The 121,710-nt window shown below is 46.5% G+C and overlaps 1 protein-coding gene across 1 annotated transcript; it reads right to left on the bottom strand.

Moving 5' to 3' along the window:
• Positions 1 to 6,400: 6,400 nt before the first annotated feature.
• ARHGAP31 (Rho GTPase activating protein 31) lies at positions 6,401 to 84,240 on the bottom strand. Its single transcript, XM_075905776.2, has 12 exons — positions 83,695 to 84,240; positions 27,182 to 27,284; positions 26,575 to 26,719; positions 22,414 to 22,496; positions 21,605 to 21,712; positions 19,075 to 19,220; positions 16,396 to 16,594; positions 14,102 to 14,226; positions 12,143 to 12,202; positions 10,822 to 11,436; positions 10,095 to 10,387; positions 6,401 to 9,042 (listed from the first exon to the last, which is right to left on the bottom strand). The coding sequence occupies exons 1-12, from the start codon at positions 83,792 to 83,794 to the stop codon at positions 6,517 to 6,519; spliced, it is 4,503 nt and encodes a 1,500-aa protein (XP_075761891.2). The 5' UTR covers positions 83,795 to 84,240; the 3' UTR covers positions 6,401 to 6,516.
• Positions 84,241 to 121,710: the final 37,470 nt, after the last annotated feature.

Raw genomic sequence — 121,710 nt, 5'->3', positions numbered from 1 at the left:
TATATGCAAGTTGCCACAGAAATTTACAGGAAGCTTATTCTCTTAACTTTTCCTAAGAGAAAGCAAAGTCAAGTAAGAACGCCAGAATGGGGGCTTTGATTAGAGTGGAAATAAAGCCTCATGGAGAGCTAGAGAGGAAATCATTTCCCATTCCTGAAGAATTTTGAGATTTTGATGAATTTTCCCATCCAAAATTGGGTCAAAAAGGCAAATCTCAAATTTTTCTGAACAAAACAAAATTAGCTTTCAGTCAAGCGAAAATATGTTTGGATAATTCCAAACAAATAATTGAATATAATAATAATAATCCTAGTAATAATAATCATTTGGATAATTGATAGTCCAATTTTTCAGACACTATTTGCTGTACATTAAATTTTGAAACAAAAAGATGTTTCAGAACATGTGGAAATATTTTGTTCTGAAAATGCCACAATAGGGCACTCAACATTTTTCTCATTTTTTTTAATTACAAATCAGTTGAAACTATCCCTTCCCCATTAATAGTGTCAAGTCTCAAGAACTGGCATTTCCCAATGAAAATTTCACAACCCTTTCTAAGCCCCAGCTCATCTGGTGGTGTGGACAAAGTATGTTTTCTTTGGCTTGAAGTAATTATTTCCAGTAAGTGAACAGCAGGTCAGACTGCAGAGTTTACAAAGGGTTAGCAGTTCCATTTTTTTTTTCAAGGAAGAGGATGGATATGAACAAAAAGTAATGTCACAATGCACTCAGATGCATTGGTACTAAGGATTGTACACCCAAGAAAGCCAATTTATGATTTTAGTTGGGTTCATTGTATTTCTTTATCATTCATATGTATATGTAAAAAAACATCAAACTAAAATGAAATGCTGTTTCTCATAATTGTTTCTTGTGTGTGTTTTTTTCTAGCCTGGTTTAATTTTTTCTTTACTGTTAGAAATGTAGTGACTAGCTATCTTTTTACTTCTCTCCTGTTATTTTTCAAAAAAGCAGACTTCAGCATGCAATGTACTACTGAGGGAACATACACTAACATCATGGAAACATCATCAATATATTGTAAGAGGCTGCCAGGAATATGGCCTCAGATCTGGAAATTTTAAACACTTAAAATAAGGTTGATTTTGTGAGAGCCGAAAACCTGTGGCCTGACTTTCAAAGTTGCTGAGCAAGATCCACAGCTCCCATTGACCTCAGGAGGAATTGTGAGTGTTCAGCGCCTCTGAAAATCATGCCACTAACATATTTTTGTTTCCTTAATGGGGAAAAAAATTATGTAGTGCTTTTAGGGTACATCTAGACTACATGCCTCTGTCGGCAGAGGCATGTAGATTAGGCTACCAGACATAGTAAAATGAAGCGGCGATTTAAATAATCGCCGCTTCATTTAAATTTACATGGCTGCCACTCTGAGCAGACAAACAGCTGATCAGCTTTTTGTCGGCTCAGCGCGATAGTCTGGACGCGCGGGTGTCGACATCAAAGGTATTTGTCGACCACCCAGGTAAGCCTCCTGGGATGAGGTTTACCTGGGTGGTCGACAAATACCTTTGATGTGGCCACCTGCGCGTCCAGACTATCGCGCTGAGCCGACAAACAGCTGATCAGCTGTTTGTCGGCTCAGCGTGGCAGCCATGTAAATTTAAATGAAGCGGCGATTATTTAAATCGCCGCTTCATTTTACTATGTCTGGTAGCCTAATCTACACGCCTCTGGCGACAGAGGCATGTAGTCTAGACGTACCCTTGGATAGCAAAACAGGGAGACACAAGCATTCATTCATCACATTCACCAAGATCATACAGGGGATAAAGTCTCAAAACACCACAAGGGCACAGGTCTGTTTTATAAAAACTCCAGTTTAATCTCATGGCTGAGACCTGGCAAAACTTAGTTTCTTAAAGCAATAAAAGGCACAAAAGCAGGCAATCCACTGGGACAATAATGCTTAACAAAAATACAATCCATCAGGACTAAAAGCAATAATCAATAGTCCGTAAGCCAGTCCTCTTCACATAGCATCTAATTTCCAACCTTTCCCCTGACCCAGAGATGCAGGAGCGAGATGCAAGCTTTTTTGGTGTCTGCACTTACCACTGGTCCCGAAACAGGACTTGGCTACGGTTTCCTTCTTCCAGGCTCAATCCAGCTCCCACTGAAGTCAATAGCAAGCTTTACATGCACTACATCCGTAGCTGAAGTAGGCTCAGTTATTACTGAGCATTATGTTAATCAGAATCAGGTTAAGACTAAATAGGGTTTGGATCAACTACAGGATCTTACCAACCCACGTATGTTTATTTCTGAGAGGGAAGATGGCAGAGACATAAAAATCAGGGAGCCCCAGCGAAAACGTGATGTTAGAAAAACTCCATCAGCTACTTAAGAGTCATGTTGTTCTGAGGCTTGCTGATCTATCCTGTCCTCTTCTAGGACCCAGTTCTGTTCCCACTGGCTTCAGTGAGAGTTTTACCATTGACTTCAATGGCAGTAGGATCTACCGTTAATCCATGATTGACAATAAAACTTATCTAGCTTGACCTTCCTGTGCTGGTTATAACTTGTTCCTGTGCTGGTTATAACTTGTTCCAGCTCACATTTCTCAGCAGTAAAGAAATTTTAATGGAAAACATTATCTGTACATCAGCCCAAGTTTCACAGATGTGATGGATCTGTTTAGACATTTCCTTCATTTTTAATTACACTTAATATATTTATATATAATGTTCTTTTATATATATATATATATATATATAAATTTAACACAGTATTTATCAGTACAGGCATTTTACAATCTAAAGAAAGAAAAGGTTTCGATTGCACTTTGGACTCTGGCACGGCAGGCTGTGTTGTAGGTGTCTGTTGCAGACCTTACCTCCTCCAAGAGCCCTAACGTGCTGCAAGACTCCATCAAAGTGCTTCACCCTTTGCAAAAGGAGTGAATGGGATGGACAGTCTAAGTTAATATAGTTTACCATACAATGTATAGTCCTAGCTTCTGTTTGTCTCCAAGAACATGACCGCACCAGTTAGTCCTATGCTTATCAGCACCCCTACCATGGAACCAGATGACCCCCCCCACAAACACACACACACAGCCACCAATATCCCTCCTTTTCAGCCAAGTGGTCTCAACATTCAGCATCGCTCTCCTTCAGCCAGCTGACCTCCACAACACACAACCTATAGGTGACCTCCCAAACCCAGCTCCTCTTCATCCGACGCCACTCCCACTCAGCCAGGTGATTTCCATATCCACCAACACCCTGCAATTAATGGGAGCTGCATGTGTCCCCTCCTTGCACTCTATGGAATGGGAGGTGCCTCCTCTGGGTATTCCTTGTCCCCTCTTCTCGATCTCCTGAGCCAACAGAAATATCAGGATTGCGCATCAGAAGCCACCTGCGAATGCTAAAAGAGAGGCCCTCACACTCTTCCCAGGATGGTTGCAACTGCAGCCTTATGCTTTAGTTAGGAAAAGCATTTTCATGCTAATAAAACCAGGCAATAGGCACCTTCTTCACACTTAGGAAGACCCTAAATTGTGGGATGGATGTCTCTCCCACGAATGCTGTTCCAAGGGTGCAGGATATGCTGCACATGGACATGGAGCAGAAATGCACCCAAAAAAAGGACAATTAGTACAAATGTGCTGCACTGTTACAACCTACCATGATTCAGCTGCACCAGGGTAAGCTGCAACAGTGCAGTTCCCTAGTCTAGACACAGTACTACCAACTGCACAGTACTACCAACCCTACAGCATAGCTTGGACCTTTTCTCTAGTCTAGAAGCAACACATCTGAACTGATTCCAGTTCCAAGCTTCATGAACTCTGGGGGAAGGTTGTCTCCAGAGCTGAACTTGGCGACTTGGGCTCAGTTCTACAATCAGATGACATGGATCATTTAATCTAAATCCTCCCAACTCTGCAGAACTTCTTGATCCAAACTTTGTGACACAGGACTATCTCCGAGTGCTCTCTGAAGCACATAACTAAGCAATCAATTTGCAAACACCTACAAGATAATAAGGTGATAGGTAGGGGCCAGGTAAGGTGATAGGTAGATTCGTCAAGAAGAGATTGTGTCAAATCAACCTCACAGCTTTATTTGACAGCGTAAAAAGGCTTGTGGTTAAGGGTGATGTGGTAGACATGGTACACCTTGATTTTTAGTAAAGCTTTTGATATCGTCTCACATGACTTTCTCATAACAAACCAGGGGAATATTACCTAGAGGGAGCATACCTGGCATAAGGCAGGTGCAAACCTGGGTGCATCATTTCCACCATTTAACTCTGCAGCAATGGTTAAAGCCTCCACCCAAGAGGAGCTACCCAAGGATACTTGCATATATATAAAAGCAGCCCCATACTGCATGGCATTAAACAAAAGCTGGAGAACTAGCTATGCCCTTAGTTTAGTGGGGGACTGTGGAGGGTTTTGCACAGGCAGGGAGCAGGAAGTGATCGCTGCTGTGGGGCTGCATGTTTAGGCCCAGCTCCTGCAGAGCTTACTCAAGTAAAACCACCGATGAAGTCCATGGGAAAGCCTGAAACTGGGTGAGGATTCTAAGCTCTTTCCAGACTACTATCCCATTGGACTTTATGGATTTGATTCTCCACCCCCTTGCTCCCTGTGGGGGCTTTTATGTCCGGGCAAAGCCAGAGCCAAAAGGTAAGATGATGTCAAAGGGCAGAGCATTCTGATTTGGTCATTTGTCTTCGCTTTGCACAAGAGTAAATAACAACATTGGATGCCAGGGGATGGGGAATCATCCCTAAGTTCTTGATGCCTCCACATCTCTTGTCACAACCAGGCCAACGACACGGACGTTTACTCTCCACCCAGACCGAACAGCTCTATTGGCTGGATTTGTAGACCAGTGGCCACTGAAAATAAAGGTGCCTTCAAACAAAGATCTAAATACAGACAACTAACACATGTGAGTGAATTCACAGCTCCGGATGGGAGCATCTCCTGATAGTCAGGGCCATGGGAGCCACAGCTCTGCCCTTCCATCTGCTCAGTTACTCTTCCTAGCCCATGCTAGCTAGCAGAGGGAGTATGAGTTCTAGGACTGGTAAGAATAGCCCTCACAGACATCATTACTAGGACTGTATCAATATTGGTATCCCTTTCTAGAGCAAGGTCACTAGTGATATTCTAAGTGCTGAGACACCGAGAATAGTACATTGTCATGCACATGCCTCTGGTTGCACAGCAGCAGCTGACAGATGAGCCTGCAATTAACCTTAAGTCAAAGACTTTGTAGCAGAAGCCATAATCCAGTTCCTCTGGCAGCTGCCCCTGTGTGACTACCTATGGACAGTAGTGACAACAACCTCTCAAGACAGGTTAATTTCAACTGAATTCCCTCCTGGGATATCATGTATATTGCTCCTTCATTCTGTGCAACAACAAATCATCCTCTCTACCACATTCCCACTAATCAGTTTGAAAGGCTCCAACGGCTGGGGAGGTGAAAGTCAGACAGGCTTTTAGTGAAATTTCAGGAACACGAAGTGAAAAAGTAGCAAGGAGCCATTGGCTGGGAACACGAAAATCAGGAGGAGAGGGGGCATTGACCAAAGGTGGGCTGATCAGAGGGTTCTAGTGAACTTGTCTAGCTGCTGGGATCCTATTGTGCAATTGCGGGTGAGGAGAATGACTGAGGAATGCTGTGAACAGGTAAGTAAGCCCTCGGTGATGGTGAAGACTGATAATCTCATCCTTTGTTTGGCCAGAACCTCCCTTTCACTCAAATAAGCCTGGATGGCCTCTACCACACTGCAACCAGTGTGGCAGGTGCAAGCCAACCCCCAACCAAATGTTGCCCATCAAATAAAGGAGGGGGGTCTGATGCAGAACAGCCCGGCAAATGGGAATCACGAAGCTGAAAGGAAAACTGGACCTATCTTATTCGGGCACCTTCATTCCAGCCATTGCACATTCAGGGGCAGCAGGTCTGTGTTACAAGAGAACAGCTGTAGGCAGTGTAGGCAGTGTTTGCCATTGGAATCTCTTTAGGATAACAAACTGTGTGATCTTTACAGGTGAGCTTTACCTTCCCATGTTCAGCTATCACCACTCACCTCTGCAGTTTGCTGATGCTACCCAAAGCAGTAAAGCAGGATAGCTGGACAGTTAGTCCTGCATCATCACCTGAGGGTGGGTGAAAAATGTACCTATTTGATCTTACCTCCTTCCCGTTCACCATACCCAGGACCATCACTGTTTTTTCAGTTAAAGGGTGAGTCTTTCACGTTAGAAAACAAGGCGGCAGAAAACAAACTTATTTGGGATTTTTTCCAAACAAGAACATGGGGTTGCAAGAAAAGGAGAAAGGGAGACAAAGAGAGTAAGAACATCAGTAACAAAATGCTCTGGAGGAAGAAATAAAGGATGTGTGTCCTTCTTGCATAGAATATTTATAATCATAACAACAACAATAGCACAGTTGGTCTCAAGGAAGGCACGCACTGCTGTCTCATCCACCAGGGAAGAGGGGTGAGATGAGCTTGCAGGGGTTATTCTATCTGCCTCCCACTTCTCCCATCCAGAATCACTGACCTCCTCTGGGGCTGGTAAAAGCAGCTGGTGGAGGTCTCCAGTCTCTGGCCATTTTTGGGGATGGTCATTTTGTTCCGCAGAGTGACCCCCTCAGGCGTTATCTGCAGGTTCCCTGACAGCTCGCCACAAATGGTGTTTGGAGAGTTGATCTGAGAGGGGCTTCTTATGGGTGATAACAGCACCCTGGAGTCTGTTGAGGAAGATGGATGGTCCATGATGGGGAAGGGTGGGCTGAAGAGGATAAGGCTCTGAGGCCTTCCTGGTCTGGATCTGTAGGAAGGCTTGGAAATCCCTGATGGCCTCTCCATTTTTGAGGACTGGGGGCTGTCTCCCGCGGTCTCACCCTCTGAAGTGCGCTTTCGGCGCAGCACAGGTGCCTCCTGGGTGGAATTATAACTGGAGAGGGAGAGATCTGGCAGGGGGGTAAGGTTGCCCTGCCTAGAAGATGTTGCACCCATTTGCGCTGGGTCACTGTTTTCTTTCTCCTCCTTGGCTTTTTTCTCTACCTGAGGGCTCTTTGGGGGTTCCAGCTGTTCCCAAGCTGCTCGGTGGGGCTGCCTGCTGGCTGAGTGGGCTTCTGTTTCCTTCTTCCCCAGCAATGCAGGGATGTCACGATCCGTGTTCTGAGTCTGCAGCGGCTGTGGGACCTGTGTGTACTGAATCTTGGGAGGTATCACTGGCACAGCTCTGGCTTGGCACAACTTAACCATGAAAGAGGTCCTCACTGCCGACACACTCACAGGGGCAGAGTTACGACGCCCAGTGGCAGCATGGGCCACTGCCATGTAATCCAGGTCTAGCTCCCGGGGATCGAAGTGCGAACCCCAGGGGTTCCCTTTGTTCCTGTCAGGGTAGGCAGAAGGCAGTGACGGGACAGAATCGCTGCTCTTCACTTCTTTCTGCACACACAGGGGGTTTCCAGGCGAGGTGGGCACACCCAGGGTCTCAAACATGAAGAAATCAGGGGTGGGCAGGAGCGACTCCAAGTTGAGAGATGATGGCCTAGTTCTCACTTTCCAGGGCACGTCTTCGTTTTTGTTGTTACTCAGCTGCGACTCGTTGGCAGAACACAGCCCTTGGGTGAGGGCAGCTCCTGTGGGGGGAGCGCCCTGAGGCCTGGATGGATCTTCATCTAGTTTCTTTGCCTGCAAGAATCCGTCTGGGGTATTACAGTGTGGAAAAGGCAGCTCAGGCATCAAGTCCTGAGGGGTTTTTTTGCTGCCACCCACCTCCTTCTCCCCTGGCTCTGAAAGAGGGGCAGTGCACAGTTCCTCACAGCTGGCTAGCAGCCTCCCTGCTGCAGACTCTGTCTTGCTGCTGAGGGCATCACTTGAGGCCTCTGGCTCTAAAGACTCCTCTCGAGGACTCAGACCGGTCTCCACTTGCTCAAGGTGGCTTGGCCTGAGTGGTGAGATTGGCTGCGTTTCTAAAAGCTCCCTGGTCCCCGAGCTGGGGCCACTACATGGGCACTCTTCAGCTGCGCTCGTGAAAGGCGGTTGGATACTCCACACACTCAGCATCAAGTCTTTGCTATCCAGAGAAAAGCTGCGACTGAACCGTGGCCTAGCGGAAAAGCCCCTCTCCACGCTGTAGCTCGGTGACTGAAAGTCCTGCATTGCCTTTTCCTGGAGGCTCTTGAAGGTGGGGGAATGGAGCGGGCTGGTGATCCACTGGTGATCCTCCCAGGGCTCGACCAGCTCAAAGCCCTGGACGTTATCTGCCCCTGCCTCCTCCTCTTCATGGTCGAAAGAGTCCTGGGCTCTCTTAGCCCTGCTGCCCTCCTTGGGCTGCTGAGCTCCAGCTCCACTTGCCCTGTGGGATGAGATCTGGCCATCTCCTGCAGTCATTCCGTCAGGCTTCTCCTGCTGGATCAGGACTCCATCCTGGCCTCCAGCAACGCCATCCTTTTCCCTGGGAAATAGGGCAGTGTTGCCTTCTTCCTTGTGTTCTCTGGTATCTGAGACATTTTCTTTTAAAGGATTCTCAATGAGCTTCTGCTCATCAGAAAGCTTCTGGTCTTGGTGAGGAGGCAGAAGATCACTGCTGATATCCTGCGCCACGAGATGGTTCTTTGGAGAAGCTGTCCCAGGCAGGGCAGTATCCAGTTCGGGTGTGTGAGGAGCACAGCCACACTGTGCTGCCACTTCAGGTTTATGACCCTGGAGACCACCTGGCTCCTTTGCTATTTCTTTGGAAGTGGCATCAAATAAAGGCAACTGAGATGTGACCTGGGGGGTTCTGGCTGGAGTTTCCTGTTTGGCCACCGTCATGGCAAGCACATCACCAGAAGAGATGCCGTCTGTTTGGGATGAAGCAAAGGATTCAGGAGTGAGGGCTGAGTGCACTCTTTGCTGAGAAGGGCTTGTCTTGGGGACTTCTGCAGGCAAGAATGAAAGTTCCTCTTCAGATTCGATAATTCTGAGCTCCTGTTGAATCTCCGGCCACAGCGGTTCCAGCAGGGCATTGGCAGCATCATCTTCAGCCTGAAAAACACCAGAAATGTCATAACCTGACAGCAAGCATTCCAGTCTCCATGTGCCCATCTGCATTCTGCCCACAATGCTGCCTGCAAGTGCCCTCTGGGAATAGTATCAGGCTAGTTGGAACACTGGCACACATACCTGTGCCACCAGAAATCTGGTTAAATAAAACAACACCTTGCTCCTATACAGCATTTTCATCAGTGGATCTCAGAGTGGATCTGTAAATGGGGAGTAGGAAGAACGTGAGGCACCGGGCAATGAAGATCATTGACAGAGACTCTAAATTCCTGAGTTCCAGTCCAGTGCTCTCTGTCCACGAGGCCACATTGGCTCCCTTGCTTATGCTTCTATGCAAATAGGTTTACAGAGGAGCTCATGGGGAGGGCGGGGAGAGGGCTGGGACTCAGGTCTGGTGGCAAGGGCCCAAAAGTGAACTAGCTGAGAAACAACATCTACAATTCCTCAGACTGCCTCCCATCCTGCCCCGTGAGATAAAGAAATGCCAGATGCACACTGGAAGGAATAATTGGAACTACTCATGCACGTTGCCGAGCGCCGCTCATCTGTAACCACTCTGATGAAAGATCTGGGATCACTGAGTGACTCAGTGGAAAACTCCACTCGGTGTGCAGCAGTGACCCCACAAGTGTTCAGATAAGCAGGAATGGAATAAAAAAAATCAGACTGGGAAAATCACAGGTCTGATATAGGATATGGCAGAAGTAGGGGGAGGAGGGGCAAAAGGATTAGTCATATGGAGAGGCTTCCAGATGGAGTGAGAAAGTATCAACAGGAGGGTATAGTTAAGCAGCGGGTAAGAGAGGACATGACAGCTGCATACAGAATAGAGAAGGTCAATCAACACCTGGCCAACCCAAGCTCTTCTTAGCCAATATTACATATGAAGTTCACAGCATGAGATTGCTCAAATGTTGACTCACATGCAGCGCTTCCCAGGCCCCAATAGCAGTCCCTAGCAAGAGGAGGATACTTCCATCTCCCATGGAACCTTTGAGGCAATAGCTATTCCTTCCCTCAAACCTCCTCCTTACCAGCTCTCTCAGAAACAAGGCTTCCTCTCCTTTAACCCTTGGTGTCTCCTGCTGCTGGCTGTCTCCCTCTGTGGGGTTTTCCTGCATCATGAGCTGGCCTTGCTTGATCTCCCCTGCTGAATGCAGGCCTGCCGGGCATACCGGTGTCTGTTTTAAGTCAGGGTTCTGCGCCGGGGCATGCCTGCCACTGGTGCTGCTGCCAACGCCTAATACTTCCTGGTTTTCCATTGCTGCCTTTGGAGTTTCCAAGACTTCAGGCTTCTTAGCTGCCATCAGTTCTTCAGTAGTAGAACCTGGATTAGAAACTTCGATCAGCAACATAACCCTCTCGCAAGACAGGGGATGCAGCGCACGGAGATAAAAGACCCAGGTTAGGTTCAACCCATTCTAATGGATAAAAACCAGGTTTCTTCAGTACACTGCTTAGAGTCCCCGCCAGCATGGACTGGGCACTGCTGTCAGGAAGTTCCTACAACTTGAGTCCCCCATTCTCCTACCCCTGTGGAACAATCCACCCCGCACTTGTCCCCTGAATGCCCACGCACTGGAGGCCACTGAGCGTCTCCTTGTCCCACGTGGTCCACTGGGAGCCCATCATCTCCCCATGGCTTTGCTGACTGCACTGGATGAAATGGCCACCCTGGACCTGGGCCGCTACCAGGGGCCACCCCACAGCCCTGCAAGCTCATTGCTGGGATTAGGCACTGCCCACCTCTACTAGTTTTACCTGCTGCAGCCTCGGCCCTAGGCTGCTTCTCCTCCCAGTCTGTGGTCTGTTCAGGCCTGGGCTGGCCATCCCCTTCCAGTGCTATGGGAGTGGTGCTGTCCGGCCCCAGAGCGGATGATTCCTCCAGGCTGGAGAGGGCAGGCTTGTCCTTGGCAGGCATGCGGCACGGGGTGCTGTTGGTGCTGATGACTGCAGACACCCGAAGGGGCACGGAGACGGCGAAGGGCTCCGAGATGTTCAGGGCTTTGCGCTGGTGCCGCGGAGAGGCTTCTAAAGGGAAGAGGCTGCTGGGGAAGCCTGATTTGGCAGCAGTGTCGGAGGTGTAGAACATGCGGCATGTCTTTGGGGAGGTCTGCTCGCTCTCGGGGTCCTCCGTGGCCCGAAACACCTTCAATTGTTCAGGGGGCGGTCTCGCTTGGGCGGCCCTGGGGGCAGCTTTGTCCCCACTGAGCTCGGAGCCGCCCTCCGCCCCCGCTGGGAGCCCCTCACACTCCCACTCACTCTTCTTGCTGAGGTCGCCAGAGCTGCTTGCGCCTCCCGTCTGCGTTTTCATCACTGGGATGAAAAACCCGCCAGCGGCGACAGTGCGTTTGAACCGGCCTGTCTCATCCTCCCCTGCGGAGAGGGGACAAACAGAATTAACAAAGGGAGCAATGACATCAGAGAGCCTTCCTCCATGCGTGGAGACAGGGTGGGCCCCACTGAACACCCCCAGACCATCAGTATCTCCAATACAAGCCAGGGACAGGGCCTACGGAACACCCCTCAGACCTCTCCCACAGGGACTCCACTTTACCCATAGAGGGCAGCTCTCACAGGTAGCTAGAGCTAGACAGAATCCCCTCCATTGGGAACTGTCCAGGATTCTCACTGGTCCCAAGCATCCCAGTGTGCCTTTGTCAATCAGCCATATCTGGGCCTTGCTAAGTGATTGCAGGTGCCAGGCACCGCCTCATCCTCTTTCCAGGCACAAATAGGGACCTCATTCCCACTGGAATAATGCAGAACTGAATGAAGCCCATTGTACTGGTAACAGATTGTTCATACAAGTACGCCCAGAGGTATATGCCAACATAGAGGCACAGAGATGGGGCAGAGAGCATGCACACAGTTATGGTAATGCATGGCCATGTCGAAACATCCAATGGAAGCACACAAGAGCATGCAATACTCAGAGAAAAGTAAACACACACATAGGTGAGTGAGCATGCATAGAAACAAAAGAGCCTGGCAGCACATATGCACACACATGTGAGAGCTAAGACTTCACAGGCCTGTCCCATAGCTTGGCAGCCCTAGGTATAGGCTATCGGGGTCTCACCTTCTACAGGCACGGAGCACAGTGAGTCCATGCTTTTAGCAGGTCGAATAGTTGCTTTTTCTGTGGAAAAATTAAGTTTAGAAACCTACGTCAGCTCCTGGGACTTGTCAATTTACAACCTAACTGGAGAACACAGCATAATTAAAGCCAACAGAATGACCAGAGGGTGGGTTAAGGCAGTGAAAAGACATTTAGGCTACGTCTATTCCGCATCTTTTGAGCGCACCCGTTATTTCGAAATATAACGGGCTCACTATTCCGATATCCCTGTAAACCTCATTCCACGAGACGTAAGGGACGTGTCAGAATACGCTTTATTTCAAAATAAGTGCTGTGTAGACAGTGCCAAATTTTGAAATAAGCTATTTTGAAATGACATCGAAATAAGATATGCAATTTGTGTAGCTCAAACTGCATATCTTATTTCAAGCTATGGTGCAATGTTAATGCACCCCTAGTGTCTCCTTTTTAACAGGAAGCAGCCTGATCTCAGTGCACTGTTTAGCATAAAGCTGGGCCTAGAAAGAGCCCCAGGCTCCAACAACACCCTTATATTTTGGGAGAGGCCAGGCCTTGAAATGAACATTGCAGCTCTGGTCCTTGAATGGTTTGGGATGGTAGCATGTTGAAAGTATTCCTTATCAGAAAGGTTGGATGGTCTTGTGCTTGAAATAGTGAGCTATTCTAAGAGTTGTCATAGGCTTCCTATTTGACCTGGGACTGCATATGCAAATCACTCAGGATGGGTGTGACTGCAGGAGTGCAAGTATGTTGTCAGAGATGAGCCACAGCCTTGAAGTTTGGAACAGAATCCGAACTCTCCCAAACTTCAAGGGGGTTTGGTTTCAGAATTTTGATCTAAATTTCTAATTCTTATACAGTGCCAGCCATAGAAATGGTATGCAATGTTGGCAACTCGAGTAAGTTTATTGACACTTTTGTTACTAAGATTTTTTCGTAATGCCCCACCTCCTAGATTCATGATATTATGTGAGACTCAATCCCGTCTTAAAAAAGAAAGAAAGAAAAAACATGTTTCTCGCCATGATGATAGCACAGAAAGCTTGAACAAATGAACCCTTAAGGCTCCAACAATGGTCAGCTAATAACAAGAACCTCAAATGTTTTAATGTCCTTATTTTTAAACCAAGTTCCTTATTTTGGTGCAGGAGTGGGGGGGAGGGGAGCGGAGGGATGGGGCTTAACCCCTGGGCTTGGCAATACTGGCTATGTTCCTAGGAAGCACAATAATGATTACATTTCAGTGCAGGAGAATCTAGAGTTTCCTAATGCTGGTCATTAAGAAAAACATCTTTTTTCCTGTAAACTCTGCAAATGTGATCTTATCAAAATACCAAGAGACAACAAACATGGGAACTCATGATACCAGTTTCTACAAAGACACTTTGGTTCTTTAATGCCCTGTAGACACAGAACAGCCTTTATCTCAGTATCACATGGAGCGTGTTAGCTAATGGCACATGGCCAAGTTATGAGGGATAATACTTTCAGGAGTGCAGCTCCCCCCTAAATCCACTCCAGGGTGTTACATGGATCCAAGCCATCCAATACAACACTTAAGGCCCAAATCTTCCATGGTATTTAGGCTCCTGAGACTAAAAAGCTTTGTAGAACTGGGACTTTGTACCAAGTACCTCCTAGACCCAGATTAGGGTGCTAGGCAACGAGGTGTATTCACCCCAGCATCACAACGGAATGTTCTGGGTTGATGGTCCCTGGCTCTCATTGCCTGGCATTGCCATACTCAAATGAAAGGCCTATGATGTGACTAACTATAATCTGGCCACCTATTTGACTCTAGACGCCTTATCTGACTTGCACCCCAAATCTGAATTCTTGCAGCACGGACATCACCAGGTTATATATTGTATCGCTGCCACATCGGATAGGAGCGATTACTGGTGGAGAGAGGAAATTAACTGACAAGCTGGCTCTTACCAGAGAGTTTCTGCCCTCTCACAAACACACTCCCATTTCGACTCAGTTTTGACTTTGAATCTGATCCAGACCGGCCCAGGTTAAATATTGACTTCCATTTCTTGGATTTGCTGGACAATTTTCTCCTGGAAGAGAAAATGCAGATGAGATTAGTGCCAAGTACCCAGGGCTGAACACTAGTCCTGGTGTGTCACAGAAACCCTTGTCTTCCCCACTCCCCTCGGCTTCTGCTCTCTTTTTAATTTTGGGTTTTGCAAGGCAAACATTATAAAAACCTTATGGCAGAGGTTTTTAAAGGGTCCCTGGGGAGTTAGGCCCACAAATCTGTGACTTTCAATGGAAGCTGGGCACTCATTCCCTTGGCCCCTTTGAAAAGCTCAGTGTAAAATGTCAGAAGCACCATATCTCATGCATATTCTCCTTTGTATGTGTTATCGTGTGGATCTTTGTCTTCGTCTCCTTGCCTTACTCACTCTGTTTATAAAGCATCAGCCTGGTCTTCTCCTTCCAACACTCCCACCTCCTTGGGTGCAAGAAACTTCTTTGCACCTCCTGTTGCTGGACACAGGCTCCCTGCATCTCACCCTCAACAACCCTTCTTGACTATCAGTATGCTACCGGGAAGAGGATGTTAGAGGAACAGAGCCCCCTCTGTTGTGGTCCATTCCCTTGATAAGGCGAGGATAGGGGTCACACTAGGGGTATGTGTGAGGTATCCTATTTGGGGAGTGGGCTGCCTCTGTACCTCTTCTCTGTGGCGGGTAGTCCTCTGCTGTGACTATATGAACTGCTAAGGTTCCTTATGGGTCACTAGATTAGCAAATCTCCAATGTTCATATTCTACTTAGATTAGATTAATAATGCTCTCTATCTATATCTACCTGCCAATTATAGCAAGGTCAGCTGATTTCACACTTCCTCTCAAAACCTGTACCCACTTATACACATCTTTTAGGGTACTCCTACACTACTGGCAGGGTTGGAGCAAAGGGTACATGCAGATACACGATGCAGTGAAAGGCAGGCTGTGTCCACACTGTGGTGTGTAGCTACATGTCTATGAAAGGCTCTGTCAGGGAAGAGATCATGGAGAAAGGCTCCAGCACTCCCCTGCTATCTCTCCCCCCTTTGGAGTGATTCCTTTTCTCAGCATCTACACTGCTAGTTATGCCCATGCTCACGAGACATGCAGGATGTGTACTCTACACACCGCAATAAGTAGCATGCCGTGTCGATGTACTCTTATTAATACAACAGGAGTCTTATTTGCCCTAGCAGCTCGGCTCTTTGCACGAAAGAACATAGTCAATTATGCTGGACTAGTCAGATGGCCACGCTGCTGTTCAGGCAAGCCACCAGTAGGTGGAGCTCATACAACAGATGTTTTTCAACCAGGTTGGGCGGATAGAAGCCAAGACAGCTGCCTTCCAGCGTGGGCCCGTGTGACTCAGGGTAGAGGAAGGGTGGAAGCATAGAATCATAGAAGACTAGGGCTGGAAGGAACTTCAAGAGGTCATCGAGTCCAGTCCCCTGCCTTCACAGCAGGACTGAGCTCCATTTAGACCATCGCTAACAGCTGCTCTGAAATATCTCCAGTGATGGAGATCCAACGACCTCCCTAGGCCATTTATTTCAGTGTTTCACCACCCTGACAGACAGGAAGTTCTTCATGAGAACCTGGAGCGTGAGGGAATTTGTATGGTCACACTTTCGATGCTTGCAAGGAAAGACTGCTCCCTTCTCCTTGGAGAGGGCAGTACAGTAACCCTGATGGTGGTGGTACGTTCATCGATAGGTGGCGAAGAGGCTCCCGCTGTGAGGGGAGTGGGGGAGGCCAAGGGGGAACATTCTGTCTGTCGGTCACAGAACATTTCAAACGACTACAGTGGGACACAGCTGGTCACTGCCAACACCTGTGAAGCCACTCCAGCTGCAGGGGCAGGTCCCAGTGCTCCACCCACAGATTATGTTCCGCACTCATCCCCCGCCTTCCCACACCGCTCACCGGGAAGCATCATCACTCCCCATCCCCCCTGTGCTCTCCTGCAGCCACGATGCAGGCCCAAGGGGACTGAGCATGCCATGGAGCAGCCGAAGGCACTGCTCTCCCTAGCTTTGCCTCAGCCAATGCTGCACACAGCCATTGGGCATCACTAAAGGCACGACATGTTCTCCTTCCATCAGGACAGGAGGCTTGGGGAGGGGGGGTCAAAGTGGGACAGATCCACCCAACCCATGATTGTGGAGAAACAGGTTTTCCTCGGTTTGTATTTCAACTTTCCCTGGGCACATACTTGCTGTCGGGTAGGTCGACGACAGTGTGGAAGAAGGATCCAGTGACTGGGACAATTTCAGGCAGGCTGTTCTCTCGTCTCTCCTTACGGGCAGGATGGCAGGCTGACAGACTCCGTGCCTGAGCTTCTTCCAGGCTCACCAGTTTCATAGGCAGAGAGGTAGAGGGCAGGGTCAGACTCTTCACAATGGGCACTGTCTCTGAAAAGGAAAAAAAAAATTCCAGCCCTGAAGGGGGCACCTAAGAAAAGTTCTTGTGTATTTTCTCCACAGGGTCACTTCCTGCAGGGGGAAAAGCACTTGCACAGGGATGCACTTGTCCAGTAGGTCCTCTCCATCAGACTGCAGTGCCTCTCAGCAAGGCCCTGCTCGCTAGCCACACTCTGGGTTGCGCTGGCTGTTGCTGAAGCCTCTCAGTATGAAAGATGTGTTCCTTCAAAACACCTGATTCCCAATTCCTCTGAACTTTGGGGAAGTTCAAACCCAGATGCCAAATCTGCAGCTGGTCCTCCCCTCTACTCTGTAGTCTTTCTCCCTGATTGCTTGGAAGGAGGGGGAGATTGAACAGTGACATTATTTTTTCCTTCCAAATGAATTCTAGTGAGGGCAGAAGGACAGCCATGGAGTGTGAAGGACTCAGTTTACACAAGGGCTACGTCTACACTGGCCCCTTCTTCGGAAGGGGCATGCTAATTTTGAAAGTGGGAATAGGGAAATCCGCGGGGGATTTAAATATCCCCCGCGGGATTTAAATAAACATGGCCGCCGCTTTTTTTCCGGCTTGGGGAAAAGCCGTAAAAAAGCGTCTAGATTCCTACTTTCACGTAGCAATAAGAGATCCTCCGGAATAGGGCTTTATTCCGGAGGATCGGGCCAGTCTAGATGCTTTTTTCCGGCTTTTCCCCAAGCCGGAAAAAAAGTGGCGGCCATGTTTATTTAAATCCCGCGGGGGATATTTAAATCCCCCGCGGATTTCCCTATTCCCACTTTCAAAATTAGCACGCCCTTTCCGAAGAAGGGGCCAGTGTAGACGTAGCCAAGCAGTAGCAAGACCAGCTTCCCACACACTGCCTCGCCCATGGGCCAACCTCCTCTCGGAGTGGGAGGGGTGCTCAGCCTCTGCAGTCTAGTGAATTTGTGGCCTAAACAAGATTGATTGACCAGTGCCAGCGCTGGTAGTTGAGTGAAATGGGAACTTCCCCACTAAGAATTGGACTAAGACAATCGATATATCCCTCACAGGACTCCACACAGCTGTTAGAAGTCAACAATGTTCAGTCACTAACAAAACATGCCAGATCTGAATGGGTGACCTGGAGAGCAAAGGCTCTGCAACACAGCACCAAACTTTTTATGGTGGCAAGTCGCTGCTCCAACATTTGTGCCACCGTGAAATAATCCTAGGGCAGGATTCTTCACTCTGCCGGCTCCGAATCTCTTCCGTGGGAGAAGAGAAGGCCACAGGCATTGTGTTAGCACTGGAAGAGCAGGGTGTCTGCAGCCCTGACCTGCAACTCTGAGCAGGTGGTTTTCAGCAGCAGACTTACAGGGGACATTACAAGTCAGGGTTGGTAGGGGACAGCAGAGCTGGGCATGAGGAGGTTGTACAGCCACTGCCCACGCTGTGTCTTACGCAACATGGCAAGTTCCCTCCTCCCTTTCTTAAGGGCTAAAATTCCACTAAAGTGCAACTAAAAAGAAAAAGGAATTAGAAAAATATAAGGCTGCCTATTTTTGAGGTTACATTAGACTAATCAGAATCAAGATCCCGCATTAAAAGCATTTTTTCTACAAGCCCCCCTCTGGGTAACAAGGGCAGTACTTTCTCTCTCTGCTGAAGTCCAGGACAAATTCTCAGTTTATGAAATAATGCCATTGCCTATAAGCAACAATCCCTTGGAGATGTGTGATCTGAATGTCATGCCAAGCACAAACGGTAGTTTTGGCCATGACTTTGGATGACAGGAAAAGCTAGGATTAGACATAACAAGGAGAGGGAGGAGAAGGCTGGTGATAGAGATGGGGACAAGGGTGCAAAGAGCTATAATTGAAGAAGGCCTGACATTCAGTGGCATAGCGAGGGGGGCACCAATTTAGCTTCCAGGCCACTTGCTCCCTGCAGACAAGCTGATGAGGCAGGGCCAGGCGGCAGGAGCGGGCACTTCAAAGGCCTGCCCAGGAGCCCACTGCCTCTGGCTCAGGAGCCGCTGCTGCCCCCACTATGTAGTTCGGTGCAGTTTTCCCTTTGCCCCGCCCCCAGGCACGTAACACCCTCACTACGCCACTGCTGACATTGCAATGAGAAGGGGAAGGTTTAGGGTCCTAGGCACTGGAGAGAAGAGTTAAGTTGGAGGGATACTGAGGGTAGGTCTGGGAGAGAGCTATGGGAAAGGTCAGCATTGAGACTGGGAGAAATGTCATGCTGGTGAGAAGGGTGTTGATGAGAGGTGTCGGGATTAGTGTAGGGAGGGGCACTGGTGAGAAGAATGAAGGTGGGTTTATGTTTTGGAGGGAAAGATCGGGGATGTGGAGGAGAAGGATTTGAGGTGTTGGTAAGAAGTGTTAGGTGTGGTTGAAGTCCTTGTGAGAAGATGTGAGGGTGTCCATGAGAAAGGAAGGGTTGAAGTGTTGGTGGGAGGAGATGTGGCTAGGGTTAGCATGCGCGGAGGGGAGGCAATTACCATCATTCTCCATGGAACTGGTCGAGATGTTGTTGTTGAAGATCTGATCCACATGGTTCAAGATAAACTCAATTACCAACTGCTGGACTCGCACCTCTAGGAAAGCTGCATCTCCATTGCAGCCGACTGCCTCGATTTCCTTGGACCTGTACCACAGCGGGGGAGCAGCCATAAATACAATAAAAGCCTGTATCCCAAGATACAGCATGTGTGGGAGACAATTGCTTTGACATTCTCCAGTGAGCCATGGATGGAACCTTTCCCTAGTACAGCAAGAATGCCCTGGAACAGGAATTTTTTACCCACTGTTGTTCCGAATCTTGCTCTTTTCCCTCTTCCTATCTTTTATTTCTCTTTACCTTTCAATTCTTTGTTCTTTCCCCATGTCCTCTCCCACCTCTCCTTTTTCCTTCAGAATTGCTTTCTCCATTTCCTCACTCTCCTTTTTATTTTCACTAGTTTTATTTCTCAAAATCTTTTCTTCTATTTCCACCATTCTGCCTGCCTTCTATTGTCCGTTTCTTGCCCTCTGTCTGTCCTCTCTCTCTATTCCTTTTAGACACTATATCAGAACACTGGGACCAGCATCTTCTCAGACTCTGGATTGAGCTACAATCTTTGTGGTTTGAACTTATCCCTGTAAGATGGATCTAAGGCCCAACCATGAGAACTGAACCCCATCTAAACCAAGAGCAGATCCGAATTTCATGTCTCCGGTGTTTTCTTTTTCCTGCTATTTTTTATGTCTGCCTCTATGTCCAGGACCCTGCCTTCACTCCCCCCAGCACTCTTGCATTCTCAGTCTCTCAGCAGAGAAACTTTCCTTATCTTGACATGCCAAAGTGTTACTGAAGAAATTATCTCTGGGCAATGGATCCTTTGTAAAGTTAACAAGTAGTTTGTTAGATAACAGTTTGGGGCGTTGCCAAAGGGATAATAATGTATGGAGACTGCAGATTGCACCTCCTGCTTCTTTCTTGTCCTCCCCCTAGGGCTTGCATTACAAAGGAAAGAGACTTCAGGTAATTTGACAAGAAGGATGGAATCTGGAATGGAAAAGTCTGAGCTGTAAATGTCCACTTTGCAGTGTTCAATAGTTTCAATGTTTGATCCAATAACAGGACTGGCTCTCAGCAGAGATCTTCAGGCACAGTAAATTACAAATATCTTGTGAGACTAGCTAATGTCCACTAGCAAGACCTTCAGATCCAAAACAGATTTGGTTTGGACTCAAGTTTTCTAGCTCTAGACCAGTGTTTCTCAAACTGTGCTCCGCGGAGCCTCAGGGCTCCGCGAGACATCTCCAGGGGCTCCTGCAAGGCTGACAATCTGGAGACATTGATAGGTACAACACATACAATCAGTGGACCGCTGGGGCTCCGCATAAATTTGGAGACATTGATAGGTACAACACATACAATCAGTGGACCGCTGGGGCTCCGCATAAATTTTTATGCATATAAAGGGCTCCAGAGCCCAAAAAGTTTGAGAACCGGTGATCTAGAGCATGCACCACCATCTCTCCTAGTCACTCATTGCTCAGTCCCATCAAACTTAACTACTAGTATTTTGAAAACAGTTGCTTCAATCCCATAATGATGAGGAAACTCCGCATTTTTAAAGGGACAATGTTAAAAAGCCCCCCCCCCCCCTTTTAGAAATCCATACATTTCCTTCCCTGAATATTATTAGTAAAATCTCAGGTTATTCAAGTTGGAGAATTTTAAAATCATATTTACTTTGCACTATCATATATGCTATTTATTTCTTTACATTTTTCCCAGAGGGATTAGTCTATGCCTGGCCAGTCTCTGTTTATTGTTTGGCCAGTTTCACACTCACATTAATGTTGAGGGCATTCTGTGACAAAAAAAAATTAAATATTCTGCATACAACAGTTTAAAATTCTGCAAAAAAAATTTTTGTCAAAAGAGCACTACATAATCATGCCAGTTAAATTACCAAAATAATTCTATTTCAAAATACCTGTCAACAAATAGGTCTATAACAATACAAACACACATACATATCCCCCCAGGATTAGAAAGTTTAAAAAAACCCTATGGCAAACCAGTTCCTGTTTCTCTGCCTCTTCTCCCACCCCCAAACTCATCCAGGGAGACCAGACATCCACAACTCTTCCCCCAGAGCCCAGCTGTTTCCCCCATTCAATACACCTGAACCCCACCCTTTCAGAGCCCAGCTGTGGGGCTCCCCGAGCCCACCCTTCCCAGAGCCCAGGGATGCTTGGTCCTCGGCTTGCATGATATTTCCTGCATGCTGCCCTCCCCTTCCATCAGGGCATTCTGCAGCTGCCAGGAACCCTCTCCCTCCCTCATCCTCTGCCTGTAGCAGTGGACAGTAGCACTGCAGACCATTTCGGCGGGAGAAAGGAAATTCTGCACACGCATTAATTTCTGCAAAATTCTGCATTACATAGCGGCACAGCATTCCCTCAGGACTATCAGTGCTCCAGCAGCAGCTCAGCACTGCTGCCCTAAGAATAATGTGAAAAGATGTCCTTATGTACCTGAGGAGATTGGGTGCCCACACTAGGGCCAGGTTCCTTGTGTGCATGTTGGTCATGTTGCTGAAGGAGGCCAGGTGAGTCAGATGCCTGATCAGGTATTCCAGTGTCCTGCAAACATTTGGTTTGGATAAAGAAACAGCCTTCAGCTCCTGTACACATGATCAAGTCTCCCATTAGCTGCTAGCCCCAAGAGATTACATCAGTCTGCCACCATGTAAGACCTGCTAATGGAATTCTCCTTTAGCTCAAGAGGTTTTTGGTGCTGGTTTCAGTCTCTCTTTCAGTCTATATCATCTGTATATATGAGACTGGCAAGATGGACACCACGCTTGAAAGCCAGAGCAGCAATTTGGGATGTCAGGGTTTATGAGCAGCAGTGCAGAACACTATGGACGTTGTTACTGGGGGTGGCTTCGTGGGAATTTGAGGAGAATGGACAGTAGGAAGCAGGGGGCTGCTATGCATATGATGGCTGTGAATCACACTGTATGCTTAAGTGCATGTGCTTAATTGCCTTCTCCCCACCACTTGGACAGCACTGCACAACGGGCTAAGCATCATATGGTGGTGGTGAGGGACAGCCAGGTTGAACGAAGCTGGAAAGGGCTGGTTGATCTCTCCGACATGTAAAGCCAGGATGTGTTACGTTCTATTTAAAGGGCAGATGAATTGAGCCTCTTGAATTTGGTGGCAATGAATAACCCACCTCTCAGCCTCTCCCCAAAGCTGAAACTATTTCAGGGACTATTTCTTGCAGCTTAAAGCCACCCCCACATGCAACCCCACAGCCTCAAAGGTTGCATTCTTACCTGTAATGTGATGGCGGAAGCTCCTGGATGACATTTTGAATTTGGGACAATTGCTCCTCTTCCGGGCAGCGAGATACTGCCTCCTGTGGAAAGAGAAAAAATAATTCATTTTGGTGATGGATTTAGAGCAGTGGTCCCCAACGTGGTGCCTGCGGGCACCATGGCGCCCGCCGGGGAGTTTATGTGCGCCCGCCGCATGATCTGGGCCGGCCCCGCCCCAGCACGCGGCACAAGCGTGGTGCCGGCCTCGCCCCGGCGCGCGGTGCATGGGTGGCCCCTACCCCGAGCGTGCGGCACATGCGTAGAGCCGGCCCTGGGTGCACGGCGTGTGAGCGGCCCCGCCCCCAGACACGCGGAGGTTGAGCGACCCCGCCCCCAGACACGCGGAGGTTGAGCGGCCCCGCCCCCCCAGCAGCCCCAAAAGGTTGGGGACCACTGATTTAGAGGGAGGGAGAGAGAGAGACCGACATGCACAGAGGCCTGGCAGGTGTCAGAAGGAGCACAGTCTCATTATATTACAGAGCTAGGAGTAGGAAGTTCCGCCACTGACTTTCTGTGAGACCTTAGGCAAGTCACTTCACCTTGAGACAGCCATACTTACCCATCTCACCTAGTTTCCTTGCATTCAGGGCTAAAAGTCTGGGTCTTACTTCATTAAACACTTTAAGATCATCAATTGAGAGATTTATTTCCTTTTCTTCTTTTTCCTCCGCCTCCCCCACTCATTTTTGAAAACTGATTTCCCCCAACAATGATTTTGAGAAAAATAGAAAGAAAAAATATTGAATAAGGTGGAGAAAGAAGCGGGGAGGGGAATGAAAGAAATGAAAGGAAAAGAAGGGGAAATTATAAATAATAAATGAAAAATATTTAAACTTATTTTAAAAAGGCCAAGAAAAATAAATAAATGGGCTCTTTTTAAACTCTGTGAAATTAAAACAACTTGGGATTTATGGAGATGAAAGGGAAAGGAATTTATAAATAAAAACAAGCATCGTTATCTGCTGTATATAAATACAGCAGCTCCTATGGTGATGTGGGGTTTTAGATTAGCTACAAAGATGATAAATCCCTATAATACAATTACACCAGCTGAGTAACAAACATCTAACTTAGCTATTAGAGTGGAGTAGAGAAAAACGTAAGGCTTTGCACCTCCCTGCCACCACTAGCCTGGCGGTTCTCTGCAGCATAGTAGCTCAGAGGGATACAAGAGCCTTCTATCTGCATCCCTTGGAGTTCATCTCTTCTGTCAGCAATTCCCTTTCAGCATTGCAACAGGAAAGGACAGGCCACCAGGAACTTGCGAATAACATGAAGCCTTCAAGGATCCACCTGCCCACACTCCTACTGCTGGAGGATGACAGGAATTCAAAGACCCCACCCGGTCACCACTCCTGCCAATTGGAACTTTGCCTACACAAGGATGACAGCAAAGCTAGAACTGAGATGAATCCATTCCTAACCTATCCATGGCTTAAATATTACTAATCTGAAACCACCAATCACAGCCGCAGAAACACTTTCACTGTCACCACTGCATTCCCATTATTTATTCTGCTGCCACTATTCTTGTCGCTATTCTTTTCATTACAAGCCATCCTTTGTACAGAACCATATGTACATGACTGTTATCAATTTTCCTGCCAGAAATGGGCATGAACTACATGTCAGGACTCCAGCAGCCCCCAACTTTGGGAACTGAACTTTGAATTCTGTGTCTTGATCCTTGTTGTCAGCCCACGACCACAAGTGCATATACACCACCAACATCTCAATTACCAAACCAGACAACAGAATCATCAGCAAAACGTTTTGACGTCATCTGTCAATAACTTTGCCATTGTTACCAATGCTCTCACCACTGAGACGGTAACCAGGATCAACAATACCAGTCCTTCAACATCACTGACTTGATACATATGGGCTGTCCAACTGAAATACCATTAATCAGGAAATGATCGAGGAGAGGGCTTTGTAGCAATAATGAACATAGATAGAAGCCAGGTCTCCATTTACCACCAGCCTGCTTCCAACATCAAAACATCTGATGGAGAGAGTGACGGACGTCTTATTTGGATTAAATACGAGCTGACCTTAACCTTAATTCAAAACAGACACTGAGCCTTTCCTACGGTTCAAAGAAGTTAGCATTCCCCCCACTTATCTTTTATGTCCACAAGCCTCAGCTCAAGAGATAATCCCAGGTAAAAAAAACAGCTCTGATACTTCTCAGTACAGGTTGAAACTCTTTAGTCTAGCACCCGCAGGACCTGACCGGTGCCAAACCAGAGAATTTGCCAGATCACAAGAGGTCAATATTGTCTTGAAGCATTACCAACACTTCCACTGCTTACTGGACTCTTAGAAGACATTTAGGGGTAAAACCGAGCTAAATAACAGCACAGAACACTGAGAGCCAGGATTGGTGGCTAGAAACAAACTTAAAGTATGCTGGACCATGGATGTTGTCAGAGAGTGCTGGACTAGAGAGGTACTAAGGAAACCCACATCTGAGCTTCGTGCCTAACCCCTTCTCTGCTATGGACTGAGCTAAAAATGCTTGCAAGTTCCGCTCCTGATCTAAATCTTACAATTTAATCCTATCTCTGCTGATTATTTTTCGTTTCAGCCCACCAGTAGAAGTACTGCCTGTCTCCATCATTCCATAGACAAGAAGTACAATAAATCCTACACTTTTGGTGAGAGGTTTCTAGGATTTTTGTTCTAATCAAAGATGGATCAGGAGAAGTAGCTAAATATTTGGGTGTAAATCTGAAACATTAGGCTTCAACTGGATTGCATGTCTGTAAACCAGTGCAGATTTTGGCTCATACATTTCTAGATTTTAGGAAACGAAGCTGAAACACTAAGCAAGAAAAAGATGACTCATAAGAAGTTATGACTGACTCAGACCCAAAAGCCATACTTCTGAGCCAACTGAGCTAGAAAACCACTGCATAGCTTACAAAACCAGGGACTGTCTTCAAAGTGTGGAATTACAGACTCAGAATGTCAAGCAACAGAGGATACAGAATACCAGGAAACGCCAATTACTTTTACTTCATGTATTGTTTTCAAATGTAGCATTAATTGCTGATTGTTTCACTCATCACCTGGTGAATGGGAGGAGAAATTTTGGAAGGAAACAGGGAGTTTCATAAACAAGGACACTGACTACAGTGAGCATGCTCAGCTGGTACCCAATTCATCCTACTCTCTGTCTAGCAAGTGGAGTAAATCTGGGGGTGGAAGAAGGTGTATGGCCTTCTGTTGCTGAATTAGTTTGATGGAGCAATCATTCCATTTACATTAGTGTTAAAAAGAGTCAACCAAAGTCACCAACTCAGAACAATCATCCACCACTTGTTTATAAAATGCTGAAGGCTAGAAGAGAAGGGAGTGCCATACTACAAAGCTAAACATTTAGCAATGCTATGGCTGGGTCACTGAGCATATAAACTTGATACTACTGAGAGTAAGAAGCTAATCCTCTCTGGTCATGAAGAATTTGCCTATCTTGAGAAACTAATGTCTGAATCACTGTGGTCACTCAAAGCTCTGCCTATCCCTTCTTAGACACAATGCTGAGTGAAGCAAACGGGGAGAGGGGATTAGCAAGCATCCTTACCCCACACCTGCACCCTGCTGTCTAGGCACAACTGCACTCACCATACATTCAACCTAATAGCAGTCCGCATCTCCACTACAAGCAGTTATTTTGACATAATGTTGAAATAATGGCGAGCTGGAGGATGTCTTACTCTGACTTCTGTAACCCTCATTTTACAAGAAGTAAGGGAAGTCGGAAGAAGAGTGCTCTACCTCGGACTTCCTGCTGTAAAGGCAGCGCCAAAAGCCGAATTAAGCTATTTACACTTAGGCAGCGCAATAGACGTAGCTGAAGTTGCGTAGCTTATTTCAACTTTAGATGTGTCGAAAGAGACTGAGGGAAACAGGGAAGGGATAGAAAGAAACAAAGTGAAAAAAGCAAGACAGCAACAGACAAAATAAAACAGAGTGGACTGTATGCGAGCACTGAAGGATGATCTGTCTCCAAACCCACACACACAAACCCCAGACATTAAAGTGAGACTAAAACATAACGAACCATCTTTATCAAAAGACATCCACATGCCTGGCTGTGAACAAAAGACTCACCGTGAATTTCTTGTAGAGCTCATAAGTGAGGAGGGGGTTTGGCAGCTCCCTGAAGTACAGCTTGCAGAGTGACCCCACACAGTGAATGTCCTGGAGGTAAACTTCCCTTGTCAGGTCTGGGCATTGATCGGAGCCAAACTCCTGCCTGAAACAACACAGAAAGAGATGTGGCGGCCTAGAAGAACCAGAGCTGGAAACAGTCCGTGCCTAGATGTCTGTCACAGGTAGAGTGGAAAGAGAAATATGTGATGGGCTGTAAAGCAGAGATCTGCCTCCTTTGTCTGAGTCCTGGCCCAGATCGTCTCCTGAGGCTACACACAGAACCACTCACAGATCCTACAAATGACATACAGCAACTGAGGTTGGATACCCCTGGGCTGCCCCAAAGTACTCCATTAATGCTTTTTGGGGGGATACAAGTTAGTCTTTGGTCTTTACCAGCCTCAGGAACTACGGTTGTCCCTAAAACTGGTCTCCTTTGCACCGAAGCTGGGCCCTGCTGCCCTCACAACACCACTGAAAGACTAGATTCAACATGAGCTTCCCGAACTAGTCCCACACAATGGTTCTGAGCAATGCCCTAGATCTCACTTTGCCGTGCTCTTACCTCAACTTCTGTATGTTGGATGTCACTCCAGAAAGCCGGTAGATTCCATCCACAATGCCATGAGTCTCAATGAACTCAGCACAGCTCCTCAGCACGTAAGGGACTAATAAAGGAAAGGAAGATGAGGTCAGCAGTGTCAAGGCAGAGTAATGATCTTTCTCAATGGGAGATGGTCCCATTAAGTGGTAGCACTGCCTCTCCGCAGGTACCAGGAAAGGGGGAGATGAAGAACAGCAAAATAAGATCCTTGAAGTGACCACAAATTGATATACAGAGCTAGACAGCAGGTCATGCAATGGTTGTACAGCAGCCAGGATCTGCTATGACAAGAAGTGGCTTGTGCTCACGAAAGCTCATGATACCATCTACATGTTTCATTAGTCTATAAAGTGCTACCAGACCATTTCTTGTTTTTTAAGTTTATAACCACAAAAGCTGCTCTAACCATAGCTTGAAATGCAAAAAAAAAAAAAAGGCTTTTTGCAGAAGGGAAAGTGATTCCTTCCCAACTGAGAACATAAAATACCAGGAATCCCCCTAGCAGGCCGTTCTCATGAGATCTCCAGCCTAGCTGTGTTGTGCTGGCTGGTCTGATTAGTTTGGATAAAAATCAGAGAAGCATCTACTCTTGTGTGTGAGCCAGCCTAGTGCCCAGTGACTACATCTTATAAATACCCTGAGAGATGAGATTAGATGGAAATATGAGCTTCAAAAGAACCCCACCAGTTTATACCAGTTAAGGATGTGGCTCTTATAAAAGTTCCTACACAGGTCATATCCAGATCTAGAGTTCAAGTGTGTGTTGAATCTGAGGGGTTCTGCTTCCTCCCTTTACATAAGTCGTAGGAGCCAGTCATCCTTCCGTTCAGATCCATCCCTGCAGTCCCCAGTGCACTCAGCAGGCAGAGTCCTTTCCTATTTAAATGCAAATCACTACATTGTGCAGCCTTAATACTGCATCAGTTATAATCACAAGACAGGAAATGCAGACGTTAAGGTTCCTCAAAGCGGCATTCACTCAGCCATCTTGTGCAGCCTGTACACTTTGTTTGTAGGACAAACCACCATAGGTGAAGCTATACATTTAACCAGACACCCATGCCGTGAGGCGAGGCAGCTGGCTGAGCCTTTCCTGGGTTCAGTGGTTATAATATGCAGCAGTAAGGTCACACCAGCATAGATTTTAACATTTGGGTCCAGCAGCCCAAGGAGGATCTGACTATAACACAACTGGTGCAGTTCCCCTGCCCAGTGCAAAAGGCATGCAAGAGCCTTCCCAGGAGTCTGCACCTCTTTCGTGCCAAGGAGCACAGCACCACAAAGGCCGTTGCAGAGGGATGTGAAGGAGTTCGTGGATCCACTTCCTACCCCAACCTACCTGCACCTTTTTCTTATCCTAGACATTAAGGGAGAGGTTTGGGGGGGTTTATTTCCCCTGGACAATTTTGCTACTTAATGTAACATGACTCTTACATGTCCCCTCGTGCCCACTCTCCCAGCGGCAGCAGCAGTGGGATCCCCCTCAGGTCAGGCAAGGAGAATGTGTTGAGAGGCCACAAGAGGAGTGGACATCTTTGCACTTCACTAAGGGTGCATCTACATTGCACCGTTATTTCGAGATAACTAGCGTTATTTTGAAATAAAAATGCGAGCGTCTATACAGCCATTCTGTTATTTCGAAATAACAGACAATGGAAAGCAATTTTGATGACAGTGACTATGAAATGATAGATTCAATGATAGATTCCCCCAGCCCTACCTATACCAACCTCCCATGATTGTAAGGAATGGAAGGAGGGAGAATAAGGAGAATGGACTTCAGAAAAGGAGGCTTAACAGATTCAGGGAACTGGTAGTAATGTACCAGGTGGGAAAAATATGAGGGAAAACAGAGTTCAAGGACAGCTGATAGTTTCTCAAAGAGTCAGTATTAAAGTCAACAGTAAACTATCCCTATGCAAAGGAAAGATAGGAAAAATAGCAGGAATCCAGTGGGGCTCCCTCACAAGCTCTTTAATGATCTGAAAATCAAAACTGAATCCTACAGGAAATGGAAATATGGACAAATGCAAAAGACTAGCTCAAGCATGTAGTGAGAACCTAAGAAAAGCTAAGGCACAAAATGAAAGTTATGCATAACAAGGGATATAAAAGACAATGAGAAGTGATTCTTTAAGTACATTAGGAGCAAGAAAAAGATGAAGGAAAATGTAGGTCCTCTATTTAATGGGTAATAAGAGTTAATAAATTATGATCTCAGGAAGCTGAGGTATAGAAAGTTTCTTTTACTTCAGTTTTGACTAAAAAGGTTGAGCGGATAGTCAACACATTTAATATTAACATCAAGCAGGAAGGAATGCAACCAAAATAGGAAAAGAATAGGTTAAAGAATATTTAAATAATGTAGATGTAATTCAAGTCAGCAAGGCCTGATAAAATGCATCACAAGGTACTTAAGAAACCAGCTGAAAAATCTCACAATCATTAGCAATTATCTCTGAGAACTCATGAAGAACAGGTATGGTACCACAAGATTAGAGAAGGGCCTGTATTTAAAAAGTAGTAAATAAATAGTACCTGTATTTAAAAAGAGGAAAAAAGAAGACCCAGGGAATTATGGACCTGTGAGCAGAATCCATATATTACAAGAAATTATTAAACTCTAGAGGACAATTGTGTTATAAGTAATAGTCAACAAGGATTTGTCAAGAACAAATCAATGGCAAACCAACCTAACTTCCTTCTTTAACAGGATTATCCTACTAGATGGGTGGAAGCAGTGGTGTGAAATATCTTGATTTGAATAAGGCTTTTGATACAGTCCCAAATGACATTTCCATAAGTAAACTAGGAAAATGTGAACTGTAGTGGATGCAAAACTGTTTAAAAGACCATACTTAAAGAATAGCTATCAATGGTTCACTGTCAAATTGAGGAGACAATATCTACTGAAGTGCTGCAGATGTCTATCCTAGATCCAAAACTATTCAATAGTTTCATTATGACTTGCATAATGGATTGGAAAGTATGCTTATAACATTCACTGTGTTCACCACACTAAGCAGAATTACAAGCACTTTGGAGGGAAGGATTAGAATTCAAAACCATCATGACAAAATGGAGAACTGGTCTGAAATCAACAAGATGAAAGTCAATAAAGACAAATGCAAATTACTACACTGAGGAAGGGAAAAAAATCAAATGCACAGCTACAAAACAGGAAATAACTGCTCAGGCAGTAGTACTGCTGAAACGGACTGGGGAGGTTATAGAGGATCACAAATTGAATATGAGTCAACAATGTGAGGCAGTTGCTAAAATAGTGAATATAATTCTGGGGTGCACTAACAGGAGTTTATTACGTAAGACAAAGGAGGTAATTGTCCCCTTTCTACTTGGCATTGGCAAGGCATCAACCTGGGGTACTGGCTCAAATTCTGGGTGCTACACTTTAGGAAAGATGTGCCCAAATCGGAGTAAATCCAAAGGAAAGCAACAAAAATTATACAAGGTTTAGAAAACGTGATATATCTGAGGAAAAGGTGTTTGCTTGTTTTTTTAAACTTACTCTTGAGAAAAGGAAGATGAGGGAGGGCCCAGTAAGAGTCTAAAGGGCTGTTATACGGAGGGCAGTGAGCAATTCTTCTCCATGACCACTGATGGTAGGACGAGAAGCAATAGGCTTAATCAGCAGCAAGGGAGATTTAGGTTAAGCATTAGGAAAAGCTTCTAACTGTAAGGATATTTAACCACTGTTACAGGCTTCCAAAAGAAGCTGAAGAATCCCTGTCATCAGAGGTTTCTAAGAACAGATTGCACAAACATCTGTCAAGGATGGTCTAGGTTTATTTGGTCTTGCCTCAGCGCAAGGGGCTGGACTTGATGGCCTCTGGAGGTCCCTTCTAGCTCCTATGTGTCTATGATTCTGTACTCCTGGCTAAATGGCTCTTTGAGGTTTGACTCAGCAGAAAAGAATCTTTGAATGGTATCAAGCCATCTTTATTCCACCTCTGTTATTGACCCCACCTCTGTTATTGTAAAAGCTGGGGCCAACAGAAAGGAAGTGTGGCCAGACACTATGGCACTCCAGCAATCCCCAGCTGCAGGAATGGCCCCTTAAGGCTGTTCTAAGTTGTTCTTCGTGACCAGCGGTCTGAGGATCAGACAGTCCCTAAGGTGACTAGCAGCAACCCTGGTGGCTACCGACATCTCTGGACTGCACTAGGCACAAGAGAGCCTGTCCTTGGGATCTGGCCTAATGTGATTAGATTTCTTGTTTGACCATTTTGTAATGGGGAATGATTAATTTTATTCAATTTTTCCTAACTCAAAAATGGGGGAAGAAAAGAATTTCCCTGAAACTCTACGACTATGTCTAGACTTCAGGCTTCTTTCAGAAGAAGCTTTTCCGGAAGAGATCTTCCGAAAAAATTTCTTCCAAAAGAGAGCGTTCACACTGCCAAAGCACATCGAAAAAGCAGATCTGCTTTTTCAAAAGATAATATCCACACTGAATGGACGCTATCTCACATTTCAGCTGTGAATACTATGGACAGAGTTGCCTCCAGGGCAATTGTGCTTTTCCCTCTTTAAGCTTCTTTCGAAAGATCTTCCTCTTCCCCATCCTCACACGCCTTTTTCTGAAAGAGCTCTTTTGGAAAAAGGTTTCTTCCTCATAGAATGAGGATTACCAATGTTGGAAAAACCCCTCTGTTCTTTCGATTAAACTCTATAGTGTAGACATACCCTACTTCTCCTCCTCATAATCTAATTCACCTTTGAGGAAGGCACCAGGCATGAAATGTTTCAACCCAAATGTTGAGTGTTATGGAAGGTTGTGAGCATGCTGGAATAGAAGCATCCCAAGCTGTACATGTACTGAGGGCTCATGGGTATCTCCTCTCATAAGTGTTCATTTGGCAGTTTAAAAATAGCACCCATCATTTCAGTAGCAAATGAATAATTTGTGCAAATTAAACTAATAAGACAGTGTGACCGTTCATCTCTCCATCCTCTGTCACGTTTCACAAATCCCATCTCTCCTTGGCCTAGTTACTGTCTCTCTAAGCTACCCCCTTCTCAAAAGCCACAGTACAAAAAGGCTTTGCAGCATAGCCTGCGAATCAGGAGGTTTAGGCTGTGTCAGAATTGCCACGGTAGCACCTAGCTGGGAGGACCTCCCTATAGAATTACCCTGGGTAATTACATTGATGACGCCCTAATGGTGACTCGTCGTGGCATCCACTGTAGTCATTTTGGAAATTCCTGTCATTTAGGGTACATCTACATTGTGCAGCTACTTGGGGAATTTCGGCGGTATCCCAAAATATTTACCCATATCTAACAAATGTGCCTGTTATTTCAAAATATTTTTTGAAATAACGGACACGCTATGTCGTCATCCCTGTAAACCTTGTTGCATGAGTGTTAAGACATGGCTCGAAATAGCGCTTTATTTCAAAATTTGGTGCCATGTAGACGCGCCAAATTTCAAAATAAAATCTAAATAAGATACGCAATTTGCATAGTGCAAATTGCATATCTTATTTCGAGTTTAGGGTGCAGTGTAGATGCACCCTTAGTCTCCCATGCCTTTGCTTAGGAAGGCCCTCCTTGCACATCCCCATTACTCTCTGCTTGCTTCCACACTGATGCAAAGAACCCCAGTAATGCATAGATCTCATACATCTGCCAGCAATTATTCTGAAAATCCCATGATCCAAACCGAGTAATTCTCCTCTCTAGGGATTCAAAGGAATTGCACACCAGGGTAACAGAGAGAAGAATGTATCCTGTGTTGGCTCACTTTTCAATACTTGATCAAACTCAAGGACCTTGTGCTAATTTTTAAGAACCTCAAGAGCCTGTGTCTCCATGGCCTTCACCTGCCATAAATAGTTGTGTTCCTTAGAAACCTTGAAACTATCTACAAAATAGGCAAGATGCATGGCAGCAAGAAACAGAAGTCTCAGCACCAGCCCCTTGGCCGCAAAACTCCATCCTGAAGAACTAGTTTAAAGAGGCTTCAATCTTGGTTGAGGCCTTGAGGAGCAACTCTCATATAAAACAGAAATAATACTAAAAGATAGGCAGATCCATGTTAATTTCAAGTTTATTTTGGTGGGAGGATGGGTGAATCACTATTTCATCCTCCTCCTCCTTCCTATACCTAGTGCCCTGCAAATTTGCAGATATCTGCGGGTATCCGCATCTGCAGCTCATTTTTGCAAACACAGAAGTAGCTGTGGATACAAATTCTGTATCTAGAACCCTGCAAATCTGCAGATAGCCACTTTATATCCACAGTTATCCGCATCCGTGGACATGAATGTGGATATACTTGGCTTCTTTTTGTGGATGCAGATACAAAATTTTGTATCAATGCAGGGCTCTACCCATACCAGTAAGGTGCATAAGGGAGCACCTATCTTGGGCTTATTTTTTGAGATCTCTTATATTCGGGTGTAATAATGCCACTTCATCCATTATTGCATTATGGAAATTGTCTTTGTACTTGCCTCTTCATGTCTTGCTATGCGGTTGCCCAAAAATGTTTATTTCAATTATCAGACATTCTTAAAAGATGTCCTGAATATGTCCATCTATTTTTTTTTTTTTGTATTGTAGTAGGTAGTTGTGCCCATTCTAGGACCTCCTCTTTACCTATTTTATCCATCCATTTTACTTTGAGCATTCTGTGCAGGCACCTACACTGACAGAGGTTTCGTTTGCATTGGGCAGATGGACTATTTTTCTAGCACTCTCCTCCATACAGAAAGACACTTAGGACATTGCTTTAAAAGATCCTGAGTCTGGTGTTTTTGCTAATCGCATCAGAATTCCATAAAGCTACATTTTTGAAATGTGCCATTAGAGTTCCATGTAGTTAAGATTTTCAGATATAGCACCTGCTTTACCGATTCTGGACTTCATATCAAACATGCAATCATCGGTATGATGCTATCCAGATAAGTACATTCACTGAAGCTTTTCAAGTTTTTACCTTCCAAGTAGAGAATATCATCAGAAAGTAAATCAGTTTTCATAATTTCTCTCTTTGATTTACTGATAATAAGATCTATTTGCTTGGCAAAATTTGCAATACCATCTGTCTTTCACTGCACATCTTGAACTAAATTATTTATAGGACAGATGTAATCTGCAAAGTCAAAGTCTCAAAGCTCGCCATCTATCCATGCAATGCCAATTTCCACGCTGACAAGTCTGTCACGTAAAATCATCAGGGACTGACACCAATGTTAACATTAAATTAGTCTGTGGGGTCCTAGTTTATCTTTATTGCATAATGAGTATTCTGATACAAATAATATGAATTATTTTGGGGGGACTCAATACATTTATACTATCTGTCACAGTGACTCTCAGTCAACACTATCAAATGCTTTTTGGAAATCCAAAAACTAGTCCAGAACTAGTGTTTGCCAGAAGGAAAAGGAAAAACTAATGAGACACAAATTAATTGAGTAAACTGTAAAGAATATTAAAAACCCTCACAAGAATCCAGTTACAGGTTGAACTTCCGAAATCCAGGACTCTCTGGTCCAGCAGCATCAGTGGTCCAGGAGTGCCAGCTGACCGGGAGTCCAGTGGCGAGGAGCCCTGACAGGGCAAAGCAGCAGCAGGACCGACATGCCCCATCCCTCGGGAGCCCCGGTCAAGTGGCACTGCAGCAGGAAGCCGGCAAACCCCATCCCCAGAGAGCCCTGGCCAGGCAGGGTGGAAATGGGGCCAGCAGTAGCTGGCTCTCTCGTCAGCTGGTATAGCAAGGCCGGAGTCTTACCCCAAACCCTGCAGCAGTAGGGCTGGAGCCCAGTGGCAGTGGGGTCGGAGTGGAGCCAGCCACTGGGAGACCAGTGGTAGGGGACCTCCCCTGATTCAGCAAATTTCCTCATCTGGAACCGATCGGTCCCTAGGGTGCTGGACCAGGGAGGTCCAACCTATACTAGCATCTAGGCAGCTCAGTAATATGGTCTATGCCTTCAAGCACCTTAGACAGACAATGTGAAGGATAAACAGATATTAGAAAAAAATTACATACATTCAAGAGTCATTTTCAGATGACTAATTTGACCCCAAGGGAAAAAAATAACTTATTAAAAAAAGCTCTTTCCATCTGCTGGGCATGGGATTTGTATGGAATAAATTGGGGCAAGAGGCTTCAGGCAGAGGAGAGAAGCTCTTACACACCAACTGAGGGAGATGAGCCCGATCCACAGGCAAGCAACAAGAGGGACCTAGGGGAATAAAGGTCAGCAGCAAACCTTTTCTATACTTTTTTTTAGCTTAGACATTTGTGTGAATGTAACATTCAAGAAACTGAGGGGTTGATAAAAATAACCTAACATAGTGTAACATACAAACAGAGCCGCTGCTATTCCAGTACTGGGCTCCCCACACAGCTCTACCAGTGCCCCTCAAACATCATGCACCACGATTTTCTTCCAATCCTTAGATTCTTTTGAATAGAAACACCCAGTTGTGCCAAATTGTGTGGTGGTTTTGTGATGTCAAAAAATTCCACATGGGACTCATTTCACTTGCAGCCAGAAATTAGACTTGACCTCAGGTTCCAGGGGGTGAAAGGACTGCATCAATTTCCTGCAAAGCAAACCCCTAAATGCAGCACTTGTGTGAAAGTGGAGCACAATAAATGTTCTGTTTAAGGAGAACCTGCAGCATTGAAATCCCTCAGCAGGGCTGATCTATAGCAGTGTTTCTCAACCAGTGGTAGGAGTACCCTTAGGGGTACTCGAGAGAAGTCTGTGAGGTACGTCAACACAACTGAAATTTGGAGAAAACTGAATTTTTGTTTTAAGTTTTCCAGCGCTTTATTATTTTTGTACTTTTTATACCCAAAAATTTCATCGCCCGCCCGGCTACGATTAAGTTGTTTAAACAAATGTGTTGCAATGGTAGAAAAAAATGTGTGTGTCTGAAAACTGTAGGTATTGGGGGTACTTATAATTTTTTTTTTTGAAAAAGGGGTACTTTATAACCAAAAAAAGCTTGAGAAACACTGATCTATAGAGCTGATTTACTAGGGCATTAGAAGGAGGGGAAGGGAGAATGGTCTTGGGCAACTGGCCCCCATTCTGTACCACTCTGGGATCATTTAATTCTGGTTTGGCTGTTTGGGTTTTTTTTTCCAGAGATGAGTCAGAAGAACCCAAACTATGGGTCTAATCATCCCAGAACTTGGGGGTAAGTTCAAATGTGAACTTTACAACAGGTTTCTATAATGGGCCAACCAGAAATCTTGAAATCTGAACATTCTGGAGTTCTGATGAAGTTCCGATTTGGAGCGGAACTTTGTGGTAATACGTGTGTTTGTCATGTGTGCATGACAGAGAGACAGACAGAGAGGAGAGGGGTAGATGTCCCAATTCTCATGAGTTTCTATAATTAAAAAGATGCTGGAGGCTTGGAAGTTGGAAGAGGCAGCTGGTGTCACACAAACCCCCGCTTGTTCTGCCAGACAGTCAAACTGTCCTCAACTGAAACTACAATAGAAACCAGATGGAGAAGAAGAGTGTGGAACCAGGCATCAGTCAGAAGAGAAATTGAGTTATAAACATAACACACAGAGAAAATGATGCTTCTCTTCCCCATAGACAAAAATAAAACAAAATGCCAGTCGCAGTGATTAACACCATTCTTGCTGAATGCCAACGATGGGGCCCTATGGTATGGAACCATGTGACTTTTATCATAGCCTCATTCCATGAACATGTGTTATGTCCCATTCCCATCCAAGTTGCACTGATCAGACAGCAGTCACATCTCCTTTCATCCTGATCAATATTCCTCTGATGAAGGCCATGCATGGTTGCAGTTTCCCAACTCCCATTAGGCTCCTGACTAAAGTAGGGAGAGAAATGGTTTTCCCATCCCATGAATATTTCTAGATATAGAATATCCCCATCCAAAAACAAACACAAAAAATGAGATTTCAAATTTTGTCAACTAAAAATCTGGAAAAAAAAATCAGTTTAGGTTATTCAAAATGTTATATTTTGATTTTGACCAATTATTTTATTTTAAAAAGGCTCCATATCCCTTCTAAATTGTTTAATCCTAGATAACGTAACTATAGCTGCTCATATTATTCGTGTCTAATTCTTCTAAGCTCTTGGCTTCATTGATCTCTTATGACAGAGAGTTCCACATGCTATATACTCAACATGAAAATTAATTATTCCCTTTGTCAGTTTTTGCTTGTTTCTCAATTTAATTTTATACCTGTTTGTTCTTAGATCAGAAGAGAGGGTAAAGAGCACCTGATTCACCTCCATTCCACTCATTATTTTATACATTTCACAGCTCAGGGACACATTTTACCACTTAAACGGTAACATATTACTCAGCCCACATATCACAGAAAAGTACAGCCATTATTACATACAGCAATACAAGTGAGGTAATGTGACTGCTGGAATATTTATTTTTGCATTTCCTTACTTTTGTGCCTTTAACACTCCAATCTTAATACTGCATTAGCACACAGGTTGGTCCCCCTCGTCTGGTGCTCTCGGGACCTGGATGGTCCTAAAGGAGGGAGTTTGCTGGACCAAGGGAAGTTAGGCCTTGGGCTCTCCTGGGCTCCCCTCCTGGCCACTAGCCTGACCAGTGTGCTGCCCCCGGCCACTGGTGGGGCTCCGTTCCCAGCTGCCACCCTCTCCAGCCTGTGGGGCTACCTTATCCCTGGCCAGTAGGTCTCCCTGCCCCAGCCAGAAGCAGCTCTGCGCTCCCAGCCGGCACGGGCTCCATGTCCCCAGCCACAAGGGCTTCTCTGGCCCCAGCTGGCAGGGGCTCCGTGTCCCCAGCTGGCAGCTGAGCTGTAAGCTGCTGGCAACCTCTCTGAGGCTGGGGCTCTCTGAGCAAGCGACATTCATGGTCCTGCTGGCACATGGAAATATTCTATGTGCAATATCAATGCATAAATACAGTCGATGCTTTGAATTTATAGAAGTGCTTTCACCTCAGGATTTCAAAGCCTGTGGCAATGGTGGGATCATTCATTATCCCTGATTCATGGTTAGGGAATCTGAGATCCAGAGTACAAGTGACCCTCTAAGGCTCACCCAGCCAACAGGTGGCTCAGCAGAGAACAGAATCCAAGGCTTTTTCTACAGACAGCTTTTGTACTAGTAGAACTATTTCTGGAAGTAGTCTGATTCTTCACTCCCTTTGTACCATTCAAAGACCTTCTGTGGATGTGAGACACCAGCTAAGCATCTTCCCCTTGCCCTGCACCGACAGTGATACCAGCCTGAGCACGTTTATACTAGTATAACATCATTCACATGAGGGGGGTTGTACCACATGAACTAAGTGTACAGCTAAAGTGTTACAAGTTTTTTGTGTCAACATCCCCTCATCAACACAGCTATGCCAGCAAAACCTTCAGCACTGACACTGCTATGCTGACAGAAGAGAGTGTTTGTCAGCATTGCTAACGTTCAGAGAGCTGGTGTAGTTATGCCAACAGGATTCTTACTGTTGGCTTATTCGGCATCTACACTAGGGGGCTCTGCTGGCACAGTTATACTGACCACTGTTCTGTAGGGTAGACAAGACTGATCCTCTAGTGCCCTGCCTCGAGAGTGGTCATTTACACCTCTGCAGACTACCACGTCAGCCTGGTAGCATTGTGCATTCAGTTTGCACTAGGGTGTCAATGAGTCTGCAATGACAATGTCCCACTGACCCTCTCTGTTTTCCACCTGAAGTTCTGAAATATGGATTCCATGGAAGCTTTCCCCTCTGATTAAACTCAGCTGTTAATGTTCCAACTTGCAGCCAGCTTCTTAATTGCAATTTGTGGCTGTTCCAAACAACCTGAATTTCTCTTCCTTCCCCTCCCAAATCTCATTATACTGCCACTGAATGGCTCCCTTGCTGGACGCCTCAGACTGAATGGACCTGGAGCCTGAACTTTCCTCTAACCCTCAGAGAAATCCCTTCTGCTCAGGGGTAAGGCACACTGGTGGGGAGCAGCATGGGGGAAAGTGTGCCCTGCAGACAGCTATAGGAGTGAACAGAGCTTCAGTCTCCAAAGCTGTCATTGCAGCACCTTTCCCCCAGCAGTAGATTCACTGTACAGAAAAAGAAAAAAAAATAAACTGCCTTGCCATCAGAGTCCACTGTTGATTTTGGCTGTGACGGCTGTGCTGCCGGAACCCCCACGCACCTGTGTTTAAATAGTAAGAGACAACTAAACAGCATCAAATAGGTTTTAAAATGAATCATCTCATTGGAGCCCTCCTTCCCTCTTCCCCCTTGGCTGCCATCAAGTCAGTTAAAAAGATGAATCGCTGGCATTGCTCTGATCCTGTCTAGGCAGGAGCCAGAGTAACTAAATCATTGAACAACCAATGCATTTTATTTTTTTCCTTTGTGGGAACTGTTGCTGCAGTCTACCCTAGGGCCTATTGTGCAGCCCTGTGTTATCATTTTGCCTTGCAAATATATATGCAGAAAAAGACTCATCTTGTAAAGCACTGAGTACTCTCTGCTCCTGCAGAGGAGGGTGGTGCTAGCCCTTTGACTCCAAGCTAGCATTGAATACAATGCGCCAAACTCCCATTGAATACAATGGGCTGAACTTGTGTTCCATCGAAGGCAAAGGCAAAACTCATTGAACTTCCAAAAGACCAGGATTTTGCTCCTTGCTGCGGTACCCATCTCGTGTTCAGTACACTCCTAAGGGAGTTAACATGAGGCCTGAAAATAAGATGCTATTGAAAAACAGGATTTGCTAGACTAGATCTAACTAACAGTCAAATACATTTAGTAAGTATGCTGATTCTTGTAGTGGCCAATGATTGGTGCTTCAGTGAGCAGTGAAAAGCCTGCACAATGTCCCTAACCCAGGGGTTCTCAAACTTTGTGATACTGCGACCCCCCTCTAAGTTGCTGCAACCCCCCAAGGGGTTGGGACCCACAGAGAAACACAGCCCTAACTGATTGAGCAACACTGTGAAGGGGTGGAAAGATAGGGATGGACCTAACCTGAAACCTTAGATCTGAATAACGATGATATAACAAGCCCGGACTAAAATTGGCCCAGCATCTTGGAGGGAGCATGCTGGATCCCCTCCAGGTACGTAACAACAGGATTTAGATTTAGAACTAGATTTAGATCTGAACTTTTCAGCTTAGGCCCATCTCCAATGAAAAATCATTTGATCTCTCAAGAAGGCAGCTACTCCCTTGCGCCAGCAAGGAAATCTATTGCCTACAATTTTTTTCCTAGTACTGTAGTCCAACAAATGTGTAGCCTGGAAATCAGAAAGCTGAATCGTGGAAGTGGCAGGCCTGATTTCCCACCACCTGGCACCTTGCATCATTATTTGTATCTGCACTAAGTGGGCATGGGAACATTTGGAAGAATTTTACACCCACTTAATACAGATGTAAATCACAGCATGGTGCAAGATGGTGGAGAATCAGACCTGGCATCCCTGCTTCCATCTGGGCAAGGGACCTGTTTGCCTGCACCCATTGGGCTGAAGGTCAGGGTATCTGTTTAATGCATTTGTTGCCCTTGGTCACACTGATGGGCTGATGCAGAAGGGATGATGCAGACTGACACTTTCATGCAGGCTTTTCCTTGGGCCAGTGATAAAGAGTGGGCACAGCAATTTCCAGATGTTACGCCAAACAGACTAGTTTAAAGATAGTCCAGGATTTAGGGCAAACAGCTACAGAAATTGTTAAGAAGCATTATGCATCATGGAAAGACTGTACTGAAGAGCTCAAACTTAGCCTCCTGACAGGGCTGCAAATGAGAACTGAAAAGTGAATGCAAACAGCAAGCAGCCTGGGAAAAAGGGAAATAAAGGTTCAAGATGTCAAACTGGTAAAACAAAATATGTGCAATCAACTTAGAAATAATAAATAATGAAACTTAAAACATGTTCAAATCAGTTCCATCGTTGCTTACTCACCAAGGCATATATTTAGGTTTCAGAATGACCCTTGCAAGAATTGTTCATGTCAGGCTTGGCCCAGGAGACCCCACACGTGCACAATTACCGCTGACTTCAGCAGCCCTTTGTACACTAAGAAAACAACCCACTGGTGCCAACTCTCTGCTCCCTCACACTCTGTCATTCATAACTGTCCAAGGTGAGTGTACAACGCCATCAAATTTAACTGAGGAAAGAATTTACACTCATTTTCTCACTGACAACCCAAAGTGCGAGGGAGAGAGGGGAGTCAGAGTTACTGCTGACAATGGGGGTCGGCCACAAGTTCCTTCCAGCTCCAGCTCCAGCTCCACTTAAATGAGGCTGAAAACAATTTACCTACTGATGTACGAGAGCGAAGCCATTTGAACCAGAAAGCCCATGCTTCCCTGGTAGAATGAGGGGCTAGAGTAAGCCTTGATTATACCCACTAATGTTATATCAAAGTGTTATAGACTTCTATTGTTAGTGAAACAACGTTTGCTTGATCTCTGGGAGAAAACCTATGAAAGCAGATGCCAGTGGTGGAAGCCCTTGTAGAGCCAGGAACTCTACACTGTGGAAGTGCAAGTGGAACAAGTAATTTAGCAACCACAGTATTTTCAAGCTCAGTAGATAGGGAACAAGAGCACAGGGGTATGTGGCTGTCACATATGGTGAACAACACATCATTTTCCAAGGGTAGACACACCCAATGGGAGCTGCATAGCTGTAAGGGTTGAAAGATGGGACCAGTCACAAGCATTCAGATCACCTGCACAGAAGGACATCAGTCTAAACCATGCACAGTTGTTTCTATTTTCAGGGTGTTTAATCTTGAGCAGGAATCTGCACACGTGAGGACATGGTTTTTGTCTCTAGGAAGCATGGAGAAAACACTGCCAATGAAGGCAGAACAAATATCTTCAGATAATTTCATAACTGACCTCAAGCATCACTCAGTGAGCTAGTCTACAAACACAGTCTTTAGCTCATGGACACATGATGATGTCGGGGCTTGACTCAACTACCGCTTTTATGTCACTCAAGGGCGTGAAAAAGCCATCTCCCTGAGCAACGCAAGTTACATCAACGTAATGTGCTGTCCACACTTCGCTATGTTGACGCGAGATACTCTCCTGCTGACACCACTGCTGCATCTCGCGGAGGTGAAGCAATTATACCGATGATGAGAAAGTGCTACTGTGGCACCACTGTACCCATGCAGCACAGTAATGTAGACTAGCCCTCAGACTTATTTTTTTAAACAGGGCTGCAGTCTCCTCAAGTGCGCCATCTCTGATCTCAGGGGTCCCTTTCATTTTCTTCTCCATTTAATAAGGACAGAAGTGGGAGACTAGTGTGTTTCATAAGACTCCTAATTGTTGTAGCTCCAATACATGGATGCATGCTGTGCACCCAATGTCTCTTTCAAAGTCAGCAGCAAATACTATTGTGTTGCATCGCGTATCCTTGTCAGATCAATATTGGGCACATGCTCAAATAGACAGTTATTTTCCACAGCACTCTGCAAGGGTCAGAGGTGACAGACAGGAAGGCACGACTGCCTTTGCAGTTAGCACTGTGCAGAAATGCTGCCGGCAGTCTCTGCTGCAGCAGAACCTCCAAGCATGTTCATTGCCTCCTTTTGTAAGGGGAGAATACATGAGCCTCACTGTGCACCATGTTCCTAGCTGGCTCAAGCAAGCAACCAGAGGACTCTCAGGCTGGAACATTAAATTACATCAGTGTAAAAGAGAGATCAGACCAGGCAAAACATGGATCCGTTTTTAAAAGTATAGAAACATATTATTATGGCAGGTAACACTAACGGTGTGTCTAGACTACAGGGTTTTGTCGACAGAAGTGGACTTTTGTCAACAAAACTATACCTGCATCTACACTGCTGCTGAGTTCTGTTGACATAATGTCGACAAAACTTGGCAGTTTTGTCAATGGCGGTAAACCTCATTCTACAAGGACTAACGCCTTTTTTCGACAGAGTTCTGTCGACAGAAGGAGGTATTGCATCTACCCTGTGCTTTGTGTTTATACTGTCATATCAACAAGCAGCTTGCTTTGTCGATAGAACTGGCTGTAGTCTAGACGCGCTCTGTCGACAAAAGCCTGTAGTCTAGAAGTATCCTAAGTGTTGTTGTAACACACAGTATTTCAAGGTCTTTCAATTAATGTATGAGCAAATATTCTATCTTGGGGAAACATACTCTCTAGTGTCAGTGCTTTTGTTATGCAATGTTCTGAAAGTAGGGAAGGAACAGGAGAGTTTGCATCCTCTCTTGGACTGCTATTAGCATCAATTCTTAGAGCAGAGCTGCTACCTGGGAACCAGGCATTGGTGTTGAGCTGAACTTCCTGGAAGAACAGATTGCCTGTGTGCTGTTTGTGACCACCTCTGTTCCAAGACTGGTGTATATTAGAGATGTGAACGGGTGATTGGCTACCCAGTAAGCATCACCCCTTAATGGGTGATGCTTACCAGGTAACAGTTAACCATTACTCGGGAGCAGCCCTCTGTCTGCAGCAGCCATGGGAGGCTGCCGGCTCCCAGCCCGCACTGGCTCGTGGTCTGGGAGCTGGCAGACACCTCCCATTATTTCCGCTCTCCCTCCACTCCTCCTGCAAGTCTGCTGCTCCATCCTGCTTGCCCCCATTTAATCAGTTAACTGGTTAAACTTAACGTTTAGCCGGTTAACTAATTAAATGGGATTTTACATCCCTAGTGTACATGTATGGATAAAGCAATGTACACTTAAAATATACCCATACTCCATATCACTGATTTCTCCTCCACTGGAAAGCTGACCTAAGGTCCTGGACATCTGCTACTGTTGGGTGGAAGAGCAACATTGCTATCAGAGCAGGAAGCTGAAGTTGGGAGAAGGGGCAAAAATATAAAGAGGCTCAAGTGAGGTCACCCTTATAGTCAGCCGTAAAGGGGCAGCCCCTCTGAACTGGAATAGAGGTGAGTAAAACACTGCAGAATAAGCCTATTTCCTCATCTGCTAAAAGAAACCTGTACAGGAGGCATTCCAATCAGTATTTCTCTTACGAGACAGAGTTTCTTTTCCTCGTTTGCAGGGGTGGGGGGGACTATACAGCAGTGGTATCTAGATCTCTCAGTCCTCTTTCTATCCCATGGTTCCCTCTGCTCCATATGGGGAGGGGCTTTCTCTGTACCTCTCCCTTTTACCCCACCTCCCTACTGACCCTTTTTTTCACAACACTGGGAAAATGAAGTTCTTCTACTCCTTCAGTCTCTCAATGAATATGAATGTGAGGTCAAGTGGATGGGTATCTTTAATGCTAGCACTGGGAAGAAGCCAGCACCCAACTGTTATTGCAGTAATAAATATAGCCCCATCTCAATTGTAGTCCCTGACTTCCATATTCCCCAATGGATATCTAGCATATTCCATATTTTGTTCTTTATTTTGTTTTCCATTTGACAAATGACAAGCTCAAAACTAAAGTGAAAAAAAAATTTTTTCCCACTGGATTCTCTATCTCTGCTCCAAGTAAAAGCAGGTAGCGCTTATCATTTCCTCTCTACCACACACAGCAGAGTGCATTCATTTCCTGCTGGCTAGTCCTAAACTACAGGCCGACATTGTTTTTGAGGCCTCTCACACTTGGAAGCAGCAGTAGCTATGCTGTACAGGGCTTCCTGTTGATGTCAGGCCCCGCTTCCTCCTAAAGCAAATGGACTTCCTGTTAGCATATGTAACCTTTTCCATAAGAGCTGGTAGGAGCCATTTTCCTAGAGAGGAGCTAAAAAAAAAGGGGGGGGGGGGATACAAATAATGAGGAGGCTGCCGAAAGTGTTTTTTTCTTGCATTTATGCGTTTTGTTCAGATTTATCTAGCGCCCTTATCAGTAACAAGAGATGGGGGGAAGGGAGAGAAAGAATACAATTATATCTCAGTGATGCCAGTATTTATCAGAGAAATAATTTATGATGGAGAACATCAAAGACTGATTAGACTCCCAGATTTCCCACTGAAGCGATGGCAATAGCTACAATATACAGTAAGTAAGTGGATGGCAAGCCAGGGTGTGGCTACAGCACACCAGCCAGTTATCCAGTTACGCACCATGTGGGACACTACTACAATAAGTAAGAGCCCCACAGTGCACAGTAAGAGCCCCACAGTAAGAGCCCCTACAGTAAGAGCCCCACAGTGCACTTTTAGCAAACTGATCTAAGGAGTCCAAATTATTCCAGATTTACACAAATATAAATGAGAGTAGATTTGGCTCCCCCAAGTTTCATCCCTGTCTACCCCGCAGAGCCAAAACAGTCGCATGTGAACTAATTGGATTCTATTCCAACTCATGCATCATCATCAGAATTACCAGCCAATGTACAACTGCGAAATCTTTATCATTGTCGAGGGCATCAGGGGTAGAAAAAGCCTAGCTGCAGTCTTGCATCAGGAATAGGGTACAGGGCCCAAGTGAAGTTTGCAGCACTGACAATTAGAAACTCATTTGCCAAACAAATAGATCCGATATCACAGGGCCCAATCCTGCACAATCCAAGTCACCCTTTAAATAATGAACTCTCTGCATGAATGGATCACAGATTCTACAGAAATCACATTTTCCTTTTGCACCCTCTCTCTCTTTCAGGAACTGTCTGTGAATGAATTACTTTAGTCCCTCTTAAAGTTTGCACTGACCAGGAAAAGGGTGTGGGGATTATTAATGGAAAAATCCTTGAATCCTTCAGCTTCGTGTTTGACTGTAGCTGCAAGTAAAAAGCAAACAGGATACCACATAGAGGGAGAGAGAACACAAACTCAAATGATCTACAGCAACTGGCTTATGAAGGAAGTATAAAACACGGATCGTAAATGGGCATAGCTGGACCAAATTATGATAAATGGGAAACTGCCATATGATGAACATCTGGACAAGAACAACACCAAGAACAAAGAACAAGAACAAAGAGGGATTGTTTAGGCTCATCAAGGGGGTGTAACCAGCAGATATCAGATGAAATTATTAGTGGGAATTTTAGGCTGAACAATTGGGAAAACGTCCTAACAGTGAGACTGAGTGTTATGCTGTGGAACAGTCCACTTCAGGGAAGTGGCAGGAATGCCCTCACTTGACACATTTAAAATCTGGTTGAAGAATACTGTAGGAAACAGCCCAATACTAGCCTCTGGGAGATAGACAAAATAATCCTTTGGGTCTTTTCTGTCTCTAATATCTATTACCAGATGAGGTTTTCAGACAAAAGATCTGGCACGTCCATCTGGAGAAATTGTTATGAAATGATAATAAATGAACACATACAGAGCAAGTACTCCACTACAGCCAAACTCATCTTGATTTTGAACTGGATCCTGAACTACACGGGATGCAGAGTTAATTGAAAATTTTCTGAAAGCAATTTTATTAAGACTTATAAAATTCCCCTGCTAGCTATGTTCGCCAACCCACCTCTCTGGGGGTAGCTGTCTGGCCGGGAGGAAGGGGAAGAAGCAGGCTGGAGGTGCAGGGTCTTGGTGGAAGGGGTGAGTGAGGGGGCTGGGAATACAGGGTCTCAGCAGGGTGGTGAGTGAGGGGCTGGGGGTGCGGGGAGGGCTCACAGCTCTCACCCCCCAGTGCACTGGGGAGGGAGGGAGTCCATGCAGCTCTGCGTGGCTCCCAGCTCCACCCAGTGAGGGGGAAGACTGTGCAGCTCCCAGCCCCCCAGGATGGGGGGGGAGGGCACATGGCTCCTGCTGCCCACAGGGTGGGAGGAGGAGAGAGAGCACATGGCTCCCAGGCCCCCCCATGAGGGGGGACGTTGCATAGCTCCCAGCCCCCCAGGGTGGGATGCGCAGCTCTCGCCCCCCCCCCCTTGCAAGGAGGGAAGAGCACGTGGCTCCTGCCTCCCCCCGAGGGGGGTGGCCTTGTGACACCCTGTCCCCCAGGGAGGGGGGAAGGGAAGAGGGTGCCCAGCTCCCAGCCCCCCTGAGAGGTGGGAGAGCATGCAGTTCACAACCTGCAGCACTGGGGGGGGGGAGGATTGGAGAGGAGAGGAGGAAGGGAGGAGGCAGGGAGGGCAGAGGGCAGACAGGAGGCTGATGGCAAAGGAGGCAGCAGACAGAGTGATGTGATGACATCATTCTGTCCTCCCTCAGAAAAAATTAGAGAGAGAGAGAAATGCTGATTCAACTAAATTAGGATGCTTCATGGGAAGGTATGAGTTTTGTTGAAATATTGAATAAAAAAATATTGAAACATTTTGAAAATGCTAAAGAACTTCATTTATTATAAAAATCAAAACAATAAATGTCCTACAAAATGAAATTTCAGAAAAAATTAATATGCTATTTCCACTTTTTAGTTCAATTAGGGATGAAATTCTGAGTTTCAACCATCTCTAAGTAGGAAGTTAGTGTGGAGGTGACACAGTGTGGGGATAATGTACTTCTCTTTGCACATGAGAGAAGAGAGGCAGCAATGTTCTGCATGGGTGGGAGTCTAGACAACTAAAATTCACTCAGAGCAAATCTACACTACAAAATTAAACTGAACTTAAATGATATTAACATACAGCCACCGCAATAATGGAATTGGTTTTACTCGCTGTATCAGCAGAGCACATCCTCAGTGGGAACACTTGCACCAATTTAACTGCAAGTGTGTTGCACAGTGGGATGGCTTTTGAAAAGCAACAACAGCTGACATAAACAATGCAGTGTCTACACTGAAACTGTGTCAACCTAACTACATCAACTTAAGTCCTATGCCCTGTCATGCAGGTTATTAAGTCGGTCTAGTGGGCGAGTTATATCGGTGGGAGCTGCATTTTAGTGTACAGTTTGAAACCTCCCTTGTCTGACACCCTCAGGACCGGAGTGGTCCCGAACAAGAGAATTTGCCGGCCCAGGGAGGTGAGGTATCTGGGCTCTCATGGGGCTCCCCTCTTGGCAGCTGCCCCAGAAGAACCCAGAAACCTGACCTCCTCCAGCCCACCTGCCTAGGTCTGCTGACCCTGGCCTGCTCGCAGTGCTCTGCTCCCTGACCCCAACCCCGCATGGAGCAGCAGCTGCTCCCGGGGCTCTCTACCCACAGGTCACTGTCCCTGCAGGTTGCCGCCAACCAAACCAGCTCCACTCCTAGCTGCTTTCAGCCTCTGGGGGGGTATGTCTACACTACCCCGCTAGTTCGAACTAGCGGGGTAATGTATGCATACCGCACTTGCTAATGAAGCCCGGGATTTGAATTTCCCGGGCTTCATTAGCATAAGCGGGGAGCCGCCATTTTTAAATCCCCGCTGCTTCGAACCCCGTGTAGCGCGGCTACACGGGGCTCGAACTAGGTAGTTCGGACTAGGGTCCTATTCCGAACTACCGGTACTCCTCGTGAAACGAGGTGTACCGGTAGTTCGGAATAGGCACCCTAGTCCGAACTACCTAGTTCGAGCCCCGTGTAGCCGCGCTACACGGGGTTCGAAGCAGCGGGGATTTAAAAATGGAGGCTCCCCGCTTATGCTAATGAAGCCCGGGAAATTCAAATCCCGGGCTTCATTAGCAAGTGCGGTATGCATACATTACCCCGCTAGTTCGAACTAGCGGGGTAGTGTAGACATACCCTGGGCAGGGCTCTCTGGTCTAGCCACATCTGTGGTCCTGCCAGACCACGGATGTTGCTGAAGCAGGGAGTCCCAGACGAGAGAGGTTCAACCTGTAGACTCTTAGGGTATGTCTACACTACAAAGTTAATTCGAACTAACAGCCGTTAGTTTGAATTAACTTTGATAGGCGCTACACAGGCAAACTGCTAGTTCGAACTTAAATCGAACTAGCGGTGCGCTTAATTCGAACTAGGTAAACCTCATTCTACGAGGACTAACGCCTAGTTCGAATTAAGTATTTCGAATTAAGGGCTGTGTAGCCACTTAATTCGAACTAGTGGGAGGCTAGCCCTTCCCAGCTTGCCCTGGTGGCCACTCTGGGCACCACCAGGGAAACTCTTCTGCCTCCCTCCCGGCCCCGGACCTCTTAAAGGGGCACGGGATGGCTACGGTGCCCATGCCAGGTGCAAGCCTGCCAGCACCCAGCCAGCACACCCTGCACCTGGCACGGCTCGAGCCAGCCACCCGCTGCCACCCAGCCTTCCGCCTCTTCCCGGGACCAGGCTGGCGGCTCCCGGGAGCCTGCCCATGTCCGCAAGAGGCGGGCGCCCACCTGGTCTAGTGCGGACATCGTGGACCTCATCCACGACCTTCGCACTAGGCACAGGAAAGTGGCCATCTAGGGCAGGATAGCTGCCAGCCTGGCCACCCAGGAGCAGGTTTGTATGAAAATCAGGGTGGTCCAGTGAGACCCCCGACCCTGAGCCCTGAGCTTAGAATGGCCATACTGGGTCAGACCAAAGGTCCATCTAGCCCAGTAGCCTGTCTGCCGACAGCGGCCAAGACTAGGGACCCTGGAGGGGATGGACCGAAACAATGACCAAGCCATCAGTCTCGTGCCATCCATCTCCAGCCTTCCACAAACAGAGGCCAGGGACACCATTTCTACCCCCTGGCTATTACCACTCCATGGACCCAGTCTCCATGAATGTATCTAAATTCTCTTTAAACTCTGTTCTAGTTCTAGCCTTCACAGCCTCCTGCAGCAAGGAGTTCCATAGGTTGACTATTTGCTTTGTGAAGAAGAACTTTCTTTTATTAGTTGAAGCCTGCTACCCATTCCTTTCCTTTGGTGTCCTCTAGTCCTTCTATTATGAGAACTAATGAAGAACTTTTCTTTATGCACCCTCTCTACACCACTCATGCTTTTATAGATCTCTATCATATCCCCCCTCAGTCTCCTCTTTTCTAAGCTGAAAAGTCCCAGTCTCTTTAGCCTCTCTTCATATGGGACCTGTTCCAACCCCCTGATCATTTTAGTTGCCCTCCCCTCTCCCACCCTCTCTCTTCCCCTCTCCCCCCTCCTTTTCCCAGTCTCCCCAGAGGTTAGCCTCCCCTTTCCCCCCGTTTTGTTAAACAAGGAGAGTTTCTATTTTTGAACACACGTGTCCTTTATTTTGTACATCAGGAAGGGGGGCTAGGGAGGGGTAAGTGGAAGGAGGTGAGAGAGGAATGGGGTACGAGCCCCCAGTGGGGAGGACTGGCGTGGCTCTGTGGGCTCCTCGGGGTGGAAACTCTCCTGCAGCCCCCCGATTGGCCTCCCCCCCGGATGGCAGCCTGCGGCAAGTGCAGCCGGGCTGATGGCCGAGTGCTGTGATGTGCCAAGTGTGGGCACTCAGGGCACTCCAAGCCAGGAATGCTTTGCTGTCCTCCATCGAGTTAGACAAGCGAGCGGGGAACCCCTGAGAACTGTCTGTCCGGGGTGGGAGTCAGGTCCCTTTAAGCACAGCCCTCGGCTAGCCTGAGACAGCAGCTCCACGCTCTAAGTCCTAATCTGATGCTCTGCCGGCACTACTTCCGGCCAGCCTTAACCTCAGTTCAGGGTCCACTCAATGTGGACATGCTAGTTCGAATTAGCAAAATGCTAATTCGAACTAGTTTTTGGGTCTAGATGCACTAGTTCGAATTAGCTTAGTTCGAATTAACTAATTTGAATTAAGTTAGTTCGAATTAGTGCTGTAGTGTAGACATACCCTTATGGAGTGAGATTGATGCAGGGATATTTCACTTCCACCTGAAGACTCAAACCTCTTGACAACAGCAATGAATTAAGTCTCACAAAGCCTCTGTAGGAAGGGAAACTATCATCTTCATCTCTTTGGCTATGTCTACACAGCTTCCCTCTTCCGCAAAAGCCTATGGAAATGAAGCACGGTTTAGCATATTGCCGTGCTTCGTTTGCATAATTAATTAGGAGCCGTTTTTGCACTAGAGGTTTTTGCGCAAAAAGGCACCATCTACACAGCGCCTTTTTGCGCAAAAGCCCCCTCTTGAGCAAGAGCCGTTCTTCCTGAAAAAAAGAGGAAGAAAAACCTCCTGTGCAAAAACAGCTCCTAATTAATTATGCAAATGAAGCACAGCAATATGCTAATCTGCGCTTCTTTTGCATAGCCTTTTGCAGAAGAGGGAAGCTGTGTAGATGTAGCCATAGAAAGAGAAAGGGACTTTGTCTAAGGTCACAGCGAGGCAGAGACAGAGCTGCTGGGACTAGAACCTAAATCTTGTAGCTTTCACTCCCTGACTCTACCACAAGCTCAGCCATCTTGCATGTGAGCCCGGTAACAATGAGCAGAGGGGTAGGTGAAGTACCCAGCCATTTACATAAACTTACTAGAAATACTAGGTCTAGATATCAGACTGGAAATCCCACAGGACAGGCTATTCTGTGAAATATCCTGTAGTTCCAAGGTGAAAATACCTTTCTCATCCCAGATTTCCATTGCCGTCTGAAATTTAGGCACCATCTGACATTTAAATTAATAAATACACTGGAACCTCCTGAAAGGTTTTGGCCAGGGTGAGCAGGTTCAAGCTTGGGGGAAAAGTTCTAGGCTGGTTCTTATGAGAGATGGACTGGAACCAAAACCCCAGGCCAGAACGCCCCCCTCAGAATGTTCAGAATGGGATTAAAAAACTGTATTGCTTATTCCCTCCGCTAGTCCTTATTTTTTCCAGACTGGTTCCGCCATGACTAAATACTACAGAAAGACAAGAAATTAAACAAAGGGAGAAGCTACATTTCTCATTTTCTCAGGAAAGGCTAAAGAAGGTGGGAGCTATGTTCTCACTGGAAGAGAAAAAACTTTCTGTCTGCTTAAAATGCCAGTCATGTTGGTTCCCAGGCATTCACCAAGAACGCCATGCCCATTTCTCTCTCACATCTGATCTCTTCCACCACTTTTTCTTTTCCATTTCCTCTTCTTTTCTCAGGACACTTGGTTTCTTCCCCCCCCCTCCCTCCCGCCTGCCCACCCCCCTACATCTTTCCTTGGCAAAGCTGAGCTATAGAGATAGTCCCCAAGCTTCAATTTGTTTTGCCTGAATCCACATTTAAAACACCCCAAAAATTAAGGGTGGTCAGAAGTGGGGGCTTGGTTCAGACCCACCTTTTTTGACTGGAACTCAAAATTGGGTTGATGACAACCTAGCCTTTGTTCAGTTCTCTGTTCCCTTGAAATGTCAGCAAACATGATGGTTTTGCTGATGCCATCATCTGGGTGGTCTGAATATCTCCCACACTGCATGCTGTGTCGGGGTTGGTGTTCAGCAAACCATGGGAATAGTTGCTTTAGCACAGGGTTGTTCCTCTCACCAAGGCAGCGGCGAGAAGCAACAACAGTGCCATGAAATCTACACAGACACAACCGCTTCCAGCTGCCCTGGGTAGAAAAGGACACACATACTGTTTGTTTTGAACCACCAGCTGATTGTGCTGCTTGGAGCACAGGAAACCACACCGGAATTCAGACTCTTCTAGAACACTGGGATGGGTGGCTAGACTGCCCGTTTTCTTAACCCTTGCCCCCCTCTCTACCTAGCATGCTTCTGTGGAGAGAAAAGAGAACAGACCACTTGCTTCCTTGCATCATTCATCGCTGTTTCAGCCCACCCTTAGGCTGGTGCACAGCCATGGGGCAGCCTGAGCTTCTCTCTGCTGCTCTACCACCACCTTGCCCGGGTGCTTGTTTAACAGTTTTAATCTGTCTGGTAGTGCAAGGAGGAGGGGTCCAACCTGTGGCCCAGAGCTACTTGGAGCCCACAAGGCTCTGATTCTGGCCCTCAAAGGTGTTGGTGTTCAGAAAATGTGTGTTTGATTAGGAATGGAAAATGTGCTCCCTGAGCAGTGACTTGGGATTTTAAACCCAAGGGCTAGGTCTACACTGGCGGCGTCTTGCACAAGAACGGCTGTTCTTGCGCAAAAACTTGCCGGGTGTCTACACTGCACGCGCATTCTTGTGCGAGTAAATTTACAGTCTAGGGTCGGAAAACAGGGCTTCTTCCGGAAGAGTTATTCCTCTCCCCATGAGGAATAAGCTCTCTCGTGCAAGAGCTCTTGCGCAAGAGGCCAGTGTAGACAGGCAACATGAATTTCTTGCACAAGAAACCCCTATGGCTAAAATGGCCATCAGAGCTTTCTTGCACAAGAGAGCGTCCACACTGCCACAGACACTCTTGCACAAAAGCACATCTCTTGCACAAAAGCACATGCCAGTGTAGACGCACTCTTGTGGAAGAGTTTTTGCGCAAGAACTCTTCCGCAAAACAGTTCTTGCACAAGAAGCTGCCAATGTAGACGCAGCCAACGTGTTTCAGTCTGGCCAGGTACTCTGTGGGAGTACGTCTAAACTATATCCCTCTTTTCAAAAGAGGAGGTAAATTAGACATATCGAAATTGCAAATGAAGACGGAATTTGAATTTCCCATGCTTCATTTGCATAACGTTGTGTGCAGAAATACTTCCTTTTATTTCTTTTAAACCTACAGTCTATTAATTTCATTTGGTGATCCTTAAAATTCTTGTGTTATTGGAAGGAACAAATAACTTTTCCTTATTTAGTTTTTTCACACCAGTCATGATTTTATAGACATCTATCTTATCCCTTCCTTAGTTGTCTCTCTTCCAAGGTGAAAAGTCCCAGCCTTACTAATCTCTGCTCATACGGAAACCATTCCATATCCTGAATTATTTTTGTTATCCTTTTATGAATCTTCTCCAAATCTAATACATCTTTTTTGAGATGAGGTAACTACATCTTCACACAGTACTCAAGATGAGTGGATGTTTTCAAAAGAACTATCTACAGAGATTCCAAGAACTCTATCTTGCATGGTGATAACTTAGACCCCATCATTTTATATGTATAGCTGGGATTATGTTTGCATTACTTTGCATTCATCAACATGCACATCTCAGACTTTGTCAACTCCAGCTTTGACAGAACCATATCCCAACTCATGGAGGGTGCTGAAGATGTTTAAGACCAGGGTCCTAAGTTGCATCCAGCAATGAAAGGTGCAGAGGGTAGGTGTGATGTGTTCTCAGCAGTTTGTCCGGCTAAGCAGGTGCACTGACTCACAAGTTCTGCACAAACTGCAATTTGTGTTGCCTTTAACTCTGGATATAGTTCTGATATGATAGCCTGGCAGTGACAAATGCATGTTAGATCTAATTATCCTCCCACTTACACAATGGACTTCACTGGAGTTACTCCTGGCTCACAATGACAGTAACTGAGAAAAAAATCTGCATTCCGTTCAGAAGCAGCCTGTTACTTTGCTCTCTCTTGGAGACTATTTTTGGTCTTTCTTGTTGTTTCACTTAGACTACGTGAAAAGTCACCGAAACTTTTAAGTTCAGGTTGATTTTTGCATATGAAAAAGAGCATGCCAGTATCAATCCAGAGTAATTCCACATGGGACAACGGAGAAGGCAACCCAGACTTATGCCAGTGTAACTGAAATAAGAATGACACCCTATGTCGAGCAATCTATGTATCTGGAGTAACTCAGTGATAAAAGGCAGCTTGTGAGAACACTCAGATGCTGACAGCAAGACCAGTTCTAACTCCCATTGCATGCTCTCCTTTATGGAAAGGAGCCAGGTATCACTGTGATACATAGTGCTGACAGGACAGCCAAAAGCTTTGCAGAGCCCAGTACAGTAACCTACTGAAGAGGTCTTTTCCCAACAGGTACTTCAGACTGGGCTTGAAAGCAAATATCAGTTCCTATATTCCGTCCACAACCAAATGTCCTATCGATTTTGGGAGAAGTTTTGAGTGTGCAAGGAATGAAGGATCAGGCACTAAGTCAGCGAGATGAGGGACTGGGTAATTCATTGTAGGCTCAGGATAGATTGGGATACAGTGCATCAGGATGCCCAGAGCAGCCACACAGGCTAGGTGTTGGCAAGCCCCAGCCAGTTACTATGTCAGAGTGGTGAAACCAGTGCAAAAACATCCCATATCAGGTAAAACTGGAATCAGAATCAAGGGAAATCTTTAAAAGATCATAAAATTCCTGAGGAAATCTGAGGAATTTATGAATCTCTCTCGCCTGCCAGTGACCTGAATCTACTTTATAAATCACATCAGTGAGCCAGCGCTGTCTGGTGGTACACAACAGCTAATCATAAAATCCAAAGAACATCCATTATGTCCTTAGCAGGTGACATTTAAGCCTGTAAATGTTTGCATCTGCTACATGTATACAACCTGCGCTTGTGGCAGGTAATGCTCCCACCACCACCACCCCAACAGCAGAGAGAGCACAGGGGTCTGAACAAGAGATAGAGTCAGTTGATAACATTAGCCCGGGGCACTCTGAGCATTGCAGATATTCAGATCCAGAATTTGCTTCTCTGGGTCAATTCTCTTCAGAACCATTTTAAAAGAACAGACCCTGGAATCAGACAGGCCCCACTGAGCAACCTTACTCACTCCTCGTCTTAGTCTGGTAAACAGCAATGAGTTCTGTGCTGGGTTCCCAGAGAGATTCAGCCCAAGCAGTTTTCTAGGATGGGAAGCTGTCTATATTTCGTTTTGAATTGCCTTGGGTCACCTGAATTATCAAAATGGGTCCCCATTTGGAAAAAGTTGGGAACCATTGAATTCATAGAGCCATAGGGTTAGAAGGGACCGCAAGGGTCATTAGTCTAACCCCCTGCCAAGATGCAGGATTTGTTATGTCTAAAACTATCTAAAAGAGACGGCTAGCCAACCTCCTTTTGAAAACTTCCAGTGAAGGAGCTTCTATAACCTCCCAACGCAGTCTGTTCCATTGTCCTACTGTTTTTACAGATAGGAAGTTTTTCCTGAGATTTAATCTGAATCTGGTATGCTGTGGTTTGAACCCGTTGCCTCTTGTTCCTGCTCTCTGTGGCAAGAGAACAATTTTTCTCCATCTTTTTTTATGGCAGCCTTTCAAGTATTTGAAGACCACTATCACATCCCCCTTTAATCTCCTCTCTTCCAAGCTAAACATACCCATTTCCTTCAGCCTATGCTCATATGGCTTGCATTCCATCCCTTTGATCATCATTCTTGTTTGCCTCCGGATTATTATTGGACCTGTATCTTTTATATTAAAGAGAGAGGGTGCACAGATTCACCAGCTTTTCTGACATTTAGCACGCCAGCCCCAATATCACTGGTCTGACCTCGGTACCCTCGGAGCCTGGCTTACAGAACTTTTAAACAGTTCTGGATCTATTTCCAGTTTCAAGGAATCATACAGCAAGAAGAGGATGTCAAATATTCACATCCTGAAACAGCTGCAATGCACCATGTCAGCATGATACCACAGGGACCCAAATGTTACAATATAGTGTATGATGAGGTGTCATAAAGTGGTGATCCAGTTGCTGCAGTATCACGATGCAATGACAAGCTGTGATAGTATGATTACACTGTTTCACAAGACAAATACCTTCAGGCAGCAACCATGACTAGGTGAGACATAGTGGTTTTAAGTTACAGAACCCTTTTATTTCCAAGTCATCTGAAGAAATGGGTTGTGTTGACAAAAGCTCATGGATACTATTTATATATTTTTATTAGTCTCTAAGGTGCTACAGGACCACTGTTGTTTTTTAAGTTCTTTTATTTCCAGTTTTTCCTCCTTTGCAAGAACTTTTCATTTCCAGTTTTTCTTCACAAACCCAATAACTGACAGCAAAACACAGCAAAGATTCCCAAGTTTCACCTGGTTACCACTCATAAATGTCACCAAAGTTTCCCTCAAAAATGCTCTAGATTTGGCCAAAAGGTTTGCAAACAAAGCCCCAGTTTTAGTTCATAACAAAACCTAAGTTCAGGCAGGTTCCTCCTACTTTCAGACTTCATTACAGAAGTTTCATTTACCCTGATAGTGCTTATGCGACCTTTCACACCATACCATGGGCACTCCTGATGGGAATCTTTATATAGGTGGCTTTAAAATGGAGGTTTGGAAAACAAGAATTCAGGGAACAGTACTACTATGGCCTTAATACTCTGAGTAAGTCACCCACAAATCTCTCTGCACCTATGCTGAAACTTAGAAACACAAACAGCAAAATCCTGTGAAGGCAGGGTGACTGGACAGCAAATGTGGAAAATCGGGATGAAGCTAGGGGGTAACAGGCAACTTTTTAAGACAAAGTTCCAAATATCAAGGCTGTTCCTATAAAAACGAGACATCTGGTCATCTCTGTGAAGGAAAGCAGCACTGATTTTCATTATTGCCTTAGAGGACAGACTTCAGAAAAATGCAGTCCCTCAGAAAGTTAAACAAGGAAATTACAAAGCTGTATTTAAAAATATTTGAAAATGTTTCAGTCTCCTTTGAGATGAATTGGGCATGTGTATCTTCCCGGGAGTTTACCAAATCCATCCGGAAACACAGACTTATAGGATGTACCAAGACAGGAAGGTTTAGGGCTGCATTCAGAGAGTCAGGGAACAGCAGGAGATTCCCACAGTTCCTTGTAGGTAAGAAATATTAGCACTATATGGATGTGCACACTAAACAAAGGAGGAAAAAAACAACCAAAAAGACAGTCTTGGAATCTCCTGCTAATGTCTGTCTTTCTTTGCTCTTATCTCCCCAGCATGATTCATGTGATCAGGCTGACCACACGACTACTTCCTGATTTGTTACGTCATTGTTAGATGGCTTTTATACAGGAGAACTTGGCAATCTGTGGAATTGTCTCTCCCGTCCCCGTCCCCCCATTACACCCCATTTTCTGACCTGGAGGGAGATGCAGCGTCAGGGGCCCTGTTGCCAGATGGCAACAGTGGTCAGAGCCCTCCCTTCCCACACTTACTGCAGGGGCCAGGAGCCATGGGGAATTCACTGCAGTGAGTTCCCTGTGGCTCCCGGCCCCTGCAGTGAGTTCCCTATGGTTCCCGGCCACTGCAGTGAGCTTGGGAGCCACCACCCCCAGTATTAACAGATTTTGCCATTTGTGGTGGAGCCAGGAACACATCCACCACATGTGGCGAGGGTTTACTGTATATAAAAGTAGAAGATTTACCTGGCGTTGCTTAATGCAGTTTTGTTTTTTGTCATTTATAAATCATTATTCTGGGGTGGGCCTGGGGATGAGGGGTTTGGTATGCAGGATGCCTTGGGGAGAGAGGACAACTCCAGTCCTCTCTCACCGCAACACTGTAAAGCCAGATGAGAAGTGCCTCTCCATGGCCACAGAAGCTGCAGTGGCACAGCAAGGGGAGGGGTGCATGTCCCCCAACCAGGGGACCGACAGACAGACACACAAACAAACAAACAAACACTCTGAAATATATAATAAATAGCTGTCCCTTTATCCACCTCTAACCAATGCTGGCCCAATAAGGTTATAGCTGTCCTGGTCCCCATCTCTGCTCCTTGATGCCACCTGTGGTCATTCTACAGTATAACTGTCCCTCCTACCAGATCTCCCCTTTCCATTTTATGAGAAACAATCCCATTCCAAGCACCTCCAGTTTTCCTGGTACAACCAAACCCCAACCTTCCTTTAAGTTATGATAAGGGGAAGCTGCATATCAAATGTGGTGGTCCTAGCTCTTACCGCTTAGGAGGAGTTCTTGAACAAATGGACACACACACACACACACAGACAAACAAAGTTTTTACTATAGGAGATAAATAAAAGGAGATAATCAGTAGTGAGTCGGCTGCATTGGATCAGGGGATTGGAAACTATTTTATTACCCACTGCAGTTTTTCTTTAAGAAATGGGTTGCCTACTTTCCTAAACACTTTCCAGGACAGGGCTATTCACAGCCAGCATGAGGAGGGCAACCCAGCACAAGCCTCAAATAAAGAAGCTCTCACATGGGCATGCTAGTACCTGAGGTCACTACAGGCAATGTGTTCCCAGCAGAGTTCTATTTCAGAGAGACTGCTGTTTCATGAAAACGCCTCGGGTGCAGCAGATCTGTGCTCATTCCACAGCAGTCTGTGAAAGAAGCAACTGTTCTGTGTTCTGAATTCTGAAATCTCCCTGGCTAATAGTGTCTGCTGCAAGCATCCTGATTAAAGCCCCATTGTTACACCATCTCCAGTGATGCTACTACATTTCTCCCTGATTAAGATCCTATCTGCCCAATGCTTAGGAGGGAAAAAAATTGAGTAGCTGCTGAGAATGAAGAGGAACACTCCAAGGAACAAGAAAGGAGGGAGGAGAAGAAAGAAGAGAGCACAAAGAACAAAAGAAAATTTCCAAGTAGCCTAGAACACTGAGGTTCTCAACATTCCAGCCAAAGCCTTGTTTTTCTGGGCCCTGTTTCCTTTACTTATGTGTCTTTTATCTAAATAGATTCCCAAATGCCTTGTTCTGCAAGTAGAGCTTGTTGTGCCATTGTCTCTCAGATGTTAATTATGTAGGAGAAATCACAAGTTGTGATATACGGAGGATTGCTGCAGGAAAAGGGTGTTTAGCCCACACTCAGTCAAACTTCCTTATATTTTGATGATCTGCTGCATGGCAAATCGATTATCCCTTTTTCTATAAAATACTATGAAATCTGACCAGTTTCAGATCATTGCACCATACAGCATGCTTCCAGAGTTAAGGAAGCTGATGCACTCTCAGAAGACAACTTTTAAATGTCCATGACTTTACGTCAAAGTCAAGTTAGGGGTGAAGTAATTCAAGGGATCCAAGATCCTTCAAACTGTGTAACAATAATAATGAGCACATACAGAGCATTTTCACCCATAGATCTTTGCAAAGATGGGTCAGTATCATTACGCCCATTTTTAAACTGGGAGACTGAAGCACAGAGCACAGAAGTGACTTGCTCAAAGTCACACAGTAAGTCAACAGCAACTCTGGAGTAGAATCCTGAACCCTAGTGCTATGTCCTATTCATAGGACTATACTTCTTCTGACCAACAGATTGATCCAACAAAGAAGCATTTTCTGATGAAAAGGTCCTACAGGAAGCTAAAGTGTTATTATTGTACTGTGTCTGCACCAAGATTTTAAACTACACACAGAAAAAAAAACTTGAGACTCCGAAGACTTGTTTCACATATGATTTTTTATGCCTCTGAGCATTCAAGTCATCAGCTGCTTCTTCCATTCTGTGCATTCCTCAATGGGTTGGTGGTGGGAGCAAAGTCATTCCTAATATTTCAGACAACTATGTTTCTGGTAGCTCAGAAAAGTGCTCGGCTGAAACTGCTGACACGTCTCAAATTCCCGGAGCGATGTTACTGGCCCTAGCCAAGTGAGTTCAAGGAGCCATCTGGCTGGGGCTCTGACATCCACGTGCCAGCAGCCTGCCTCTCACTCCCAGAGCTGGGATAATTGGACATTGTTCGGTTACTGAATCACAGCTCTGTAGGGCTTTATAGGGCTGCAAGCTTGTCTTGTACCGATGAGTTAATTAACATGCTAACTGTCAGATGAAGGAGGGAGTCAGTCAATCAAAGATAGCCCTGACCCTTTCCCTTCCCAGATAATAAATGGAAGGTTTATGTGTAACCAGGATGCTTAATGACGACAACAGGGGGAAAGAAAGGGAAGAGAAGGAGCCCCATTCTTAAATGTTTAATATGTGAACCCAACACATAACACAGAGCCTTCTTCCTAGGGTTTGGATGAGGGATTCTTCTGCAGCCTTGTTCCCACGTGAAAGCAATGGTTCTGAGCTCCCAAGTGTCATGGCTCCTTCCCCACTCTGGCGTGATAAATGTAGGAGTGGGGGCCAGCAAAAGTACCCCAAAACCATATCTACCAGGCTTTGGTGTAAAACTTCCCCCCAAATCTTAACCACCTAGATTTTGGGGATAAAATCTCCACTGCCACCACCCAAGTATTGGTACAAAAATCAGGGGAGAGATCACTCGGGAAATTTCACCCCTAAAGTACAAACAGCACACAAAAATTAACCAATACCAGGTTAATAAAAATAAAAGAGAAAGAACTTTTATTAATATTCCTGTTGCAAGCACCAAGACTAGATGGAAAAGTAACAAAATAATATACTCATGGAGAAACTCCACCATGGGCCTAGAACTTAATTACAAAGGAAAGCCAAAACATTTTTTAAATGTGCACAGACATCAGATCCCATTTCCCAAACCATAAAACCTAACGGATTTATCTAAACTTTACCCTACTTACAGAAAGTGAAGAATGGTGTCTTGGAGAGAGAGACATGTCTGTCTCCTTCAGTAGCTGGAGAGGAACTGCCCAGAGACAAAGGAGAGAAACCCCAAAATTCCTTTGTCCTAGTCTGAAATTCCTACCTACATTCCCATTGGCTAACTCTACCTGAGTTAGGTATAGTTAACTTCTTAGTCCCCAGGCTGATGGCTAACCCTCATGATCATGACACCAAGTAAGGCCCAAAGCAGCCTAGAATCCTCCAGCAGCACGTGCTGCTGCACTTACCACTTAATTTCTGGGGTTTGCTGTATGATATAAATAAACACTTGCCTTCTCCAGCATCCTCCCCCATGGGTTTCAATATGCTTAATGAACAGGTACAAATTAAGCTTCACAAACTCCATAAGCCCCTTTCTACAGGGGAAAAAAGGTCTGTATTATCAACAGACTCATTTAACAGATGGGGAAACTGAGGTACAAAGCAGCAAAAGTTACTTTCTTAAAGCACCATGCAGGGCATTGTTTGTCACCCCTGGGTTGTGAGTAAATGACATCCCCTTTTATGTACTAAAATGAAGCTCTGGATGAGGATAGAACTCCTGAGAACAAGGGGTTAACTTTAATTTTCCCCATCTCTGGTGCAGGTGTTTAGTAGAAGGGTTAAAACCCAGAAAGGACATGGGGATAGGATGCCTTTGGGGAGGCTGGATGCTAGGGATGTAAAATCCCGTTTAATTGGTTAACCTGTTTAATGTAATGTTTCCATGGTGGACAGGGAGCTGCTCCAACCCTCACCAATTAACTGGAACTGGTAAGCATTACCTTATCATTCCGCACTGAATCTCAAACAGAGGCAAAAGAGAAAACTGCTCCATCGATGCTCACTTCATTTTCTTCCTTTACGGAAGAGACCTTACTAACTGCCACTATATTTTCTTCTGCTAGATTATTCCACCACTTTACAGAGATTTAATCTCTATAATAAAAGACACATGAAAATCAGAGGCAGGGAATCACTATCATTTGCAGAGCTGGCCACGAGCTTCAAAGTACTGGGATCTCTGGAGCAAGGTTTCAGGACCACACTGGTCTTTTAAACATTTTGGGCTTGAGAATGCCTTACATCCCAAAATGGTTTACAAACTACCTCAATAGGACCCACCCCACTCACTTCTAGGCTGGGATGTGGTAGCTATTTAACAGGGTAAAGCAGCAACACAACAGCTACAGGTAACTGAAATTGTTTGTAGAAAGGGAATTGAGGGATGCAGAAAGTACATATGCAAATGATAATCTGACTTTACCAGATAATTACCACAAACTTGTCTATTCTGGGAGGGACACCCAACATTTTGCATGGAGCTTAGGCAGTCAGGTGGCCCTTTATTTAAAAAGGGCAGCATCTTCTCACACCATGCTGGTGTATTCACTATGTTGACTGAGAAGGAAGGCTGTCATCACTCTACTACTGAATCAACAACTTCCTGCAACAGATTTCCTTGAAAGACTCCAATCCCAGGTCCTGTATATGAAAGTGTTGCAAGCACAGTTTAAGGCTCTACGTTTAAATTATGTCTGCCATTTTTAAACTTCTACACCCAGTTAATTATCTTCATTGTTAAGGCAGAATGACAGATGAGTATTTAACAAGGATACAATTGAGGGCTAATTGGAACGCCTCACCCTTTTCTGGGCTGATTAGATGCTTCCTTCTCTCCCTTTGAAGCCAGTTAATTAACAACCCCAGGAATTGGGTCTCCACTGGAAACCTTTCCTCGCTGTTCCAGTATGAAGTGTTAGCCCAACAATTCTACTAAGTTTCCTGGATCAGAGCTTTCCTGCTCACTTCTATCCCTGCAAGTCTGAACCATGACCCCACATCCACATCACTAGGAGCCCGCTCAGCTAAACTTCATCCCCACTCAGACCTCTCTTGCCTATGCACTGCAAAGCTCAAAGTCACAATACCTGGCAGGCTGCCATCACCAAGTCAGAAAGGAACAATAACAGACATCATATTTCAAACACAGCTTTCCCGTTACTACAGTTAAGCCTGCCCTAGGCACAGACACTTAACATATTGACTTTGGCAACATGTGTGTAACCCTGTTGTGTCAATAAAGTTATTGAAATGGAAACAGAAGCAACTAGACACATGGGTGAGTGAACCAGTGAAGATAAAATAAGAACCCTTTGTCCCTTTTCCACAATCCCAAACCTTTGCAACAAACCAAACCCTAAACTTTTCCTGGGATTCCAAATCATTTGGTTTATGTTTTCTTTCTTTCATTCCTCTGCCCTGTTGTATTTCTGGATTCTAGCTGGGATTGAAAGGTAAAGTACTAAATTATAGGAGGGTGTTGCTCTATATTTTTGGGCTGGTCAGAAACAGAAGATACAAGAAATCTCATAAAAGAGCCTGTTTTAATTTGCTCTCTAGCAGGAACAGGAAGGAAGAAAGGTATAGCTAAAACTGAACACAGGAGTAAGATGGTAAGTACCCAGTTGAGAGTACTCTAGAGGAAAATAGGCTGGAAAAGTGACCGCAGGAAAAAAGAGTAATATGGTGCAAAGCTGTTGTTTGGGTTTTGGCTTGTCCAAATAAACCAATTTGATCCTGCTGATTGCTTGTTCATTTCATTCAAATACAATGCAGACCCAAGAGGTTTGGATCACCATCCAGAACGAAGGATCATCCTCCCTGATTAAACCTCTGAAGCTTCTGAGGTTTAACCATAATGGGCTACGTCTACACTGGCCCCTTTTCCGGAAGGGGCATGTAAATTTCACTAGTCGTCGTAGGGAAATCCGCGGGGGATTTAAATATCCCCCGCGGCATTTAAATAAAAATGTCCGCCGCTTTTTTCCGGCTTTTAAAAAAGCCGGAAAAGAGCGTCTAGACTGGCCCCGATCCTCCGGAAAAAGTGCCCTTTTCCAGAGGGTCTTATTCCTATTTCAAAGTAGGAATAAGAGCCTCCGGAAAAGGGCACTTTTTCCGGAGGATCGGGGCCAGTCTAGACGCTCTTTTCCGGCTTTTTTAAAAGCCGGAAAAAAGCGGCGGACATTTTTATTTAAATGCCGCGGGGGATATTTAAATCCCCCGCGGATTTCCCTACGACGACTAGTGAAATTTACATGCCCCTTCCGGAAAAGGGGCCAGTGTAGACGTAGCCCATTAGTATAAGCAACCCCAATGATGAAGACATTCAAAAAGGAATCTAACACAAGCCTCACATGAGACTCTGTGAGTCTCCGCATCTTGTTTTACACACTTGCTCTGCCAGCCTCTCTCCGTGCAAGCCAACAAGAAGATATTTAACAGCACACACTGCCAGAGACAGCACATGGGAAACATTATTGTTCTGAATACAGATAGACTCAAACTTCAAAATTCAGATCCAGATGTCCAAACATCCACAGAGTAGGCTTTAGGGGTGCTCAAATCAGTGGTTTTGATTTAGCCCATATACTATATATTTGACACAGTTTGTCCGTCTGTTTGCGTGTTTGTTTGTTTGTTCAAGAACTCTAAACACTAAGGCTACGTCTAGACTGGCATGATTTTCCGCAAATGCTTTTAACGGAAAAGTTTTCCGTTAAAAGCATTTGCGGAAAAGAGCGTCTAGATTGGCACGGACGCTTTTCCGCAAAAGCACTTTTTGCGGAAAAGCGTCCATGCCAATCTAGACGCAGTTTTGCGCAAGAAAGCCCCGATCGCCATTTTCACAATCGGGGCTTTTTTGAGCAAAACAATACCGTGTCGTCTACATTGGCCCTCTTGCACAAAAGCATTTGCGCAAGAGGGCTTTTGCCTGAACGGGAGCAGCATAGCATTTCCACAAGAACACTGACAATCTTACATGAGATCGTCAGTGTTCTTGCGGAAATTCAAGCGGCCAATGTAGACAGCTGGCAAGTTTTTCCGCAAAAGCAGGTGCTTTTGCGGAAAAACTTGCCAGTCTAGACGCAGCCTAAGAGTTCTGGCATACAATAGGGATGTGAATAGTTAACTGGTAAACTTACCGGATTATTCTAACTAACCAGGTACAATTAGCCAGCGGGCACTAGAGCAGTTCTCCACCCGCCATGGAGGCTGCTCCAGCCCAATGGAGCCTGCCTGCAGCAGCAGAGAGAGAGAGGACACTCCAGGCTGGGTGGGTCACTTCATCCTAGCTGGGCTAGAGTGGCCCTCCTGCAGTGCCGTGTTTAGAACTGTTAACCAGTGAACTGATTAAATGGGATTTTACATTCCTAGTAGACAGTAGGGATGCAAAGGGTTAATCAGTTAATCGAGTACACAGTAAGCATCACATCCAGCCCGGCTGGGACCTGCTTAGGGTTACCATATGGCTTCAAATAAAATACAGGACACACTTGATCTCAGATGGGGGGGGAGGATTGAAGGGGGACCGGCCGGGAGGGGAGCAGGGCTGGCTGGAAGGCACTCGGAGCTGAACAGGGATGGCCGGGGGAGATTGGGGGTGGAGGGGGAGAACCGGCCGGTGGGAAGCAGGGCTGGCCGGGAGAGGGTCAGGGGTAGTGGGGCTGGCCGGGGGAGATCAGGGGGGAGAGAATCAGTCGGCAGGACGCAGGGCTGGCCGAGAGGGGGCTGCGGGGAGTGGGGCTGGCCGGGGGAGAACCAGCCAGCGGGGAGGGGGCTGGCCGGGAGGGGGTTGGGGGGAGAGAATCAGCCGGCGGGGAGCAGGGCTGGCCCGGGCCCATGAAGATCCCAGGGTGCTGCCCGTCCTGCACATGATCCAGGCAAATCATGAGTGAGTCTGGCCTCAGGGATTCCATCCCGCCCAACCCAGTGCCGCCCCTCCCCCCCACTGCTCAGTTGCATACTGCCTGGCTGGTAGACACGCACATGCAGTGGGAGTGCATCTACCAGCCAGATAGTCCACAACTATGTAGTGATACTCATAATAACAAAACTTACTTAATTAGAAAATACCGGACATTTATCTGTCTGGTATTTTCACAATTTATTTCCCAGACAGAAAGCTCAAATTCCGGACTCTCTGGTTTAAAACCGGACACCTGGCAACCCTAGACCTGCTGCACTACAGATGGCGGGTCACTCCAGCCTGGCCCGCCTGTAGCATCCCAATTAACTGGTTAAATGCAACGTTTAACCAGTTAACATTTTACATGGGATTTTACATCCCTAGTATTCAGTTTCCTCTTATCATAACTTAAAGCAACGTAAGGGCTTGGTTGTGCCAGGAAAAACAGGATGCGCCTGGAATGGGATTGCTTCTCATAAAACCATACAGAAAGGAGATAGAATCATCAGGCAGGTGAAAGGGGCTGACTGGGGCCACCTCCCACATCCAGGACTGCCCCAGCCCCGAGTCTACTACCCCTCAGGCCCCTTTGGGGGGGAAGCTCCTCCTCTTCCCCCAGATTCATACGGGAATATTACTGGCTGTTCCCCTTCGGCAGGGAGAGAGGGGAAAGAGTACAGTTTGCTGCATTTCTCACTTTGGCTGATGAACACAAGGGGCAGACAACCTGGACCTATCCTAGCCCCACATACTGAACCCTCACCTTCAGCCCCACCCCAGAGCAATGATTTAAATGAAGCATGTACATTTTCCTTTTATTTTCTAAAATACAAAACTTGAGTTAAGGACCAGAGCAATACCGGGTATATCTTCTAATTATGGTATAAAGACAAGTCTATGTAGCACTTTAAAGACTAACAAGATGGTTTATTAGATGATGAGCTTTCGTGGGCCAGACCCACTTCCTCAGATCAAATAGTGGAAGAAAATAGTCACAGCCATATATACCAAAGGATACAATTAAAAAAAATGAACACATATGAAAAGGACAAATAACATTTCAGAACAGAAGGGGGATGTGGGGGAAGAAGGTAAGTGTCTGTGAGTTAATGATATTAGAGCTGATATCTCTAATATCATTAACTCACAGACACTTACCTTCCTTTCCCCCCCCCCCTGCATCCCCCTTCTGTTCTGAAATGTGATTTGTCCTTTTCATATGTGTTCATTTTTTTTAATTGTATCCTTTGGTATATATGGCTGTGACTATTTTCTTCCACTATTTGATCTGAGGAAGTGGGTCTGGCCCACGAAAGCTCATCATCTAATAAACCATCTTGTTAGTCTTTAAAGTGCTACATAGTCCTGCATTTTGCTTCAGCTACACCAGACTAACACGGCTACATTTCTATTACTATGGTATAAAGACAAGACTATTTACTCAATTCTGATCTGAATTTCAGCTTAGGATTTGAATATGACCTTATTAAAAAAAAAAGTACTACCATATAAATTCCAAGCAATATACAGTACAGACAGATACTGCATTGTTTGAAGTAATCGCTGTGGTATTTTTTAAAAAGGATTGTATCTGAGGCTATGTCTAAACTACAAAGATTTTTCGAAAGAGGATATGCAAATTCTGTGGGAATTTGCATATCTTCTTCCGATCGCATTTTCGAAAGAGGATCTTTTCAAAGTGAAAGTAGTCTGAACGCATTTTTTTCAGAAAAAACCCTTTTTCAAAAAAACCGCTCTTCCTTAAAAAAAAAGGAGATTTACGCAGTTTTTCGAAAAAGGTTTTTTTTTTCCAAAAAAAGTGTGTCCAGACTACTTTCACTTTCTAAAGATCCTCTTTTGAAAATGCGATCGGAAGAAGATATACAAATTCCCGTGGAATCCTCTTTCGAAATCAAAACTTAGTCTAGACATGCCCTGAGAGTTTGAGTGACGTTTTTGTCTCAAAGCCTGCCTTTATTAAATTTAGAAACATGTCAAGGGACCCAGTTACAATATGACTGTCCTCTGTCCATTTGGGACTATCCAGGTTTTTTATCCAGTTTCAGGGACACGGGACACAATACCAGTGAGAGGTATCACAAACCATGTCTCAACACAACTATAATTGGGAGAATGTAAAATAGGGCCTAAGATTTAGGGTTGTTTTAACTTTTCTCTTTGTTTAGTTCTTCTGTTTAGTAGAAACAAACATAGCCTGCTGGTCCAAATGATAAGCCTTTGTGCTGCTTCTAGGCTTGGAAGCACATGGGATAGCAGTGTCTGAGAAGTCAGTCAAGCTCTAAACATGGAAGTAACAGGAGCAAAAGAAGAATGGCTGCAACCCTGCTCAGCTGCTCAAGCAGAATTCCAAGAGCAGCAGCGGGCAGCTGAGAATCTGGCAGCAGGACATGCATGCCCCATCCTCCTGCTGCCTGTTCCCCCACTCCAGAGAGGGGCATATAACAAAGCCTCAGTGAAAGAGTCCAGGCATGAGTCTCGTATCAGGTGCTGGTGCATATGGAATCACTTTACGGCAGGGCGTGGTGCAGACCAAGAATCATCAGGGGGAGGCACCAGACATTGCTACTTAGAATGTAATAGTATGTTTTTATTTAAGATAAAGATTCTGCACGGATTTTGTAATAGGTCACATGTCTGTATGTTAATGAAGCACCCATCTGTCTGTTGTTCGTGCTTGGCAGCATTTGGACTGCAGGACTCACTATGAGCTAGGGATGTTAAATATCATTTAACTTTATAGTCGATTAACCACATGAATTGTTATCGGTTAGTCGACTATTCTGGGAAGGGGTCTGAGCTCCCGGACCCAGCACAAGCCGGAACTGAGTCGGGCTGCCTGCCCGCCTGGCTCCTAATACACTTTAAATGCATAGCCACAGTTGGGGGAGGTCCAGGACCCAGTGCAAGCCAGGACGGAGCTGGGCTGCTGGCCAGCCTGCTAAAAAATGTACTGGCAAAGGGAGGAGGGAATGCATACAATTTAAAGCATTAACCGATAAGCTTTTGTTTATCAGTTAATCGGTTTATCAACTATACTATTACATCCCTTCTATAAGCCAGCACACATAGGACTCTAAAGCTGTCATTAACCAAAGACCAAATTCCTCTGCTTTTTTGTATAGTTACAGACTCAAAGTCTTGAGTAAACTTATGAGACAATTCCTGTTGTAAATGAACCCCATGTACACTTAGTAATACTAATACACTGAGCTGCTTCTGTCAGTGTCTCTTCCCTGCCTATACATGTGCCTGAATTTGGGCACTGTTTGGAGATTGTGCTATGATGCTGAGGCACACAACATTAGCTGTTAGTGGTAAGGAGAGAAAAAGAGATTGGACTCTTACTAAAAGCAAGGGTATTTTCTCCAAATATGCTTTACGCACACACAATCACAATTACTATTATCGAGACATGGGTACTCAACTCTCTTCTGCAATCAGTACAGTAACCTTTGTGTTATTTTGCACTACTTTGAATTTATGCTACAGTGTCCTCTGTCCATATCAGTAGTTAGCTGACCTAGATTTCTGTGTTGATAATGTGTAACTGGACTGCAGAAGTTGTCAAGGAAGAGGCTGAAGGTTTTGGCAGCAGGACTGGCGCTTTTGCCACTAGGAAGGCCTGGGAATCTGTCTAGAATTGTAGGATAAACATGCCAGCTGGATGTGTCTCCCCAGTGATCAGCATTCAACCAATTAGCAATGTTTATATGTATGTTATCATCTTTAGGGTTCAGAGTCAACACCCCCAAATAAGATGAATCAAGCACACTGTTAAAGGTTTTGTTTCAAGATGGCTGCTGACTCAGATAGACACCCCGGCATCAGTGACCCTCAGTTCACAATTTCAAGGGTTAATTCATAATTGGTCTGAGAAAAGAAGCCTGACGGGGGACATGAAAACAATTTTCATGTAAATAAAAGGTTGTTACAAGGAGGCAGGAGAATATTTGTTCTCCTTAACTTCAGAGGATAGAGTAAGAAGCAATGAGCTTAAATTTCAGCAAGGGAGGTTTAGATTGGACACTAGGAAAACACTTCCTCTCACTCACGGTGGTTAAACACCTACATAAATTGCCTAGGGAGGTTGTGGAATCTCTATCACTGGAGATATTTAAGAGCAGTTTGGATAGACATCTATCAAGGATGGTCTAGATATCACTTAATTCTGCCATGAGTGCAGGGCACTAGACTAGACAACCTCTCGAGGTCTCTTCCAGTTTTACGAGCCTAAGATTAAGAGGACAAAAATATTTTTTAATGAGAACTGAAATACCAAAGCAGAAATCTGTGGCACCACGCATACCAGTGATGGGCAACCTGCAATCCACGAGACATTGTCTTTACTACTGCCCATGAGCAGGGCTGCCAGATTTTGCTGGTTTCTTTCCACATAATTTTTTTGCTACAGGTGTTACTGAAGTGGCACGCACCTAAAACAAGGCTATTTGAAGTGAGGTGTGTGCTGATTACATAAAACATTGACTGAGAGCCAAGCACTTTCTTTGAATCCAATCAAATTTAAATTGGCTTACCCCGCAAATTCTAGGTACGTAAGTCTAACCCGCACACCTGGGCTGTCTACACACTGGCATGAATTTCCGGAACTGCTTAAAACGGAATCCTATTCCGTTTTCAGTTTTTCCAGAAAAGGAGCGTTTACATTGGCAGGCTGCTTTTCCGGAAAAGCCCTTTTTCCGGAAAAGCATCTGTGGCCAATGTAGACGCGCTTTTCCGGAAAAGAGCCCCGATCGCCATTTTCGCAATGGGGGCTTTTTTCCGGAAAAGACTACTGGGCTGTCTACACTGGCCCTTTTCCGGAACAGTGTTCCGGAATAAGGACTTATGCCCGAGAGGGAGCAGAATAGTTTTTCCGGAATATCGGCTGATTTTGTAGAGCGTCGTTGCTTTTCCGGAAATTCAAGGGCCAGTGTAGACAGCTCGCAGCTTATTCCGGAAAAGCGGCTGATTTTCCGGAATAAAGTGGCCCAGTGTAGACACAGCCCATGGCTATGTCTACACTGGCATGAATTTCTGGAACTGCTTAAAATGGAATACTATTCCGTTTTAAGTTTTTCCGGAAAAGGAGCGTCTACATTGGCAAGCTGCTTTTCCGGAAAAGCGTCCGTTGCCAATGTAGACGCGCTTTTCTGGAAAAGAGCCCCGATCGCCATTTTCGCGATCGGGGCTTTTTTCCGGAAAAGACTACTGGGCTGTTTACACTGGCCCTTTTCCGGAACAGTGTTCCAGAATAAGGACTTATGCCCGAGCGGGAGCAGAATAGTTTTTCCAGAATAGCGGCTGATTTTGTACAGTAGAGCATCGTTGCTTTTCCGGAAATTCAAGGGCCAGTGTAGACTGCTCGCAGCTTATTCCGGAAAAGCGGCTGATTTTCCGGAATAAGTGGCCCAGTGTAGACATAGCCCTAGTGTGGTTACTGAGCAATGCAAGTGGCACCTAGACCACAGCAACAGTTAAGACCACGAGACCGCTACAGCAGGGCCTAGGAGCCAGCTGGTTTTTAGTTCAGAGGGTAGAAGCTCCTATACCCCACTTCAGAGATCCCAGGTTCAAATCTGCCTGGTGGTGGTTACATAAGCACAGTTAGCAAAAGTACTGTATTCTGGAGCCAATCTTAGTTATGACAATCTTGTGGTCCAGTGGAATGGAGGACCACCGATGAAGCCCACTCATTAGCCAAAAGTTATCCATTACTCTGCAGCAAATATGGTGGCTATAGACCTGCAGAATATACACTAAGCTCTAGTTACGGATTAACCTTTCTGGTATTGTGTCTGAATCATGACAGCTCTAGTATAAAGCTGGGCCTGAACCAAAACTACATACTCCTGGGAAAACTCAAATCTGGGTAAGAACTCTGAAGTATTTTTACTTCAGCTGTTGCCTTCACATAATGCTAGCGTCTCACCCAGTGAGAATGATACAGGTTGGGTCTTGCTGGTCCAGCACCCTCTGGACCTGACTGGTCCCAAATGAGGGGGTTTGCTGGACCAGGGAATGTTCCTCCCCTCCTAGCCTGTGCCGGCCCAAGGTTAGGGCTCCAACCTGCCCCCGCTGCTGCCCCATTCCCTCCATTCCCAGCTCTCTAGATGTTGCCGACCCCGCTGCAGCTGGGGCGCAGCGCCATGGCCAGAGCTCCACAGCTCCACAACCGGGGCTGGAGATGCACAACCAGGCTGGGGAGGAAAGTCAGGGCCAGAGCTCCATGGCCAGGAACAGAGCTCCCTGGCCGCTGCTGGGACCAGAATTCCCTACTCTGTCACCAGTTTCCCCCCCATCTCCCCCCCACACACACTGGGTTGCCGGTGCCCCCTAACACACTCCTGCCCCACCATCAGACCTCCCTTTTCCTGGGCTCTGTGGTCCAGGAACATCCATGGTCCCTGCCGGACCACGAATGTTGCTGGACCAGAGAGTCCCGGTTAAGGGAGGTACAACCTGTATCTCCCTGTACCTTTTAGAGCTGTGAAATCCTATATACTACAGCCCCCTGCAGTTTGCAATCAAGTCTAGATAAAATGTGCAGTTACCAATAAAGAGAAAATGCTTTCTGATTCTGAATGTGTCTTCTGTAAAATATATGCAGCCAGATTATGCAGCCAGAACATGTGATTCATGCTGTTTGCAAGAGAAATGCAGAATCAAGGCAGAGCGAGGCATGCAAACAACATGTGTGTCTCATGCAGTGGTTGATGAGGTAAATGTAAAACAGGATGCAGCCTGGACCCAGAACATATGATTCACTCAGGAGTTAGTCAGGGAAATGTAGATATAAAGCAGGGAGAGCTGTGCTTGCAACACATTCAACTGCTTTTCCACCAAGCTACAGCGATCTGAAAACCCAACTCCCAGAAACCAACAAACGACTGAGGGAGTAATGTAAACAACATCCAAAACAAGGAAGAAAGCAAAATAACTACAGCAAATTAATGGCTTCTTGCTTCCATTGTTTCCAACTCTAAAGTTCAGAATTGCCTTCTTGTTGCTTCCACTGGGCTGCTTCAAAAGCTAATGTCTGGGACCCACAATAGGATGCATTGCTAATTAAAGGAGGTGTAGAGAAAGCAATCTTGGGGTTATTACAAATTCAGAATGAATAGTGTGTGCAGCTGCACACATCGATGTAGGGTTCCACCGAAGCACCCCCTTCACCAATGCAGACCCACATGCTCTAATGATTAATCCCATCCCTCTTCTTCCTCCATACATGAGCACGTCCTGTAGTTCATACATTTAGCCTTTGATTCCCTGTACAGTGATTGTCTTTCAAAAAATGTTCCCCGATTTGCCCTTGGTGGACTCACACTCACAGGGAGGGGTTTAATTTACTAATCCATTCCTCGAACAGTCAAATCAAAGCGCCTTGCAACTGACCCGGTTTCTCACAGCCTGTAATCTCTGCCCACAACAAGACCATGGATATACAGCTCTCAGGAGATACCACACATACACCTATATACACCACAAGTCAACAGCCTGCGACAAGTTCTACATAATATAGTGAATTTCTTTGCTTTAATATATTGAAGACATGCATTTGAATATGTTCTCCAGCTGGTATCCAGCTAAAGAGTTTAAAAGTCAAAACTTCAGGGTTGAAATCCTTGACACTACACATTCAAATCACAGCAGGGTGAATCTAAGTCTTTCATCCTTCTGCAGCAGATGTGCATTGGGTCTTTCCAATGAGACTCTAAGAAGTGCCTGCTTATATTTTCTGCATGGGCATTAATGACTATTCGGCACTTTTCATAAAAGTGAGGACTTGTGCATACATTCTTGCACACTATTATAGGTCTGTGAGTGCATTCATTAAGGCAAGCACATACTCATTTGCAGACAAACATGTTTAAAAAGACAAAAAAGATAAATGCATACAAACACATCTTTATGAATATCAAAACACAAACTAGCTTGCACAGACAGACCTGTGTGTTTACTGTATATACCCACACCCACAGACCCCCCCTCCCCCACCACGCCACCCCACTCCCCCGTGTACTGAAACACTCACAGGAGTATACATATACATTTGCACACATAAGTCAATGCATGAACTCATACCACACATACACAGGTGTATGGATACACAAATGCATGCATGCAAACACACATATCCATGCATGATAACACAGCACACACACATGTATAAACATATGCTTGGGAAGCTTATGTGTATGCATGCTTAAGCATGAGACTGCAAGGCCAGAAACCAGCTTCACATCTGCACAGCAGATTTCAAACTTGGCTCCAACTGGAGCCATCTCCTTAGAGAAAATCACATGCTACCTGCAAGGTAGGTCTCCCTGCTCATCAGACCAAGGGCAATAGTGTGACTGTAAAATAAATCGCACAAAACTCAGTTTCCGTAGCACATGGTCACGATGGCTGATCTGGTGACAAGATAACTGTGCCAGCATCAGGAGTCAGTAACTGGATAAGGCTCTGTGTTTTCATTCTTTTGTACGTTGTATTTAGTATTTAATTGCTATTACTTTGCCTCCTTAAAAAAACCCTGACGTATCCTACTATGATTCTTTGAAACATTAAAATTCACAGCAGTGCTATTGCAATGCTTTGGAAGAGCTATGGTCCAAAATGGCAGTATTTTTATTAGAGCCCCAACACTACATGAGTCCTGTTTCAATGCTCACTTAATGCAGTCATCCTAATGCTTCTTCTATAGGGTGTATCTACACAGCACCCTAAACGCGAAATAAGATATGCAATTTGCTCTATTCAAATTGTATATCTTATTTTGAAAATATTTTGAAATCTGGCGCATCTACACAGGTAGTAACCCAAAGTAACCCTGCAGTGTAGACGTACCCTAGGAGTGGTGAGTGTGAAGAGACAGGTGCTGAGGGAGGAAAGTTAGAAGGGTTTTATTAGTTTTGGCAGAGAAGGTATGGGAGATGATGGAGACTGAGAAGGGAAGTATGGTGGATACTGCAGGATGGGTACTGGAGACACTGTTATCGGAGAGGGATTTATATTGGTAAATTAATGATAGGCATTGTGGAGAGATTTTTAGGATTGTATAACAGAGACTGAGGAAAGCAATGAGGAATGAATAATAGGAATAGGAATAAAGGGTACTGGGAGAGCAGGTGATGTGTACTGGGAGACTGGAAAGGAGATCCATACTGAGGAAGTGAGTATTAGAAAGGGCAGAGTGATGGATATGAAGAATGGGTGTTGGCAGGGTGAGGAAGTAGGAAGTGGTACTGTGATAATTCTACCATTTCGATCAACTAATGAAGAAATATTATAAGAATTCTTTTTGTTCCTATTATTTTTCAAAACTCCTTCTGATTGTCATTAACTCTGTTGGTCATAGATTTCTCCTTGTATCCCTTTGCTGCCCTTATCAGTTGTGTACAGTTCTTAACTTCTGATGAATATTTATTACTAGTAACTTTTTCTTTCTTCCATCTGTGATACATAATTTTTTAAATATTTTATATATCCTTCATTTCCCCTCTAAATCAATTCAGTTTTTTTAACCAGCACAGCCTTCTTACTCAATTATAGGACTGTGCCTTTTTGAGCATCTAGTAAAGTCCCCTTAAATGATTCTCAATTATCATTCATACTTTTCTGTTTAAATTCTTCCTCCCCACTGATGTGATGTGGTGTTGTTTTTTTAAGCTTTGTGAAACTGGCCCTATTAAAGCACCAAGTATATATAGTATTGGTCTGGACTTTATTCTGCTTGCACATTAATAATGCGATCAAGGCCATTAAGTCTTAGTTGTGTGATCAGCTCCTCTATCTGTTAGGACAAGATCTACTATAATATTCTCCCATGTAGGTTGTAACACTTTTTGAATTTGGAAATTGTTATCTATAAAGTTTAAAAATTCCAAGGGTGTTTCACAGACCCGGCAACATGTAGCCTCCAGCAGATATCACTCAAACTGAAGTCCCTCATGATCATGCAGGGTTTTTTCTCCCAACACACTATAAATAAGTAAGTATTCATCCTGTTTTCTAGTGTGATTTAGTGGTCTGCAGCAGACACCAAATCATATCACATCTTGAGCTTTAGCTGTGAGGACATCAATACATACACATTTAAGGTCTTTTTCTGCTTCTCGCTCCAGCCAAACTTTCCCACACCATAGAATGAGGAGTCCTGTCCTCAAGTGTTGTTTTAAGGTCATTAAGACAAAACCATAGCTGTGTGTGCTCTCTGAATCCCTTCTCAGGCTCATACGCAGGAGGCGGTGCAAAGGGTGCAAATGTACTGCCCCCCCCCCCCCAGCTCCCCCCAAGTAAGGATGAGCGGCCAGGGGAAGGCTAGAGCATTGCACTGCCCGAGCTTCCCTCCCCCATTCTTCTGAAATTATTATAATTCCATACACACACACACTCACTATGCAGCCAAAGTGGACTTGGATGAAGTGGTGGATATCTTTGCCTGGAAATTACCTAGAAGACCGGAGCTTCAAACTCTCCTTAAAGATGGAAACTAACTATGAACATGTCTTAGACACTGCTGTGAACTTACTGTCAAGAAAAGGTTGCTGTTACCTAAAATCTATTTCACTACTACTAGCCTGTATATAGTCTTAACTGAAAAACTCTGAAGACGAAGACTAGAATATTTTGGAATATTGTTTTTCACATACGATATTACAGCAAGATCCTAGAAGGTAATTTATATAAAACCTTTATTACTATATAACTTTTTAGTATGTTATAGCAAAACCATTTTACTAATCACTGTTTCCACTCACATTTTTCATTAACCTCTCTCATGCACAGTATTTGGAACTCCTTTTTATTTAAAAAATATTGTGGTCCATATTTACAGAAAAGCACACACATACACCCCTTCGCCCCTCCCCCACCCCCCCGACAGAAATTGCTGCATATGGGTCTGCTACTGGGTGTTTGAGACTGTCTGCAGGTTCAGAGTGGAAGATATTGCCACAGTGCTCTCGCTTGGATCACATTTGCAAGCTTTTCTATGTAACTATGATGGGTAGCGATTTACTTGATATAAAATGGAATCTGTGACTCTGATATAGTCACCTGACTCTGGCAGCTGGGCACTAGGCACATAAAAATGCCTATGTCTTTCTTAATCCAGCCCAGCGAGAGTCGGAGCATTGTGCCTGGTTTCTCTTCTCATATGCAAAATTCACTGGGCTCCACTGGAGTACAGGAGCACTGTCTTTTGATCTGCTGGGGTCAGGTAGGCACTAACATGTTCTAGTTTCTAGACAAGCTGCCCCTGTTGTTGAATCTTACCATCATGGCTGAGGCATAAGACTGGTTGTGTCTACCTGATGAGACATTAGCAGTGAGGTTTGAATGCAAACAATCTTGGGACCCTAGTAGGGTTGCCAGATACTTTCACACAAAAAAGGGGGGCAGGGGACCAAAGTTGTTGAGAAAAAAAGGGGGAGGGAACCAAACCTGTTACTTCTTTTTACCAATCATTAACCTCTTTCATGCACACTATTTTGAACTCCTTTTTATTTAAAAAACATTGTGATCCAAAATCATGATTTTACATGTCCAGTATTTTCGGGGGGGGGGAGGGGTTTCCAGACAGAGGCCGCAAATACCTGACTGTCCAGGCCAATACCAGACAGCAGGCAACCCTAGACCTCAGACTTACTACCAAGTTTTTCTATTAATTAACAAGCAAATCCAGAAGTCCTCACTCAGACAAAATTCCCAGGGAACTCTGTGGAAATTTGTGCCTTAGCCAATGTGAGTATGGCTTTCTGGATTTGGCCTTGGTATGTATAGATGACTGGATGAACCCACTAAATACCCCCCTCCCTCAGGCCTAAGAGAAAGCTAAGAGAGTAACAATGTGAGCATGTCCCACTTGGGGGCTGTGCCACAGTGAAGTGGAGGAGCTTTGTGGCTGAGATATAAAGAGCATCATGTCATAGTGTCCTAGGGGACAGGGACTGCCCTCCTCCAACCCTGCTCTGACTGGGGCAGGCCCTCTCCACCCTGACCCAGACCCAGTACATCCACCATTAAACTCCACAGTTGTCTGCCTGCAGTTCAGTTCTCACCAGAATACTATTCCAAAGGGCTTGCAGGAGGGTAAGCAGAATGTTACGTTGGCAGCAGTCACAGAACACTAACCCTTTTTCCTCTCCTGAGGGTACTGCTAGTAGGCCCCACTTCACAGCCACATCAGAGCCCCTCTGCTCATGGAAAAAAGGAGCCTCAGCTCCTGAGCACAAAGGAGTCATTTGTTTCAAAGGCTATTAATGAATCAGACACACTTTTTCAGCCATAGAACAAAACCAATAACTAGAGTCAAACAAAGGCATTTAAAAACCTCTGGGTGCTATCAGTGATTCTGCAGGGAGTGAGTGGGGAGCAGTAAGGGAAAAATCTGAGGTCAATGCATCCCAATCAGACAGCATCATGCAGGAAACAGATGTGCCACAGACCACAGAAGGGTACAGCAGTAGTAGAATTAACTCTGCTGCAAATGGGACATGCAGGGACACAAAGCTGCTCCTCCAGTCTAGGAACAAGAGGGTTATCTAAATACTCATGATACCCTCTACGGCTGTGTCTAGACTGCATCCCTTTTCCGTAAAAGGGATGCAAATTAGACCTATCGCAATTGCAAATGAAACAGGGAATTAAATCCCCCCTGCTTCATTAGCATAAAAAAGGCTGCCACTTTTTTCCGGCTCGGAGCTTTGCCAGAAAAAAGCGCCAGTCTAGACGCAGAACTTTTAGAAAATAAAGCCTTTTCTGAAAGATCCCTTATCCCTTCAGAAAAGGCTTTATTTTCCGAAAGATCCGCGTCTAGACTGGCGCTTTTTTCCGGCAAAGCTCCGAGCCGGAAAAAAGCGGCAGCCATTTTTATGCTAATGAAGCAGGGGGGATTTAAATCCCCGCTTCATTTGCAATTGCGATAGGTCTAATTTGCATCCCTTTTACGGAAAAGGATGCAGTCTAGACACAGCCTACATGTTTTGTTAGCCTTTAAGGTGTTACTAGACTATTCATTGTTTTTTAGCTTTTCAGGATTATCTAAAGTTCTTCTGGTGGGGTTTTTGGGGGTAGAGGGTTGAGAGAGTGTTCTGGTTCTCCCAGTTGCTGAGAAAAGAGGGACAATGTGAGCAAAGGCTCAAAACCAAAAGGCAAAGAAAAAAAAGTTTGACATTTTAAACAAATCTCATGATTTTGGGGAGCCTGACTCATGATTATTGAGTGCCTGGGATTGGCAGTACTGGTTTATTCCCTGGCTGTGTCTACATTGGCATGATTTTGTGCAAAAGCACTCGCTTTTGCACAAAAACATGTTGCCTGTCTACACTGGCAGGAAGTTCTTGAGCAAGAACACTGACGTTCTAATGTATGAAATCAGTGCTTCTTGCGCAAGAACTATGATGCTCCCGCTCAGGAATAAGCCCTCTTGCGCAACTGTTCTTGCGCAAGAGGCCAGTGTAGACAGGCAACATTAATTTCTTGTGCAAGAAAGCCCAATGGCTAAAATGGCCATCGGAGCTTTCTTGTGCAAGAGAACATCTAAACTGGTACGGATGCTTTTGTGCAAAAGCACATCTCTTGCGCAAAAGCACATGCCAGTGTAGACACTCTCTTGCGCAAATACCTTAACGCAAAAATTCTTGTGTTAAAAGTATTTGCGCAAAATCTTGCCAATGTAGACGTAGCCCCTGTGACAGGGCATCTGCCCCACACTGGCCCTTTAGGTTAAAACAGCTCTGGGAGAAGGCTGTGGCTGTGGAGCAAGTAGCTGTGGCAGACATTAGCCAATTAGGGCCCAGCTGAGGGCAATATAAATAAGGGCTAGAGGAGGGGAAGAAGCATAAACTAGTTCTCGCTCTAGCTGTGGAGCAGGAGAGACGAAGCTGCTAGGGAAGCTAGAGGCTCCCTGACTTAAGGGAGGGCTGGGGAAGCTCTGGCCAGGCAAGCTCCCAGGATGCAGAGCCTGAGATAAGGCATGAGGCTACTAGGGCTGCAAGGAGACAGCTAGGGCAGCAGAAAGCAGCAGGTCCACACCCTTGCCAATGATCAGTGGCCATTTCAGACTGCAGTTTGCCCCAAGGTAGAGGCTAGATGAAGACTGGCGGAAGGGTTAGTGAGCAAGGTGGGTGTAGGGGGTTGGGTTTCCTTGAGGAGGAGGACCCCAAAGTGTGAGGGCACTGTGGGAGGGCAATACTCAGAGGGGAGGGTCCCATGGACTGGGAGGGGCGTGGATCCTGATGCCAAGTGGTGGAGAAGAAAAAAGGTAACAGTAGGTAAGATGCTGGCTGAAAGGGGGTGCTCCAGGGCTGAAATGAGCTACTTCCCAAGTGGCCAGTAGGAGGCACCATGGCAGTGAGTCTCACTGTGTTACACTCCCACAAAAGAGAGAATCCCTTCTGCCACCCTCCAGTCAATCGACATGCTTCATTTTTGCTCTAGAGGGAATCCCTCTAAGGGTAAAAGGGAAGTTCAAACTCCCCACACTCTAGGAAATCTATGAGGATCAGCTGTGGTGAAGACAGGAACCAGACTGAGACCCAGCAAATAAATTTCACACAAGTCACTAACCAGCCATCAATAACAAGCAACAATTTTCAGCCTCTGCTGACCCAGGCTGAACTAGAAGATTCATCCTAGGAGAGAAATGCTTTGTATCCCACTATCAATGCGCTGGTTCATACATTGTACCTGTTAATGTGTTTTGACTCTGCCCCTATTTAATAACAACACTTTGTACTTCTACACCAACATTCATCCTAAGATCATAAAGCAGTTTACAAACATTTGTTAATTAAGTCTTAGGTACAGTAGGTAAAGAATACAGAAGCATCTTTTTGTCCACTAGTAAAATACAGTCATTTCTAGAGTGGAATGTTGTAGCTATTTAACAGTTAAGGATACAAAAAACTACAGGAGAAAATTCTTCACCAGAATATAATTCTCTCTGCTGGAATTTGGCAAGGACATCAGGACTGAAGCCCCTACAAAAAGCACCACTGGCTCTTAAATGAATTGACTACAAGCATTCAGGAGCTCCATTTTATATCTCCTGTGAAAAGAAGCACCCCATGATTTGAAGACTTCAGTAATTCAGCCAAAGGATATGGGTCTATTATGGGGTGATTAAGGTTCCATGGCCTGCAACGTGCAGGAGATCAGACTACATGATCACAATGATCCTGTTTGGCCTTAAACTCATGAGTACAACACCCCGGAACAACACGCTGAGTTAATGACAATGTACTGACCCTGAGAGAAGAAAACCATAAAGAACTGCCAGATCTACATCAAGTAGCATCCAGATGTTCCTTACAGATCTCTCCCCCAAGCACAGAGCTAGTCTAACACTCACTGGTTTATGAGAGCTTGTGGAATCTCTGCACAAGGCAGCTTTGCAAGTTGGGATAAAGCCACTCTGTGTGTGAAGGAGAACCAGTTTGAATTGGCCCCAGTCCCTTTTACACCCTTTCTTGGTGTTCCAATTAATCCTTCTGAGTGCATTTAAAAATCTGCTTTCCCAAAGTTCCACAGGAGAAAATCTTTTCTGGATACCAAAGTGCTCTCTTCCTGTGTCATGACTACCAGCTGCTCTGAAGCAGAACTTCAGCCCCATATTGCTTCTGAATAGATACCAAATATAGCCAGTATCATTCCTCCAAAAAGCTTATTCACACCCTCTAGGAACCTGTCTGCACAGGACAGAAAGTTATCTTCTGCTACCCCCACAAAGCTCCTGCCTGCAAAGATACTGGCTGGTTCCTGCGGCCAGGTCATTTTTGGATAGCTAAACTGTCTTACTGACAATTATCTTCCATACTATAGCAGCCCTTCAAATTTCATCTCATAATTTCAATTATGGGAGAACGGCAGGCTTATAAACCCATCAATGACATTTGGCCCCTCGCTGCCTTCACAGTCACTCTGACAGATTTTATTTCATGAGCATTGATCCTATAATGAATGAATGCTCCCACTTCTCTTCCATCCTCCCTTAACCCTCTAATTTAACTTCTACCCTATGATCTAACTCATATCCTTCTAAATGAATATATAACAATTGCGTCTTTCATTTCTAGATCATACAGCACTGGGCATTGTGACATGCTATTCAGCAAATAACACAGCATTATATAAGAGAAAGGAATATCATATTATCCCACATTGCTTCTTAATACAGACCATGTAAGGTTGAATTGTGAACCATCCTACAAATGACACAAAAGACAAAGTCCTAACCACTCTCTGTTCTAAAAAAAAAACCCCTATATTATAAATGCTTACTTTTTAGTCCTGCTTTCCTGACCTAATTTCAAATGGAAATGCTGTTCTTTTCCTCTAAATTGCCTCAGCAATTTCCACTGGATATGTTTGTTCTTTCCTGTCCTAAACAGTTGTGCAGTGTTGCTATGAACTGCTATAAACAGCTCCTCACCAGAGGTGGCTGCTGTGGTAATGAGTGGAATTAACGGCAAAGGGAATTCATGTACCACTGTGTTATGTTGGCAAAGTGATTTGTTTTAAAATGTGTGACATTTGTTTGGTGTTTGGATCATTGCAAATAAAGGAACTATATACATGGAAGATATTGTAAGTACTTAATATTACTGTTGATTTGCACTGTACACTGTCTTTTGCAGTAACTAGAGAGATGAACATGTGTAACACACACTCTCTCTCTCTCTCTCTCTCTCTCTTTCTCTTTCCTGTGTGATGGAAAAGACTTACTACATACTCCAGTCTATCTTTTTGCCAAGGCAGGCTTGTTCCCTACTGCGCATCATTAATCATACTCATCATCACACAGCTAATTGCCCACCCCACCCTCCATGGATGTTGCTGCAAGAGCTCTGTCACTTAGAGTAGACCAAATCTGGGTAAAGTAACTCAGTAACTGGAACATTATGTTAACTTAGATGGGGGAGCTGGGTAGGACATGTATTTATTCTTTCCCTCCTCTACTATGCAAGCAAAGGCTCTGTCTTTTGAGGTCTCAGCTGCTTCTCTCCTCATTCCCTCCCTCTTTCAAGAAACTGGCTCTTTTCCTCATCCCAAACTAGTCATTTCAAAACCAACGCCCTCTGACCTTACTGCAGCCACCCCCAGTCTGACCCATCCTATTATGCTCTGAAAGCAGGAGAGTAGGGAGGAGGGTAGAGAGAGTAGAGAGGAGGACATGGAAATATCTCAGCTGTCCCCTCTGCCCCCCAAAAGTCTTACTCTCGTCCCTCCCCCATCCCCTCTGCCCTTACCCAGCACAGCCTCAGAAGAAGGAGATGGGAACCGTATTGGACATAGGGAGGGGCAGATGAGGCATTCCCGGTTTCTCTTTACAGGGCCCCCGTCCTGTGGGGGCGGCGTGCCCTCTACAGCCTGTTGAATTTGTAAGGAAAGGGGTGCGGGGCTCAGGCAGCCAGACACCGCATCCCAAGCCACTGTCATGCGTTCAGAGCGGAGGGGCAAGCCCCGGGGCTGTACAGCGCCAAGCCTAGAGTGGCGGAGCTCGGGTCTGGCGCAGAGGACGCCCCCCTCCATGGACTTGAGTGGCACTTCGGAGTGAGACGCAGCCCCGCGGCCCTTCTCCCCGCGCCACACCCAGCCTCGCCCCACCCTGCCCCTGTGAGTACGGCAGCCGCCGCCCTTGCCCGGGATCCCACGTGCCACCCCACCGCGGCCCCTGAAGCGGCGATTACCATCCTGGCCCGAGCTCTCCAGGTGCTCCGTCAGGTCGCAGCCGAAGGCGCCGGCGGCTCCCTTCCTCTTCAGCTTCTGCTTGGCGCCCTTGTTCTTCATGAGTTAGCCCCGCCAGAGCCCGCCGCGGCCCCGCGCTGCCCCCCTCACTCCGCCGCCCGGGCCCCGCTCCCGGGCCGGGACATGGGGGCGCGCAGCCGGCGGCCGCTCAGGGGCTGCCCGGCAGCAGGCAGGCGGGCGCGGCGCGCATAGCCCGGCCCCGGCAGGGCGCGCATCAGCCGGGCGCTCGCTGCTGGAGCGGTGCCCGCGGCGGAGCTGGCAGCCGCGCGGGGTGCAGGGGGGGGGGGTCCCGGTGCGACTCAAACCCGCCGGGTCCCTTCGCGTCCCGCTAGCCGGGCAGAGCGACCGCGCCCCGGGCAGAGGCCGAGCCCGCGTCTCCTGCCAGCCTCGGCGGAGTCAGGAGCCCGCTTCCTGTCCTGGCTCCGGCTGCCTCCTTCCCCCCCGCGCCGCCGCTGCGGGGCCGCTCCAGCCCAGGAAAGGCTGGACGGGGAAGGAAGTGAGGCGGGGAGGGGGCGGAGAGGGGCTTGGCAGCGCCGGGGAGGGGGGTGCGGGGCGGGGAGAGAGGCTCTAGAGGGGGAGGGGGAGGGGGGGTCCTGACAGATAACGGGCCGGGCCTGAGAGCGGCCACCACCAGGAGAGGCCCGGGGGAGGAGAGAGCAGAAATGGCTTCCATCCGTGCCCGGCTCCGGCCACTCATTCCGCACGCCCCAGCCCTCTGCCCGCTGGCACGCTTCTCCCCGGCCGCACGGGCTGCTTTGCTGCCCCGAAGACGCCAATGCAAAGGGGAAGGAGCAGGGGGAAGGGATCCCGCAGCCACCCAAAGCCAGTCGCCTCCCAGAAGGCAGAAACAGATGCTGGTGGGCTCCTAAGTGGAGTCCCATGGCGGGACCGGCTGCCTTGGGGCTTCCCAGCGAAGGGAGTTAAAAGCAAGAAACAGGTCTCCCCAGTGGGGCTGCGTGGTACATAGACACAGCCTCTGTCGCCAGGAGAAGTTGAGCGTAGGCGCTGGAACTAGTAGGGGTGTGGGAGATGCTACTTCACCTCCAGGTTCGAAGTAGTTTCCATCATATCCAGCAATCACAGTTGGGTTCGGTGGCTCTCAGCACCCCCACTATGCCAACGGTTCCAGTGCCCCTGAATTTGGGCCAATAAATAAAATAGAACCTCACCCACCTAGTCTCTCTCACCAATAATCATGGTAATAATCTTTGCTTCTGTTGCACTTTTCAGCCCAGTATCTCCAAGCCCTTAATGTGGGGAGTAAACTACAGGGATGTCACCCTTTGTTGTTTATTAGTCCTGAGGGAATTCTGTGCCAAAAATGAAAAATTCTGCACACAATATTTTAAAATTCTGTGGGGGGCCCAGGCTACTGGTTGCCCTGCAGCACCCTGCACCTCCAGCACATGGAATCAGTGGTGTGGCTGCACCCAACTCTGACAGCACAAGCCCTGGCCCTGCCACAGTAACATTCTGGGACCATGTTCCTCTGTGCCAGGTGCGCCAGGTCTGGGGCAGGCAGGTAGGCTCAGCCAGGCAGGTCCAAGTGCGGGCAGATCCAGGGGTGAAGTGAGAGGATTCTGTGTGGGACAATCTGGGTGCAGGCAGCTCAATGGGAAGCTAAGAGTGGAGAGGTCTGGACACACAGAGCCTCATTGTGTGGGTGGCTGGTGCAGGGACAATGGCACTCTGCAGGGGTTTCAAAATTAAGGGGATTGAGGCTCAATAGATGGTCTGGGTGGTAGGAGAGTGGGGCTTGGTGGGGTGGAGGTCTGGGTTCAGACAGCTGGTGGTTAGCGGCATGAAGGTCTAGATGTGGTGCAGGAGGTGGGGCATCAGAGTGGGGGTTGAGTGCAGAGAGTTCAGTGAGGAGGAGGATCTGAGTGCAAGGATGGGGTGTCCGAGGCAGGGGGTTTCGAAATAAGTTTTTCGGGAAGATCTCTTCTGGAAAAGCTTCTTCCAAAAGAAGCCTGCAGTGTAGAGGTAGCCTCAGTGAACTTGAGCTTACAGGACTAGGCTATAAAATTGTAGTGTAGATGCAGGGCCTGGACTGGAGCCCAGGGATTGAGGGGAAAGGAGATGGTCCCAGAACCTGGGCTCCAACCCAATCCTAAATGTCTACACTGCAGTTTTATAGTCCTGTAGTCTGGGCCCCGTATGTCTGAGTGAGCAGGCACATGCCAGCCAGGGGTGTCTTATTCCAGTGTAAACCTATCCTGTGAGGCCACTGGCTCAGTTCTTATCCTGAGTGACCTAGTGGTGATTTCAGTGAAAATCAGACTTTCTGGTCTTCTGATTGACATCAGTCTCAATAGGGTTCTGCCCATTGGTGCCTAGAATAGTCTCTGAAATTTTAGAATTGATCAGATGCAGTTTCAAAAGTTAGCTTGTTACATATGGTTAGACAGAGAAACACCATCAAGTTTAACATAGGATCTCACTTTGGTCACTCAATTATTCTCATTCCCATTCTACAGCTAGAGAAACTGAGGCATAAAGAGGGGAAGTGACTTCTCCACAGTCACACAGGGCATCAGTTGCAGAGGGAACAATGGTACTCAGATCTTTCGATTCCCACAAGATCACACTTTGCTTCCAGAGCCAGAACCTGGAACTCCTGACTTTTCACTTCCTGCTTTCACTAGTAGCCTCCTCTATGTTCTCAAGGATCATTTCTGCTAGCCTGGCTCGCAGAGCATTTGAAACATCCTGAATTTATTACAGGCTTCTTGCAACACCTTGATGTTGAATCAATACATGAGATCTGCTCTATAACATAATGCTGCAAACTCATCACATGCCACAGCAGCATCTTGCTGCAAAGGTTCATATGCTGTGATTGATGAGAGGGAAACTTCAAAAGTGTCCAGTGGCTGGTTCAGACAGAAAAAGACACTAAAATGCAAATGTTTATTTGAATCTCATTCAAAGCAGCTGCTGGCTGGCTTCTATAGGAAGACAAAGCCCATCTGGGTGGCTTCACAGGAAGCATTTCCTTCCACAAACAATAGCTTCTTCTTGAGGGGCTAAGGAGCATGCCCATTTTCCCAGAAGACAGGTCTTATGAGCAACATGTTTCAATTTCTGTATCTTACACCATGTCCAGTGATCCTGCACTGACATGTATCATCACCAGCACCTGCCTTCACTCAAGACCTTTGCTAGCCTCTTCTGCCGCAGTTATAGGCTGTCAAATCAGGATCTGTTCAAAATGAGATTGATGACAATTGTCTAATACCAACCCCCATTGTACTGAAACCTGAAGTAACAGTGGAGCCCGTAGATCATGTTTCTTTGTCTATCAAGTGAGCAGCATCAGGAATGTGAGAAAGGGTTACAAATACATGCTGGAGTCTAGGATACCTACTGGAGTCAGGAGAAAAAAGCTGCCATAGTTAAGGTTAGAGCAGATGCAGGCAGGGCAGGGATGAGGGTTCCAAAAACATTGAGTCAAACAAGTGTCATTCATGGAAGAGTTTGCAAAGATGAAATGAGCAAAGTGGGAGGAGACAATGAGTTCAGACCAAAAGTACAGACAGTGGGAGCAAAACAGAGTTCAAAGCTGAAGGAGGAAACAATCATCCTTCCTGAAAATGAGACTGCAGAATAAAAGCAGCTCAAAATCTTCTTGGCAGCCTTACCGGAATAAGCTTTCTCAGGAGAGCCCCATTGCTTCCTGCTCTCAACTCGAATGGAAACACCTTGAAAACAGCCTGTTCCAGTGTACCTCAGCCCAACCCAGGAAGTCAAAGCCCATAACATTTATTTTAATACCGTCACTTTGAATCTATTCAGGACTTGGAGCTAGTGGCGATTTGGTTAGGGTAGTACATTATTTAACCAGTTTGCCCAACTCAGATTCTTAGCGCAGGATGTGCTGCAAGCTGTAATATTAGAGTCTTAGCCTGCTGTACAATATGTGACAGGCTGGCCTTGGCACAAGGACATACCGCCACAAAAGCTTCCATTGTTAGAAGAGGCTGACCCACGAATGCCCGCAGTGAGGTGGGCTTCATGACAGAAGGTTGACCCAACACATCCCAGCTTCACTAGGGATTTAAGGTGCCTCACTAATTTGATGATGGCAGACAGATTTGTGAGACTATATACTGGACAGATAATGACTCTGTAATTTCTTCATGGAAGGGACATTTGTGTCCTGGAAACAGAGAAAGGGCCCCAGTAAAGATAGGTATGATGCCTTCCCCCCCTCAGGCCCAGGGACTGTGGAGGAGGCACCACTTAGAGGCTATTTGTGAGAGCATGTCCCTGCCCTCACTGTTGTGTTTCCGTCATTGTGTTGAACTCTTTCCCATCCATGGCTTTTAAATCTCCAGCAATCTGCCAGGCGCCACTCAGCACAAAAGGGAGGGTGGAGTAAGGGGGAGGGATAGAGCTAAGGAAAAAATTGAACCCCTAAAAATAGCCCTGCGGAGTAAGATTGGTTTCCTGACACAGACAGTTCATTGTTAGGCCCTGACACGTCAGTTCAACCTCCCTCCCCATCCTCGCTTTCTTCTCCCACCCCTCTCTGGCTTAGCTTCCTGTCTACTCCCATCCACAATGCTGAAGTGGATTATGAAGCTGCATTGCTGTCTTTGTTTTCGTGAGTGCATGATAGGGTTGGGCATTGAGGATAATTCTCACCCAGCATGGGTCTCTCACCACATTCATCCCTCCACGATAGGACCCCCCACCCACCCACTCCCAGCTTCCTCTCCTTCTGCCACACAACACCCACCATTCCCACCAGCCCCTCTGTTGTGGCACACTATCCACCCTCATCACCCTCCTCGCCGCCCTCCCCCTCCTGCTGTGGGACTGACACCACATTCCTTGCCAGGGGCATTCCTCCATTCTTACCTCTCTGTCTCCCACTATGGGATACCCTCCACTGTCACACCCCTTTCTCCTCACCCCCACCATGACACTCCCACCACTTGCACCCTTTCCTCCTTCTTCCTGTTAAAAATAACAGGCATGGTTATGGCATGACTCAGAGCCCCAGTGCTTCACACCAGGGGTGGCCCGTGGACCTAAGCAAACTAGGAAGTTGCCTAGGGCGCCGTGGGTCCGGGCACCCGATGATGATGTCACAGGGTGCCGGGGCGCCCCATGATTACATCACGGCCATTGATGGCCGTGCAGGCGGGGACGCAGATCGCGCCTTCCGCCTAGGGCACCAATTGCCGCAGCCGGCCTCAGGCCGCTCCTGCTTCAGACCCTTAAGCAGTGGAAGGGGTACCTCATATTAACATGCTGTTGGACGGCCCAACTGCTGCCCCTGGTCTAGGGACAGTCTAACCACTACGCACAACAGGCCCATGCCTAGAGTTCCAGCGGTGAATTCATGTAATTATGTCACTGCTGTCATTGTGTGCAGACTTTACGCAGCATGAGATTCCCCAGGCTCTACCCTTTTGCGGATGTTTGAGTGGCGGGAAACAGGTCTGAGATGCTGCTGCGATTTCTCTTCCTTGAACAGCTGAGCACAGGCGCAGCCTGGGCCATCTCTAATGGCTATGGGGATGTCTGCATTGCAATTAAACATCTATGACTCAGGCTCGCAAGGCTCAAGCTAAGAGGCTGTTTAACTGCAGTGTAAGCCTTTGGGCTCAGTCACCGCAGACATTACCACCACCTGTCACTCAGGCCCCTAACTTAAGTACTCTCTTTGACTCATCCCTCTGTCTAGACTTTCACCGCCCCCTTTCTCCTCAGGCCAGGTCCTATGCTTCTTTTAGCACAACACCTCTAAGGGCTCCTCTATACCGAGACTTGGTGTACTGCAAGCTGGGGTGTAACTACAAGATACCAGCCTACCTCACATTATGCTACATGGACTCTGCTGCTGTGCATTCAGAGTTTTATAGTGCCCTTTGATCTAGTGTATTTTGAGATGGGAGTATGTCAAAGCACACAATAGAGCTGATAGCATACAGCAACAAGGTCCACACAGTGGATTAGTGCACTGCACGCTAACTTGACTACCCAAAAAGCCTAAGCTTATTGGGTAGTTGACTAGTAGACTAGTCACTTACATCCCTAATTTCTGGTAGCAGCAGAGAGCAGTCACAGCATGCTGGTGAGCCTGGCTCTGGGTAGCAGCCATGGCAGTACCAAACTAGCCTCCTGACAAAACAGAGGGTTTTATTCTCTGTGGAGTAGGTTGTGACCAAGAAGCCTGGCTCCCTGAAGCTGCCCTTCTATTTTTAGACCCTCTCATGTGCCCACCCAGTGCTGTTCCCCCTGTTTGTTTCCTACCAAACAATGAGACGTGAAAGAATTGCTTGGACAGGAGCCAGCATTTGCTAATGAAACTGTCAGGCATCCAAGCTTCATGCAGTCCTTGGTAACTTACTACTAGAGTGGAGAAAAGAAACAATTGCCCCTCTCACTTCAGGCACCTCTGGGCAGTGTCACCGCTTGTACCACAGTGTTGTCAAACCTGTAGGGGTTGTCAGCCTGATCTGCCTCCAAGAAGGGATGAGTTATGGAGGTAAGGAACAGGGAAAGAGTTTATATCCACCTCTCCCTCTTCCCCCCACACTGTACTCCTCCCTGTCCTGGGACATGTTTTAGCCTCTGCACGTTCCTAGGAAGACTTTCCTATGTGCTTGCCCACCATGGTAGCCCCTAATGCAGCAGAAGCCACTCACACATAGAGCATACAGCAACCCTCACCTTTTCCTTTGTGCCACTGTTAGTACTCAGCCCAGCTCCCCAGTCCTCCCAATGGACAGCCATTTCTACCACCTAAGCAGTGGGCAAGTGTAACCCAAGACATATGCCAGGAGAAGCGAAAAAAGTGATGTAGTTAAAAATACACAATATACGAAAAAGGGGGGTAAACCCAATAAATAGGGGTCACCAAATGAAATTAACAGGTAGCAGGTTTGAAACAAACAAGAGGAAGGAAAACATATCTTCACACAACACACAGTCAACCTGTGGAACTCCTCGCCAGCGAATGTTGTAAACGCCAGGTTTTAAATAGGGTAAAAAAAAAAAAGCTAGATAAATTCATGGAGATTAGGTCCATCAATGGCTATTAGCCAGGATGGGCAGGGATGGTGTCCCTAGCCTCTGTTTGTAAGAAACTGGGAATGGGCGACAGGATGGATCATTTGTTGATTACCTATTCTGTTCATTTCCTCTGAAGCACCTGACATTGGCCATTGTCAGAGGACAAGATACTGGTCTAGATGTACCTTTGCTTAGGCCCAGAATGGGGGGAGGAGGAAAAAAGAGAATGAACAGAAAAAGACATAAGTGCAGATGTCTGTCTGCTGATCCATAAGTCTCTACAATCAAACCTAGGAATCTCAGCAGCACACCTGGACACAATGCAGTTCCAACCCCACTACTTCCACTAGACCTCCCACTCTAACCACTAGCTATATACAAAAGGACACACATGACCCTAGGGGAAATTCCAGAAGCAGCCTTCAACTAGTCTGTGTTGGGCAATGCCATCTAAAGTTGGCATTTTCATTAGGGAAGGAAAAAAATGAGCCAAAGAGTTGGCACATGGAAGTGAGCACATTGTGCCTGTGACCTCTCTAAGATACCTAATGCATGCTGGGTGAAATGCAATGCAGTGAGCCACAAACAACCTGATTGTCAAGAGATGCTGAGCACTTGCAATCCCAGTTGCTGTTTGAAAATCAGACCTATGATATTTTGAGAGTCGGGGCATTAAAAACAGCCCTGCATGTTGGCCAGTAGAAACCTTGAAGGGAGTAAAGTAATCTATAGGTATCCAACTACTCTTCTGCTGCTATGGAGTACAAACCACCAGCGGGGGAGGAGTGCAAGGAGGTGGCAGCAGCCTAATTCCTCTCAAACAATCCTAAGTACTCATGAAAAGATGAGCCCAGCTGTCTTTACTTGAAAGTACAGTGCTAAAGTGAACAGTCAATTAGGAATATAACTTCCCGTTGACTCTTTAGCTCTGTGAATGATCTTCCGTCACTGGGCAGAGCTGACCTATGTGCTCTACTGTAGCAGCAAATATGAAAGAAAACCTCTTTCTTTGTGATTGCCATACGCATTGCTGGGATCACGTAATGAGACCGCTGTGCTGCCAACTCCAGGGTTCCAGCATTCATGAGTCAGGCCACCCCAAAACCATGAAATTTTAAAAGATAAATAAAAAAGCTCCAAATTATATTCTGTCTTCTGTTTTTTGAGGCTTTATGGTTTGTTTTTCAAGCTTTTTGTCACAACCAGGAGGGACAGAAACATTTCTTTTTAAAACGAATGGCGATAAGCTCACAAAAATCACCTGGCTCTAGGAGCTAAGCCCCTTAAAAAATTCCCAGTGTCATGAATACTTGGCAACATTGCCTGGGTGTGACACACAGGAAACTTCTTGTTAGTTCCTGGCCCTCTCTGCCATGGCAGGAGCCAGTAACCACTGGCTCCAATAGCTGCTGTTAGAGTTAAGCAATGGCTGAAATTGTCTGAAGTCTCCGCTGCCTTCCTGTGCACAGGATCCTGTTCCCTGAGTTCTGCAGATGCTGCCAGCAATGATTCTGCTCGTTGCTGCTTCCCCTTTAGCATTTGCTTTTTGCAATGTATCTAACTGCTTCTCCAACTCTTCCACTCATTCACACTGACATTTGCCCGTGGCTGCTGTTCTGCGCCTAAACCCATGGTGTCCAACCAGTTCTGCTCTAGGGAACTAGCCACACACAACCACCAAATAGCCACATGTGGCTAGCATGTTCGACACGGTGGCTTTAGACCACACTCAGCCCATTCTGTCCCCCTTACCTCTGAGAGAAGGTCTTGTGAGGCATGTAGCTCTTGGCCTGGGGGCTTTCCTGAATCACAAAGCATCTTCACTCCCCACCTCCTTTTCATGACTTTTTAAACACAGCAAGGCCAGGTGCAGTCAATCCTGCTCTCCAGTTGAAAGGGCAACAGAATAGCTCACAGGCTTTATGTGCATCACAGTCCAGCTGTCTCTTCTCTGTCACAAGGGACACTAAACTGCTGAGGGATTATTATACATGTATTTGTGCTAGCTCCCTGAGCTCTAAAATGCTGTTTTGTCCCACTGCAGTGTTTTTCTAGCTAGGTCAGTCCCAGCGCCTTAGCCGCAAGGTGGGCGAGGTGATGTCATACTGAACCAACTGCTGTTGGCGAGAGACACGCTTTTGAGCCACATAGGTCTAGGGAATGTACGCAGAGGGTGTATCTAAAGTACTTTTAAACCTGCAGCTAGTGCCATCTGACTTCGGCTCATGGGACTCGGGCTAAGGAGCTGTTTAACTGCAGAATAGACTTTGGGGCTTGGGTGGCAGCCTGGGCCCTGGGATCCTAGGAGGGTCTTATACACAGGGTTCCAGCTCCAGCCTGAATGTCTACACAATTAAACAGACCCCTAGCTCAGTGGTCACCAACCAGTAGAATGGGCTCTACCAGTAGATCTTGGAGCCTCTGACAGGTAATCCTGACTGGTTTGGCTGGAGGCTATCAAGTGCTGGCACTTCAGTTGCCCCTCACCACACTGCCCTGCTGCTCCTGCCCAGAGCCTCAGAGCTGCCCTCTGGGAGCCTCCTGCTTGTTGCGTAGGTTGGGAGAGACAGAGGCCAGGGGTGCTGATGTCACTCTGACTCCCTTCTCTGTACCCCATCTTCTCAGAATGAGGAGGGTGGGGCTTTGGCAAAGGGGTGGGGCAGGAGTATTTGGGTTTGAGGTAGATCCTGAACTGACAAATTGAAAAAGTGATCTTGTACTTAAAAGGGTTGGAGACCACTGCCCTAGCTCAACCCCCACAAGCCTGAGTCAGCTGGCACCAGCCAGCCGGGGGTGTCTAATTGCCCTGGACATATCGGCTACGTCTACACTGGCACCCTTTTCCGGAAATGCTTAAAACGGAACAGTTTTCCGTTATAAGTATTTCCGGAAAAAGTGCGTCTACATTGGCAGCATGATTTTCGGAAAAGCACTTTTTTCGGAAAAGCGTCCGTGGCCAATGTAGATGCGCTTTTCCGGAAAAAAGCCCCAATCGTCATTTTCGCGATCGGGGCTTTTTTGCGGAAAAGACTACTGTGCTGTCTACACTGGCCCTTTTCTGGAACAGTTTTTCCGGAAAAGGACTTTTGCCCAAACGGAAGCAGCATAGTTTTTCCGGAAAAACACCGACAATTTTACAGTAGATCGTCATTGCTTTTCCGGAAAAGCAAGCAGCCAGTGTAGACAGCTCACAGCTTATTCCGGAAAAGCGGCTGCTTTTCCGGAATAAGTGGCCCAGTGTAGACACAGCCATCCAGCATGTCACAGCTAAATGCAAGGTGGAACAGATTGTTTAGCATAAATAATTACCACATAGTTCAAGGGACTATTCAAGATGAAGCGGCCCATTAACACCCCTCCAGTCCTAGGGAGGAAAGGAGTTAGGGGGGAGAAAGTCAGTTGGAGATTGTTAGTAAGTTATGGAGAGCTGAAATAATTCATAAACACAAAATCTCTATTCAGGTGATTTTTAGTGGCAAGGCTCATCTTTTGAATGTGTTGTGCAGGTTTCCTTTCGGGGTGAGATCTGACAAGTCAGACACAGAGTGATCCCTGAAGTGTCCAGCCACCTTTTGTCTTTTGTCATTTTCCAGTGTGAGTTCATTCCAGAGCATATGTGTGTGTGTGGGGGGGGGGGGGGGACGACACCATTGTAGCCAGCATGCAGGCTGCAGAACAATAGCCTTTACTAAAAATGTAGCCCCTCCCCGAGGCATGGTTCAAACCTCCCCCTTGTACTTGCTACTTGGAGTGGCTTCCCCCCTCTTCTCACTGAGGCTGGATCTTTTTGTGACACCTGGTGCCTCCTCCCAAGGTGACTTCATTATGCCCAGGACACAAGGGGTGCTTTCCTTTGGGAATATGAATGAGGCTATCACTCCTGGCAAGTAACATAAACACAAGAAACAATAAAGTACATCAAAAACAAATCCCAGCTAAGAAAGGACACACCCCAAACCAACAATGTAACAAAGGGAAAATAGCATCTGGGGAAGAAAAGGATTTGGATTCAGTAAATGCTTTAAACATTAACTAATCAGCCAGTCCTCCCCCCCTCCCAATGCTCTTCCCATCTTCAGCTCCCTTCATCACACCTTCCCAGACACAGTGCTTACAGCACTGTGAGCACAGGCCAGCCCAAACAAGATCTTCTGACAGCGCCTTCAGCCTGGATGGGGCAGAATACTCTCCCCAGCTTCTGGTCCAGGGCCCGGTGTAGGTCTCAGCTGGCTTTCAGTATCTGGTGCTAATTCTCTGCAGGACTATACCTATCTGATCCAGGTGTTAAATCCCACAGTAGTTCAGAGACTCTCTTTGTGAGGATAGGAATTAATCAGAGTCTCCCTGAGCCATTCTGCTTCTCAGCTCCAGCTTCAAACAGACTAAACTGAAACTAAGCTGGTCTCTTTGGATATGTCTACACTGCAAAGAAAAATCTGCCGCTGGCCTGTGTCTACTGACTCGGGCTCTTGGGCTCTTACATTCAGTGCAGACTCCTGGCCTCAGGCAGCAGCCTTCTGGGACCTTCCCACCTGGCAACATCTTGGAGCCCACGCTCCAGCCCAAGCCTGGAAAGCTACACTGCAATTAAACACCCTGTGAGTCTGAGTCAGCTGGCTCAGGCCAGCTGTGCATGTTTGACATCTATACAGATAAAGCCTTCACTTCTGACTCAGGCTGTCCCCTGCCACTGTGGGGCTAAACAGCCCTGGCCCATCACTGACACAGCAAAGGGCCTGTCCCAGTCACCCTGTGCAGAAGCCTACTGGCCTCAGCAGGTATTTCTAGTCTATTCTATCCCCACCCCAGAGTCCAAGCACTCTGAGGAAAGGTGTCAGAGGGCTCTGGTGATAGCTGTGATTGTTGTAGCCAGAGGCACTGACTTCTTCTGGACTGGGCAGGGGGGACGACGTGTTTGACTCCCCTCTCCACCTCAGGCCCCACTTTCACTCCACTCCTTCCCCCCAGGGCTCATCCCCACTCAGCAGAGCCAACAGTAAGGTTGCCAGGTGTCCGGTTTTGAACCGAACAGTCCAGTATTTGAGCTTTCTGTTCAGGAAACAAATTGAGAAAATATAAACGAGAAAATATAAATGTCCGGTATTTTCTAAATAAGATGTAATGTCGATTGTGATGTAATGTCAAGTGTGTCCAGTATTTTTGTTGAAACCATCTGGCAACCCTAGCCAATACCCTCTGTAGGTCCCAGCAAGGTGGGTGGGGCAGCCTCACACTCCCGGAAGGGGTGGGGCAAGAGTGGAAGGGGCAGGGCCAGGGACAGTTGACCCTCAACACTGCATGGAGTGCAGCCCACACTCCCCCAAGTCCTTAGTGCTGCCTGGAGCACACAGCACATGCTCCGGCAGTGGTTTAAAAGGCCTGGGGCTCCTTTAAATCATCGGGCTCTGGGGCAACTGCCACCTTTTGCCTCCCCTATCTGTGGGCCTGCCCCCACCCTGCTTCTTCCTTCCCCACCTGTTTCTCACTCTCCCCCCAAGCACACACATTCCTCCCCCTCCCTCCCAGTGCTTCCTCCATGCCTCAGAACATCTGATCACATGGGGGGGGGGGGTGCTACCTGCCAGCCCTGAGTTCTTGGGGAACCATGGCATGATACTCATAGAGAACACTCACCAACACCACTACCCTGGGCCTTTGCTTGAACCAAAGACAAAGCCATGAAAAGGCAGAGGAAGACAGACCTAAACCCCCTCCAGACAAGGGTGAAAGAATTAAGGAAACACCCCTAGCCTCATCTGCATCAGATAGGACAGACAGATATTTATATACAGAATGGAGAACAGCACTTCAAAAGCAAGAACTGCACTGATCCATGGGATACTGAAACCAGAAAAACACTGCCTGGTAGGAAATCTCTGCTCCTGATGCTAATGAACTGTTCATGCCTGCTCACACCCAAATCAGTAATGATCAGATCCATTCTAGTAACAGATTCTCTATTCATATCCAAAATACTGGCACTGCCTAATTGCATGATGAGATGAGCTCTCTCAAGGAACACCACCCATAGCCAGGAATGATCAGTTCCTATTGACTAGCCTAAACAAAACAGCTTTAGAATACTCCCCTAAACTGTCTGTTTACCCATAAACAAATCCAGTGTTCCCCTTGAACCATAGTTATGTCCCTACAGAAACTCCTACCGCTGCTCAGAATCAGTGTTCTGATGCTTGGATCTAAAGACTGCATCAGTTCCATTGGGACTTCTTCCTCTGACTATCCCCAGCCCTCTGGCCCCCCAGCTACAATCACATCTGGGCACTCCAATCAGTTCAAGCTTCACAGAGTGGTGAGCTCTCTCTCTCTCTGTCTCGCTCTCTGACTATGTCTAGACCAGTATGCTGGAAAAGCTTGGCCACATCCAAGGAATGTGTCCACTTTTTTGGAACAGTTTCTGAAAAAGCTGGCGTTTTCTTTCGGCATCCCTGTATTTCTCTCAGTGAGATGTTCCAAAAGAGGAGTTTTTTCTGAAATTTGCCCCGGTGTAAATGGACCAAATTTTGGGAAAGCCTCTTGCGGAAAAAAAGCGGAAAAAAATACGCAAATAGCAGCTTGCAATTTGTGTATCTTTTCCCAACTTTTCTCTGCAGTGTAGACATAGCCTCTCTCTCTCTCTCTCTCTCTCTCTCCGACACTGCCTTATGTGATCGGTTATGGTTTGCTAGCCCTAACATTTGTAATCAGATTTAAGTTAGATTTAATATTGCAGCTATTTTGTGAGTTTGGCTCCCCTTCTATGATTACCACCTAGAAATAAATACCTTTCTCTTTTTTTCATTGCTTTTTGTTGTTTTTTAAAGTTTTTTCATTGTCAGGCTGGTTGATTTCTCTCTCTCACTCACTCACTCTCCCTCAGAGGTGTGATTTTGGCTTCCCCATTCACTCTGCAACAACGCTTCTTGTACCTAAGCTAAAGATCCCTGTAGCACCCAAAAATCCTGTGAGGTATGCTTGTCAAGTGGGTCACTAGCAGAAGGGTTGTGGTGTGAAAGTGGAAATAGGAAGGTGCAGAACCTGGGGGCATGTGAGGATGGCAGCTTAAAGTGCTATTAAACCCAACCCACTGTGTCCAAGGGTACAGGAGGGTCACAGCTTGGAATTGCTGTGCAACCCAGCCTACTGTGTTGAGGGACGTACAAGGCAGTGGTCCCCAACCTCTTGGGGCTGCCGGGCACCCAGGGGCGGGGCCACTCTCAGGCCGCGCATCTGGGGGCAGGGTCACGCATGCGCTGTGCACCTGGGGGGGGCAGGGCCAGCACATGCGCCGCACACCTGGGGCTGGCACCGGCATGTGCCGCAACCCTGGGGCAGAGGCCGCCCATGAGTCTCGCGCCTGGGGCCAGCACCGCACATGTGCCACGTGCCCGGGGGCGGGGCTAGCCCAGATTGTTCGGCGGGCGCACATTAATGGTCTGGCGGGCGCCATGGGAACCACTGGATATAAGACGTCAGCTTCTGAGTGCTGATTAACCCGTCTCAGACGTGCTTTGTTAGTAGATATGAATGTCTCTGTATTCGTCTGATTTTAAGGTGGGAAGAACCCAGTCCTGGGGAACATAGTTCCTGCAGACGAGCTCCACTTCAGGGCTAAAGCCTAAATAAGCTACTCAACTTGAGCTATGTCAATTGTGTAGCTTAAATTGAAAGAGCTTAATTCGGCTTTTAGTGCTGTCTACACAGCAGGAAGTCTGAAGAAGAACTTGTGCTCTCATAAGGTACGTCTACACAGTAAGACATTAATAATAACAGACATTATTCCGAAATAACATAGTCCACATCTGCACTACAAGCCTTTATTTTGTCAAAATAATATCGACCTGGAGGATTTCTTACTCCTCCTGAAATGAGGGTTACAGGAGTCGGAGTAAGAAATCTTCCAGGTTGACATTATTTTGACATTATTTCAAAATAAAGGCTTGTAATGCAGACGTGGACTATGTTATTTCGGAATAATGTCTGTTATTCCAAAATAACATTGCTGTGTAAATGTACCTAATGAGAGCACAAGTAGCACAAGCAGCACACTAATAGAATTATTAACCTCCCCTCCATAGGAGTAACCCTAATAAATGAGCATACCCCAGACTAACAGGCAAATCTGGCAACAGAAGGCACTGGAAGTGAGGGGAAGGAATTGATCAGCAGGGCCACCAACAGGCACGAGGCCCTCTGTGGGAGAGAGGCCGCGGGGAAGCTTGGCTGCCAGTAGGTGGTAGGTTTTTTCTGTGGGTGCTCCAGGGCTGGAGCAACCCCCGAGTTGGTACCCATGGCTGTAGCTCATCAGACACAACCCCACTACAGACTCAGTCCAAGAGCTGGCCAACTCCACGCAGAGTTAGAAAAATAAGAAATAAGAAACATCTTAGCAAAATGCACATGCACACCAGCATTAGAAAGCAAATACAAAATGATGATCTTTAGGCTGCAGATAAAAAGCTGCTTCTATTTTTCTTCCATATCTGAGTGACGTAGACAGGAAACCAGATCCTCCTGCTGTCACCAGTCACGGCCATCTCCTGCTGATAAAATCATTACACCCCATCGCGTCTCTCTCTGGGTCCTGCAGCTTGGGAAATAATTTGCAGTGAATCACATGTTAAGCAAATGCAGTTCTTTTTCCATTTATGGACTATCCTGGAGCAGACTGCAATGTCCTCAGATTTTATCATTATCTGAAGTTATCTGGCAGGTTTTGTGCACATGTCCATTTCCTCTAGTACTCTGTGGTTTGATTACAAACAGTTCTGATATCTGGGGTTTGGCTCTTTTCTGTCCCAGCTTTGTTGATTAGTTGTGGCTGATTAGATCACAAGGTTTGGTTTTTATGGAATTAAGTCAGCAAGCACTATTACTTGAATGTGCAAATTTGCTGGTGGGGTTCTATGACTCCTCACAGACTGCTTCGAAATTCACTGCATCCAATTCTGAGCTTTCAGAGGGACAACTGTTGATCAGGAAGTGCTGGTTGCAAGATCCGAGAACCACTTCATCATACTGCTAGTCTGAAGTGTTGTGGGGTCTTTGGTGTCCCCTTCCTGGCCCTTCATCACCACCCCCCTTTGTTTCCCCTGGAGGTTTGTTGTTTGTTACCAGAGGGGAATGTAGAGGGGAACTGGTATGGTTGCTCTAACGACTACATAGGGCTCTGTTGCCGTAGTAAGGAAACCCAGTATCCACACGTCCTTGAGTCAATGTAGTGAATGAGAAGGCCCTGTGAGGAGGGGCCCAGCTGCCCTCCTGCCATCCTGTGTTGTGTGACCACGTCACATTGTTATGAGAGCATTGGCAGGAAGCATAGGTTTGCTGTGGTCTTCCCTGTTCCCCTGAATTCCTTAATCTACCTGTCACTTGGCCTGCAGTACAGAGTTATGTCCATGTAACCCAGTTGTGTCAGTGTACACACTACAACCTTGCTCCCATCCATGAAAATGTCCTGCTAAGCCAACATAGTAATTCCACCGCCGTGAGCATCATATATCGGTGTAACTAGGGCAACGTAGTGTCCTTGTAGATGCTGTATCATCTGTGGGATTGACCATAGTGGATCCATGGCATTGACAAGAAAGCCAGGCTGTCACCAAGGTGGGTGAAGGGCTCTCACTAGAGCCTTGGACTCCCCATTCCCAGCCAAGTTGCACCTACCCTGCAATCCACTTGGAGCCCAGCTACTCCCTGGCTCCCCACTCCCAGCTGAATTGCTAATTAAAGATTCCTGGCCCTGGTGCTGCCTGGAGGCTCCCTTCTCCCCCTCTTCCCTGACCCCTCCCGCCACCAGGAGACCAATGAACAAAGAATGTTCCCATCTGATGGCTCCTCTGTGACTGGGTGAAATGAGCAGGCTCCCAGTGGCCAACAGTCTGGTGTGGAAGGTTCAGGAGATCTAATGCTGCCTCCCTCCTTAGGAGGTGTAACACTGGGTTATTAAACACCCCCCCCCACCCCCGGCCCCCCATGGTGCTGTCAGGAAGGCTAGACTAAGGTGCCCATCATCAATGAGGTCAATGCCAGCCCATGCTGGGGAGGAAACACACACAGCACTGGCCCTTTCATAGCTTCACCTGATAGCAATTGATTCCACAGGAAAGGGAAGGAAGGCAGGAGGGGGCTGGCCAATTCCCACGCAAAGGAGGTCTATAATACCGTGCTCGGCCTGTGTCATGCGAGGGTGGTACATCCTGTGGTGACATGCTGTGTCATGATGTCCAAGGGGACAAAACAGATTGAAAGTGCCAGAGAAGAAATACTTGAATGTGTTATTTTTGGAGGGAATTATCATGCCCCTGGAAAAGGTGTTTTGTGAGGCAAAACATGGAGTGGCACGCTCTCAGCCCACAACCGGCAAACTGTTCTTTCTTCTGTACAGTAGCGACAAGAACTTGTGTTTTCTTTCATAGGCTGTAAGACCAGAAGGGGCCATCGTAATCATCTAGTGGGAGCCCCCTTCTGTGCACATCACAAGGCACAGAATCCAACCCCCTTCTGTAACAGACCCCTCATCTCTGGCTGAGTTACTGTAGTCCTCAAATCACGATGTAAAGACTTCACGTTACAGAGAATTCACCATTTACACTAGTTTAAACCTGAAAGTGACCCGTGGTCCATGCTGCAAAGGAAGACAACCCCTCCCCTCACTGACCCCAAGGTCTCTGCCAATCTGACCCAGGGGAAAATTCTTTCCTGACCCCATATATGGTGATTAGTTAGACCCTGAACATGTGGGCAAGACTTTCAAGGCAGCAACCTGGGAAAGAATTCTCTGTGTTAACTGAAAGTTTTTCCCATCTAGTGCCTCATTTCCGGATTATGGAGATATTCACTGCTAGCAGTCTCAGGCCACATCTATATTTACATGCTGGAGATTGATCTTGTGGAATTCAATTTAGTAGGTCTAGTAAGGACCCACAAAATCAAATGCTGAGGGTGCCCCCAGTCGGTGCCTGTACTCCTCAATTCGCAAGGAATAAGGGAAGCCAATGGGAGCCTTTGCTCCCGTCGAGCTCACGTTGTGAAGATAGCGCCAAGCTCGGCTTACGGTATGTCGACTTCAGTTACATTATTTACATAGCCGGAGTTGCATACCTTAAAGCCGAACTAAGTTGCATACCTGGCCTCAGATTGATTGCATTGCACTTTAGTCAGTCCCATCACACCATTCCCTCCATAAACTTATCAAACTCAGTCTTTGATCCAGGTAGGTTTTTTGCCTCCACTGCTCCCTTTGCTCCCACAGTTTCTTACACAGTGGAATCACTTCATCTGCCACTCAAATGAAACCCCTTCTGGGACAGAACACTACCTCTGTTTAACCGCACAGGGCACAAAAATGAAGAAGAGCATATCCGAGAAATCAGACAGAACATGCTGACTTGGAATTCGGCCCGTGCACAGGTGCTGCACACTTACTCTTGCAGAATGCATCAGGACATTTTTTAATAACCACATGTCTTTGATTTTATAGTTCATCCCAAAAAGGCAGTGAGTGCCTCACCAATTAAGAACAAACAAAGCCACCTACTGAATCACCAGAAGCACTTATGGGGCTTTTTTTCCTATGCAAGAAGGTCTCTCATTGAAGTATTGACCTATCCTGACCTTACTTAACTTACAAAAGCTTCCAAGAATGCAATCAGGCTGAAGACTCCTCTGTACCGACTTTTACTCCTCATCCCTAGTCTTTATTTTGGGGACAGTAGATTGACAAAATATCTGTTTGCTCCCTTCCAGTCCTTGGGAGGCCCTATGGAGTAGAGGTCCTAGAATTTCCTAATTCCCACCTCTTCCACAATTGGTGGGAAAGTAGGTGAGTTTATTTTTTGGAGAAGGGAGAGGATGTTAACTGGTCTCAGCAACATGTGGCAGTGGTGATGGGGGAAAGCAGCTTGTTCTGCTTGTAAAGGACCCTGGGTGCAGTAACTCAAGCTGTTAAATCAAGTCAGTCCTTTTTCACTGAATAAAACAAAATCAACTCTGTTACTGATGACTGCAGCTGCGGCATGATGGATTTCTAACTTGGTTCCAGGGCATTTCTAGATATTGGGACGTAGGTTGACATCTACTGGTAAAATGTGGTATAACGCCATGACCCACACTGGCAAAAGTGCAAGGGTCACACATGTGGGTGATGTAAGATTACTGGAAGCATTATTCAGGGATCATGCATTTTTAAGGATACTTGCATGTTGTACGCATAATCCATACTCTTCAGTAATATGGGAACTTAGCACTGTACCCATTTCAACTTATAGCCAGATGGAATTTTCTTAGAAACGATCCTATTCTGAAAAGTAACATCTTCACAATGTTTGTTCCTGGCAGGTCCACCAATGGGGGAAGGAAGGAAAAGGGGGCAATTATCCAGGGGCCTGGCAATTTAAAACCCAGCAATTTAAAAGGGCCCAAGGGAGCTCGGCTGAAAAGCACCTCTTGATTAAAAGATGCTTTTGATACATCCCACGCAGGATCCGGAGTAGGGTTACTCAGCCCCAGATCCTTCATGGGGGCATATCAAAAGCATCTTTCAATCAAGAGACACTGCTATGGCTTTCCCCAGAGCAGGCAGATTGGATCTAGGGAAGGGAGAGGAGGCGCAGTGTGACTGCCTTGGGGCTCATCTAAGCAGGTGGGGGATGGGGATGGGCCAGTCCAGGGCTCCTCTGGCGGGGGGGAGGGCCCACTAGGGGATTCTCCATGTGTTGGGGGGGCTTGCGGTCCCACTCAAGGGAGGAGGGAAGGGGGGCTATTGATTTCTGCCCTGCAGCCCAGAATTGCTGTCAGTGGGCCTGGCTGCTGGTATGCTTCCTTAAATGTGGTGCATCTTTAATATACGTTAGACCCATTTAATCAGATGTGGGGTTCTGTGCCAAAGCAAATGTTTTGAGAAATGGGTCTCAGAGTGAGTTTTGTAAAGATCTGGTGAATGACACGCAACCAACACAACAGTATTAAAAACTAGGGAAAAGTCACTTGCAAACATATCAAATTGGCCTGCATGCCCTAGGACAGCCAGAGGCATCAGAGCTGCGGAGAACCTTGGAAATGCTTCATAAACACCCCAAGCCTATAGCCACTATTCATGCTTTACTAATGAAGAGAAACTCCATTGGCCTGGAGTTCATTGTAAAAGTGTGAGAAGGGGAATTTTCACAGCCCTACAGAGAACACTAATGGCAGAGCCTGTTACAGAATGTTACAAATGCTTCTGTGGATCTCAGGCTATGCCTGGTACTGCACAAAATTCTGTTCAAAATGTATTGGCTGCCACAGAGGTTGTGCAAAATGAGAGTCATGGGTTCTCTGATGTTTGCTGGCACTGTAAAAAAAAAAAAAAAAAAAAAAAGGAACCCTGTTGCATATGCGAAGGGACTGTCCTACAGGTCAGGCAGTTGTGTAGAGAGGTAGACACAAGAATAAAAATAGTGTTTGGCTTCTGCAACCAAACCTCAGCTGAAAATTATATCTTAAGTTATGTGTCTTCTATGCTGGGTTTAACTTCACCACAAAGACTTTGGTTCTTGAGAACCACAAGTGCATGATTTTACAAAAAAGGAGGAGCAGACTTAGACCCAGAATAGAGAATTGGTATTCAGACTGATCTGAACTGGCATTGAAAGAAAGAATAGCTTATCAAGGACAATTATATGAATACAAAGAAACAATTATATGAATACAAAGAAACTTGGATCCTGTTTCTTGATACATTTGGATGATGAATGCTGAATAATGCCAAACTTCCATTCCACATGACTACCCCACTTTTTCTCCGCCTCTTTTCACCCCATTTTCCAGCCTGCTCCTCTCCTTCCCTTTTTGGCTTATTTGTATATTTCCTTGTTATTTATATTGATTGATTGATTGATTGATTGATTGATGTTGTTACTCTCACCCTAACATGTTACGCGTGTGTAATATTGTCTGATTTGGTACTGCAGCTTTGACAAGTTGTGAAGTTGTATAATTGTGTATTTGATTGAAGCTCCTGTGAAATGTGTGGTATTTGGTGATATATACAAGCTGTGAGTTGTTTACTTTTTTCATTTTTTGTTGTTTGTTTATTTATGCACATTAATAATAAATGAATTTTTAAACCATCAATAATTAGAGAAAAGTGAAATGTCTCAGATGACATAAGCATCAACACAAACCTTGACCCTAGTCCTAACCTGAGTTCCAAATTAAACCTTTCGGGAGAGTCAAAAGAGGAGACTGATTTATTTCTCCATATTCTCATACCTCTCTGCATTTCCCGAGATTAGAACTGGCAGCAACAATACCAAAATATATATTAAAGATATTTTGCTATTCCCACCCAACCTCTAACCAAAATCTCATTGGAAATCCTGTTCTATTGAAAGGTCTGCCCAGATTTCCAGATCAGAGATGCTCAGCTGGAAACTTTTGGGTGCTTTTCTAAATAGATCCCCTTAACTTGCATGAGCTATCTGTCACCAATACAATCTACCCACACTGACAGGACCGCCTGCTGCTTCATCTATCTAGACATGAATGGAGTTCCACCAGGGATGGACCTGGCTACTGGACACAGCAGGACAAAAGAAAAAGTAACAACATTAATCAGAAGTTACATTGAGACACTGCTATGGCATTGGGGATGGTTTTCTGTATTTGTTTTTAGAGAGAGAGGGAACTACTGTCTTTTAGCCAATATACCCCGCACCCAAATATACCCTGCACCCGAATATACCCCACGGTTTTTTCTTTTTGAGTTAAAAAAATCTTGTATTCCCCACACATGAGTATAACCCACGGGGTATACAAGACTGTGCCAGAGGTATATTTATGGTGCGCGGGGGGGGGGGGGGGGAGAGAGGGGAAATTAGCCAGCCACTCACCGCCTGGTTCCTGCGCAGCTGCCAGCCTCCGGGGGGGGAGTGCTCACTGCCGGGTTCCTGCACAGCCAGATGAGCACTCTCCCTGCCCCTTCCTAAGGCTGCAGAGGAACCAGGGGGTGAGCACTCCCCCACCTGGAGGCTGGAGGCTGCGCAGGAACCGGGCAGTGTGTAAAAAAATTGTTGTATACCCCGTGTGTGTGTGGGGGGGGGTGGGTTGTAAAAACGAATATAACCCATGGGTTATATTCGTTAAATTACGGTATACAATGTCTGAATGGGAACAGGAGCTATGGGCCAGAGCCCCAAAAAAATCACATCTCAGCTTCCTGAATGCAGCAAAATGAAGACAGCTCCTAGAAATGAAGCCAGTCTCCCAAGTGTAGGCCCCAGATGCCTATGTCCCTTGAATAAGGAGGGTATGCAGTGCAGCCCCCATTACAGTCCAGCTTTCTGTGCAATAAGATTAAAGCCCAGAAGCCTGGAAATTATTTCCCAGTCTCTTTATTATCTTAAGCTCTGTACTCAAAGTCCCCAAGCCTCTTTGCTTCTCATATGCAGCTGCCGGTCTCCTGCGAATTGTATCCTAGCCCCTGACAATCCACTGCCTTGGGAAAGGAGGCCTAGATTTGCAAGCTTGCTGTCAGTTGTACATTGTTGGGATGGCCATCTGAATCCATGTGTCAGCATATTTCCAAGCAGATAGGCTGTTTGCTGGCTCATTTTGACAGAGCCTTTGGTGGCTGACCTGATAGACAGGATAGATGAATACTGCAAGGTGCCAATGCATGTGGGATTGGATGTGAGGGTTTATCATATTTCAAATGAGTCTATAGGTTGAGTATGGGATCAGGGAAAGAGCAGGAGGAATCAGTGAGCACCAGACTACAGCTGGCATGAGCCCAGTGCTGTGGAATTTCCTACTGACTCTTTCCATGTGGTTTATTGTGGTCCTGCCACATATTGCAGTGAGACACTGGAGACATGGACTTCTGGCTGAAGTTTCAGGCCACTTTTTTCTTTCTGGGTTCTGTTCATGGCTCTGTCACTTACAGCCCCTAGCAGCTTTCTTCTCCCTCACCCTCAAGCTGGTCTGTATGGGGAGAGTTAATGTGAGCTCCTTCTGGGAGGCAACCTTGGGGGCAGATACCGGCCCTCCTATGAAGGGGGAGCAGGGGCCGAATTGGGAGAGAGAGAGAGATAGCCCCTCCTACTGTAGGGGAGGAAGGGCCATGTGGAGGGAAGAGCTAGAGAGAGACAGCCCCTCCCAACCTGGAGGAGAGCAAAAAGAGAGTCTGAGGGGGCAGACCCAGTTTTGGGATTGGTTCTTCTATGTTGTGCTGTTCTTGACCTAACTGCAATTGGAAGCTCCTCAGGGCAGAGACCACTTTCTATCTGCCATGAAAGTGCCAGAGCAGGATGGTGCCTGGCACCTGCAGTGCTACCTTCAGGCAGTGAGTTCTGCTGACATAGGAGGAGAACCCTGGCAGGATCAGAAATGGCAGGGCGAAAGAGGAAGATCCTCAGCAGGGAACAAATGAGATTTTCCACATTGCTCAGCAGGCCCCTTGTGCCTCCCTCTCTTCTCCCCTGTAAATACTAAGATGACAAGAGACAAATAAATATCAGTAGACAGACTGATCCCTCTGGCTCCACAGGCTGGATCCAGGGCAGGACATGTCACAAGGAGGTTGGTCTATGCCAGACTCTGGAGGTGTAATTTCCAGCTCAAGGAGACAGACCCACGCTAGCACTGCTGAGTAAGCACACTAACAATAGCAGTGTCGTCCCAGAGGCACAGAGTATGGGAGGGCTATGCATCCCTAGGATGTACCTATGATCTCAGACAGGATCATACTCAGGGCAGCTAGCCTGGCCTGCATCTCACACCACTGTGGCTACGTATGTGCACTGTGGGTAAGCTGAATTTAGCCCCCAGAGTAGAAACAGCTAGGTCCACCCACCTAGGGTGTGTCTAGACTACATGCCTCCTTCGACGGAGGCATGTAGATTAGCCAGATCGGCAGAGGGAAATGAAGCCGCGATTAAAATAATCGCGGCTTCATTTAAATTTAAATGGCTGCCCCGCTCTGCCGATCAGCTGTTTGTCGGCAGATCGGGGCAGTCTGGACGCGACGCGCTGACAAAGAAGCCTTTCTTCATCGGCACAGGTATGCCTCGTGAAACCAGGTTTACCTGTGCCGATGAAGAAAGGCTTCTTTGTCGGCGCGTCCAGACTGCCCCGATCTGCCGACAAACAGCTGATCGGCAGAGCGGGGCAGCCATTTAAATTTAAATGAAGCCGCGATTATTTTAATCGCGGCTTCATTTCCCTCTGCCGATCTGGCTAATCTACATGCCTCCGTCGAAGGAGGCATGTAGTCTAGACACACCCCTAGGTATTGCCTCTTGGAGAGGTGGATTAACTTCATGGAGGGAAAATCCCCTTCTGTCACTGTAGGCAGTGTCTAAAGTGTGGGGCTAGAACAGCACAGCTGCAGAGCCATAGCTGTGAGGCTGTCACGTAGACATGCCCTCAGAGCTCTGAGCTGTGAGCCTCACTGTCCTTGGGAAGCTCTGTCGCTGCCTGATATCATTTCATTATACCCCGGTTCCCTAGCTGGCCTCCCAGATCACCACCTGCCGTCAAACACTTGTTAATGGGGCCTGGAGAAACAGCCGAGTGAAACCATGAATCACAGCAGATGAGCAGCCCTGATGCCATTTGCAAGAACACTTCGAAGGGACTTTCACAAGCCACTTCTGGATATTGTTCCCATTCATCACGGACGCCCCCTTCGGTCTCATCTGTGTCCTGTATGCACTAAGACTGCACAAAACATGGAACCCAGATAACTGGCTCAGCCACAGCTGCTGCTAATTACTCACAGCACCTGCAATGTTATCGTTGCCTTTCCCAGAAGAGCGTAATAATCACTACACTTGAAATATTGGAGAGTCAGGCCGGGGAGAGCCTGCTTTCAGGTTTTCAGCCAACAACCTTCCTCAGAGCCGTAGCCTCAGAGATAGCAGCTTTCCGCAACAATCCAGTTGACAGAAGTGCCAATGAAGTCATATAGGAATATAGTATTCTGCATGCCTTTTAGGGGTCACTCTTATAACACAGCGTGGTACAGGAACTGTCTGTTGAACTACACTGCCTGACAGCCTGAACAGGGAGTTGGGTGTGTTGGTGGTGTTCCGTACAATATATCTTCTCTGGCCTTGACCAGTTTTAAAAGAAACAAACAGTGGGACTTCTGGGCCTAAATCATTTAGGCTATAGGTGGTTAGGGCTAAAGCAAGTTCAGCTACCTCTGTGATGGGAGTGTTTACCTCACACTGGAAAAGGAGGATTAAACGAGACCTTATGGAGCTGCCACACTGAGTCCCAGGCTATATCTACAATGCAGGCTTCTTTCGGAAGAACCTTTTTTAGAAGAGATCTTCCGAAAAATCTTCTTCCTAAAGAGAGCGTCCACACACAAAAGCGCATCGAAAAAGCAATCTGCTTTTTCAAAAGATAGTGTCCACACTGAATGGATGTCATCTCGCATTTAAGCTGTGATTACTATGGACGGAGTGGCCACCAGGGTACCTGTGCTTTTTCCTCTTTTCTCTTCTTTTGAAAAAACTCCCTCTTCCCCGTCCACACATGCCTTTTTCTGGAAGAGCTCTTTCGGAAAAAGGCTTCTTCCTCATAGAAAGAGGATTACCAATGCTGGAAAAAACCCTCTGTTCTTTTTATTTACTTTTGGAAGAACACAATTGCAGTGTGAATGTAACTCAGGTTTTGTCAGAAAAACAGCCGTTTTTCTGACAAACTCTGTCATGTAGACATACCCCCAGAAAGGAGCAGTAGAGATGAGTTGTCCAAGCAGCCCAGGCAGAGGGAAAGCATAGGAAGCAGCCAATTGGAGGAAGGCTGTATGGAGCTGCCAGTCAGGGCCTAGAAGGGCTCATATCATGGGCACTGCAGGGCCAGAGACAGTCAGTTGCTCCTGGGAGCCCAAGGACTGAGGACTGTGTTACTAGCAGGCTTAAAGAAAGCTAGCACCATGGACAGGTCAGTTGCTGGCAGCACCTGGGAGAGCAAGAGAGTGCTTCCTGCAAGATGCAGGAATTGAGCAGCTGAGTCCACTGAGGCAAGGGTGATGAAGGTGCTAGGGCCTTGGGGAAGTGACCTACGGCTGAGAGTTCTCTGCCTTTGTCTGTCTGAGGCCCCTCAACAAGTTATACAAATTCCACAGCCCACCTGAGCTATAACAACTGTTTTTTATGTATAAACCAGAAGGATGAGGAGAAAGGTCAGCAGGTGAGTGGGACACCCGATGTCACTGAGAGCCAATAACTTTGTATTACTTTGGAGACAAACCCAGGGTATGTCTACACTACCCCGCTAGTTCGAACTAGGAGGGTAATGTAGGCATACCGCACTTGCAAATGAAGCCCGGGATTTGAATTTCTCGGGCTTCATTTGCATAAGCCGGGTGCCGCCATTTTTAAATCCCGGCTGGTTCGAACCCCGTGCCGCGCGGCTACACGGGGCACGAACTAGGTAGTTCGAACTAGGCTTCCTAGTTCGAACTACTGTTACTCCTCGTGGAAGACATACTCCCATTCTCCTAGGATGTCTCACTGCCAGGCCCTGCAGCAGGTAGGGCACTTCTGGTGAGTTCACATTTTTTATATTGCTACAAGCTGGTTAAGGCAATTGGGTGTGATCTTTGGCCACTGTGCTTACACAGAGGAAAGTCCCTGGAACAGTTTGTTAACGTGTCTGGAGACAGAGCAGGAATCCTCCCTGCACATCTCCATGAAGATCTCAGACAGGAACTCTTTCAGCCTTCTCACAAGGTTTCTGGGGAGGCTGCCTTATTCCAACCTCCACGGTGGGACACCTTTCCATGCCAAGCCCCAGTAATAAGTGGTCTGGCATAATTGCAGCACAAAACACTGCAGCATGAGGTCCAGGTTTTTGGCCACATGCAGTCAGAACCCTCCTCCTATCACTGTGTGATTCAGAAAAGACTGATATCATGCATGGCAACCTGGATGAAGCAGGGGAAGCTATTAACTGATGCTTCCGCAGTAAACCTCCATTTTCTCATCCTCAATGAAGCATGGCTTGAGCCCCTGCCCTGCTGCCATGCTCAGATTCCCTCTCCCTTCCCGCCTACATATCTGCTCCTGCAGGAAGGGAAAGTTGCACTCTCTTGGCAAATGGGAGGTGTCAAACAAACAGGCCCTGTGTGAGCTCCTGCCTTGTCCTGCCCTCTCACCTGGACCCTTCATTCCTTCTGCTCACTCCTTCAGGTAGGATAAGTTGCATTTTCCCAATAACCAGGGGGTGCGAAACAGATGGGTGCTGCATGAACCCCTGCTCTACTGCCATGCCCAGATTTCTTCCGTCCTGTTGGCTCATGCCCCAGCCTGTCCCACCTGCCACCAAACCGAGTCCAGCTGCTTCCCTGAGAACTCTGAAGTGTACCAGCTGCATGGTGGCCATTTAAAAGCATAACCATGGCCTTGTACATAACACATCCCTATTGTCTTTGGACATACCTTCATTTTATGCTAACAGATGAGGTTTTATGCAATGTATCTTCTGTAAAGTCTGCCCTTCACGTTTCATTACAGCGAGAACAGCAGTGAGCCTCCTGCACACTCCCCCAGCCTCGCCAGCTGTCTGGCTGGCACAAACCGGCAGACAAAAATGGACTAGGGATGACATGTTCAAGGAGCAAATGCAATCTGTCCACTCGGACAGGGAGCAGTTAAGTGAATGAAGAAATACGCTGCTGGAGGAGATGTGAGCAGAGCATGAGGACATGAGAGCATTCAGGGAACTGGAAGTAAGAAACCAGAAGAGAATCTTGTCATCCATGGAAGATGTGATGGACCCCATGACAGCTTTCCAGGATACCTACATGTACCGGCACCCCCTCCAACCCTTGCTGACCAACATTTCCTCCTCACCGAGTTTCATTGTCTCCTCTCCCAAAGGCCCTAGAGCACAGGGGATGAGGAGAGTAGAAATCAAAGCCAGCCACACACTGAACCCCCAGGGATGCACTGTGAACCAAATGGCTGTCCATCTTGCAATTATGATCATACACCCCCACATGAAACTCCAGCCCTGGACTCCTTTTCTGTCCCTGCTGTGTTCTCTAAATAAAAATACATGATTTCTGAACAAGTCTCTTTATTGCTTGTGTTGAGGAGTGGGGTGTTACAGGGAAGCACATTGAATGCAGGGGTACCTTGGTGAGAGAAACCTGCATGACTCTCAAAACTGGCCATTCATAAAACTTTCAAAACCTCTCTGACTTGCAGTGCCTCTCACTGTGCTCTCCTTATTGCCCTGGTGTCTGGCTGCTCAAAATCCCTGGCTAGGTACTGTGGTTTGGCCCCCATCCTGTCAGATAACGTTCTCCCAGACTCTCACAAATATTATGAAGCACACAGCAGGCTGCCATCACAACGGGGAACCTGCATTCACTGAGATCTAACCTAGTCAGTAGAATGTGGAACCTTCCCTTTAAATGCCCAAAAGCACATTATACCATCATTCTGCCCCTGCTCAGCCTGTAGTTGATCTGCTCCTTACTATGATCCAGGGTGCCCATGGACAGATTCATGAACCATAGGAGCAAGGGGTAGGTTGGGTCACCCAGGATTACTACCGGTATTTCAACATCACCAGTGGTAGTTTTCCAATGTGGGAAAATAGGTCCAGCTTGTAGCTTGGGGCTCATCATAATCTAAGAGGAGGATTTTTATGGGAGCCCTTTGTTAAAAGACTATCTCCCCTTCTCCTGCTGCTTCCTCATTCAGGTGATAATCCCCATGACTTTTCTCTAAGGTCAAGAGAAAAGGGTCCTTTGACTGTTATTCCAGGAGATTGCCAGCTGGAAATAAGGTTGCCAGGGGTCTGGTTTTCGACTGGAACATTGGGTTGAAAAAGGAAGCTGGCATTCCGGTCACCTGCAATAATTGGCCTATTCCACTGGGAGGCAGAGGAGAAACTCTGCTTAACAACTGCTGCTCTTCCCACCCCCAAGCCTGATGGAGAGAACCAATTGTTTGCTGGACTGGGCTCCAAAGTAAATACCAGTGATATCTGCAATGGGGTAACCTGTCTGTTCCTGCCCTCTTCCATGTCCCCATTGCTCTGGAGACCCACCCCCACAGCTGTGCTTCAGTTTCCCCTCTCCAGCACCTTGCTGCAGGAACCTATGCCCCAATTGGGCAGATGGGCTCTGTGTCAGCGCCTCCAAACCCAGCTCTGGGGGGTGGTAGGTGAGTCTTGAGGATGGGGGAATGAGCGACAGGGGCAGGGGTGGAAAACAAGCGATAGAGGGGGATTTAGGCAGGCAGGAGGTGGAGCCTCAGAGGAAGAAGAGGGGCAGGATGCTTGGTTATCAGGGATTAGAAAGTTGGCAACCCTAGCTTGAAATGGGTCCCAAAGGCAGAAGGGGGCAATGAAGATATAATGGGCACAGCTGAGGTGAGCTCAGCACATCTTCCACTGGTTGGATCTGGCAGAGACTAGCTCACTTCCAACCCATGGTGGGGATTTTGATTCTGACAGAAGAACCCAGGAGGGTTCTGGTTCTAGCCACATTTGCGTGGCTGTGCATGACTCATGGGCACAGCATATCGCACCAAAGTTGGGGACTTAGCTAACAGATTGACTCATTTCTGCCTTCTAGGTGGCAGACGCGGTGCAAAGGGACGTCAGCATCTTTGCTGGCACTACCAAGGCTGGGGTGTTTAGGGATGAACACAAGGCAAAGGTCAGCCATATTTTCTGGGCCAGACTTTTGCAGGATTCTTCATAAAGTAGCAAAGAATGGGATGGCCTCCACCCCCTCCTTTCCTCCTCCATTCAGTCATGAACCCCACCACCCACAGCCTGGTGGTATCCTGCTTGCCTGTGACCTCCTCCCTCATCTGTCATCAGAGCTCTGTGTACTCTGCTGACCGGACTTCACAGGGAAGCCAGGAGATGAAGCAAAATCCCAACTGCCCAGGGAATAGGGAAAATGAAGCAAAATCCCAATGCAGAGTTGAACCTCTGTCCCCGGTATCAGAGTCAAACTGGCCTGCAAATGAATCAGAGGTGGCAGGCTAGCTGGCAAGTAAAGTGAGTGGTGCTGAGATCTCTTTAATACAAGCCCTATATGTCCATGTAAGTTGCATAGTCTCGTGGTTTTCAAGGCTCCTAGAAGGGAGTGTTTAAACTGTGGCACCCTTGGATCCTTGTCTACAAGAGCTGGAGCTGGGAGCAGAGACCCAAAGTGCAGGAAGCTTTTTCCAGGGTAGAAATAAGGTCCCTTTATGTTTCAAAACAATGACTAATTTTTTTTCCACCAAAATAACTTTATATCTCTTTAAGATGAAGCAAGAAGCTGCTCTAGTTCTTGTGCTCTCTGCTCATTTTGAAAATGGTTCCAGCATCCCTTTGATCTACACCTGAGGACCACTGCTAATAGCACAGGCTGTGCTCAGACAGACCCAGCCGAGAGAGAAGCAGGGGTTCTGCACCAAGGAAGGCAATGTGCTTCTTGGGCCTTCACCTGGCCCACCTTACATCCAGGTAAGTTCCTTCTCTCTAAAGAAAGTGTTTTCCATTGGCAGTGCTAGTATAACACATAGGGTCATGAACATTTTTCTTCCAAAGAATCCTGTATCCAGCCTCTCAGTAGAGCTGCCTGGTTCTCTCTACAAATAAATTGTCTGACTAGTTTAGCACTTTATCCTGGTCATGAATCATTCACAAATAGACTGATTTTCATTCAGTTTTTGTAATTGTTTGGTGAATAGTTCCATGCAAATGAATTGCATCCCATTGGGTTGTTTGCAGTCTGGTCTCAGTGTGCGATTGGTCACCAATGTCACGTGGTATTATTTCTAATCCTGGGTTTAAAGACTGATTTCTTTTATTTCAAAGAATTACAAATGACAAACAGCAAATACTCGTCCTCTCAAGCAAACACTCTGGTAACAGCTGTGCAGCAAATATTCCTGCCAAACAAAAACCCATTCACACAAATGTTCATGAATAAGAAATTAAAATGGGATGAACAAGACTGAGTGCAACAGCTGTGCAGAATATGAACTAATAATCACAAACACTGTTTTTGTAGGGCCTGAGCATCTCCTCCTGTGACTTTATGATGCTCTTTCACGCTCCTTAATTCATATGTGTGCAAACTAAAACATAAAGTGCAGGACAGGATGGCTTGTTGTCCCATGCTCCTGGCTGATCCACATAATAATACTTAGCACTTGCCATCAGTAGATCACTAAGCACTTCATAATCTTGAATGCACTTCATAACCATTGTGAAGTAGGAGGTGCTGTTCTCCCCATTGTAAAGGTGAAGGAACAGAGACACATATTAGCTAAGTGATTTGTCCCAGATCACAAAAGAAGTTTATGGTAGAGCAGGGAATTGGTCTTGGATATTCTCAGTTCGGACCTAGGCCATTATTTCTCTTAGAGGTTTATGTCTACTATTTGCAGATATAGTTATACCTATACTTGCTATTTCCCCCATTTCTGGGTCTGAGCTCCATTTACCCAAATATTCACAATATATTCTCTTAGGCTGAGGTGATTAACAGCCAGCATGGATTTGTAAAACATAAATCATGTCAAACCAATCTGACAGCTTTCTTTGATAGGATAACAAGCCTTGTGGATAAGGGAGAAGTGGTGGACATGGTATATACCTAGGCTGTGTCTACATTGGCACCCCTTTCCGGAAAAGGGATGCTAATGTAGACTTCGGAATAGCAAAATCCACGGAGGATTTAAATATCCCCCGCGGTATTTGCATTTACATGGCTGCCGCTTTTTTCCGGCTTGGGGATAAGCCAGAGAAAAGCGCCAGTCTAGACGTGATTCTCCGGAAAATAAGCCCTTTTCCGGAGGATCTCTTATTCCTACTTGAAAGTAGGAATTTTGCTATTCCGATGTGTCTAATCTGCATCCCTTTTCCGGAAAAGGGGTGCAGTGTAGACACAGCCCTAGAGTTTAGTAAGGCATTTGACACAGTCTCATGTGACCTTCTTATCAATAAACTAGAGAAATACTAGATGGGGCTACTATAAGGTGGGAGCATATCTGGATAACTGTTCTCAGAGAGTAGTTATTAATGGTCCACAGTCATGCTGGAAGGGCATAATAACTGGGGCTCCGCAGGGGTCTGTTTTGGGACCGGCTCTGTTCAATATCTTCCTCAACAATTTAGATATTGGCATAGAGAATACGCTTATTAAGTTTGCAGATGATACCAAGCTGGGAGGGGCTGCAAGTGCTTTGGGGGATAGGGTCAAAATTCAAAATGATCTGGACAAACTGGAGAAATGATCTGAGGTAAATAGGATGAAGTTTAATAAGGGCAAATGCAAAGTGCTCCACTTAGGAAGGAACAATCAGTTTCACACATACAGAATGGGAAGTGACTGTCTAGGAAGGAGTACTGCAGAAAGGGATCTATGGGTCACAGTGGACCACAAACTAAATATGAATCAACAGTGTGACACCATTGCAAAAAAAAATGCAAACATGGTTCTGGGATGGATTAATAGGAGTGTTGTGAGCAAGACATGAGGAGTAATTTTTCCACTCTTCTCTGAGCTGATTAGGCCTCAGTTGGAGTACTGAGTCCAGTCCTGGGCACCACATTTCAAGGAAGATGTAGAGAAATTGGAGAAGGTCCAGAGAAGAGCACCAAAAATAATTAAAGGTCTAGAAACATGACCTATCAGGGAAGACTGAAAATATTGGGCTTGTTTAGTTTAGAAAAGAGAAGACCGAGAGGGAACATGATAGCAGTTTTCAGGTATCTAAAAGGGTATTACAAGGAGGAGGGAGAAAATTGTTCTCCTTGGCCTTTGAGGATAGAACAAGAAGCAATGGGCTTAAACTGCAGCAAGGGAAGTTTAGGTCAGATATTAGGAAAAACTTTCTAAGGGTATGTCTACACTACAAACTTAATTCGAACTAGCGGAGCGCTTAATTCAAACTAGGTAAACCTCATTCTATGAGGACTAACACCTAGTTCGAATTAAGTAGTTCGAATTAAGGGCTGTGTAGCCACTTAATTCGAACTAATGGGAGTCTAGCCCTTCCCAGCTTGCCCTGGTGGCCACTCTGGGCACAACCAGGGAAATTCTTCTAACCCCCTCCCAGCCCCAGAGCCCTTAAAGGGGCCCGGTCTGGCTACGGTGCCCATGCCAGGTGAAAGCCTGCCAGCACCCAGCCAGTAGACCCTGCACCTGGCACGGCACGAGCCAGCCACCCGCTGCCACCCAGCCCTCCACCTCTTCCCGGGACCAGGCTGGCGGCTCCCAGGAGCCTGCCTGGGGCCGCAAGAGGTGGGCGCCCGCCTGATCGTGGACCTCATCCAGGTTTGGGGGGAGGCCTCCAACGTCCACGACCTCCACACTGGGCACAGGAAAGTGGCCGTCTAGGGCAGGATAGCTGCCAGCCTGGCCACCAAAGGCCACATGCAAACCCAGGAACAGGTTTGCATGAAAATCAAGGTGGTCCAGTGAGACCCCCAACCCTGAGCCCTGAGCTTAGAACATAAGAACATAAGAACGGCCGTACTGGGTCAGACCAAAGGTCCATCTAGCCTAGTAGCCTGTCTGCCAACAGCGGCCAACACTAGGTACGCTGGAGGGGATGGACCTCATCTTTTCTGGGGTGAGGAGATCACATCTGTAAACAGTACTGAAGATATGTCATACCATAGTTTGATACTTCCCCTCCTCCTTCTTCCCCAGGCTTCCCCCTTCCAGCTCCCTCCTCCCAGGTTTCCCCCTCCCCTCTCCCACCCTCTCTCTTCCCCTCTCCCACCTCCTTTTCCCAGTCTCCCCAGAGGCTAATCCGCCCCACCCCAGTTTTGTTACATAAAGAGAGTTTCTATTTTTGAACATGTGTCCTTTATTTTGTACATCAGGAAGGGAGGCTAGGGGGGGTAAGTGGAAGGAGGTGATGGAGGAATGGGGTACGAGCCCCCGATGGGGAGGACTGGGGTGGCTCTGCAGGCTCCTCGGGGTGGAAGCTCTCCTGCAGCCCCCTGATTGGCCCCCCCAGATGGCAGCCTGTGTCAAGTGCAGCCGGACTGGCGGCCGAGTGCTGTGATGTGCCGATTGTGGGCACTCAGGGCACTCCAAGTCAGGACTGCTTTGCTGTCCCTCATCGAGGTAGACAAGCAAGTGGGGAACCCTGAGAACTGTCTGTCCGGGGTGGGGGTCGGGTCCCTTTAAGCACAGCCCTCGGCTAGCCTGAGACAGCAGCTCAACACTCTAAGTCCTAACCTGATGCCCTGCCAGCACTGCTTCCGGCCAGCCTTAACTTCGGTTCAGGGTCCACTCAATGTGGACATGCTAGTTCGAATTAGCAAAATGCTAATTCGAACTAATTTTTAGGTCTAGATGCACTAGTTCGAATTAGCTTAGTTCAAATTAACTAATTTGAATTAAGTTAGTTCGAATTAGTGCTATAGTGTAGACATACCCTTACTGTCAGGGTAGTTAAGTGCAGGAATAAATTGCCTAGTGAAATTGTGGAATCTCCATCATTGAAGATATTTAAGAGCAGGTTAGACAAACACCTGTCAGGGATGGTCTAGATGGTGCTTGGTCCTGCCATGAGTGCAGGAGACTGGACTTGATGACCTCTCAAGGTTTCTTCCAGTTCTATGATTTTACATCTTGAATAATAGACACTGGAAGAAAATTCCTTCCTGGCCCTAGCTGGTGGTCAGTTTATACCCTGAAGCAGGAGGATTGATGACCAGGGTAATTTTTATCCAAGATGGGAGCACTGCAGATGCTATTCTAATTTATATCTTTTTAGGACATTTTCCATTTAATCCTTGTTGACCATTTCCTTCTCATGAATTCACAACCTTTCTGCCTGCTCTCTGAGATTATCACTTGTAGCCCTGGTGAAAAATAAAGCATTTTCTGCCCTTTAAGAAAGTATAGAATGTCCTCAATTCATGCTTAGCCTGAGTGATTTGCAAGATGGTATTTGCTAGATCCCTAAGACAGTAGGCTGAGAGTTCTCTGATGGATGGCTCTAGCAGCTCTCTCATGACCTTTGTGATGCCACTTGCATTACGAAGTGTGCTCTAATAAGATGTCCTCTTGTCCTTGCTTCGCCAATAGCCCATATGCAGCGGGAAAATGTGGAAGGCTGATTAGCATTTGTGCCCAGGAGACATGGGTGGCTGAGGAGATTGTGAAGGGGACGTGCTGCCTCTGACTTCTAAATAGCTAGTTAAAATCCTGATCAGCTCAGCAGCAACTGAAAGTCATTACTACCCAACAGCTTTTGGGTGGTCGGTATGGAATGAGATGATGAATTTTAGTTCAGTTCCTCGTGGACAAGTGTCCCTCATCACACAAACCATTGTCACAAATGGTCCCTTTACTTATAGAATCATAAGTATGTGACTGGAAGGGACCTCAGTAGGTCACGTAGTCCACTCACCTGCACTCACGGCAGAATTATGTAATAGCTAGACCATTCTTGATTGATGTTTGTCGAATCTGCTCTTAAAAACCTCTAAAAATTGAGATTCCACAATCTGTCTAGGCAATTTGTTCCAGTGCTTAACCACCATGTCTGTTAGGAAAATGTTACTAATGACCAATCTAAACCTCCTTTTGCTGCAATTTAAGCCTATTGCTTCTGGTCCTATCATCAGAGGTTAAGAAGAACAAATTTTCACGCTCCTCCTTGGAACAATCTTATTTACTTAAAAATGGTATTAAGTTTATACTCAGTCTTCTCTTTTCCAGACTGAACAAACCCAAGTTTTTTTCAATCTTCCCTCATAGCTCATGTTTTCTAGACCTTTAATCATTTTTGTAGCTCTTCTCTGGACTTTCTCCAATTTGTCCACATCTTTCCTGAAATATGGCACCAAGAACTGGACACAGTACTCCAACTGAGGCTTTAGCAGCATGAAATAAAGAACAAGAATTACTTCTTGCATCTTACTTACAATATGCTTGCTGATATATCCCCCTTGTTAGCAGTCTCGGCAGAAAGACCATGGAGACAGACCTGCAGATACAGGCAGTCTCCACGGAAGATTTAAGGTCCATTGTGGGAGAGAGGGACATTTGCACTGCTGCTGTCTGTCCAGTGGGTAGATAATGGATTTTGGTCTCCAGGACTGTCAGGCCAATATCTTTTATCAGCAATATGCTCACAAGACAAATATAAAAAACTATGGCCCCAACTCAGGACCCCCCACCACAACCCCTGTAAAGCCTTGCCAGTGTGCAAAGGTTGCAACGCTTACAGATCTTCCTCTGGGAATTCCTTCTGCATTAAAGGAATCACTCCAGGGAGTGCTAGCAGTTTCAGTTTCAGCTTCTGTGGCAGTTGGGACTGAGAGCCTGCCATTGTTCCCTTGATTGCCTCTGATTAGCCTCAGGCTCAGCCTTCCCCTGTGTGACTCAGAAGGGGGCAGGCCTGACCTAGGCAAGCAGGCTTTAAAAAGCCAGAGCAGTGCGACCAGGGGAGCGAAGCGGACAGGGGACTGCAGACAGGGGAGTTGAAGAGGGAGAGCAAAGCGACCCCACCGCCGAAGAGGCTACCCGGTGAGAGTACAAGCTGTGGTGTGAGTGTGTGTGTGTGCCTGACTGTTTGAATTTTACAGTTTGAAGTGTGAATTGAGTCTGATTCCAGGGAGTGCTAGCAGTTTCAGTTTCAGCTTCTGTGGCAGTTGGGACTGAGAGCCTGCCATTGTTCCCTTGATTGCCTCTGATTAGCCTCAGGCTCAGCCTTCCCCTGTGTGACTCAGAAGGGGGCAGGCCTGACCTAGGCAAGCAGGCTTTAAAAAGCCAGAGCAGTGCGACCAGGGGAGCGAAGCGGACAGGGGACTGCAGACAGGGGAGTTGAAGAGGGAGTGACTGATGGTGATGAAGACCCGTAGCACTTGTGCCAGTACTTCTCCTGTCTCCTCCACCTGTGCCTGTATCCAGACAGAGAACCTGAGCATGGATGCCTCTACCCAGGTCCTGGTGTGGTCTTGCTGTATTTGTGGCTTGCAATTCCCACTGAGTGATCTCCAGGCTGGGGGAGACAACCGTTGTGAAAGGTGCCTGCTGGTGGAATCTCTCAGGCAGCAGGTGGGAGAGCTACAGGAGGAGGTGGCCAGGCTGAGGAGCATTCGAAGCCATGAGGAATTCCTGGACAGTATTCCTGTGGAGTCCACGGAGGTCACTGTCCTAGGATGTGGGACTGTTGACCAGCCACTTATGGAGGAGGCAGTGGTGCAGGGTGAGCACTGGCAGCTGGTTACTTCCGGCAGCGGGCAGTGTTCCACCCCTGCTCCTAACCCTCCCACTGTGTTGTTACATAACCGTTACACTTTACTTTCAGCAGGAGACAAGGAGTCACCCCCCACAGTGGAGAAGACCAGGCCTTGCACCACCAAGGTTGAGCAGTCTCCTGCCACCACTGCGAGGAGGAAACGTAGAGTAGTGGTGGTTGGAGACTCTCTTCTGAGGGGAACGGAGGCACCCATCTGTCGCCCTGACAGCTCATCTCGAGAGGTATGCTGTCTGCCAGGGGCCCGTATCCGAGATGTTACGGAGGCATTGTCGAGGATTATCCGGCCCTCTGACTACTACCCCATGCTACTCATCCACGTGGGCACAAATGATACTGCCAGGTGTGACACTGAGCGGATCAAGTGTGACTACAGGGCTTTGGGAGTACGGGTGAAGGAGTTTGGAGCGCAGGTGGTATTCTCTTCTATCCTTCCTGTCAACGGTAGGGGCCCGGGCAGAGAGAGGTGCATCCTGGAGGTGAATGCCTGGCTGCGACGATGGTGTCGCCAGGAGGGATTCGGCATCCTTGATCACGGGGTGCTCTTCCAGGAAGGACTGCTTGGCGGAGATGGAGTTCACCTTTCCAGGAGCGGGAAGGCCTTGTTTGGACACAGACTGGCTAACCTTGTGAGGAGGGCTTTAAACTAGGTTTGTCGGGGGCAGGTGAGCAAAGCCCACAGGTAAGTGCTGA

This window comes from Pelodiscus sinensis, chromosome 1 (assembly GCF_052426305.1).
Source record: "Pelodiscus sinensis isolate ZL-2025 chromosome 1, ASM5242630v1, whole genome shotgun sequence".
Lineage (NCBI taxonomy): Eukaryota > Metazoa > Chordata > Testudines > Trionychidae > Pelodiscus > Pelodiscus sinensis.
The sequence above is the reverse complement of the archived record's forward strand: the minus strand, read 5'-3'. Positions and strand labels throughout refer to the sequence as shown.

Excerpts from the sequence above, each read along its gene's own strand:
- ARHGAP31 (XM_075905776.2), bottom strand. The coding sequence starts at position 83,794 with ATGAAGAACAAGGGCGCCAAGCAGAAGCTGAAGAGGAAGGGAGCCGCC. Across the intron at positions 27,285-83,694 it reads GGAGAGCTCGGGCCAGGATG|TCCCTTACGTGCTGAGGAGC; the intron begins GTAATCGCCGCT and ends TTCCTTTATTAG. Across the intron at positions 22,497-26,574 it reads AGCTCTACAAGAAATTCACG|GAGGCAGTATCTCGCTGCCC; the intron begins GTGAGTCTTTTG and ends CTCTTTCCACAG.